Source organism: Callithrix jacchus, chromosome 11 (assembly GCF_049354715.1).
Source record: "Callithrix jacchus isolate 240 chromosome 11, calJac240_pri, whole genome shotgun sequence".
Lineage (NCBI taxonomy): Eukaryota > Metazoa > Chordata > Mammalia > Primates > Cebidae > Callithrix > Callithrix jacchus.
The window spans coordinates 122,257,804-122,401,982 of record NC_133512.1 but is presented as its reverse complement, the minus strand read 5'-3'; the positions used below and the strand labels follow the sequence as shown (position 1 = coordinate 122,401,982).

Sequence of the window (144,179 nt, the reverse complement as noted above, 5' to 3'; positions counted from 1 at the left end):
ATTTATTTTAGCCCAGTGAAACCTGTGTTTGACTTTCAGTTACAGAACTAAAAGACAATACCTTCATAGTCTGTAATGATATAATTTGAGTTAAAATTTGTGTTAAAACACTGAATTCAGGGTAATTTGTTACAACAACAAGAGCAAACTAACACAATTCCCTAACGGAGCTTAGGCCACAGGAGAAAAATAATAGTTGATCCTATTTGGTGACATTTCTATGGGCAAACACATTGTACAATAGAAATTTTCAGGGGGCAGGAATCCTACTTGATTATCAGGTAGAGTGGACCAGAATAAAAGATAAGTAACAAACCCTTGAAACTTCTTTCTCAGACACAAAGATATTTCAAGTGCTCACTTGGTGAGCAAATTATTTTTAGTAAATAGGGTAACAGGAAAATGTAACAAAACCAAGGACTTTATAACACATAATAAATCACATCAAAGGAAAAAACATGGATTTGAAGACCACTAGAAAACTTCTCTGTATCCCTACCTGAAACTCTGTTACAGGATTTGACAAACATCACTCTCTTATATAAAGTGTTTGAAGTTAATCACTCCACTCAGATAGAAATACCCAACATTGCACCATTCCTTCTCCCATAGTAATCTCATATTTTTCCTAGAATACTTTCAGAATCCCTTAAAATTCTTCTCAGGCATATTCCTTGAAGTCACTACCTCAACAGGATGACTTTTTAAGATTTAAGATGTGTTTTTAAAAAATCAGCTTCATTCTGTAGTGAGTTGACTTTATAAGTGTTTCTTAAACACCTGACCAAATGCTGTTTGTTCCTTATGAAACACTGTGTGGTCTCAGGTTCCTGATCCAGGTGTACCTTTCTTTTTAATCTTGTTAAGAATCAGAACAGTTCTAAAAATTGATTGTGAATCTAGGGACTATTTCCAGACTTGTCACTGATGGTGTAACCTTGATAACTACTTTATCCAGTCAAGATCTTTATTTTCATTTTAGTATAATTATTTTCATTTGCTATCAGGAACTCAAAGGGCTACTCCGCCTACAGAGTAGACATTCTTTTATTCCTTTACTTTCTTAATAAACTTGATTTTACTCTACTGTGAAAGAAAAAAGAAGAAGCACTCAAAGATGTTTGCACCTTCAGCAGCAGGCATTCTGTGAAACAGAGAAATGCATGATTTCAATACGGTTTTTTCAATTATCACTTCTTATCACTCTAACCCTGTGCATTGTATATTAAAGCAATTTCCAGTGTGTTTGTCCTTATGAAACAGAAATTCAGAGCAAGGTTTTGAAGTGACTGGTAAGGTTTATTTATCCTCTAAATATGTATATGCCTGTTACCAAAAATCCATGTTCTTATATGTAATTACAAGCAAGGAATAAAGACTGAATCTCTTTAGCAAGTAGAATGTATTGACCACAATAATAAACACTGAGCAAGATAATAGCATATTAAATTATAAATTGCAGTAGTAAAGTTTGAAGAAGTGAAGTAAATCTTGAGAGAAAGCAAGATTAACGACAGTTGCTTCCGCATTACTTTCCCTCAGATAAAATGTATATAAGAAGTTTCCTCTTTTTTGTTCCCAAAAGACATCTATCTGTAATAATATTATAAGCACCCTTTCTAAATAAGCTTCTAATTTCAAATAGGATCTGAAAACATGATGTTTTTCTTTTACCTCAAGAAAACTTAATTTTATTATCTTTGATATGTGTCCTTTTCTATAAGATTTTTCTAGAATATAATATGATTTTTCTACCATGAAATTCCCCTAAAATGTATGACAGGTATACCACAGTGAATAAAAAATTATAAAGTAACATAAAAAATAGAAAAATTGTTCACGTTTTTGAGTCAATGAGACCTGTACTGGAAATCTGAGCAGTGGAAGAGTTGGCAAGGAAAATAAAGGTTGAATAAAATCAGTTTCCCTAATTCTCTTAATTAGGGAAATGCTAATAGGCATAGACCATCTAAACATTTAACATATGCATACCTTTGCCTTACACTGTCTTGTCTTGTTAAAAACTGTTGTTCATTAAGTCCATGCTCAATTTCAAGTTTCATAAGGTCAGCCCATGTCTTACTGGTTTTTATTTCACCCATACCAAGAAAATGTTGCAGGTTTCCACAGCACAAACTATCATTTGACTTGAACCCAAAGGCTATGGCCAATTATGTGACATCTCACGTATTTTGGACTTTACACATTGTTGGTGTTCAATGTTTAAATACCGAAGTGACTAGAATGCTTGCAAGGCTTCAGCCTCAAAAACGTCTAATGCGAAATTATGGACAGAGTGTGGCAGGTGCATTCATTGTCTACTCAGTATCTACTTTCCCTTCACTCTAATTTGTAGTAACTCCCTGGCCCCCAGCCATTTTCCAGGTTGGCATTGTGTCCAAGTAAAATGCTACATTTCCTATTCTTGCTTTCAACTATGGGAGCCATGTGATCCTGGCCAATGAGATAGGAACGACATTCTGCTTGGGATTTCTAGATGTGTTTGTTTTTATTACAAAGGAACCCATGTTTTTCCTACTAATCACTTTCTTTTTCTACCCACTAGAAATGCTGGCCTGAGGCTAATAGTAGAGCTCCCATATTTCAACAATGAGTCAAGCCTTGATTCTGAGAGCTGTGATAAGGATCACCAAGCACAAAAACTAGAGACTGGGATATTAATGACAGGGAAGCTGTTGACTCTGCCTTGCACTGCCTCCCTAATCTCCCTTGTGTTAGAGAATTAATTTCTATATGGTTAAACCACCATTCAGGCTATTCATTCCAGGCAACCAAAATCAGTCTTCAATGTCACATATTCGGCCACAGCCTTTGGGTTCAAGTTTCATGATAGATTGTGCCATGGAAGTATGCAACATTTTCTTAGCTGAAATCACAAGTGTGAATTCTCAAATGCAGTCAGATTCAGCTAATTTAGGCCAATGTTCATTTGAGTCTGCAATTCATATTTTCCTGTCCCTCTTTCCTCCCAAAGCAAACAGTAAAATTGGCTACTTGAGTAGTATTTTCAAATTCAGCCGGAAATGCTGACATCATGTGTACACTTCCTCAGCAAGGTGATATGAGACACCAGAGATCTATCTGTTCCCTTTAGTCTGGGTGAAAGCTGCAGCTGTCAATTCCATAATGTAGTCTATGGCCTTCCTCAGTCTTGAATCACCCCATTTTTGAACATCCATCAATATCCACCACAGGAGTGAACGTCACACATAGTAATCCAAACAAAGTAAAAATAATAAGTTCAGAAGCTGATACGACATCAGTATAATGGTTTGGATCTCTGCTATCCATGTACCAGCTGTATGAACTTGGGCAAGTCCATGATCTCTTGTAACTAGCATCTGTCCTCACAGGGTTGTTTTGAGGTTTATATTACATCCAGAATGTCCCTTAGAGGTCAGGTTTGAAACCTTAAGTAGTACACAATTGTTTTGAGTTTTAGTGAAAAAAAAAACCTTGATATAAAAAACATATTACTTTATGGTGATGATAATACATTTGCAAGTTTATGTTCTCATTCACTTACTACCTGCAGTCATTCAAAAAGCATCTATTGAATGCCTATGATACTCCAGGAGTGGCAATGAGTCATCCTAAAAGTAGATTATTCTGCCTGGAGGCACAGAGGAAAAGGACATTTTGAATCTGGTCAAATTTTTGAAATTTAGTTTTCATCAAAGAGATCTGGAAACTTCAGCAAAATTCTCCATAAAGAATGGCAAACCACTAAAACAAATTGGAAACAACTAAAATGCTAAATAATTTGACCTGGGTTTAATTACAGAAAGACAGGTTCAGAAATGTGTTTGCAAATAGTAGGCAGAAAAAGAAACTTCATTTCAGCCTGTCTACAAAGAAGACTGAACAGAAAGTCAGATAGCTGGCTTGGAGCACTGAGAAAGGGAAGCTGAAAGAGACAGACGCTGGCAATGATTACCCAATGCTTTACAGGGGAAAGAGGTGCTGAATAGTTGCTTAATGTTGTGAAGATGGAGAGGATTCACCAGATTCTTCTTCGGACTTGGAAAAATGTCTCTTACAAGAAACTCACTCTGCTCTAATGTATTTGTAATGTAATAAAGAAACTCTTTTTCTCTTTACAGAGTTCCTTTGTCTGTAGCCTGCCTGATACCAGAAAGGTAATATGCTGGAGAGAAAATGTAAATATGTTACTCATTAAACTTTAGAAATCATCTTCCTGTTAGGTTTTAAATTTGGTATTGTGAGTTAATTCACTTGAGTTCAATCCATCTGGGTTTCTGACTGTATGAAGGCTGAGAACCAAATCCTACATCATAGTGAATTCACCCATTTTCTGCCCACTGAAGAAGGTTCTAAGAACCTGGACAACCAGCCTTCTCTGGATACATTCCTACCACTGTACCTTTTTTCTTGTCTCTCAATATAATCATTGAATTATATAGTATATTGTAATTTAAAAAACATTTTTCCATAGGTCGTCTGCTTTGAAATTCATAATTCTATCAAAAAATGAGAGCCTATATGATCCCCATTCCACAGACCTATAAACTGAGATGCAGAGAAGCTAGGTTAGCTAACTTAGTTGCATGAAATTTAAAGTCGAGTTGTTTAAGTCTGCATTTATTTATTTATTTTATATGATAAAACATCTTTATCATTCTCCATAATTTATGTTTAAGAAGATGAATCAAAATCAGTTAAGATCTTGCAATAAAAAAAGGCTTAAATTGTACCTACTATATTATTATAGTAGAAAAGCAAGCTAATATATTTTAAATGCTTTTTTAAGACTAAAAGATAAATATCTGCTGAACTATGAATTAATTATATTAGAAAATGTTTATAAATACGTTTCTGGAATACTGGCTTTATAAACTTTAACTTGATTAGGGAAACATGTTTTGTATTTCTTACATTTCTGGAGTTCACACTCCAGAAATCCTGGGTATCACAGCTTACTCTGTCCCTAACCAACTGAGTTACTTTTGGACAAGAGAATTTATCTGCTACATGCTCAGTCTACAAATTATTAATATTAAATGACTGAAATAGATAACTGGATGTTTTTTCTTAATCTGGTACAACATTCTTAGACTAAAACAGGCATAATCTTTTCAACTCTGATTCTGATCCTCTTGATGATCTGGGATTTTCACTTTAGTGATAAAAACAAAATATATTAAATCACCTAATGGTATAAGTGTGCCAACATTCTAGACACATTAGAAAATAATTGTTGCAAAGCTAAATGGAGAAATAAAATTATGGAGACAGAAATACAAACCTAATTTGGCCTGCTATTTAAGAAAATTAGCAAAAAGAAACCTTCAAATAATATAATTTAAAAGGTTAAACTTGTGTCTAAAAATCTATTTGGTTCATTACTATCTATTGAAAATAATAAATTATTTAAAATAACTGGAAGAAAAGACATTTCCAGGCTATTGTCTCCACACAGAACTTACTTTATACTTCATTAAAATTATGTGGCCCCCAAGAGATGCCTTTAATAGAAATTTTACAGTTTCCTTTTGAAAAGCTAAAACTAGCACATGAATAAATCTGCCAGGAAACTTTGAGAGAATATAGGAGCCAATCTAGAGGAAAAAACCACATTAAGAAATCTGAAATCTTTTTATAATTCTTTGGCATCATAATATTAGCTTGCAAAACACCCACTCAGGCGTATTGTCTGTAGCATTCGTTGCAACGAAAGGATATTAAACCTGTTACCCAAGTTACTAAGCACACTTCTGCTTTAAAACCACTGCTATTCTCAAAGTATGTGAGGACATTTTGTTGTACTTTTATTTAAAAAAAAAAAATCTACTGTTAATCCCTTTGCTAATGTTTTATCCTAGAGAAGAAACAAGTGATAGAGAAATCACAGCTTCCAAAAAAGGAAAAGACGGCTGGAGAGTAGGATCGCCTTTCTTATTGTCTTCATCATCTTCTTCATCTTTTAGCCAATGCTAATTATGTGTCAGACACTTTTTAATACATTAATTATACATATCTTTATTTAGTCCTCATAATCATCCCAAGAGTTGAGCATAATGGTTATCGTATGTTTATATTTAATATACAGGAGAGAGAAAGGATATGTGATGGTGTTATGGTCCTGAGGAGGTGAAAGGAGAGAAGATCAGGAGTTGGTTGTCACAAGAGGAGACAAGCCTGTAACAAGAAGCAAGAGAAGAGGATGAGTGCTAATGTGGTGAGTCACAGAGGTGTAATAATAGGAATTAAATAAGTTCCACACTAATTACTTCAATTTGTTTTTGTTTTTTATTGCATTTTAGGTTTTGGGGTACATGTGCAGAACATGCAAGATAGTTGCATAGGTACACACATGGCAGTGTGTTCTGCTGCCTTCCTCCCCTTCACCCACATTTGGCATTTCTCCCCAGGCTATCCCTCCCCAGCTCCACCCCACCACGGGCCCTCCCCTTTTCCCCCCAATAGACCCCAGCGTTTAGTACTCCCCTCCCTGTGGCCATGTGTTCTCGTTTTTCATCACCCGCCTATGAGTGAGAATATGCGGTATTTCATTTTCTGTTCTTGTGTCAGTTTGCTGAGAATGATGTTCTCCAGATTCATCCATGTCCCTACAAAGGACACGAACACATCATTTTTTGTTGCTGCATAATATTCCATGGTGTATATGTGCCACATTTTCCCAGTCCAGTCTGTCATCGATGGGCATTTGGGTTGGTTCCAGGTCTTTGCTATTGTAAACAGTGCTGCAATGAACATTCGTGTGCAGGTGTCCTTATAGTAGAACGATTTATAGTCCTTTGGATATATACCCAGTAATGGGATTGCTCGGTCAAATGGAATTTCGATTTCTAAGGCCTTGAGGAATCCCCACACTGTCTTCCACAATGGTTAAACTAATTTACACTCTTACCAACAGTGTAAAAGTGTTCCTATTTCTACACATCCTCTCCAGCATCTGTTGTCTCCAGATTTTTTAATGACTGCCATTTTAACTGGCATGAGATGGTATCTCAATGTGGTTTTGATTTGCATCTCTCTAATTACCAGTGATGATGAGCATTTTTTCATATGTTTATTGGCCTCATGTATGTCTTCTTTTGTAAAGTGTCTGTTCATACCCTTTGTCCATTTTTGAATGGGCTTGTTTGTTCTTTTCCTGTAAATCTGTTTGAGTTCTTTGTAAATTCTGGAAATCAGCCCTTTGACAGATGGGTAAACTGCAAAAATTTTTTCCCATTCTGTTGGTTGCCGATTCACTCTAGTGACTGTTTCTTTTGCCGTGCAGAAGCTGTGGAGTTTCATTGGGTCCCATTTGTCTATTTTGGCTTCTGTTGCCAATGCTTTTGGTGTTTTGGTCATGAAGTCCTTGCCTACTCCTATGTCCTGGATGGTTTTGCCTAGATTTTCTTCTAGGGTTTTTATGGTGCCAGGTCTTATGTTTAAGTCTTTAATCCATCTGGAGTTAATTTTAGTGTGAGGTGTCAGGAAGGGGTCCAGTTCCTGCTTTCTGCACATGGCTAGCCAGTTTTCCCAACACCATTTATTAAACAGGAAATCCTTTCCCCATTGCTTGTTTTTGTCAGGTTTATCAAAGATTGTATGGTTGTAGATATGTTGTGTTGCCTTCGATGCCTCTGTTCTGTTCCATTGGTCTATATCTCTGTTTTGGTACCAGTACCATGCTGTTTTGATTACTGTAGCCTTGTATAGTTTGAACTTCAGTAGTGTGATCCCTCCTTAGAATTGACTTGGCTATGCGGGCTCTCTTTTGGTTCCTTATGAAGTTCATGGTGGTTTTTTCCAGTTCTGTAAAAAAGGTCATTGGTAGCTTGATGGGGATAGTGTTGATTCTGTAAATTACTTTGGGCAGTATAGCCATTTTCACAATATTGATTCTTTCTAACCATGAACATGGAATGTTTCTCCATCTGTTTGTGTCCTCTCTTATTTTGTTGAGCAGTGGTTTGTAGTTTTCCTTGAAGAGGTCCCTTATGTTCCTTGTAAGTTGTATTCCTAGGTATTTTATTCTTTTTGTAGCAATTGTGAATGGCAGTTCGCTCTTGATTTGGCTTTCTTTAAGTCTGTTATTGGTGTATAGGAATGATTGTAATTTTTGCACGTTGATTTTCTATCCTGAGACTTTGCTGAAGTTGCTTACCAGTTTCAGGAGTTTTGGGGCTGAGGTGATGGGGTCTTCTAGGTATACTATCATGTCGTCTGCAAATAGAGACAATTTGGCTTCCACCTTTCTTATTTGAATACCCTTTATTTCTTTTTCTTGCCTGATTGCTCTGGCTAGAACTTCAAGTATTATATTGAATAGGAGTGGTGAAAGAGGGCATCCTTGTCTAGTGCCGGATTCCAAAGGGAATGCTTCCAGTTTTTGCCCATTCAGTATGATATTGGCTGTTGGTTTGTCATAAATAGCTTTTATTACTTTGAGATACTTTCCATCAATACCGAGTTTATTGAGGGCTTTTAGCATAAATGGCTGTTGAATTTTGTCAAATGCCTTCTCTGTGTCAACTGAGATAATCATGTGGTTTTTGTTTTTGGTTCTGTTTATGTGGTGAATTACGTTTATAGACTTGCATATGTTGAACCAGCATTGCATCCCTGGGATGAATCCTAGTTGATATGATGGATAAGTTTTCTGATGTGCTGTTGCAATCAGTTTGTTAGTATTTTATTGAAGATTTTTGAATCTCTGTTCATCATAGATACTGGCCTGAAGTTTTCTTCTCTTATTGAGTCTGTCCCGGGTTTTGGTATCAGGATGATGTTGGTCTCATAAAATGATTTGGGAAGGATTCCTTCTTTTTGGATTATTTGGAATAGTTTCAGAAGGAATGGTACCAGCTCCTCTTTGTGTGTCTGGTAGAATTCGGCTGTGAACCCGTCTGGACCTGGATTTTTATTGTGTGGTAGGCTCTTAATTGCTGCCTCAACTTCAGACCTTGTTATTGGTCTATTCATAGTTTCAGCTTCCTCCTGGTTTAGGCTTGGGAGGACACAGGTGTCCAGGAATTTATCCATTTCTTCCAGGTTTACTAGTTTATATGCTCAGAGTTGTTTGTAATATTCTCTGATGACGGTTTGAATTTCTGTGGAATATGTGGTGATTTCCCCTTTATCATTTATTATTACATGTATTTGGTTGCTCTCTCTTTTCTTTTTTATCAGTCTGGCTAGTAGTCTGTCTATTTTGTTGATCTTTTCAAAAAACCACCTCTTGGATTTATTGATTTTTTGAAGGGTTTTTCGTGTCTCTATCTCCTTCAGTTGAGCTCTGATCTTGGTTATTTCTTGTCTTCTGCTAGGTTTTGAATTTTTTTGATCTTGCTCCTCTAGCTCTTTCAATTTTGATGATAGGGTGTCAATTTTGGATCTCTCCACTCTTCTTAAATGGGCACTTATTGCTATATATTTTTCTCTGGAGACTGCTTTAAATGTGTCCCAGAGATTCTGGTATGTTATGTCTTCGTTCTCGTTGGTTTCAAAGAACTTCCTTATTTCCGCCTTCATTTCATTGTTTATCCAGTTAACATTCAAGAGCCAGTTGTTCAGTTTCCATGAAGCTGTGCGGTTCTGAGTTAGTTTCTGAATTCTGAGTTCTAGCTTGATTGCACTATGGTCTGAGAGACTGTTATGATTTCAGTTGTTTTGCATTTGCTGAGGAGTTCTTTACTTCCAATTATGAGGTCAATTTTAGAGTAGGTGTGATGTGGCGCTGAGAAAAATGTATATTCTGTGGATTTGGGGTGGAGAGTTCTTTAAATGTCGATTAGGTTTGCTTGTTTCAGGTCTGAGTTCAAGCCCTGGATATCCTTGTTAATTTTCTGTCTGGTTGATCTGTCTAATATTGACAGTGGAGTGTTAAAGTCTCCCACTATTATTGTCTGGGAGTCTAAGTCTTTTTGGAAGTCATTAAAAACTTGCCTTATATATCTGGGTGCTCCTGTATTGGGTCCATATATATTTAGGATCATTAGCTCTTATTGTTGTATTGATTCTTTTACCATTATGTAATGACCTTCTTTGTCTCTTTTGATCTTTGTTGCTTTAATGTCTATTTTATCAGAGATAAGAATTGCAACTCCTGTTTTTTTTTTGTTTTTTTTGTGTTTTTTTTTTTTTTTTTTGCTGTCCATTTGCTTGGTAAATCATCCCCCATCCCTTTATTTTGAGCCTTTGTGTATCCTTGCATGTGAGATGGGTTTCCTGGATACAGCACACAGATGGGTTTTGGTTTTTTATCCAATTTGCCAGTCTGTGTATCTGATTGGTGCATTTAGCCCATTTACATTTAGGGTTAATATTGTTATGTGTGAATTTGATACTGCCATTTTGATGCTAGCTGGCTGTATTTCCCATTAGTTGATGCAGATTCTTCATTTTGTTGATGCTCTTTAGCATTTAGTATGTTTTTGGAATGGCTGGTACTGGTTGTTCCCTTCTATGTGTAGTGCCTCTTTCAGGAGCTCTTGTAAAACAGGCCTGGTGGTGACAAAATCTCTGAGTTCTTGCTTGTTTGCAAAGGATTTTATTTTTCCTTCACTTATGAAGCTCAGATTGGCTGGATATGAAATTCTGGGTTGAAAGTTCTTTTCTTTAAGGATGTTGAATATTGGTCCCCACTCTCTTCTGGCTTGTAGTGTTTCTACTGAGAGATCTGCTGTGAGTCTGATGGTCTTCCCTTTGTGGGTGACCCAACCTTTCTCTCTGGCTGCCCTTAGTATTTTCTCCTTCATTTCAACCCTGGTGAATCTGACGATTATGTGCCTTGGGGTTGCTCTTCTTGTGGAATATCTTTGAGGTGCTCTCTGTATTTCCTGGACTTGACTATTGGCCTGCCTTGCTAGGTTGGGGAAATTTTCCTGAATAATATCCTGAAGAGTATTTTCCAGCTTGGATTCATTCTCTTCATCACATTCAGGTACACCTATCAAACATAGGTTAGGTCTCTTCACATAGTCCCACATTTCTTGGAGACTTTGTTCATTCCTTTTTGTGCTTTTTTCTCTAATCTTGGTTTCTCATTTTATTTCATTGAGTTCATCTTCAACTTCTGATATTCTTTCTTCTGCTTGGTCAATTCGGCTGTTGAAATTTGTGCATGCTTCGCAAAGTTATCACATTGTGTTTCTCAGCTCCTTCGATTCATTCATATTCCTCTCCAAGTTGTCCATTCTTGTTATCATTTCCTCGAATCTTTTTTAAAATCTTTTTTCAACGTTCTTAGTTTCTTTGCATTGATTTAGAACATGTTTTTTTAGCTCACAGAAGTTTCTCATTACCCACCTTCTGAAGTCTGATTCCATCATTTCATCACACTCATTCTCTGTCCAGCTTTGTTCCCTTGCTGGTGAGGAGTTTTGGTCCTTTGTAGGAGGCGAGGTGTTTTGGTTTCGGGTGTTTTCCTCCTTTTTGTGCTGGTTTCTTCCCATCTTTGCGGGTTTATTCACCTGTCATCTGAGTAGTTGCTCACATTTCGATTGGGTCTCTGAGTGGGCACCCAGATTGTTGATGATAAAGTATTTCTATTACTTAGTTTTCCTTCTAACAGTCTAGCCCCTCTGCTGTAGGACTGCTGAGGTCCACTCCAGGCCCTGTTTGTCTGGGGTACACCTGTAGCAGCTACGGAACAGTGAGGGATGCTACCAGTTTCTTCTTCTGCTATCTTTGTCCCAGAATGATGCCTGCCAAATTTCAGTCTGATCAGTCCTTTTTGAGGTGACTCTTTGGATATACAGGGGTCAGGGAGCTGCTTGAGGAGGTGGTCTGTACTTTATAGGAGCTCAAGTGCTGAGCTGTGAGCTCCATTGATCATTCAGGGCGGTTAGGCCAGTATGTTTATGTCTGCTGCAGCAGAACTCATAAAACCCCTTTTTTCCCTCAGATGCTCTGTCTTGGGGAGTTAGGGCTTTCTTTGTGAGTATCCGTTGCACCTTCCTGCCCAGCTAGGAGGCAGTCTAATCACTATTTGCCTGTCGAGGCTCCACCCTACTGCTGCGGGCTCTGCCCTGTTGGCAGAGTCTCTCTGTTATGGCAGGTTGCCTCGACAACAGCAGGCTGCGTCAGCAATGGGAGTGTACCTCAGTAGGGGCGGTATGCCTCGGTAATGGCGGACGCCCCTCCCCTACCGAGCTGCACCATCCCAAGCTGCACCGTCCTGGGTTCAGCTGTGCCCGCAGTGAAACTCTCAACCCCGAGCATTTTGAATCGCCCTTTTGTTTGTCCCTGTGGGGGTGGGACCGGCCGAGCCTGATCACTTGGCTCCCTGCCTCAGAGCCCTCTTTTTTTTTTTTTTTTTTTTTTTTAAGTTGAACGGTTGACTCTCTCCCAGGTGTTTCAGTCAGCTGCTGATATGGCACTGGGATCTGTGTGATTTCCCATGCAGCGACCCACCACGCCAGCTCAAACATCTCTTCCCAGTAATCTCCTGGTCTGGCTCACTGTCCAAGTCCCGTTTAATCAGATGGATATGCTCATCTGCCCTCCCACATCTCAGATTACTGGTTTAACAGGGCATCCAGACCAGTGTGTTCTGTGCAGAGTGCCACTGCGCTGCGGTGCCAGCCAAAGTGGCCACGTGAGCCTTAACAGCTGCACTGGCATCCCATGTCTCTCCTACACCTGGGAATTTCCCCGTTCTGTGGGCAACAAAGATCCATCTGGAAATGCGGATAGAACTCATCCTCTGCGTCTTCACTGAGAGCTGCAATCCTGATTTGCTCCTACTGTGCCATCTTGGCAGTCCCCCTAATTTTTTTTTAAATAAGGGGCAGTTTCATCTGCTTAGAGTTGGAAGGCAAGAAGGAGGGCAAGAAGTTTGAGAGTGATGAGTTGGCTGAGTGAGTTGAAGACAGAAATGTTATAGGATTGGCAGGTAGTGCTAAAGGAACTACCTGCAAGTTTGCATTTGGGACCCTGTTGTCTGACATTGTCAAGCAGGATTCAGTTGTTTGGGTAGGTGAGTAAAGCTGATTCAGTACTGAGGTTTCAAAGACTGTCATTTGCCAATTATAAGGTCCTGGGAAATATCTTATTTACCATCGATGAATCTTGGTTTCCTCATTTGTAAAATTGGGAAAATAAATTCTACTCTTATAAGATGATTTTGAGGATTAAATAAGATTGTATATTTAAAAACATTTAAGATCCCTAGTATATACTAAGTCCTAATAATAGTAATATAATAATCATATTTTTATTGTCACTATTTTATCTATGCTCGAGACTAAATGACTTCTTGTATCTACTCGGTATCTTTTTTTTTTTTTTTTTTCCTAAAGACAGGGTTTCACCATGTTGGTCAGGCTGGTCTTGAACTCCCGACCTCAGGTGATCCACCTGCCTTGGCCTCCAAAGTGCTTGGATTACAGGCGTAAGCCACCATGCCCAGCCTTCTACTTGGTATCTTAAAGTAGTATTCTATTGAAAGTCACTTGAAATAAATGATAAGGCACAATTCATTATTACAGAAATATCTCTGGGGAATGGTCAGATGAATCATAGCTGTGTCTCCTGAAAGTAAAGTTTTAAAAAGAAAACTCATTCCTATTAGTGTCAATCTCAAGAAACCAAGAAAGACATGCACTCAAACTCTAATGAAAATAGATCTACATTATATTTTTTCTCTTTGATTTCCAAAATAGCTATTGGGATGGATTTGTTCAATATTTGAACATACATCTCTTCAAAGAAGTAGCTTCAAAGAGAAGTCTGACAGTATTTCATGTAGGTGTATTTGATTTCCTATATTCATAATTAATTAATGTTATCATTTCCTTTTTGTTGTTGAACATTGAAGATGAGTTTGACTGTTTGAATGAGTTTCATGTACAAACATGAAAGTCTTTGCCCTGGGGACAGGCAATGCAAGCTGACCCCATTCAGTCCTGAGTACTATCCACTGCATAGACACCCTCTCAGTATCCCTGTTTGCTTCTACGTCCAAGTTGTATATCTTGCGGTCCTTTCCACCGAGCCAAATATGTCTCCTTTTCTCTCTACAGAGTACTGAATTTCAATGAGATAAACTTTATCATTCAATTAATTCTTCCATTGTCCCAACTATTACTACATAAAACATTTCAGAGTACAACAGTGAATAGCCATCTGGAAAGGAAAAGAACAACTAGTAAATTTTTACATTATCCTCAATTTAAATGTCACATAAATATATTAAGTTTTTACTTGGGTAGCAAATTATGCCTTAGAGACAAATAAAAACATACAAGTATGTTTTAATTTCACAAGCATACTTGCATTTTGTGGTCTTGCACTTCATTCTCTGAGAACCATATTTGGCCAACTTGAAAACATAATATTATGAAATATAATTTTTTAAAAATCATTCATTCATTGGAATGGAAGTATGTTCATATTTGTACACTCCTGTTTGTCTTTGACAAAATTATGAGATCCATATGTTACAGAAAAAGGTATCACTGTTCTTTACTTAGATATTTCTATTCTCTCCATCCTGCTATATAAGGTACAACAGAGATTTTATGAGACAAAAAAAAATCCAGTATTCAAATCTTACTTAAAACATCTTTTATTGTTTTTTGTTCGAACTACGGCTTGCTCCCAATTCAAGCAAAGCATCTCCAAAACATAGCCAACAGCTATAACACCGAGGAAAAGTTTCCTAAAGGTGCTGAAGACAGTTTTAAGCCCTGAAAAAGGAAGCACTGCTATGGAAGTAGTAGGGTTCCACCACACGCTCAAGATTTTGCAAGCTGTGTGCGCTGCTCCTGCCTCCTTCCTTGTCCCTTTCAATTCTCCAGCAGAACTGCCCATGCCTCTCCTTGGAAGGCTCAGACTCATCCTATGACCTGAAGCAATCCTGTCTGAAGCAAGAGATAACCATGGAATTTTCTCTTTCTATGCTTTCCTTAAAAACATATACATCACAAATAGTATATATAATTACCAAACAAAACAGAGTCATTGTCACTTTATCAGGTGCAACCATGAGTATAATTAATGTAAATATAATTAACCAGACCAGTTTTATTTGTTCCCAGCCTTACACACTTTGTATTAAGCCATTTCTCTGATTGCAAATCCAAAACTCTTTCTTAAACTCCTGCCCCAGCTCCAGCCTAATACTTTCTTTTCAGTGGTCTAGAACTGGTACCAACAACATAAACAGATCTTAGGGATGGTGGTGTACTTGCTGATTCTTGAGCATCAGCCATAATTTTGCTCCTTCTGAATGAAGGCAGTAAATGAACATATGTGGAGGCCTGACCGCCAAGGAGGTACATCTACAGCTGGTCTCTATGGCTGGGTCAGTTCCATCAGCTTTGGTCTTCACTCAGACATCTCATATGGCCCTTTTTTCCTGCCTTATAAGTCTTGCCTCAGCTACAGCACAAGTGAAACAGCTATGTAAAGTGTTCCATGGCCCCTGGAAGAAAACCTTCATAAATTATCTAAAGATTCCCTTAAAATTGACCAAACAATGAGATTATTACATATATATCAAATTATATAAATTTGAGATGAAGAAAATATTTTCTTCATTAGGATTCATTTTTTTATTATACATTAAGTTCTGGGGTACACATGCAGAACATGCAGGTTTGTTACATAGGTATATATATGCCATGGTGGTTTGCTGCATTCATCACCTCGTTATCTACATTAGGTATTTCTCCTAATGCTATCCCTCCCCTAACCCCCACCCGCTGCAATCCCTCCCCTAGGCCCCCACCCCTCGACAGGCCCCAGTGTGTGATGTTTCCCTCCACATTAGAAACTTTCTAATGTGTTCTCGTTGTTCAACACCCACTTATGAGTGAGAACATGCAGTGTTTGATTTTCTGTTCTTGTGTCAATTTGCTGGAAATAATGGTTTCCAGCTTTAACCATGTCCCAAGACTAAACAAAGAAAAAGTTGAATCTCTGAATAGACCAATAATGAGGTCTGAAATTGAGGCAGCGATCAATAGCCTACCAACCAAAAAAGTCCAGGACCAGACAGGTTCACAGCCAAATTCTACCAGAGGTACAAAGAGGTGCTGGTACCATTCCTTCTGAAACTATTCCAAGCGGTACAAAAAGAGGGAATCCTCCCAACTCGTTTTATGAGACCAATGTCATCCTGATACCAAAACCTGGCAGAGACACAACTAAAAAAGAAAATTTCAGGCCAATATCCATGATGAACATTGATGCAAAAATCCTCAATAAAATACTGGCAAATCAAATCCAACAGCACATCAAAAAGCTTATCCAACACGATCAAGTCAGCTTCATCCCTGGGATATAAGGCTGGTTCAACATATGCAAATCTATAAACATAATCCATCAAATAAACAGAACCAAAGAAAAAAATGACAGGATTAAATTTTTTAACCCCTGAAAGTTATGAGAATAAGCAGAAACTTTAATCATAATTTAGAACCAACTACTATGATAAAATTAATAGAACCTACTTATTGTTACCATAATTATCTTCATCCTCAACATTGGGCATACTATCTGAAATTGAATTGGAAAGAATTATTGCTCTCATGCTTCCAAAAAGATGGAGGAACACAGGATGATGAAAGGTACACTCAATTACCAAAACTGAACATTTTTAACCTCAATTTCTAGGAAGCTTGAATAAAGGCTCTGTTTTCTTTAACCATATTCTGATGTGGCAATTACAGTTTTGGCATTCTGGATGACATCAGGGAAATTTTGCTTTTATATGTTTTTAAGCTAGAAGTTCATCATTTTAAGAGGCTCCCTGTAGAGGCGTAAGATTATCATTCTTATTCTGTTTTTGAATAATTATACAGAGATATTGCAATAAATTTCCCTGCACTTTTCAAACTGTAGTTTTAAAAAGCCTCCTCAAAATACAGTATTTTCTCCCCATTTTTCCGGTGCTTAGCGATTTCTTCCTCAATGCCCTTTTATTAATTTTTGCCCTAGTAAAAGCCTTTGGAACATCTTTGTAACAGTTAAAAGGCAAGAAGGATTAATTATCCACTCCAACACCTTACTGGATCAATTTGCATCCAATAAGGAATCTGCCAACAGGATGTCAGCAATATTTACAGAAAAATCCTGACATTTCTGACAGCTGGTGAAGGAAGATAATTTGGACTAATATAATCTTGTTGGAGTCTGATATTATTTGGATGCGAATATTTGATGAAGTGTTGTCAGAGCTGATGATGTTTTTCCACAGCCAGCCATAGCCAGGGCCTTTTTAGAATTTTTCTATATGTACAAAATGAGTTGTTCTCTCCAGTGCCATGCTTGAGGGACAAATATCAAGACTTAAGAATTGCTATTTAATTTGTTGTAGTTAAATTGTAGCCTGTAGGGGCTAAGTTAATAGAAAACATGTTAAAAGTTTGAGTCTACAGTGTCTGACCTTTTTCATAAAACCAGGGAATGATTTTCTAGTACAAGGTGATATGGAAGTTTGACCGGTCTTTACACTTAAGAAAAACAACAGGCTATGTGCAGTGGCTCAGGCCTGTAATCCCAGTAGTTTCAGAGGCTGAGGAGGGTGGATTACGAGGTCAGGAGTTCAAGACTAGCCTGACCAACATGGTGAAATCTCGTCTCTACTAAAAATACAAAAATTAGCTGAGCATGGTGCTGCACGCCTGTAATCCTAGCTACTCAGGAGGCGGAGGCAGAAGAACCACGTGAACCCAGGAGGCATAGGTTGCAGTGAGCCGAGATCATGCCATTGCTCTCCAGCCTGGGTGACAGAGTGAGACTCTGTCTCAAAAAAAAAAAAAAGAAAAAAGAAAAGTGACTTTTCTCTTATTATTTAAAGTAATCAGTATGTAGAAAATGAAAGTATTGAGATGATATGGGCTGAATGTTTGTATCCCCTTAAAATTTATATGTTGAAATCTTAACACTCAAGCTGATGGTATTAGGAGGTGGGATCGTTGGGAAGGAGTGAAGTCAGCAGTGTGCACCCTCCCCATGAATGGGATTAGTGTCCCTATGAAAAATATCCCAAAGAGCTGCCTGGCCCCTTCTCCACCATTTGAGGACACAGTGAGAAGGCGCCATTTCTATGAACCAGAAAATGTGCCATCACCAGACACAGAGTCTACCAGCACCTTGATCTTGGACTTCCCAGTCTCCAGAACTGTGAGAAATAAATTGCTGGTACTTATAAGCTACTCAGTATATGTTATTTTGTTATGGCAGCATGAGATAACATGCCCAATTTCTTAGTATGGTATCTAGTACAAATGGACACTGTATAAATGCTAAAAATCTTGTCCCACCCTCAGTTATTTTTAAGCGATGCTGAATCTACCTCCATACTCTCCTTTTTTATACACTTCAATCTTTGAGCTAATTATTATGAATAATGAATTATTCATTCATTATTCAGGCAATAATGAATGACCTCGGTGGGAGAAAACAATTTTTTCCTCAGTCATTCTTTGTGAGTATAGCTGTCCTGGGAGATGACAGGATGACTTCTTATTGCTCACATACGCAGAGCTTAGTAGAAGATATTGAGGTCAGATAGGCACAAGCATCTATAATGCCTTTGATACTTCATCTCCTAATAGGAAATTTTACACCTGTACAACTAAGAGATAAAGCCTAGAGAAGGTTTATTTAAATTATTAAAGGTTTTTTTTCCCCCTAGTGTTTTTAAAGGAAGCTATATGAATTGAATGAACTGGGAATTATATTCACTTCAACTAATTTTTTTCTTTCAATTATGAAAACTATTAGCTTTCATTCTATGCAAAAGTGTCCAAGAGTTTTATTTATAGGACTCTTTCTTTAAATTAGGAATTGTGAAGTTCAATGTAAAACATACATATAAATATTGGGGCAAAAATTTCCAGTGGTTCCAATAAACTTTATATGTTTGATTTTGAACCTGCCACAGTGACAACTAAAATTACAAGCGTTAATTTTAGAAAGATCTAACTAATTGCTCAGCACAGTAAAATAACAAGAGGTCATTTGGTACCTTCATTTTTGCAACAGAAAAAAGTTGCTTGTTTAACAAGAAGGCACATCATGGTTGTTGGCTTATAAATTATCTTGCTACCCAAAAAGAAACAGTGTCTACGAAACAAAAAAAATAGGTGTTGAATTACAATTCAACTGCTATCTTCATGCCTTAGGGGAAATCATGTTATGATAAGTAAGAATTATTGAAACATAAATGTGTTCCTGGCACTGTTCAATGCTCTCTAGATATATAAACTTACTTTACCCTCACAAAAGCTTATTATTTCAAAGGTTGAGTGTAAGAAAAATAAGGCACAGAAAAATAAAGTAACTTGTTCAGGATGCTTCCAAGCCAAGATTTAAATTTGGGCTTTCTCAATCTGGTGACTGTTCTCTTCATCCAGTCACTCATTGGACCATATGCATCTATTCATGTATATAGGTCTTTATATTGTATTACAATTTGTGTACAGTTGAAATGCACAGATACTACATGTACATTTTAATGAATATTGAAAAAATGTGTACACCTGGACAAAGGCCAGGTGAAATATTTTCATCACCTAGAAGTTTCTTTGTATCATTTCCAATTAATTCTTTCACACTACCCCACCAATAGAGGCAATTATTGTTCTAATTTCTGACATCATAGATGAATCTTGCATGTTTGTAATCTTCATACAAACAGAATATTATAGCATGAGCTGTTGTGTTTCAGGCTTTTGTTACTCAATATAATCTATGAAATCTCATCCCTGTGGTGGTTCCTTTTTCTTTTTATTGCTGAGTAGTATTCTATTGTATGCTTATACTTTAATTTACTTGCCCATTCCCTTGGTTAATGAACATTTGGGTTGTTTTCAGTTTTTGCTTGTTATAAATAAAGCTGCCATAAACATTCTCACACAATTCTTTTTGTGGACATATTTTCTTGTATGTTGAGTGAATTTCCAGGAGTAGACTTGCTAGGTAGTACATGTTTAACTTTGTGAAAAACTGTCAAGCTGTTTTCCAAAGTGGCAGTACCATTTAATGCTCCCACCAGTAATGTATATGAGTTCTAGCTGCTTCGTATCCTCACTAATGATTGATGTGGCAGAGACTGCACTCTTCCAAATTGATAGTACTGAAGACATGAGAGGAAATTATACATAAATATATAAAGATTATGTCAGGGGAATAATTAGCTGGTGAAAATAGCTGTGGCCTTCTAAAGCTTTACTAAACATCAAGATTTCAAAACTTTGTTTCACATTTATTGCTTAGTCATCCATAAATTAATTTCTTATCCCCATCTGTCTTGAAAACCCCAAGACAAAGAACAGAAAAAGGAGGAAAATGGTGGAGACAAGTTACGGAGAGCAATCTAGGAGTTATTTCAAGGCTACCTACTTGAAGCTATGCGAAGGTCACATTTCTACCTCCACACTTTTTGCATAATGAAATAAAGCTCAAATCAACCAAGAATTAGAGAACTCATCTTATTATATTATTGAGTAGATAACCAATATAACATAAAGGTACAAAGAATCAAAATACACACCTGAAAAATCTAGTCTCAGAGAAAAACAACATGAATACTGATTACTCTGTATTTTGACTAATAGTATACTTAACATAAGAACAAAACTACATGGATGTTCTGATTCTCATGAGGCTTTTGGTTACAGGTAATAAATATAATTGTCTCAAGTTACTGTTTCCTTCGAATGGGCCAAAGTAAATTTGGCTAAAATGTACATTTATGTAATTACTCCATTAAGGAAATTACTAGTCTATAAAGGTTTTTTTCTAAAGTCAACCAATTCTATCCTTAATAAAAATTCTTTTCTAATTACGTCAGAAAACCTTTAGAAAACCACTGTGATTTTTTTCTCTAAGACTTAGAAGAACATAATTCAATCTGGTAGCTAAAACTTTGAAGTCAGTTTGCAAAAGACATTTAACTATTAGATAATAATCAGTGACAGGCTCTTTTAATCTTCATAATATCAGTAATAAAACTTTTTTCTCTTAATTGACCACCTTATAATCTCTTCCTTTTTATAGAAAATAGTAACATTTTCAGTAGATCTTCTTTAAAATAATGTTTTTATGTTCACCCACACACTAAGAAACTTTCATAAAAATTACTACATTTGAAAGCAATATATACTTTTCCTGTAGTTTGATGCAAGTTCTTGATAACCAAGAGAATTAAAAAATAATTTCCTATGACTTTCGATTTTCTAGAATGTCAATCTACATAGACATGCCAATAAGTTTTAGTATTTACTGGTGGTATTTTAACAATCAACAGAGTTTAATTCGCAAAATAGTATTTCTAACCAATAAGAGAAGTAAGCCTACTTTAAATACCTAACTTGCCTTTTAAATTAGAAAAACTTATTACATTTTCAATATCCTAGAGCCTTCACTGGTAACAGCCTCACCCTGCAGACCTTGCTAATTAGCCCCCGAAGGTTACAGTGATTGAATCTACAATTACTTATTCAGATGGAACCCCCATTCATCATCTTTCTCATTTTCTTTTGACTATTCATATACTACTGTGGGCTTACTGACATTTGTGGTTTCTTTGCAGCCCATGTTTAGCATATATCATGGCATGTGAATATGAAAAGTTTTTTTAAAAAATTACCATCTCTATCCTACATGGTTTATTTATGTGAATGAATTTTTATGAAAAGATGATGGCATAGATATTAACCTACCTTGGCATTATGTTGCTGTTAGTTCAGCTGTTGGTATAGCTGCTGAATGTTTGTTATATTTTTATTTAATTGTTGAACAGCCCATAAGGATACCCCACTTTGATCATTTATGGAGAGTTAAAAAAAGAAGAAAGCATAAGGCCTACACAATTTTCACTTATTTTTCCCATACTAAAAATTCTACATTTTTTTTTTTTAAAGACTGAAACAGATGGGGATTTCGTTGGTTTGCTTGCTTGCTTGTTTTTCTAGAGGCAAGGAAGAATGAAGGGCAGGGACCCGCTTTAGCAATGTTTGACAATAGATTGAATGAGCCTGAGTGATATCCAGTGGTTCACTGTTCAAATTAACCACACAGAGGTCTTGTGTGATGGTGAGTTCCTGAAGGCCATCCAGTGATTCTGATTCTGAATGACTGAAGTGAAACACAGGAATCTGCATTTTAACCAGCTAATTTCCCCCAGATGATTCTCATCAGAGTGGTTAGAACCCATATTTGAAACCACTGATTTTATCTGCAGTATTTTACTCTTTAAAAAGGTAGAGTAACCACATGAGCTAACTGGCCAGAGACTGATACAAGGGACTGATTTGAAAAGGATGCTATTATGCCCAAGGCATCATTTTGGATTCCTCCTGTCCTCTTTATTTCTGATTTATCTGAAATTCACCCTTCTTTTTTGATACGGGAGTGGGGCAGGGAAGTGCTGGGTTGAGAAGGGTGGGTCCCGGGCCAGTGCTCTACCCTTAGGTCTGTGCCCACGGACCTAAGTGAAAACAGGCGCTCCTGTTTTTGCACCCAAATGTTGCATCTTCCATCCTGTACTCACATAAACTGAGACCTTAGCAGCCACAGACACAAGTGGCTGAACATCGAGAGGAGAGGAACAGACCAGCAGACTGGCAGATCAACCACGGCGGAACAACAGGGCAGAGAAAGAGGGAAGAGGAAGGAGGTCTGTACCCCGAGGGGAGTTCCACAGGGGCAGTCAGAGAAAAGTCTGGCAGCTGGGCAGCCAGGCTCCAAGAAAAGAGCCCCTTCCCACTTCATCCTCTCCTTCCAGGTCCCCATCCATCTTGCTGAGAGCCACCTCCATCACTCAATAAAATCTTGCACTCATCCTTCCAGCCCATGTGTGATCTGATTCTTCCAATACACTAGAAAAGGACCCAGGCTGTCACATTGTCTTGTGATAAGGCAGAAAATCTATTGAGCTGTTTAACACAAGCCATCTAGAGATAGCAAAGCTAAAAGAGCACACTATAACACGTGCCCCTTTGGGCTTCAGAAGTCATGAACACCCACCCCTAGAAGCTGCCTTGGGGCTCGTGCCTGAAAGCACTCCCCATGGCCTCTGCACCTGCCCATCTGCATGATCTCCCTAGGGGTCTGAGCAGAGGGCCAACCTAAGGAACCCCTGTCACACGTCCTGTGAGGAGGATTGGGGAACTCTCCTGTTTCACTTGCATCCTAAGTAGGAGAGGATATCAGATGTCTCAAGACGGGTTCTAAGTAGGAATCAGGCAAAAAGAAGCACCCATTTTGTCATAAGGGTTATGACTATTAGTGGACACTTGGCTATATATGTGGGTTTCAGGAGAGGTACTGAAGATTGGAAAGAAGGAAGCAAACATCCCAACCTGGACAGGTCTGAATGGAATAGGAAGACGGCAGCAACATAGGAGTACACTACAGCTGACCATTGAATGAAACTGGTTTGAACTTTATACGTCCACTCGCACGTGGATTTTTCTTCAGTAAAATTTATACCGAGTGTACCTGCCTCTCCTGCCTCCTTTTCCACCTCTACTACCCCTTAGACAGCAAGACCAGCCGCTTCTCTTCCTCCTCAGGCTACTTAACATGAAGACGGTGAGGATGGAGACCTTTATAATGACCCACTTCTTAATGAACAGTAAATACTTTTTCTCTTCTTTATGATTTTCTTTATAACATTTTCTTTTCTCTAGCTTACTTCATTGTAAGAACACAACATATTATCTATAACAAACAAAATATGTGTTATTAGACTTCTTATATTATTGGTATGGTTTCTGGTCAACAGTAGACTATCAATAGTTGAGTTTAGGAAGTCAGAAGTCATATTGCGATTTCTGACCATGTGGATGTTGGCACTCCTAACCCCTACGTTGTTCAGGGGCCAACTGTATTTGTGACTCCTCAAATTGGGCTGATGCTCTCCACAAGCAGACAGAAGATACCATACGCAAGCAATGAGTTATTTTTCTACATCTTATCACAGTTAGCATTTGACCACAGTTTGATTTCTCCCAGACGTCACTTAAATTTCAGGTCCCAAGGCTGTAAAAAATATATAAATATCATACCTTTTAAAAAATGGAGTGACAAATTCTTCGAATGACTCTGAGCTTCTAGCTGCGTCTGTAACCACCATCCCCTTGGTTTTCTTAAGCCCAAGTTAATGCAGCTGCCATCCAATTAACACCTCATTTAACTATACACCTGAGGCTTTCACTTCAGCACTCTAATTTGAAAACCAGGAGCCCTCTACTGAAGAGGGTAGTGTGATTATAATTAGGAGGGAGACACAAAGAACAGTGTGATTAAGCCTTTGAGAACCTTTCTTAATAGAAGTGGGGATCACAGTGAAGAGAAACAAATCAAGTTAGGATAAAGGCAACTTACTTTTAAACTGCAGGATGCTTTGGTACACAGTAATACATTACTCATATTACCTACGTCAATTCACAGAAGAATGGATTTCCTGATGTATCACCTTCTCCCAAGCATGAGGTCATATAATATTTTGTTTGAAATTTTTATCATACATTTTGGTCAATAAAACCTGTAAATAGCCCTACCTCTAAATTTCAATTGTATCTGGAAACTCTTGGGATCATCTGTAATGGAAACACTGTTTATATACATTTGAGTGACTTTTACATATAAATATGAATCTCGTTTTCACTGTAAGTTTTTAAATCTGCCAATAAAAACTACTTATTTATATTTTCACATCTATATGAATTTTTTAATTTCTAGTCTTCTTCGTATTAACTCCCTCTAGAGTAGTGTTTTTCAAGCTCTAAAGTGCACTAAAATTGACTGGGGATTTTTTTAAAAGCAAGATCTGATTTAGGAGACTTGGAATAAAGAACTTAACTCTGCATTTTTAACAAGCTCCCAAACGATGCCCATGTTGCTGCTTCAGGGATATAGCAAGACGCTGTCTGGAACATTAACTCTTAAGTTGACACAATAGGTTTCACTAAAGAGGAATATTCATTTCTGGTTCAAATTTTGTATTTAGGAATTATTATTGGAATAGAGATGAGACTAGATTAACATAGCAGAAACAAATAAAATTATAGACCTTTGAAAGCTCCTAAATTTTACAACACAAAATATCTTATACTTACATCAATTTTTTTTCAATACTACATATGAAATACTCTTGCATTTCAAATAAGATATTTACATAGGTGTTTATTTGGAAAATATAAACAACTTGACCACTCATGCTCTTATTCCCAACCTGGAATCATTTCAACAGCAAAAACCCATAATGATCACTGAGGTGCAGAGATGAGTAAGTACAGGCCCTTTTTATATCCTTGAATACACAAGTCAGCACAAAATTGGATCTTCTGTAGAGAAGTAGCAGCTCAAAATGTGCTAATTTATAAAGCGTAAGACACCTGATTTTGATTACTGGCTAATACAGATGGATAGAAAATAAATACAGAAAAGAGAGAAATGACCCACATATAGTCATTAAAAAACAGAAAAATAAAAAAGGAAAAACGAATAAGAGTAGCTAAAAGTGAGAACCAGTAGAACAGAAAACACTGTGGACACACATACATGTACACACAGGAGATGTAGTGATTTTCGTATTTATTCCACTTTATACACCCTGGAGAAATAAAGAATCAGGAGGGAAAAACTAGTGTGTTTGGTGGCCAGAAAAGTTTGGGAGCAGAAGTTTAAATTTAGTTTGGGAGTGAACCAGAGAGGATCTGAGAAGACATATTTCAAAGAAAACACAGGGCCTCAGATGGAAAGAGGCAGGACTTCAGTGACTGAGCTGACGATTCCCAAACCCTGAGAACCTCAGTAGGACTGGCTACTGTGCTGGCCATTCCTTGAACCATGGTGACCTTGAGTTAGTGTGCCATTACATAATAAATGCCTGGAAAATCATATCACTGATAAAGTGTGAAGCCTTTGTGTGAGAAGAGACACTCAGTATCACCCAGTCCAGTTCTTGCAGTTTGTAACTTAGTGAACGTTTTCCACAAGATGCCAAGTGACTGGCCCAAGGTCATATTTAAGACTAGGCTGATTCTGAAACCCAGCTCCCTAGACTCTAAGTCCCTGCTTATGCCACAACATCAAAAACCATTGAGATGTGAGTAAGTCGGAAGAAGAATTTAGGAGACGAATACCACATTTGCAGGAAATCCCCAAACCTCACCTCGTATCTTAGAAGTAGACCAGACGATTGGCTTAACTTGTTATCTTAGTGTGGCCTTCAGCACTTGTAAGGAAATGCTAATTAAACAAACAGAAATATAATTAGAAGGATAAGCTTCTATCATCTTCTATCATCCTCTATTTTACCAAGATCTCAGTCAAGTTTTAAACTATTTTACGTAATTGCAAGACCAATTCCAAGCCATATGATCAACATTTTCCAGAACATTCTTACTTTCAGAGTACATTTTAATATGCATGCAAATTATGAGAGTTCTAATCAACAATTTAAACTGCAAAGCCTTGCTCAGATGTGCTATAAGACATTGTGTATTAATGAGGAGACATACTTGTTGGTTCTAATATTTACTCCTTCAAAATGATAAGCAGTCTCTGTTTTGAACATAATTGTGATAGGCTAAATTACAAATAAGAAAAAAATTGAGGCAAATTTTTCCCAAAAGACAAAAACATTGCACCAACAGCAATTAATTAAAGGCATATAAATTCAGATATTAACATTTAAAGTACAATGTAGGCTGCATTTTCTAGTCAAATGATCCTTTAAATACCTATGCTTAAAGAAACTACAAACCTCAGAACTGTGATTCTTTAATACGTTCAGGGTTTACCAGTCAAATTATACTTAGGATATCTTTTCATATAGGTGTTTAGTATGTGTACCTCTTATTTTGTATAAAGATTTTATGTAATTTTCCCTATTAAATCCTCTGAAAAGTCAAACCCTCTGAAACGGAAACTATTAATCAGCATGTAGCCTCAGACAGTTAAAGTGACCTAAAGACAAAGAAGTATCATGGGTTTTTCCTCATTATACTCATTTGTAATAAGATAAATACATTAGGATATTCAGTTTATAACAAAGAGCGATTGATACAAATGTCAAATTTCATTTCCTATAATATCAGGCAGAAATTTATCACATATTTTTCATGAAACAAGCAAATTTTTGGAAAGATAAAAGAAAGATACCAATATTAACAGCAAGGAGGACATTTATGAAAACATAGAAAATAATAAACTACACACCTTTTAGAATGGCTGTTATAAAAAAAAAAAAAACCCTAAAACATAAGTATTGGTGAGTATGTGAATAAATGGAAACTTTTGTTTGTACACTGCTGCTTGAAGTAGTAGTTATGGGAATGGTGTAGTAGTTATGGGAAACAGTCTGGAGAGTCCTCAGAAAATTAAAAATAGAACTACCATGTTATTCAGCAATTGCACTTCTAGGTATATATCTTTAAAAATGGAAATCAGGGTCTCACAGAAGTACCTGCACTCCATGTTCACTGAAGCATTATTCAGAGTAGCCAAGATATGAAAACAACCCAGTGTTCATCAACAGATGAATAGACAAGGAAAATTATATATGTGTATATACATATAAGTACGTGTATATATATTTACCCAGTGTTTAAAAAAGGAATACTGCCATTTGCAATAACATGAATGAACCTGGATGACATTATACAAAATAACATAAACCCAGCCCAAAAGGTCAAATACAGCATGATTTGATATACATGAGGTATCGATGGTCGAGCTCACAGAAACACAGAATACAATGGAGGTTGCCAGGGGTTGTGCGGTTGGGGAAATGTATAGTTGTTCGATGGGTGATAGTTTCAGTTACACTAGATGAATAAATTATAAGATTTTAAACCACAAGCATAAAAGGAGCCAAATATTCTGAGCTTCACCCACAAGCATACAGGAGAATCATTCATGAACTCTTAATATACATTCATGCTTAATATATTAAGCATACTGTAATGCAGAGTTCAATGAAGTCAGTGCCAATGGAAAAGAAATAATTACACATTTGTAAAAATCTAGGGGAGCCTAGAGGTTGAAGATGAGCTCTCTGGAATCAGAGCTCTGGGTTTAAATCCCAGTGCTGTCACTGCCTATGTGACCGACCTTGAACAAATTACTACACAGAAAATAATAGTGAAGACCTGCAGTAGAAAGAATAATGATCCCACGATGATGTCCACATCCCAATCCCTGGTACCTGTGAATATGTTTCCTTATATGAAAAAGGGGATTTTAGAAATGTGGTTAAGTAAAGGCTCTTGACACGGGAAGATGATCTTGGATTAGCTAGGTGGTTCCAGTGTCATCACAAGGGCTCTTCTAAGAAGGAGATATGAGGACAGATGCATCTATCAGAGTGATGCTGGTCCATGAGCCAAGGAATGTAGGCAGCTCCAGAAATAGAAAAAGGCAAGAAAATGAGTTATCTCCTGGAGCCTCCAGAAGAAGGCCAGCCCTGTTGACATTTTGATTTTAGCCCAGTGAAAATGATTTCTGACTTTCCTAGAACCAGAAAATAAGAAACTGTGTTGTTTTAAGCCACTAAATTTATGGTAACATGTTACAGCAGCAATACGAAAATGATATACTACCTCATAGGATGATGAATGCAGTAAATATTTGTAAAGCACTTAAAATGATGCCTAGAATTTAAGTGCTATATAGCACCAGCTATTATTAACGTAAATCAGATTATGTCCCTTCTCTGCTTTAAAATACTCCTGTCTTCCCTGTGCCCAGAGAATAAAATTATTTTCTGAATTATGCCCTATCAAGACCGTGTATGCTTCAGCTCCTGCTGACCTCTCTCAACCTTTCACGGCCACCTTCCCTGTCACTGGCTTCAGTCCAGTTACACTGGCCCCTTTCAGTTTCTGAAAAATCAAGTGCCTTTGAACCTCAGGAGCTTTATAACAGCTGTTCTCACAGCATGGAGAGTTCTTTTCCTCATGTTTATCCTTGCTAGATTCTATCTACATTTCATATTTGTTAAAGTGGCTTGTTTTCAAAAAGAACTTCCCTGAAAATAGAAATTCTCTCTCTCTCTTAACAGCCAATGAACAGAAGAAAATATGCTCAAGATTATTATTCATTATGGAATTCAAACCAAAACCACAATAAGATACCACCGTACATTCACTAGCAGGGCTAAAATGAAAAAGATAGACAATAACTCTGTTAGTGACGATGTGGAGATGCTGGAATCCTCATATACTGCTGGTGAGATTGGAAATGATCCAGCCAATATAGAAAACAAACCGTTTGGAAGCTTTACAAAATCATAAACAGAATTACCATTATCATAAGGCCTGAAGTGCCTATCATCAACTAGGTGCTTTCTGACCCATGTAGCCATAAAGTGGGTGGTGCAGCATTCCATCAGTAAATGGCACTGGTATCTATGGAATCAGGCTTGACAGGTCCCAAAGGCACAAGTAAGTTACAGGAGGAAGTGGCTCAAATGCCCGTGGTCTCCACTCCTGCCACCCTGTCTTCTCTCCCCCAGCCTGCACCTATGGCCTCATGGGGAGTTCTCTATGGCTAGTTGACAGAGGAAGATAAAACTAGGGCCTGGTTTATGTATGGTTCTACATGATATGCAGGCACCTCTCAAAAGTGGACAGCTGCAGCACTACAGTCACTGTCTAGGACATCCCTGAAGGACAGCAGTGAAGGGAAATCTTCCCAGTGAGCAAATCTTCCTAGTGCACTTCTAGCAGTGCACCTGGTAGTGTACTTTGCTTCCTGCCCTTGCACGTCAGACTCCAGGTTCTTCACCCTTTGGACTCTGGGACTTACACCAGTGATTTGCTGGGGGCTCTTGGGCCTTTGGTCAGACTGAAGGCTGCACTGTTGGCTTTTCTACTTTTGAGCCTTTGGACTCAGACTGAGTTACTACTGGCTTCCTTCCTCTTCAGCTTGAAGACGGCCATCATGGAACTTCATTTTGTGATGTTATGAGCCAATTCTCTTTAATAAACTCCTTATTATATATATATACATATCCTATTAGTTCGGTCCCTCTGGAAAACCCTAACTAATACACTTCAGGTATATGCACAATACAAATGAAGACAACATATGTAAACATTTAAAACCTGTACATAAATGTCCATAACAGCATTATTCATGAGAGCCAAAACTTAATAACATAAGTATCCATCAACTGATGAATAGATAAACAAAATATGGTTTCTCTATGCGATGTAAGATTACTCAGCAATAAAAGTATGAAGTACTGGTACTTGCTACAAGATGGATGAACTTTGAAATCATTATATTCAGTGAGAAAAGCCAGTCAAAAAGGTAACATATAGTATAGTTACAATTATATAAAATGTTCAGGATAGAAAAATCCATAGAGGTACAGGCTAGTAATGGTTACCAGTGACCCAGGGTGGGGACGGGACTGGAGGTAGGGGAGATTAAGAGTTGCAGAGTGACTGCTAATCAACACTGGAGTTTCTTTTTGGGATGTCAAACATGTCATAAAATTCTGGTGATAGTTGTGAAACTTTGTGAATAGACTAAAAAACACCAAATTGCCCCCTTTTAAAAGGGTAAAGTTCATAGTTTGGGAATTATATCTCAAAAAACGTGACTATATTTTTTTAAATATTTAAAAAATACTCCATTCTCAATAAAGCTTCTATTTTTATCTCATTGAAGCTGCTGTTTTTAAAAAAATTTTAAATACTTTGTTGTCAATAAAGGTGCTAATTTTTATCTCAATAAAACTGCTATTTTAAAAAAAAGATTTTAAAAGTTTTAACAGCAAGGGCAAAAGCCCTAAGGTACACATGCCTTCATTCTGTTTCAGTGTAGAAATTAGTCACAATTTGTAATCATCGCAAAGCCTAAAAGGGCAGGACCACGTCTGATTTCTTTCATTGCTGTTTTGTATTGCTTGTGCTATAAAAGATGTTTTGTATTGCTTTGTTAAAGAGATGAAAGATTATGACTTGTATGTGTAAATGACAATGGGGATGACATTGAGACAGCCACCATCAGTTTATGCCTAAATGATTAAACTAAAAGCAACTTTAAAAATCAGCTCTGTTGGCTGGGCGTGGTTGCTCACACCTGTAATCCCAGCACTTTGCAAGGCCGAGGCAGGTAGGTCACCTGAAGTCAGGAGTTCGAGTCCAACCTGCCCAATATGGCGAAACCCTGCCTCTACCAAAAATAGAAAAATTAGCTGGGCATGGTGACAGGCACCTGTAGTCCAGCTACTCAGGAGGCTGAAGTGGGAGAATTGCTTAAACTGAGATCACGCCACTGCACTCAAGCCTGGGTGACAGAGCAAGACTCTGTTTCAAAAAAAGGAAAAAGAAATTAATTCTGTTTCTAAGTCTTTTAAAGTCAGGTTAATTTCAGTTTATCTGACTTATATAATAACCAAGGTTATCCACAATATTCATTTCTAAACTAGCTTCAGAGAAGCATAGAATGTTCTTTATGATCAGAGAGTAATTTGGGACATCACCATCCCCACAACATTATTGAAGAGTACATTACAGCCTCAATCTTCTGGCAGAGCAGAACATTAAAAAAACAGTGGGTCTTTAAAATTTATCAAGGTTTTTAAATTTCATGTATTTACTCATTCAACATTCATTGGTCACACCCATTTTCCAGATAATAAAAATATAGAAATAAAAAGCATCATATCTTCCCTCAAAAATCAACAATGTCATAGGAAAGATACAATGGATTGAGATCAGTCTTGTAATAGTGTCCTGTTGGAGTGTGGAGGTAGATGCCTTAGTAGTTTTGCAACATCTGCATGGAACTCCAAGCAAGCATAATCTCTAATACCTTTCGTTTGCAATTTAGGACATTTTGTTGAAGGTTTACTATGTGTCAGGAACTGTTCTGCTACTGGAAATACGGTAAGAAAGAAAAATGACAACATTCCCTGCCTCATTGAGTTTACACTGCAGTGTGGAAAGCAAGTAAAAAAAAAATAAAGTAAAATATATAGTATTCCAGACATGGATAATGCTGAGAAGAAAATTAAGCAGGAAAGGCAAGTAGACAGCATGTGAATGCAAATTTAAAGGCTGGTCAGGCAAGACCGTAATGAGATATTTGATCAAAGACCTGAAAAAAGTGAGCTTATAATCCTGGTGAACTTTCTGGGGAAACAGCACTTCGGGCAGAGGAAAGAGAACAGCAAAGGCAAAAGCCTTGAGGTACAACTGTCCTGAAATGCCCTGACGTGGTGTGGAGGCTCAGGTGAAATGGTAAAGTGAGCAAGGGGGAAATTAGATGGAGAAATTGGTTAAAAGAGTAATGGAAAAGTATTAAGGAGAGAGACTCAACTTCATAGGCCTTTCCGTGGACTGACTTTTACTTTGAAGGAGATGGGAAGCACTGGAACATTTTAAACAGTGGGTAGCATGATCTACTCACTTTTTAACCGACCATATTGCTGTGCCAAAAATAGGTGGGGTATGAGGCATAATGAGGGTTGAAATAGGGAGGCGTGTTGAAAGGTTATGGCAGTGATCCAGGTGGGTTATAATCCTGGTGACTTTGACTAGGGTGATAGCAATAGGAGTGATAAAAATTATGAGGTTTTAGGTAAAATGTGAAGATGAAACCAACAGATTTTCTAATTGAGTGGATGGGGAGGTCATTGGTGTCCTTAACAAGAAGACTCTGGGTGGCATGGAAGGAGCATACACCTTTTTATAGTGGGTTTAAGACAGATGAGGAAGAAAGGAATTGAACACAGATTATAGATAACATGTCTTAAATATGTTGCATTAAAGGGACAGTAGTTAGAGAGGAAACGTGGTCAAGAGAAGATTGTTTTTATTTTAACAAGAAGAAACAACAGCAGTTTTACATTGATGTTAATGATAGAGTAGTAGTGGAAACTGATAGGAGAAAGAGAAAGTAACAGCCAACCAGTACAGTAGGTGAGAGACAATGGGAGCTGGTGTACAACACAAACAGTTGTTCAGTTAGGAGCATGAATTAATGCTAAAGAAGGAAAAAGACAGAGCCAAGGCTGTGATGTTATAGGTGAGTAGATTGAGTGCTGTAGTTTTGGAAAGTTGTTTTTGGTCGTGTTAAAAAAAAAGGAAGCAAAATTTTCAGTGGAGAGTGAGAATAACAATGGAATAGGCAATGGTGGCCATGTGAGGAAAGAGGTGACAGTAAGAAGTAGTTGAAGACAAAGATCAAAAGTAAAACAGAGAGCGAGGTTGTGGGGGGAACTCAATACTTAAGTGAAGGTGTGGGAGTAAGTGACAGAGGCTGTGTAAAGAATATTGTTGTTGGAGAGAAAGACAAGGCCAAAACATCATGGATCTATACATTGAAATCAATCAACAAGAAGCATAATAGCAAACATATTGCAGAAGACAAAACTTAGAAGCTGAAATTCTCAAGTTTTAGTGAAGATTTTGGTTTGGGGTTTAAACCCCTGTTTTCATTTTTATTCAACATAGAGTCATCATTTCAAAAATGTTTCTATTTCTCAAATTGTTGCCTTATTTTCTTTCATCTTTCTTTAAACAATTAAGAATTTATGACTATCCTGTGATGAGTGGGCTATATGAAGTCTTTAAATTATAAAGCATGCCCCATAATAAATCCAAACTTGAAGGAGTAACTCAGTGATTAACACCTAGAACACAGAATTTATACTGGGTAGAAAAGAAAAAATATCCCAATTTTGGTTATTTTATCCATACTTTCAGAGAAAAGAACATTTTGAAAAGATATGGCTAGCAAATATGTCCAAACCTAAAATGTTACATGTATTCCATTTAATAACTGCAACTGGTGAATGTCTAGCTAGCAAAGAAAGTTAATCAAAATACTTAAGAAACAGTCATAAGTGAAATCCATCACAAACCCAGCAAGTCACTTTGGGCTATCAATCATGAGCAAGATGCCAACTGTGAATTACATGAGTATTTGGGTGTGAGAGGGCATCATCAATAATACCCAGTGTTAATAGAAAACCATCAGACCCATGCTCAATTGCCCACTGGAAATGGTCATTGATCTCTTACGGCATGACAAAGACTTATGAATTCTGGACACTATTTTGAAGCAGGTCTCTACATGCTGCCTTTTCAAGCAGCTGCAAGATTAATAAAACTCCAGCTACTTTTAGTTTCATATGGCTTAGCCCTTTCCAAATTGGATACTGGGGAAAGGATATATAAGATTAAAGAGGTATCTAAGTTGATATTGAAGTGCTGAAAACTAAACAGTAGAATAGGAATCCAACTAGTGTGAGCCGTTATTTTGGTCCATTTTGCATTGCTATTACAAGATACCTGAGGCTGGGTAATGTGTAAATGAGAGAGGTTTATTTGGCTTATGATTCTGGAGGCTGGGAAGTCCAATAAACATGATGCTGGCATCCACTTGACTTCTGGTGAGGGCTTTATGCTGCATCACACATGACAGGGAAACCAAAGGGAAAGCCAGTGTGTACAGAGAGTCATGCAAGAGAGGCTAGGCTCGCTTATAAAACCTGCTGTCTTGAAAATTAATTCATTCCAGAAAGAGAGAGAACTCACTCATTCCCATGTAAGGGTATTAATCAATCTGTTTATGGGGCAGTGCCTCATAATTCAAATACCTGTCACTAGGCCCCACCTCCCAGTACTGCCATATTGGGAATGAAATTTCACCATGGGTTTTGTCACAGGCAAACCAGATCCAAATCATAACAGACATATCTCAAGTTGTAAGTCTGAATACAGTAATATTTATCACCATTTGTTACTGAATGCAGTAATATTTATTTCCATTTGAGGACTCCAAAATACTTGAATTCTGACCAATTCAAATTTTAAGGGATCTCAGCTTAAGGCATGAGAAATTCCACATACCATAAAGTATTTAGATTTAATCTTTGGTTTGTACATAGCAGTGCTCTAATAAGCATTTTCATTTGCTACTTCTTTTTTTTTTTTTTTTTTTTTGAGATGGAGTTTTGCTGTGACACTCAGCCTGGAGTGTAATGTCACAATCTCTGCTCACTGCAACCTCCACCTCCCGGGTTTAAGCGATTCTCCTACCTCAGCCTCTGGAGCAGCTGGAATTACAAGCATTAATCCCAGCTAATGTGTGTGTGTGTGTGTGTGTGTGTGTGTGTGTGTATTTTTAGTAGAAATGGGGTTTCACCATATTGGCCAGCCTGGTCTTGAACTCCTGAACTCAAATGATCTGCTCACCTTGGCCTTTGCTACTTCTTTTAAAAAAAGCAAAAAAAAAAAAATTTGCAAGAACCTGAGGACCATTTTAGAATGTGTATACACTAAGAGAACAAAAAGAAATTCATCAAATTAGCAAAAATATGGGTGATTTTAGAAAAAGGAGGAAGTTTGATGAACACTATATATATGTGTGAAAGAGTAGGGATAGGCATGGATTGATTTACAAACTTCAAAACACATAACCTGTCACCCTTTATTTTTATCTGTATCATAGAGGAAACTCCAAAAAGAAAATTATCTGTTGTTCTAACAAAACCTTTGTAGGATTCTTGCAGAAAATAAACATGACTATTATGAAGAACATTTTTCCCAGTTGCACATGAGGTGACTGACATTATATTATGAATATTATATGATGTTATACATTTGTGATGAGACAGCTCTTGACTCATGAGAGGAAAAAGGACAAAGATGTATTCAAACCAAAGAGAAAGTCAGAGTTAAAAATGTGAAGTAGAACAAAGCTACTGGAGCAAGAATTTTGATATTTATACTCAATATAGAGAGTAAGAAAGGACTGAGTCAACCAAGAAGAAACTGCTAAAAAATGGCTTTTGAAATTTAATGCCAGAATGATGAAAACGCTGATTTGGAATGCTCATCATGTATAATCCAGAGTGAGAAGAAACTAGTTCAGTTTTTTTGTTTATATATTTTATTTGCTTTTCTTCAAAACTAACGTTGTAGATTTAGAGAGAACAGTGTTGTTTTATGTTGGCTGTTACATTGGGAGCCTAATTAGAAAGGCCCTAGTTTTCTCCCTGGCAGCTAAGGAAAGTGTCTTAGTCAGACATATAATAACAAAATACGCAATGACTTAGCATTCAGAAATCTAGTTGTTCTTTGCAACAAAACTACCAACCTATACATTTGGCTGCCTATGCATCTTTTGAATTCTAATAGTTTTTTCTAGTAAGTTTCTCCTTCTATTGAGGCCAAGCATATGATCTTCTGAAAGCACTCCTGAAGGGCTGCTGAGAGGAGGTTGAGGAAATACCAGGAAAACTACTACTGAGCCAGCCATTATCCAATAGTCCTGTGCTGCCCCTCAAACTTTCCTGCTGTCTTCATTCTAGATGCTTGGGGTAATTGCACTTCCTCACCTCCTTAAGGTGAGGAATGATCACGTGATTTTCTTTGGCAAACAGAATGTGAGTGGAGGTGATATGTCACCTCTGGGTAGAAGCATTGAATCGTCATTGTGAGACTTTTCAGAATATTCTCTTTTTTTTGCTGCCATAATCATGGAATCATGTATTGATGTGGAGAGGCAAAGATGGACCATCACACAAAGGACAGCTGCCTGGAGGGTCACGAAACATACAGTGCACCTCGCATGAATAAGACTTAAACGCTTGTTTTCCTGCCACTGGTATTTGGGGGTTATCACTGTGCTGTAACTTGCCTATCCTGACTGTTACGAATTCCGACTTCCCCAGAGGCTCAGAAAAAAAAAAAAAAAAAAAAAAGAAATATTTTAGTTCCTTTGTGTCAGCAATGGTGAACAATAATGGGAGTTTTATGTTAGCGGGCTCAATTGCAACTTTATCACCAAAGTTTCCAAGACCACGTTTTACTGATTTTTATTAAAACGGAACACTTAATGAAACTATTTACTTAAAACTACATATCTAATAAAATTGGTTATGAAAAGCTATTCTACTGACCCTCATTTGTTACTCACCTCTACTTCCTAGACTTTCTTTGAATTACGAGCCCTTTAAAGGAATGCCAATTTAACCTAAGTTTCTTAGATTCCTTCCCCACCTTTTAATTTAGATATGAAATAGAATTTCATTTTCATCTTCTTCCTGTATTCATTTTATGGGACTCATTTCTAAACACTTATATGCTATAGATCTGGGGTCAGAAAGATAAACAGGCCAGACAGTAAATATTTTCAGCTTTGCAGACCATAATATCTCTGCTGAAACTTCTCCACTCTGTCGTTGTGACATGAAAGCTGCCATAGACAGTAATCAACAAATGAGAATGTTAATTTACAGAAATAGGAAGAATGTTATTTTTGGCCACTAGCCAAATCTAACTCTAGGTATGACTTCCAGTTTAAATCACATCCATATAATTCCAAGTTATCAGCTATCATTATAGCATATTTTGAAACTATGTTAATCAAATCACCATTCCATCTGACATCTTATCTGATACTCTCCACAGCCATGAAATAGAACACATATCCTATTTATGCTGGAAACTCTAGATTTAATATCCTTTAAAAATACAGTTTCTCACAATATAAGCTACATAGAACTAGATAATAAAAAAGAAGAAACTAATATAAATTTTATATCTTTGTAGGATATTCAGAAGCCCATTTTTTCCTGATATTATATTTTAAATGGACTTTATGTAAACATAATTTTTTGTTCCATGCTAAAACCAAGAGATAAAAATCTTAGTGGGATAAAGGAAAGAAATGGATCATAGCCAAAGCAGAACAGGAATAGATCTTTAATACTGTTTTTAGAAAATGAAATTATGACTGACATGACCTAACATCTCTCCATCAGGAAAACGCTAATCCATGTCAAATTAGTTCTGTGTTTATTCAAAATGAAATGATGAGTTTGTGTCATTTGTAGAGACATGGATGAATCTGGAGAACATCATCCTCAGCAAACTGACACAAGAACAGAAAACGAAACACCGCATATTCTCCCTCATAGGTGGGTGATGAAAAATGAGAACACATGGACACAGAGAGAAGAGTACTAAACACTGGGGTCTATTGGGGGGAAATGGGGAGGGCCAGTGGGAGGGGGAGATGGGGAGGGATAGCCTGGGGAGAAATGCCAAATGTGGGTGAAGGGGAGAAAGGAAGCAAAACACACTGCCATGTGTGTACCTATGCAACTGTCTTGCATGTTCTGCACATGTACCCCCAAACCTAAAATGCAATAAAAAATTTAAAAAAAAGTCCCTGAAATAGTCACATATAAAGGAGACAGTTGAAAAGAAGAATAAAGGAAGAAAAAGAAAAAAAAACTGTATGCATGCATATCTGAAAGTGCTAAGAGGAAAACAAAACAATTTTACTCTTTTAAATTTTAATCTCAAATTAATTTATTTTAATGCAACATATTTTGAATTACTGGGACAAAGAAGCAAACAAGGAAGCCAGCCATGACAAATGTAGTTATGTGGAGCATGTAGTTATGTGAAGAAATGAATTATAATCAGACACAAGGCTATTTTTGTTTCCTGCTTCAAATAGCGTGTATATGGAGGAAGAAGATATATGTATCATATAACAGTGCAGTGTCTCAGAAGCACATCCAGGACTCTAATTAAAATCAGTTTTATTGGCTTAGAAAATACACATCTGAACTTTGTCTTTTAAGGTATGTAGTTTTTTCTTGCATAGACTGCTGAATACACAGGTTAGTTAGTTTCTAAATGAACTGGGATGAGTTTTCATCTGACTGTTTCTATGCTCACTCAGAATATAATAAAGACAAGATCTTCAAAGGGAGGAAAGCAGCTCGAGGGAGGTTGGAAAGCTTCAGGAGTGAAGTGATCATGTGTTGCTGTGTCCCACCAAAATATGAAACTGTTTCTAAGATCAAGCTGCTTTGACTGCAGTGTAACTGCAACAAAGCTGGAGATGTCACTGAGATGCTGAGCAGGTCTGAACGCTGAAAGTAGAGTGGCTGACAGATTTTCACATAGACAGACTGGATCAAAGCGTGCTCTCCTACTACCAACTCTGTCAGCTTGTGCAAATTATTTAATCATTCAGAATTTTGGCTTTCTCAACTATTAGGTTGAGCTATCTGAAACTGTGAATATTAGACTATATTTTTATTTATGTTTTTTAAGTTCTGGGGTACATGTGCAGGATGTGTATGTTTGTTACATAGGTAAATGTGTGCCATGGTGGTTTGCTACACCTAACAACTCATCACCTAGGTATTAAGCCCAGCATGCATTAGCTCTTTTCCCTAGTGCTCTCTCCACCCCTGCCCTCCCTTGACAGGCTCCAGTAAGTGTTGTTCCCTTCCCTGTGTCCACATATTCTCATTGTTCAGCTTCCACTTATAAATGAGGACATGTGGTGTTTGATTGTCTGTTCCTGCATTAGTCTGCTGAGGATATGGCTTACGGTTTCATCCATGTCCCTGCAAAGGACATGATCTCTTTCCTTTTTATGGCTGCATAGTATCCCGTGGTGTATATGTACCATATTTTCTTTATCCAATCTATCAGTGATGGATATTTGGGTTGATTCCATGTCTTTGCTGTTGTGAATAGTGCTGCAATAAACATACTTGCACATGTATCTTTATAATAGAATTCCTTTCGGTATATACCCAGTGATATGGTTCTCTGTGTTGTTCCCACCCAGATCTCATCTTGAATTGTTCTCTCATAATTTTCACATGCTCTGGGAGGGATCTGGTGGGAGATAATTGAATCATGGGGATCGTTTCCCCCACTGTTCTCATGGTAGTGAATAAGTCTCACAAGATCTGATGGTTTTATAAGGGGTTTCCGCTTTGGTTTCTCTCATTCTCTCTTGCCACCACTGTGTAAGAAGTGCCTTTCACCTTCTGCCACGATTGTGAGGCCTTTCCCAGCCATGTGGAACTAACAACTGTAAGTCCAGTAAACCTATTTTTCTTCCCGGTCTCAGGTATGTCTTTTTCAGTAGTGTGAAAAGGGACTAATACATCCACTAATGGGATTGCTGAGTCAAATGGTATTTCTGGTTCTAAATTTTTGAGGAATTGCTACACTGTTTTTCACAATGGTTGAACTAGTTTACATTCCCACCAACAGTGTAAATGTTTTCCTCTTTCTCCACAACCTCATATTATATGGTTCAAACTATGAAGTACAGAGCTAACAGTTTTTATATTATTTATTGGTGGATGCCATTAAATAGAATGTTTTTATAAACCTATGAGTATGCATAAATGTACTTATAATTTCTTTAAATTCCTCAAAGAAAAATTATTATTAGAAGATATTATGTAATAATGGTTGCAATCTGTCACTTTTAATCAATTTATTTCTATAGAGCAATTAATTGATCAGTTAATGTTTATTATCAAAGAAATACAAATTGCACATGAGAATGATGTATTCAGTCATGAGTATACTCTGCATTCCTAAAGTTTACTTTATCACTGGTGGATCATTTGCCAAGTCATGACATGCTCTGTCCAACAATATGCTCCCTTGATATCATGTTAGTACACATATTTGAAACCTATCTTATTCTAAGTTAGTTTAGGTTAACGTGATACTGACAAGTTCTCCCCAGATGTTCCAGTGACCATCTCACTTGTGTCCTCTGTCTCCATAAACAAGCCTGTAGGTATAGAGAAGAGATCTAATATTGATTGAAATGACATCCGTGTCTTCCACAGGCATTCAGTTCCAGTGAAGCTCAGTAATACAGCTAAGAAACACTCAGAAGATATTTGCTGAAAAAATAAAATTTAAAAAACATACCCATTGAAAGTTACTTATTTACCGCTTTACTGAGTGCATATTTTTATAATGTAAGCTTCTATAGTGCTAAAGTAAAATCTGAGGATTTTGGCCAATTATCCATCTGATAATCTTTAAATTGAATAAACCCAAGGCGAGAGGGGGTATTTATATGGTGAGGGAATAAAAAGCATTTCAGAAGAAAGTGGTCACTATCTCTAGGTTGATAAAGGAGCCTGTAATGGGTAGTTTGAGAGCTGAAGAAACAGAGTATAAGCCATAACTGATAATAAGTTGTGACAGAATTGCTCATAGGATTCATAATTACTGTTAACCCATTTAAAGCAGTTGGCTGGCATTGGATTGTAGCAAATCATAGGTGTTGCAATGTATCCCCTGTGAAAATTTCACACAATGGTTTTTAGATTATTAAAATTTAAAGCACTTTAGGAAAACATTTAAAGTCGGAAGAAATCTTCATTCTTATTGTTTTTTACATGTGGAGTTTACTGAAGGTGACATCAGTGGGAGAGGATATAAACCTCAACAGTTTCAATCACACACTGCAAACTAGGATCTACTAAATGTTTTATTTGCTCTTTCATTCTTATTTATTCCACAGGTTTCAGACTATTCTCCTAGAAATAACTGGCAATGTAACCTGAACCTTGGTAAATTCTGTAGAGCTTCCTGCTCCCTCAGAAACTATGCTGAGATCAAATATCTTGACCAAATTTTAAGAGAAAACAAACAGTCCCTTTAGACACCCACCTCTTGCCTCCTAGTGAGCTTCATCTACTTCCTGGAGAAGCAGGGTCCTTCTCAGGCCTTCAGAATCTACCATCTAGAATGGGTTTCTTTGGCATCCATTTTTTATTTTACAAATTATTTTATCACTATTTTATAACTTCCAATAATGGGAGTTAATAGAATCATGCACAGTTTTCTTGGTGATAATTACTTATCTTCAGCTGTAAGCCCATAAGAATGGCCAGTGATGCAAATTTTAAGCACTTTAATATGTTTACATAAGGCTATCTGTCATAAATCAATCAAAAAGCATCTACTCTTGCCCAGTAGCACACTAGGTGTTGTGGAGCATTACAACATAGATGAAAGTTCTGCCACAAAATGACATCTGATTTAATAATGCCCAGCTGCTAGAGGAAAATTGTCCAAAGGCCAAAACTCGCAAAAGCCAACTGAGTACAATGGGAGCCTATGGTGTTTGCCAACAAATAATAACCCAGCAGAGATCTCATTCAGGGGGCAAAAATACTCCATAATAGCTTTGTATAGAGAAGCAAAGGAAAGGAGAAAGGGAGGGACGGATTTACAACAGAAAGTCCTGGACATAACGACACTTAGTTATAATTCCACAAGTATTTTGTAGAGTGAAATTTGAAGAGGATTTTGAATAGTAATCTTGTTTTTCTCCTTCTGCCAAGAATCATGTGTAGCTAACCTGTTGGGGCTACTTTTTTGGAGATTGATTAGCTCTATAGTCTTGAGCCTGGGAAATAAGTACAGCAGTCTGGGTCAATATCTGGAAAAAATGCTTCTCAATTCTACTCTTACCTTCTCCCTGACACCTCTCAAATTAAATTTATGCCAAAAGGAACAGCAATGAACCAGAAAGCAATGTAGACAATAGCAGCAACCCCTGGAGCACAGAACTGGGAATAAAGTGAACTTACTTACTGACTATGAAGTTATGGGATGATGGCCTTTTTTGGAGCTGGGATGGCAGCCTCTTTTGGAGCTGGGATGGCAAACAGATTGCCCATGGGACAAATTTAACCAATGAATTAGTTGTATTTGGACTGCACAGACTTAGATCACAAAGTAGTTTTTAAACTTTTTGAATTCACTTCCAACTAACTTCACCTAAATCTATGATGTCTAGTTTCTCTCAACATTAAGTGATCTGACGACCCTGGTCCTCTATTTCCAATTCTTACCACATCGGCTGGAATGGAGCAGCAGTTACCCTCTTTAGATCAATTATGCCCTCTCCATTTTGCTGCCAAGTAATTACTTCTATTGGCTCCATGATCATTTACCCTTTCCTGACACCTGTAGATGTTTGAAATGGAGCTCTGAATTAGACTTTCACATAACTTTGAGCATCATCCAGTGAACCAGCTACTGTCCTGCTTGGGTGTCTCGAGCTCATCCTAGTCTAGGCATGGGCTTAGGAAGGAATAAGAGAGACAGATAATCATTGGTGTTTCTGCATTTCCAGTGCTCAGCTAGTTGATTTCCTGACTGACAACCTGTGATGCAAGAATTTAAGCATCAGAAATATTTCTCTCAAAAACAATAAAACCTGATTAATGATTATTGATTTTTTTTATTTCTACAGATTTTTACGGTACATGTGAATTTTTTCTTTTTGGAAACATGGTTTTCCTGCGTTGCTCAAGCTTGAATGCAGTGGCAATCTCATAGCTCACTGCAGCCTCAACCTCCTGGGCTCACGTGATCCTCCTGACTCAGCCTCTGGAGTAGTTGGGACTACAGGCACATGCCACTACACTTGGGTAATTTTTATCTTTGAAATTTTTTTTTTTTTTTTTTTTTGCAGAGATGGGATCTCACTATGTTTCCCAGGCTAATCTCAATCTTCTGGACTCAAGCAGTCCTCCTACCTCAGCCTCACAAAGTGCTGGAATTACAGGTGTGAACCACCAGACCCACTCATGTGAAATTTGTTGTATGTATGTAATGTACAGTGATCAAGTCAGATTATTTAGGTTTTTGTTTTCCAGAGACATGGTTATTTATGATGTTCATCACCCGAGTACGATACATTTATTGTATAGTCATTCCACTCTGCTATCAAACATTGTGTTTATTTCTTCTATCATTCTGTGTGTTTGTATCCTTTCACCCACTTCTTTTTATCCTCCCCCATCCTCTCCACTCACTTTTCCCAGTCTCTGTTATCTATCTTTCCACTTGCCACCTCCATGTGATCAAATCCTGTAGCTCCATATAGAAGAGAGAACATGTGATATTTGTCTTTTCACTTCTGGCTTATTTCACTTAAGATCACATCCTCTAGTTCCACCCATGTTGATGAAAATGATATAATTTTATTTTTTATTGCTGAGTAGTATTCCACCATGTATATCTATAGTACATTTTCTTTTCCCATTCATCTGCAGATGAACACTTAGGCTGATTCCATATCTTTTCGATTGTTAATAGTGCTGTGATAAACATGTGAATGCAGTTATCCCTTTGATATGTGGATTTCTCTTCCTTTGAGAAGATACCTAGTAATAGGATTGCTGGATTGAATGGTAATTCTATTTTTAGATTTTTGAGAAATCCCCATACCGGTTTTGCATAGTGGCTGTACTAGTTTACATACCCATCAATGGTGTATAACAGATCCCCTTGCTCCACATCCTTGTCAGCATCTATTATTTTCTGTCTTTTTTGTAATAGTCATTCTGATTGGGGTAAGATGATATCTCATTGTCATTTTGTATTTCGCTGACAATAAATGATATAGAGCATTTACAGAAGCTTTTTAGTTTAATTAAGTCCCATCTATATTTTTGTTTTTGCTGCCTGTCCTTTTGAGGTCTTAATTATACATTCTTTGCCCAGACCAACATCCAGGAGAGACTTCCCTAGGTTTTCTTCTAGAGTTTATGTAGTTTTGGGTCTCATTTCTTCCTATTTTTGGATTTACTTTCATAGGAGAGAACTTTTTCCTGAAAATTCATCTATAGTGTTGGTTGGGTAGGGAACTTTGGCTTTGATTCTGAGTGTTGCCTCTGATTTTTTGCTTGTTTTGGTTATAAATGGTGTTATTGGTTTTTGTGATTTCCTCAGTGGGTTAGGGTGTGATTAGTGGGGTTTATGGTAAAGTTGTGCTGAGAACCAGGATGCCAGTTGGTCCAGTCTGTAGGTTTCAGGGTTGGCAGCAGTGGGCTGAATGTGGCTATTTTTGTGCCCCAGTGCAATGTGTGCTGGCATTTATTTTAGTGGTTACTGGCAGGCTAATTCTTGGGCCTCCAGGTGTCTTGTTCAGATGCTGGTAGGGCAGTAACAAACAGGGAAAGTTGATAATTCTTTGGTTCCTGGGCAGCTGACATGACAAAGGCATTGGTAATAGTGGTGGGATGATTTTCTAGGTCCCAAGTGGTGTATGTTGATGTTGGCAGTGGCTGCAATGAGCTACACAGGCCAGTTTCCAGGCCAACAGGTGACACTTGTAGCTGAGGTGGTAGCAGATGGGAGTTTAGGCTCAACTGCATGCCCCTGTGAAGTGCCCCAGGTGCCAAAATGGTGGATTGGGTTGTGCAATCCCTAGGACCCCAGAGTATGTGCTGTCTTTGAAGACTGGGTGGGCTTGGGCTTAAGACTCTCCCAATGGTGAGAGCATTCACAAGCCATGGTGGGAAGGGGTGAAGTGACTCCCAGGCCCCGTGGTAATAGTTCTGTTGAGGTCCCACTAATGAAGAGAATGGGACCACCCTCAATGGCCACAACCTGGGCAAGCTAGTGGGAATTCTACATCCCTCTCATTAGGCAGTCCTGGTGAAGCTTGACTACAACCCCTAAAAAGGGTCACTCAAGCCTAGCTTGTACCCTAACCCTGACTCTAGGAGCCTCTGTCCAGCTCATGAACCAGTACTAGTAGCAGCATGTATCCTGTTTGCATCCCAGTCTCCATACTGGGAGTGCTCACTTCCTGGCACTGGCAACTGCAGTCCCTGCCTCACTTGGTTCTCAGCCCCAGCTGTAGGAGTGCTCTCAGCTCACATGGCAGTTTCTGCAGCAACTGCCCAGGTTTCCATAACATTACAGTCCTAACATTGTTGGACCCCTGTCTAACAAAATGGCAAAAGCTAGGTTGAAAAATGGCACCTTGCTAGAACCATTTAGGTCTCATAAAGTGTGTGGGACCTAGCAAGAGCATTTTCTCTGGAGAAGTTCTGTCCCATCGTCTTCCAGCAGCTCCCTATGTTAGTTTCAGGGCTTGGGGGATCAAGGGGCTCTCCCATAGCCAGGTTTGCGTGATCCCACTGTGATCCTCAGTGGGTTAGGGTGTAATTATTAGTGGGGTTTGGTTTCGTGGGAGCTTCTGTAAGTCGCACTCACTCTTTCCCCATGTTGGGAAGTCACTCCTGGGTCTCAGCCAATCTCGGACAAGCTGGCTGCCCCTCTTCCTTTTTGGTGTTTCTTGTCACTTCTCTGTTGAATTCCAGCATTGACTCTTGGATAATGTATGATAATGTATTTGAAGTATGACTGTCTGTATACTATTTTGGTTCTTCTAAATAGAAGAGATGAGAATGAATTACTTCTAATAAGCCATCTTGAAGCCCCATCTGTCATTGATTTTTCTCAGGTTACATGATGGATGTGTCAGACACTGACTCCTGGGTTTTATAAGTGAAGATAATAATAACAATACAAATTACAATGTACCAGCCACACTGGAACATACTTCTTATCACACTTCTTTTTTTTTTTTTTAATTTTTTATTGGATTTTAGGTTTGGGGGTACATGAGCAGAGCATGCAAGACAGTTGCGTAGGTACACACATGGCAGTGTGCTTTTCTTTCCTTCTCCCCTTCACCCACATTTGGCATTTCTCCCCAGGCTATCCCTCCCCACCTCCCCCTCCCACTGGCCCTCCCCTTTTCCCCCCAATAGACCCCAGTGTTTAGTACTCCCCTTTCTGTGTCCATGTGTTCTCATTTTTCATCACCCGCCTATGAGTGAGAATATGCGGTGTTTCATTTTCTGTTCCTGTGTCAGTTTGCTGAGGATGATGTTCTCCAGATTCATCCATGTCCCTACAAATGACACAAACTCATCATTTCTGATTGCTGCATAATATTCCATGGTGTATATGTGCCACATTTTTCCAATCCAGTCTATTATCAATGGGCATTTGGGTTGATTCCAGGTCTTTGCTATTGTAAACAGTGCTGCAATGAACATTCGTGTACATGTGTCCTTATAGTAGAACGATTTATAGGCTTTTGGATATATACCCAGTAATGGGATTGCTGGGTCAGATGGAATTTCTATTTCTAAGGCCTTGAGGAATCGCCACACTGTCTTCCACAATGGTTGAACTAATTTACACTCCCACCAACAGTGTAAAAGTGTTCCTTTTTCTCCACATCCTCTCCAGCATCTGTTGTTTCCAGATTTTTTAATGATCGCCATTCTAACTGGCGTGAGATGGTATCTCAATGTGGTTTTGATTTGCATCTCTCTGATGACCAGTGACGATGAGCATTTTTTCATATGATTGTTGGCCTCATATATGTCTTCGTTCGTAAAGTGTCTGTTCATATCCTTTGCCCACTTTTGAATGGGCTTGTTTGTTTTTTTCCTGTAAATCCGTTTGAGTTCTTTGTAAATTCTGGATATCAGCCCTTTGTCAGATGGGTAAACTGCAAAAATTTTTTCCCATTCTGTTGGTTGCCGATCCACTCTAGTGACTGTTTCTTTTGCCATGCAGAAGCTGTGGAGTTTCATTAGGTCCTATTTGTCTATTTTGGCTTTTGTTGCCAATGCTTTTGGTGTTTTGTTCATGAAGTCCTTGCCTACTCCTATGTCCTGGATAGTTTTGCCTAGATTTCCCTCTAGGGTTTTTATCGTGCCAGGTCTTATGTTTAAGTCTTTAATCCATCTGGAGTTAATTTTAGTGTAAGGTGTGAGGAAGGGGTCCAGTTTCTGCTTTCTGCACATGGCTAGCCAGTTTTCCCAACACCATTTGTTAAACAGGGAATCCTTTCCCCCTTGCTTGTTTTTGTCAGGTTTATCAAAGATTGTATAGTTGTATATATGTTGTGTTGCCTCCAGTGCCTCTGTTTTGTTCCATTGGTCTATATCTCTGTTTTGGTACCAGTACCATGCTGTTTTGATTACTGTAACCTTGTAGTACAGTTTGAAATCCGGTAGTGTGATGCCCCCCACTGTGTTCTTTTTGCTTAGAATTGACTTGGCTATGCGGGCTCTCTTTTGGTTCCATATGAAGTTCATGGTGGTTTTTTCCAGTTCTGTGACTTCTTATCTCATTTAGTTTCTCCAACAACCCTAGAAGGTCATAGCGGAAGTCTGCTGTTTTTAGCTGTCCAGGATTCTTTCTGCCTTCTCTTGGCAATAATATCCTTACTTCTCTTGAAAGAATTATTTACCAACTCCCAAATACTGGCAATTTTTTTCATGGCTATCAATCACTGTATTCTCCCGTAAGCCACCAAGGGTGGGTATATTACCCAACCATGCCCAAGAAAATCCTACTGAGGATTTGCATCTCGAGCAGAATGGTGCTAGCACAGAAAAGGGTTTGGTCAGATTCACCTCCATGGTGCTGGCCAAAAAAGATCTTATCTGTGTTTTTAACCCAGACACTAGAACTACCATGGTTCCTATATTTTCAGATGTAAACTACCCCCTATTCTTTCAATTAATTTATTTTTTGCTTCAGTTAGCTCAAAAAAGCATCCACTGCTATAACCCAATGTGTTATTATGAAATAATTAACTTTTAAAAAATCAATTGCATCTTTGGAAGGGCATGTTTATGACATTGTGCAAATCAAAAAAACATACAATATGGGACCCTATACATTAATAGTTGAATCTCAGGTTCAGCTGTTTTGACCATGAACAAGTTAGTTCATTTTTCTACAGCTCAGTTTTGTTAGTTTTGAAATGGGGATAATAGTACTGTATTGCTACTCTTTAAAAGTTATTGTAAGAAATTATTTCTGTAATACATGCATAACAGGTAGAACAACATCTAAAGTATTAGTTGTAGTTTTAGTTTTTGTCATTATTATTACTTTTATTATCCAAAGATTCATTCAAATAGACTAAACCCTGGCAAGCTTTTCAAGAGGTCTTCTACCACCTGAATGTTATTTTGGGCAAGCTATCACAAAATATATTTGGCTAGCTTTGCCTTATGTTACATAATGTCTTTTGGAAATTCATCCTTACAACTTCATTTTTATTGTATATTTTCCTCCTTGAATGAGAGAAAAGGGAGATTTTCTTTTCTTTCTCATTTGTAATTTTCATGGTCATAGGCCAAGGAAGTTTTATATTTGCCATGGATATAGAACTGATCCAGTAAGAATATTACCTGAGATAATGCTGTATTGGGAACAGAACAGTAAGTGTTATAATTTCATAAAGAAATTAATAAGCTTAATTAGCATAATTTCTGTTCTGAATTTGATCTGAAGAACATATAGAGGAGAAAATGATGCTTGTTCACATTCTAATTTCAGAGAAATGTTTTCTTCCAATTCTATATAGCAAGGCAGATATTCTGCATGTTAAATATACTATAGACAAATATATTTTCACTATAAAGCATGACATATGATGATTTCCTTGAAACTGGAATTTATATTTTCTTCACCTTTGTTTTTCCATAGTACAGAGCCTTTCAGAGAAGAGATGTATAATGAACATTTATTCCAAGTATGAAAAAAGGCCAAATATATGAATATGGACATTCTGCAGTTGGCTCAGGAAATGTATATGTCATCAACAGTCTGTGGCTAATCATAAAAGTCTGGATACTATTTTAAATGGAATTGGGAAAATAAATGCAAAAAATATTTGCTGATTCTAATGAATTCGTTGTTATCAATGAATTGATAACAAAGCTTTCTCTAAAACTTGTTGCTAGATAATGTGGTTGTTCTCCATGTTTGAGAAGTTGTTTCATAAGCTGACTGCCAAAATTCAGCCAATTCACAGATCATAAGAAGTTTAAAAATTAGAACTATGCAGTATAGCCCAATCAGGATTTCAAAACCTCTCTAACAAGCTGGTAAAAAAAAAGTCCATATTTAACAATATACAATTAGATAAAGGTAAATATAAAGTTTTCTCACTTAGAAGAAGAAAGGAAAAAAGAAAAGAGAGACAGAAAGATTAAAGAGAATGAAATAAAGAGAGAGGAAAGAGGGGAAAAGAAAAAAGGAGGGAGAGAGAGAAGATATCAGAGTGAAGTAAAGAAATCATTCAAGCTAGAATTTTCACACCAGAAAGAAATACCAGTTAGCAATGTAGCCAATTTAAATAACAATGTGACATTCCTGAAGAAGCTAGTTACTTTAGGCTATCCCATCTAAGATATACTTTCTGAACAAGCAGAATCACAGCTTATTTTATTCTTTACTGAAGCCTCACCTGAAATGTTGGAATATTGTGTTCACTTTGGTATTATCACATTTTAAAGACATTGATAAATGAGAGTGTATTTATAGGGTTTTTAATAAAGAAATTGAAATATTTAAATAAAGAAAAGAAGGTTACAAAGTGACAAGACTTGAGTATTTAAAGAACTGTCATGCAATACACTATTTATACTACTCTTATGTAGCCCCAAAGAGCAGGACTAAAATTAATGGGTACCTGTTATACTATAGATGTAGACTTTCTATACTAAAGCAAGTTCGTAATTAGAATTGCCTTATAGCAAGATGCAGAGAATCACATTTTCCAAAATGACCACAGTAATATTTTTGGTTTCACATATTCTCCAAAACCTTGTCACTCTCCATTAGGAGGTGGCATCCATTCCCTAATCCATGAATTTTGCAGGCTCATATCTACTTCAATCTAGGGTGAAATTTATGCTGTATAATTTTTAAGTCCAGATTATAAACAATATATAGCTTCTATCTGTCTGTCTCTCAGGACACTAGCCTTCAAAGCCCAGCCTCCTTGTTGTAGAGAAACTCAGGTAACATGAATGGATCACATGTTGGTATAGCCCACAGCCCTAGCTAACATCTAAGACTGCAATTAGCATAACCCACCAGACATGTGAGTTGTGATCTTTGAAATGATTTCAGCCTTTAAGTCTTCCAACTGAAGTTCTAGACATCCTGGAACAAAGACAAGCAATGTTTAAAAGAATATAGAGAAATTTATTTCAATACTAAGCCAAGTTCTCATAGTAAGCCTTCGGAAGTATCACATCGCTCAGATTTGAAACTAATTTCTAGCTCTTCTGGTACCCGTTTTATTCAATAATTTATCCTGACTCACTCCATTGCCACTGCCAATTGAAATAATAGAAAATGCTAAAAAGTCAATAAAGAATTGAAAACCCCTCAACTAAGGATCATTGCCTCTATAAGCTCAGCATGAGCTTCTGACAGATATGAGCTTTTCTGCCAGCTGCTACTCAAGAGCCAAGCAAAACTTTAGGGTGCCCATTAAAAGAAGTCCCCTTTGGCTGCCTGAAAAGATTTCTAAGGAATTTGGATGAAATGGAATCTTTCACACATTTTTTTTACTTGAGCCTAAATTTTTAAGCTTACTTAAATAAAATTTTATGTAGAGATTGTGATGATGTATCTCTATTTTTTAATCAACATGTTGAATTCCTATGGAAAAAATATTATTGCATCTCTTCCAAGTTTTGGTATCAGGATCATGCTGGCCTCATAGAATGAGTTAGGGAGGAGTCCTTCCTCCTCAACTTTTGTTAATAGTTTCAGTAGGAATGCTACCAGCTCTTCCTTCTACATCGGGTAGAATTTAGCTGTTAATCCATCCAGCCCTGGGTTTGTTTTGGTTGGTAAGCTATTTTTACCGACTCAATTTTGGAGCTCATTGCTCTTCAGGGATTCCGCTTGTTCCTAGTTCAGTCTTGGGAGGGGGTATGTGTCCAGGAATTTATCCGTTTCTTCTAAATTTTCTAGTTTGCGTGCATAGAGGAGTACATAACATTCTCATATATTTATTTATATTTCTGTGGAGTCAGTGGTAATAACCATTTTGTCATTTTTAATTGTGTTTATTTGGATCTTCTCTCTTTCCTTCTTTATTGTCTTCCTGCTGGTCTGTTTTACTAATTTTTTTGAAAAAAAAAACAAAACTCCTGAAGTCATTGATTTTTTTTTGAGTGATTTTTTTTGTATGTATCAATCTCTTTCAATTCAGCTCAGATTGTGGTTATTTCTTGTCTTCTGCTAGTGTTGAGGTTGGTTTGCTTGTGGTTTTCTAGTTCTTTTAGTCATGATGTTAGGTTGCTAAATTGAGATCTTTCTCTCTTTGATGTGGATGTTTAGTGCCATAAATTTTCTTCTTCACACTACCTCAGTTGTGTCCCAGAGATTCTGGTATGTTGTATCTTTGTTCTCATTAGTTTCAAAGAATGTCTTGATTTCTACCTTAATTTCATTATTTACCCTAACATCATTTAGGAGTAGGTTATTTAATTTCCATAAAATTGTATGGTTTTGAGCGATTTTTTTAGTCTAGATTTCTAATTTTATTGCTCTGTTGTCTGAGAGAGAGGTATTATCAGTTCTTTTACATTTCCTGAGGATTGTGTGGTCAATTTTAGAATAAGTGCTATGTGGCAATGAGAAGAATGTATATTTGGTTGTTTTGGGGTGGAGGGTTCTGAAGATATCTACCAGGTCCATTTGATCCAGTTCTGAATTCAGGTCCAGAACCTCTTTGATCATTTTTTGCCTTGATAATCTGTCTAATACTGTCAGTGGAATGTTGAAGTCTCCCACTATGATGCAAAAATTCTCAACAAAATGCCAGCAAATAAAATCTAGCAGCACATCAAAAAGCTTATCCACCAGATCAAGTAGGCTTTGTTCCTTGAATGCAAGATTGGTTTAGCATACACAAATCAATAAATGGAATTAATCACATAAACAGAACTAAAGACAAAAAACACATGATTATCTCAATAGATGCAGAAAAGGCTCTTGATAAAACTGAATACCCTTTAATGTTACAAACTCTCAATAAAGTAGGTACTGAAGGAACATACCTCAAAACAGGAGTTATCTATGAACAGAGCTACAGTCAACATCATACTAAATGGGCAAAAGCTAGAAGCACTTTCTTTGAAAACCAATGTAAGACAAGGATGCCCATTCTCACCCCTCCTATTCAACATTGTATTGCAAGTCGTGGCCAGAGCAATCAGGCAAAAGAAATAATAAAGGTCACCAAAATAGGATAAAAAGAAAACTATATCTATTTGCAAACAACATGATTCTATATCTGGAAAACCCCATAGTTTAAGCTTAAGCTGATAAACAACTTCAGTGAAGGCTCAGGATACAAAATCAGTGTACAAAAGTCACTAGCATCCCTATACACCAACAACAGTCAAGCTGAGAGCCAATCAGGAACACAATCCCATTCACAATTGTCACAAAAAGAATAAAATACCTAGGAATATAGCTAAGCATGTAGAAGAAAGATCTCTACAATGAGAACTACAAAGCACTCTTCAAATAAATCAGAGATGACATAAACAAATTGAAAAACATTCCATGCTCATGGATAGAAAGATTCAATATCATTAAAATGGCCATACTGACCAAAAGCAATTTATAGATGAAATGTTATTCCTATCAACCAAAATGACTTTCTTCACAAAACTAGAAAAAAAAACTATTTAAAAATGCATGTGGAACCAAAAAGGAGCCCAAATAGCCAAGGAAATTCTAAGCAAAAAGAACAAAGCTGGAGTCATCCTACCTGACTTCAAACCATACTACAGGGCTACAGAAACCAGAACAGCATGGTACTTGAACAAAAACAAACCCATAGACCAATGAAATAGAATAGAGCCCAGAAACAAGGCCACACACCTACAACAATCTGATCTTCAATAAAGCTGACAAAACCAAGCAGTGAGAAAGGACTCCATATAATTGTATGGTTTTGAGCAATTTTGACCAATTCAGTAAATGGTACTGGATAACTGGCTGGCCACATGCAGGTTGAAAATGGACCCCTTTCTTGCACCACATACAGAAATTAACTCAAGATGGATTAAACACTTAAATGTAAAACTCGAAACTGTTAAAATTTGGGCAATACCATTCTGGACATAAGAACAAGCAAATATTTCATGATGGAGAACATGAAAAGCAATCGCAGCAAAAGCAAAAATTGACAAATGAGATATAATTAAACTAAAGAGCTTCTGCAAAGCTAAAGAAACTATCAACAGAATAAAAGGCATCAACTGACAGAATGACAGAAAAATTTTGGAAACTATGCATCTGACAAAGGTCTGCTATTCAGCATCTATAGGAAACTTAAATTTACAAGAAATAAACAACTTCATTAAAGAGTGGGCAAAGGACATGAATGGAGACTTTCACAAAAAAGACATACGTGTGGCCACAAAGTATATGAAAAAAGCTCAACATCTTTGGTCATTAAAGAAATGCAAATCAAAACCACAATGAGATACCATCTCACACCAGTCAGAATGACTATTATTAAAAAGTCAAAAACAAAGCTGGACATGGTGGCTCACACCTGTAATCCCAGCACTTCGGGATGCCAAGGTGGGTGGATCACCTAAGGTCAGGAGTTTGAGACCAGCCTGGCCAGCATAGAGAAACCTCCTCTTTACAAAAATATATATATATGAAAATTAACCTGGTGTGGTGGCGGGCACCTATAGTCCCAGCTACTCAGGAGGCTGAAGCAGGAGAATCACTTGAACCTGGGAGGCAGAGGTGCAGTGAGCTGAGATCATGCCTTGCACTCCAGCCTGGGCAACAAGAGTGAAACTTTATCTCAAAAACCAAAACAAAATCAAAAGTCAAAAAATCACAGATGCTGGCTTGGTTATGAAGAAAATGAAATGCTTATATACTATTGGTGGGAGTGCAACTAGTTCAACCATTGTAGAAAGCAGTGTGGGAATCCATCAAAGAGCTCAGAACAAAATTATCATGTGACCCAGCAATCCCATGATTGGGTATATACCTAAAGAAATATAAAATGTTCTTTATAAAGACATGCATATGTTCATTGCACCACTATTTGTAATAGCAAGGACATGAAATCAACCTAAATGCTCATCAGCAGTAGACGGGATAAAGAAAACGTGGTACCTGTTAACTTTGGAATACTATGGAGCCATAAAAAAGAACACGATCATGTCCTTTGCAGAAACATGGATGGAGCTGGAGACCATCATCCTTAGCAAACTAACAGGAACAGAAAACCAAATACTACACGTTCTCAATTATAAGTGAGAGCTAAATAGTGAAAACACACGGACACATACAGGGGAACAACAGACACTGGGGCCTACCTGAAGGTGGAATGTGGGAGGAAGAAGAAGATCAAAGAAAAACAACTAATAGGTACTAGGATTAATATCTTAATGATGAAATCATCTGTACAACAAGCCTGCATGACACAATTTATCTATATAATAAACCTGCACATGTACGCCTGAATTTAAAATACAAGTTAACAATAAATAAGTAAAAATAAAAATTTATTCCACTTGGGTGACTTGATATTTACATTTTCTATATAATTGGTATTGAACTTAGTAGCAAGTTTTACTCTATTGTTGATACATCAAAACAGTATAGAATTTTTCTCATTTAACTAAGAGCAAACACATTTTTCTAGGAGAATATTAAAAATGTATCTTCCTGGGCAACAGATTCAAGCCTTAAACATTTGCCTTTTCAGTCCTTTTTTCTGAGAAAGAGCCTTGCTCTGTCACTCAGGCAGTAGTGCAGTGGCATGGTCGTAGCTCACTGCACACCTTTGGCTCAAGTGATCCTACCATCTCAACCTGCTGAGCAGCAGAGACTACAACTACATACTATCATGCCTGGATAATATTTTTTTATTCTTGGTAGAGACAGGGTTTCACCATATTGCCCAGGCTGGTCTCAAACTCCTGAGCTCTAGTGATCCACCTGCCTTGGCCTCCCACAGTGCTGAAATCGTAGGCATGAGTCACTGTGCTTGGCCTGCAATCTTTATCTTGATAATATTCATTTTAAGACCACCACATCTGAACCATGTGACTTATTTTTTAGAGGAAAGAAGCATGAATTTTCAAATATTGAGGGTAAACACTCAGTTTAACCATAAGCAATTGTTAAAATAATTTATTAGGCTGAGGCTGCTCCAGCACTCCAGGTTTCTACCTAAAGCAAACCAAAACCTGTCTCAGTGTAAACAGTAAAATGAAAATTAAGCTAAACCAATCAGGAACTTCCAAGTAACCTATAACTAGGATCTTTCTACTGGAATAATTTAAATAAAACTACTGCTCCACTTTAGCCAATCAAATATTTATCTTGCTCCTCTGTTCACCCTATAAAAGCCATTCTCTCTTTATCCTTCAGCAGAGCCCCTAACTGCTTGCAGTGTGGAGCTGCACAATTCATGAATAAGTGCTCAAAAAGCTGTAAAATTGTAATGTGCCCAAGTTTATCTTTTGTTTGAAACCTCCCAGCAGAACTTCTAATAAGTTTGAAAAATTCTCGGCCGGGCATGGTGGCTCACGCCTGTAATCCCAACACTTTGGGAGGCTGAGGTGAGTGGATCATGAGGTCAAGAGATCAAGACCATCCTGGTCAACATGGTGAAACCCCCGTCTCTACTAAAAATACAAAAAATTAGCTGGGCGTGGTGGCGTGTGCCTGTAATCCCAGCTACTCAGGAGGCTGAGGCAGGAGAATTGCTTGAACCCAGGAGGCGGAGGTTGCGGTGAGCCGAGATCGCGCCATTGCACTCCAGCCTGGGTAACAAGAGCGAAACTCCGTCTCAAAAAAAAAATCTCCTCAGCTATCTTAGAAAGAAACAGCATTATAAGTAGTAAAAAATAGTTGTAAGTTTAAACTATGATTAACAAAAAGTCAATCATTGGGAAATATTTGGTGAAGAAAAAATTTGCATGAGAAAACAGAAACTACTGGGATTGTTTTTGTTTTGTTTTGTTTGTTTTTGAGATGGAGGCTTTCTCTGTCACCCAGGCAGGAGTGCAGTGGTGCCATCTTGGCTCACTAACACCTCCGCCTTCCGGGTTCAAGCGATTCTCCTGCCTTAGTCTCCAGAGTAGCTGGGATTACAGGTATCTGCCATCACGTCTGGCTAATTTTTGTATTTTTAGTAAAGACAGGGTTTCAACATGTTGGATAGGCTATATCTTGAACTCCTGACCTAGGTGGTCTGCCTGCCTCTGCCTCCCAAAGTGCTAGGATTACATGCCTGAGCCACTGTGCCTGGCATGGGATTGATTTTTGCAATATTTTACTAGTGAGTTTTCTGAAATATGTTGGAAATGATTATACACTTTTACTATTGAAGACTTTAAAAATACTTGCATTTCTACTCTTTAAAATATATACAGTTCTATTTTCTAGCTTGATTAAAAATCATTGAAAACCAGTGATCTCTGATGTTAATAACAATCCTTCTTACTCCTAAGTAATGTTTTCCTCTCATTATATTCTTACATTGTCTATTAGTTATCAGCTTTTATGGTTTACAAGCTTTTCCCTAGGGAAAATAAAATAATGAGGAGGAGGTATTTAGTTTGAAAATACAGTACTTTGTATTTTTTCTAAACAATATTGATCAAATTTTATAATATATATATAAATAATTTTTAGGTATAATTTTTCCACTTTGCAAATTGTGTCAAAACCTAATTATGTGGTCACCTGAAATATCAGAAGGAAGTGTACTAATACTGCTCAGTCCATGGCAGTGTATTCTTTATATACCTGTTTACTCCATTTATTTGATTTTTTAATTAAATTAAACTTATTAATCATGGCTGTGTGAGAAGAAACATAATTGTCATTCTTAGAAATTTGTCTGCATTATTATATTTTATTTGATGTTCATTTTTTTTCTCTCTTGAATGCAGTGAGAACTTTCCTTGTTTTCTCATGCAATGAGTGAAAAGAATCCCCTCCTACATATGAGGTTTATAGTACAACAAACACCACTAGTACTATTTAATCAACTCTCTCATTCCACCTGAGTTGATCAAGGCAGAATTTTGATGTAAGCTCTTTCTTTTGCCCTTGTTCCTAACACATATCTAAATACAACACATTCAATGTCTTTCTATTCTGTTTCTCCTCCTATCCAAATTTATTTCTTAAAAAATATCTATAACCTTAAGTCATATATGTTAGTCTCTTCTGCGAGTATGTGTAATTTAATATTTATAAAGATTTTAAATTTTTATAAATTTTCAAATTGCACACAACAAAATGGAAGAAGCTAGAAAGGATGGTAGGTATGATTAAATACTTTTTCTAGAACTCCTCTATCTCATTCAAAAGCCAGTTTTCAAAATAGCAATCATAGGCATTAGCCATCATTCATCATTATGTAAAGTTGACTAAATTACAGGAATAAACTGTGTGTTCCCATTCTTTAAAAAAAAAAAAAAAGACAGTGACTGAAATACAGAAGTATGAACACAGAATGTGGCCCAAGAACAGCTGTCAACCAACAGGAAAAGCCCTGGTAATTGTGTTAGTTGCATTTCTTAGACTCAGAGGTAACAAAATGCAGAGATTACCTGTAGGGATAGAAATTGATTGCATGCTCTATTCTGCAATAAGACAGAAATAGTCTCCTCGGCTTTGTGGGTTCTAATATTTGCAAACCTTTTAAGCTTAGGATAAATAGCAGACTTGTGCAGTGATCTGAGCTCAAGCAACCTGACTTATATTTGTTTACCCAGCAAGTATGTGACCCAAAAGGGAGGGTTTGATCAGGTCCCAGTTACTCCTGTTCAATCTAGGGGTGTTCCTCCTAGGAAAGTTTCTATTATGCCAGTTTAGTGGTGATGTGCTTCTCTTGCAGCAGTGCCTTATTCTTTGAGGTTGGCTTTATGACGATCCTTAATTTGTTGCTAGATTGTTGGACTAACTTATTCTCTACGTGTTTCAAAATCATGATATAACATACTAAAATGAACCACTTGGGGTATATATGTGTTAAGATTCTTCAGGTGAAAACAGTTTAAAAATTGAAGTAAGGCCAGATGCAGAGGCTCATGCCTATAATCCCAGCACGTTGGGAGGCCCAAGCAAGCAGATCACTTGAGCCCAGGAGTTTGAGATCAGCCTGGCTAACATGATGAATCTCGGTCTCTGCTAAAATTACAAAACTTAGCTGGGCATGAAGGTGCATACCTGCAATCCCAGCTACTCAGAAGGCTGAGGTAGGAGAATGGCTTGAATCTGGTAGGCAGAGGCAGCAAGGAGCCGAGATTGCACCATTGCACTCCAGCCTGAGTGACAGAGCAAGACACCATCTCAGAAAAAAAATATGATAATAAAGAAAAATAAATAAAGTAAAACCACCAATGGAAATGTATTGACTCACATTACTGAAAAGTCTAGAGACAGTGTGTACACTTAAATGAGTCTCATATAATTTCTCTTCATTTTATCCCAGCTCTGTATCCTTCTCATGGTGAATTACATTCAAGTTGGCTTTTCTTAAGATAGCAATATTGGCCGGGGGTAGTGGCTCATGCCTGTAATCCCAACACTTTGGGAGGCCAAGATGGGTGGATCATTTGAGATCAGGGGTTCAAGAGCAGCCTGGCCAACATGGCAAAACCCCATCTCTACTAAAAATACAGAAATTAGCCAAGCATGATGATGGGTGCCTGTAGTCCCCTCTACTCTGGAGGCTCAGACAGCAGAATTGCTTGAACCCGGGAGGTGGAGGCTGCAGTGAGCCGAGATCATTCCATGGCACCCCAGCCTGGGTAACAGAGTAAGACTCTATCTCAAAAAAAAAAAAAAATAGCAATATCTTTATAGTAGGCTCAGGTCTCATATTTACTCATAAAACTGTCTAGAGTAAAGTCAGTTTCTCTGCCATTTGAGCAAAAATATGGGCATAATTTGTAGAATAAAGACCTCCCCCTTAAATATGCTCCTGTTTGTCTTAAGTCCTCAAGCTGATGTTACAAAATGTTATAGATTGGGTGGCTTATATACATCAGTAATTTATTTCTCATAGTTCTAGAGTCTGGGAAGTTCAAGATCGAGATGCTGGATGATTTGGTGTCTGGTGAGAGCCTGTTTCCTGGTTAATAAACAGCTCTCTTTTCACAGTGTCCTCATGTGGTGAGAGAGACAAGGGAAAATTTGAGGGCCACCTTTATAAGGGCAGGCACTAGTCGTATTCATGATGGTTTCACCCTCATGATCTAATTGCCTCTCCAAGGCCCCACATCCTAATACATTATCTTGAGGATTAAGGTTTCAGTATATGAATTTTGGAGAAGACATAAGCATTCCGACCATGCTCCAACCTCTAGAAACTAAATATATTACCCTATGTAGCAAAGAAACTTTGCAGATGCGATTAAGGTTAAGGATGTTGAAACGGCAAACTATCCTGGATGATTCAAATGGGCCCTACCTAATTGCATGGGTCCTTAAGAACAGAGAGCCTTTCCCAGCTGAAATCAAAGAGAGATGTGACCAAAGAAAAATAGTCAAAGAGATGCAATATTTTTGGCTTTGAAGATTGATGAAAGGAATCACAAGCCAAGGAATGTGATCAGCCTTTAGAAGCTGGAAAAGGCAAGAAAACTCAACCTCTAGATAGAAATGCAGCCCTGCAGACATCTCGATCTTAGCCCAGTGAGATGGGTGTCAGACATCTGACCTACAGAACTACTGTGAAATAATAAATTCATATTTTAAGACATTAAATTATGTTAATTTATTACAACAGCCATAGAATACTAATATAGCTTGGACAGCTTAGATACACTGCTGAACAAGTCACAGTAGCAAAGGAGATACCATAAGCTGAATCATTTAGGCATGAATTATGTAACCAAACAAATTATTTTGGAGAGGAAGATGGGACAAGAATCAATGAGCCTACTTTTGGAGCTGGGGGAAGCAACACACATATTCTACAACTACCCTACAATGACCACCCCACAATGCCCACAATAGAAGAGGAGTGGGCAGCCTGCAATATGTACCATAGTGCACTTACTTCAGAAGGAATGTGAAACCGGCAGGTACTTGGACTCCAGAGGTCGTCCAGTTCAAAGCTTACTCAGAAAAGCAGTTTCTGCTTTCTTTCCTAATAAGGTATGGATTAATTTTTCTTCTTTCTTACAACTTCTCTTGATCGATACATTTTTAATGTCTGGGGAGGTTGTAATTTGTCACAGGACATGTCAGAAATGAGGTGAATGATGTTTAGTACTTGGAGACTGCATGCTCAGTGCCTAATAGAGGAAGGGATGATTTAGTGGAAGAAAAATGAGGCTAAGACCTAAGTATGACCAAATGTTTACGGGAGTACAATGTTTTTATCACCTAGAAAGACCAATAAACGGTCATAAGGTCATGAAAAATATTGTAGCAAACTGTTTAAATTTATTTTATAGTGCTTGATTCACTGGGGTTTTTCAAGAGTTTTTTAAATGTTGGTTCTTAGCAAAGACTTACTCTCCAACCTTTATGTTTCTTTTTACTTCTGGTCTACAGTACGTGCTCTATAAATATTTGCTGTCAGTAATGCTGTTTTAGCTATATAATGGGTATCAGCAGTATATGAGGTGACTGAGTTTCTTCCAGAGCAACTCTGAGATACAAGGAAGACAATTTCTTTTCCCCAGAAGGTAAAATTCCTATCAGTTCCAAATAGAAAGCAGCAAATCATTTCCTAGCCATGTAGGAAGTAAACTTGGCTAGAAATAACATTCAATTTAATCAGTGAAAATTAACGCAGACGTATAGAAAAGTACATTCTTGAAGCTTATCTACTACTGTCCAAAGTAGTGAGACTTGGAATCTGGGGGACATCAGCATTTCAGTCATGAAAGATGGACATTCGCTGAGGGATCCTAATGGCTTCAATAAACTAGCCCTTTAGACCTGTAGTCTCCCTTCCTTCACCAGGAAACCGTGTGATTACTAGTGCAACCCCTTAGGCTCTTTGATATTGGGACTTAGCACCTTGGATAGAGGATGTGAACATGTACTTACACATCCCAAATATATACGTTAATTGATATTCTTCTCACGTCTCAGTCAGTGAGTTTGTCAATCCCAGTCAGAGGCCAAAACCAAGACACAGATTTTGGACCTTGGCAAGGTCACTCTGTGGTGCATCTTGCCTTGATGGTACCTCTATGCAGCATTGGGCCTGTGACCTTTATGTTTTAAAAATGTCTACAATTTGTTTAATAAATATTAGTAATATAGCCTGACCATTTCTATGGGAAAGTGTACATAAAGTTACAAATGACTGTTTTAAATTAAAACTCTCTTGGAATAATATTTTTAAACTAATGAGTTGTCTATATTTATCATGTAATTTTAGGGTTGCCTCTTTCTTTTCATATCTTAATCTTTATAAAACACGATAACCTGTGAACTGTGGCTCTGCTTTCATATTTTTCAAAATATTTTATTCCGTAGTACCTTACCATTGTTTTCAATCTGCTTGGTCTGGTACCACTGAATAGCTTGCCAGAAATATTTGGAAATGTGGGAGGTTGAGATGAAAAGGAGGGGAAAATGTTGTCATAACAACGAGATGTTACAAGGGTTACTACACATGTTACTACACATGCTGCAACATTCGGAAGGTCACACAACAGGGAACAACAAGAAAGCGTCTTGTCACGGATGCCAGTCATATTTCTATGAAGAAACGTTTCTCCCAGTTCCTCGTGGCATAAGAACTGACTGTGATTTTCTGAGATTAGGATTTACAACAAAAAGACCCTGGAGATAAGTCCATTTCCTGCTGCTGTATCAGGAAATAATATTACCTTTTAAACTGTCTACTTTCATGTTATTGTTTACAGCAGCATATATGTGTGTCTATATGTATATGTGTGTAGCTGGCTATTCTTTGAAAATCTCTAACAATAAAAAAGATTTTCTCTCCCTTTTTGGTGGCTGAAGCCTGATGAAATAGTCCTTGGAAATGTAAAGAGTTTGTAAACATCCTAGTTAATTTGACCAATCAAAGCAGTCAAATCAGAAAGCTCACCTTGGTAACAGGGAATTGCAGCATGGGAAACAAAGTCATGGCCCTAACTCCAGTTAGTACGGATCAGTCATTCTGTGTTTTTAATTAATCGCATAAAACTTCTCTCCACTAGACTTAATCATCCAAAGGTGATAGTGTAGGGGGCACTTCTACACATTCATGCATTTTCTCAAACAGATTACAAAGCCCAGCATTATATGCACACTCTACTGATGTAGAAATAGGTTGAGATACAAATAGGGGATGATCAAATACCAGAGATAGGCTGACCAGTTACACAAAGGCATTCATTCCAGGGGCAGATGCAGCTGGGTCTCTCAGGCCTGCTCTAGACAAAGACTCTTCAGCTAAAATCCTTTATGAGTGAGGTTTAAACAATCACACAATCAATTGGCATTACAGCATCCAATCTTTTTAAACTCAGTGACCAAAGGTCAGCCCCAACCAGTGAACTTTCTAATTGTTGCAAAATGTCATGTAAATGCCCAGTTTGTCCTGCCCAAAGGTTTTCAGAAGATAAAGGTTAATTCAGAAACAAAGTTTTATAAAAGTCAATGAAGCCTTTTAAAGAAACAATATTGAGATTTTTTAATCTCTTGCCAAAACAAAAAGAAGAAAAGTTAAATTTCTATCCAACAATCTCAAAATCAGAAAGACAAAAAAAAAAAATCCAACCCCCAAAGCCAACAAAAGGCCCATTTAGGATCTGACACCCTGGGTGGACTTTGAAGCCACACTTCTCTAACAATCATTGTATTGTGGCCACAGAATAATGCCAACCTGTTAATGTGGGGTTTGTTTGGTCAATTTGGAATTTAAATCAGAATAAACGAGGATAGAATGCTGCCCCCACAACAACTCACTGAGGCTAAGTCAAATATAGAGAAACAAAAACAAAAACAAAAACTCTCCTTTCCAGGAGTCGTGAAAACAAGATTAAAACCTAATAGATCTAAACTCTGCCCACATTACTCACATTAATAGATCTAAACTCTGCCCACATTACCCACATTAATAGATCTAAACTCTGCCCCGTAACTGTGTGGTACCAGAGCACATTTTCAAAGTGAAGGAAAGCATGGCCCATGTGACATCAGTGACTTCAATGTGATTCATGATGTTCATCCTGTCCACACGCTGATAATTCACAAAAGAACACATTTGTCTTCACAAACTGTTCTTTTTTTTTTGAGACGGAGTTTCGCTCTTGTTACCCAGGCTGGAGCGCAATGGCGCAATCTCGGCTCACCACAACCTCCACCTCCTGGGTTCAAGCAATTCTCCCGCCTCAGCCTCCTGAGTAACTGGGATTACAGGCACACACCACCATGCCCAGCTAAGTTTTTGTATTTTTAGTAGAGACGGGATTTCACCATGTTGACTGTTCTTAAATCTTTAGACTAAAATGTAAAATGCCAACATGATTAAAGCAAACCGTAGACAGATTTAAAACAGAAACATGGATGAGGTTTTAGAATGACTAAAGTATAACTGTACATTCCAACACAGTTTCTCCATTACAAAAATCCTTTATGATTCAGATCACTCTCCTATTGCCTTGAAAGCACCGGTAATCAGAGCCCACTCTTCTTGGCAAACAGAATTAGGAACAATAAGTTATTCCACAATATAAGAAGAGGGTATAAGAAAAATATGATTATGTCATTTTTTAAAAAACTTTGCAAGCTTCCCAAACAACCGTCATCATTTCTTTACCCATTCTGGACACCTCAGATGTTTTCTCCTTCTCTCTTTCTCCCTCTCTGTCTCTCGCATGCGCATGTGTGTGTGTGTGTATGTGTGTGTGTGTATACGCATAGATGTGTGTGCGTGTCTTTTTCCCTGGAGACACCATTCACTTAAACTTTGAAATCATGTCTGATATTTTCAAATTTTATCAAGGTCAGAATACTTTGGTTAGGAAAAATTAAAATCCCATTCAACCTAAATTCCTAGGCACATTATTAATGGAAATGCAAATAAGAGGAATACAATTCCAAGAGTCTTTTTCCCCTAAAACTCAGAAAAATAGATTGTGGTTAAATAGGAAATATTTAAATGTCTATGTTATGCTTAAATTTGGTATATATAAAGGAGTAAAACAAACTAATTATACACTTATCTGTAAAGGAAAGTATTTGACTCCAAAGGTTCTTACAGCTTTTACAGACTGTATTATATTTGAATTATTTATATCTCTTGAAAATTCAAGGAAAAATATTGAATTCAGTTTGTAGAATTGATGACAATTGGGCTAACAGGAAATGAAAATGTCATTTAACAGCCATGTGATTGATAAAGTATTACTAGTTCAAGAGAATGATCACTTGGAGATGCATTAAGTTGCACTTTGAAAAAAATTAATTAAAATTCTGAGTATTTGAGCCATAAAGACTTCTAATCCTCTAAAAATCTATAGAATGCAATAAAAAATTGATTTAGCAACAAAGATTTCAGAATCAAAGATCTCATGACTATGATAGTAAATAAAAATTATCTTCTGCTTAAAACAATACAATCTTTTCAATTAGTGAATCCATATAATGATTCAGATTGCAATTATTTGAAGTAAAAGTGGGGCAAACACAGTTTAGTGTACAGTGAAAAATCAAGCGTGGGGTATAGTGAGGCTGTGACATTCAAACATATGGGAAGTTTGTTTCCTAATAACGATGAGTTGTCCCCAATGAACCATAGAAGCTCATTAATAAGGTGTTTATTCAATTAACTGAGGGCATGATGGCACACACCTGTAACCCCAGCTACTGGGGAAGCTGAGGTGAGAGGATCCATTGAGCCCAGGAGGTTGAGGCTGCAGCAAGCCATGATTGAACCACTGCACTCCAGCCTGGGCTACAGAGAAAGAACCTGCCTCAAAAAAAAATTGTTTTAAATTAAAAACTAGGCCAGGTGCAGTGGCTGATGCCTGTAATCCCAGCAATTTGGGAGGCTGAAGCAGATGAATTGCTTCAGTTCAGTACCAGCCTGGGCAGCATAGAAAACCCCATCTCTACAAAAAAATACAAAAAAAAAAAAAAAAAAAAAAAACCAGCCAGGCATAGTGGCAACTGCCTGTGGTCTCAGCTGCTCAGGAGGTTGAGGTGAACCCTTGAGGCCAAGAGGCAGAGGGTGAGGTGAACTGTGACCACACCACTGCATTTTAGCTTGGGTAACAGAGCGAGAGCTAGTCTAAAAAAATTTAAAAATAATAAATAAATAAATAAAACCTGTTTATTCAAATTACACATAACAGAAACCTATTGGAGTTGAGCAGCAGTTTGCTCCATATCAACTCTGGTCTCATGCTATTACTCTATGCTTCCCTTCGCTTTTCATATGTCAGGATTTCTTGGCCTCTCTTGGTTCCTGAACTTACTTTATCTCATCTACACACAGAGCCTTACTACCAATACCTCTCTCCACCTGGACTTCTTCCACTCCCCATCTCCAGCCCTTTCCTAGCACTTCCTCTAAGGAACTTTGTATGACACTACCAACTCTCCTACTACAGGTCAGGTTCTCCCACTACATTTTCTTGAAGTACCTTCCTTTCTGAGCACTCATCACATTTCCACTAAATATTTCATTGAGTTTCTACTATCTAAGGATGTTGCCATAATGTAACTCCAAGAGGGATTGATTTGTATCTAATACATACACTGTTTTGTCTTTAGGACTTACACTATGTCTAGCTGTTTAATGCATTTATTCAGTGATTGAGAAGGAATGGGCAAAGTCGTAAAGGGGCTTTCAGGATACTGAGACTTAATAACTCTAGGATAGAGAAGTTTAAAGATTCAGTGAAAGAACCCAGTTTGTCTAGAATATATACCATGTATGTGGTCATAAATATGTACAACATTTGGTTAATGCTAAACTGCTAATTTTAAGACCTGAAGGATGTTCACACTGCTAATTTTATAGTCTAAACATACCTACTGTGTGTTATCTGAGTCAAGATAGCATTTTACAGATTGCTGAGAGTGTACTGGTTAAGTAGGAAAGAATTATTTATAAGCCTCAGAAGGAAATATTCTATTCTTATAATTTTTAGCTAAATCAATATTCAACTAAGGTCAAATTTTGTGACTTTGTGTTAACTTCTTAAACAATCAATTCTATATGTATAAAGAAAAAAGCTGGGTAATACTCTGAGACCTTAAAATCACTTTGTGCTTTAAAGTAATATAATTCTAGCATATTATATAGGCCTTAGACTGAATTATTTTTAATTTCAAAACTGACAACATAAGTAGCAAAGCAAAACTGGGTTTCAGTAAATACTCTTCAGTTACATCCACAGGACAAAGAAAATATTTTTTTTTCTGCTCCCTAGAGAGAGCAGAAAATATAATTTATTATATATTTTTATTAATATATATAATTTATTATATATATTATAGAGAGGAATGCAGAACTCATACAACATGACTGTGAAATTGTAGAAACTTTTAATGTGTTTTTCTCTCTTCTTTTCTTATGAGAAAGATTATCTGTAATTAGAGTAGAAATTTGCTATCTAGATTGAAGAATATAGAAAGTCAAGCCAACAGAAAATAATTGAAGAGTACATTAAAATGCAAGATGTATGGAAATTATCAGGAAGAGACCATATGCTGTTATCTTAGAGAATCCTTGAAGACTGAAAAAAAGTCCATCTATTTCAAAATAAGGGAGAAGGATTAGAGAAAAAATTTTTAATAGAAGCATCCTAAATGTTTCTTAGAGGAATTCAGTTTCCTGCCAAACATTTTTCAGTTCAACTCAGTACCGGATATAAATGTAGTGGGGAGGAAGTTGCTGTACCTTCTGCTAAAGAACATGTAATATCAGAGGGCAGGGAGTGGGGAGGGAAGAAAGAGCCTCTCATGTGAATACAGGACGTTAGAATGTCAAAGTCGCAAGGCTAAGTAACTGTTGGCACACTGATGTTAGCCTCAGGAACGTGGACTAGTCTGCAAGAGTGTAGGTTTGCGTTTTGAATGTCTAATGCAAAAGGCATCTTCAGTCGGGTCAAGTTATCTCTTAATCCAGCGATTCTTTAAAAAGTGGACCATTGCAGTTGACATAAACAGACTTTGTAGTGCTAAGTAACTCTGAAGGTGGGGAGAAATAAGGTGCGTTTTTTTGAAGTTCAAAATTGTGATACATAACAATGTTAGAAGATCTAAAGAATTATGAAAGGCTAGAATGAATAAAGGATAGACTGGGTTTGTTTTTTTTTTAAAGAACATATAGGGCATTGTTTCTCTAAGTAAAGTCCCTAGGAGAACAAGCTGGGTGATTAGGCCACCACAGATTTAATCAAAATTTCATCCAATGGCTCAGAGTTAACCTGGAGAAGAGATAGTCCCAAGATTTTTCACAAGAATCAGAGCATTTCTTGAGTGTTAAGCACTCACTGAACGTGAAAGAGATACCACTGAATAGAAAAGGTCTGCAAGATTTAGAGGTAAAAGATTAGAATATAATTACCTCCATATCAGCAACTTAGACATGGGGATTACCACTGTCATTAATGTTATGCTGAAGACTTTCTAATCCCATCAAAGAAAACTGGACAAAATGTAAATGTCATAACACATTATGACAAAATATTTGTTTAATAAAGCTCATCAAGTACTAATATAACCTACTATTCAAAGTTGTAATCAGTATTTATAAGTGAAAGAAATATGAGTGCAAGAAATAGGTCATAAAATGTTTGAGTAATTCAGCATCTCTATTAGAAACTGTTATGTGATACAGTGTGCTAAACAATATACACATAAGTTTATATCTCCAGATGCTAGTTAACATCTCTATGTGCAATATACATCTCAAATCCAAAAGGTGAGCACCTGGTCTTGCCCCCAAAACCTGTTTTCTCTGTTATCTTCCCCGTATCCACTGAAAACAATTCCTCTCTTCCAGTTGTTTAAACCAAAACTTTGGGCTTAGCCTGAACTCTCTCTTTCTCTCATACCCCTTTTACAATCTTATATCATCTGGATATTTGTCCCCTCCAAATCTCATGTTGAAATGTGATCCCCACTGTTGAAGGTGGGGCCTAGTGGCAGGTGTTTGGATCATGGAAGTGGATCCCTCATGAATGTCTTGGTTCTCTCCCTGGGTTAATAGTGACTTCTTACTCTATTAGTTGGCATGAGAGCTAGTGGTTTAAAAGAGCTTGGCATCTCTCTGGCTTGCTCTCTTACCATATGACACTGACTCTGCCTTCCTTCTGCCATTAGTAAAAGCTTTCTGAAGCTTCACCAAAGTTAATCAGATGCTGGTGCCGTTTTTCTTGTACAGTCTGCAGAAACTTGAGCCAAATAAACCTCTTTTCTTTATTAATTACCCAGCCTCAGGTGTTCCCTTATAGCAATGCAAAATGAACTGATACACAATTCATCAACAAATCCTGTCAGCTATATATTTAAAATATGTCCAGAGTCTAGAACCCATGTCTCCTCACCTCTGCTTTGCCTTCCTAATCCACCTAATTCTTCTCTTCTGGATCACAGCAATAACTTCCAGGTAGTCTCTAAATTCATCATGCCACCTGTAGTCTAAATTTCCATATGGCCAGCCAGAATTTTTTAAAGACAATTTTTTTTCAAGCAATTTTAAGTTCACAGCAAATTTGAGAGGAGGGTCCATCAATTTTTTATGTTTCCTATCCCCCCGATGCTCATCTTTTCTTTCTATAAAGCCAAGTTTCTGACATATTAATTTTCTTCTCTCTAAAGAACTTTTTACGTTTCTTGCAAGGTAGGTCTACTGGCAACAGATTCCCTCAATTTTTGTTTGTTTGAGAAAGTCTTTATTTATCCTTCACTTTTGAAAAATAATTTCACGGGGTATAGAATCCTAGGCTGGTTTTTTTTCTCTTGATGCTTTAAATATTTCACTTCACTCTTCTCGCTTGTGTGATTTCTGAGGAGAAGTCAGATATAAATCTTATCTTTGTTCCTCTATAGGGAAAGGTTCTTTTCCCCCTTCTGGCTTCTTTTAGGACTTTTTTATTCTTTAATTTAGATTTTTTTTAGCTTGAAAATGACATGTGTAGGTACAGTTTTTGTTTGTTTGTTTTTTAACATTTATTCTGCTTGTTGTTCTCTGAGCCACCTGGATCTGTAGTTTGGTGTCTGACTTTAATTTGAGGTAATTCTCAGTCATTATTGTTTCAAATATTTTTTTGTGTCCTTCTATTTTCCTTCTAGTATTCCCACGACTTGTTTGGCACATTTTTTGTAATTGTCTGACAGTTCTTAGATATTCTGTTCTGGGGTTGCTTTTTGTTTGTTTGTTTTGTTTTTTCAGTCTTTGTTCTCTTTACTTTTCTTTTTTTTTTTTTTTTAATTTTTTATTGGATTTTAGGTTTTGGGGTACATGAGCTGAGCATGCAAGACAGTTGCGTAGGAACACATGGAAACTTCCGTTAAGATATCCTCAGGCTCAAACAGTCTCTCTTCAGCTATGTCCAGTCTACCAGTAAGCCCTTTCTGTTACAGTTTTTTTGATCTTTAGCATTGCTTGTTCCTAGAATTTCCATCTCTTCATTTAAATTCCCCATCTGTTCTTGCATGCTATTACAGCCCTTGGCATATTAATCATAGTTGTTTATAATTCCTGGTTTGATAATTCCTGCCATGTGTAGTTCTGATGCTTGCTCTCTTTTCAAATTGTAATTTTTTGCCTTGTAACTTTTTCTTGATAGCTAGACATGATGTATTAGGTGACAGGAACTGCTATAAATAGGTCTTTACTAATGTTGTGATGAGATGGGGGAACAGGAAGCATTCTACAGTTTTTATAATTACATCTGTCTTGAAGTAAGTGTATGTCTCTGAACGGTGACATTCATAAGTGTTCCTTGTTTGATTGTTTGTTTTTCTCTTCCCCTGGCTGGGGTGGGGGATGGCTAGAGCAAGCTTGAGTTGGGGTATTTATCTTGTCTCATGTGGAAGACTAGAGCTGGCCAGAGTTGTATATTTCCTTTTTCCCAGGCCAGTTAGTCTCTGTTAACAGTCCAGCAGGCTAGCCTCCAGCTAACTAGTTTCTCTGGAGGGCAGAACTTGTTAAGAAGAACAGAGTGCTCTGCTGTATCTCAAATGGTTACTTTTTCCCTCTTCCTGCTGGAAGCATAAAGAGATTTTTCTTCAGTATTTACTGTGAGAACCTGGTTAAGCTCCTGGAGGTAAATCTCACAAAACTGTGAAGTCCCCCTAGTGACTGGATCCCCTTGGACTTTGTAACTCAGAGTTGTCCACACTGAGCCTCCAGCAGTCTGTCAATGACAGCTCAAGATTTCCTTCTGGGGTACTGGTTCCTGTGGTGGGTTTCGCTCATTTAGTCTCTGCTCTGGTAAATCAGCCAGGACCCCTTGACTTCATTTGTCTCTCCAGTCTTCCAGGCAGCAGTTTGCCCTGTGTCCTCATCACTCTTCCAAATCCTAGAAGAGTTTTTAACTTTTTAGTCTACTGGACTTCTTACTTCTTGTTAGGATGAACTGGCAATATCTAAGCTTCTTACGAGGCTAAGAAAAGAAGTAATAAGAATTAGACTAAAAATCAATGAAATGTAAAACAGAAAAACAATGGAAAAAAAAACAAATCAATGTTGGTTCTTTAGAAAGCTTAACAAAAGTGACAAATCTTTAAGCTGACCAAAAGAAAGAGAGAGAAGACACAGATTGTTAAAATCAGGAATAAAACAAAGCACATCATTACCAACTTTGCAGAAACAAGAAGTTATACAATCTATTAGAGTTCTCCAGAGAAACATAACCAATAGGACATATAGATATATGCATGACAGGATTTATTATGGGAATTAGCCTGCGTGATTATGGAGGCTGAGAAGTTCCACAATATACTGTCTTCAAGCTGTAGAACCAGGAAAGCTGGTGGTGTGATTTGGCTTGATTCTGAAAGCCTGAGAACCAGGAAGCCTGTGGTGTAATTTCCAGTTCAAGGAATTCAGTCTTCTGTTTAGACTGGCCTTAGAGGGCTGACTTATGTCACTCAAAAAGGTATGTGGAAGCCCTAACCTTCAGTTCTTCAGAATTTGACCTTATTTGAAATAAGACATTGCAGATATACTAACTGAGATATTAATTAATTATGTAGCATATTATTTAAGTTAGATGAGGTCATATTGGAAAGGATGGACCATTAATCAGCCATGACCAGTGTTTTTATGAGAAGAGGCACACAGAGAGAAAATGGCCTTGTGAAGATGAGGGCAGATTATTTTGACATTATAAAGGACCTTCACCTAGAGCAGAGGTATCCAGTCTTTTAGCTTCCTTGGGCCACATTGGAGAAGAATCATCTTGGGCCGCATATAACACACACTAACACTAATGATAGCTAATGAGTTTAAAAAAAGTTGCAAAAAAATCTCATCATGTTTTCAGAAAGTTTACTGATTTGTGTTGGGCTGCATTCAAAGCCATCCTGGGCCACATGCAGCCTGTGGGCTGCGAGTTGGACAAGTTCATCCCAGAGGCTTAAGAGGAAGCACAGCTCTGCCAAAACCTTGATTTTGGACTTCTAGTCTTCAGAACTGACAGAGAATAAATTCTTATTATTTTACGCCACTCTGTTTGTGGCATTTTGTTACAATTGCCCTAAGAAATAAGTATATCCTCTGTGATGGTTAATTTTATGTGTCAGCTTGACTGTGCTAAGGGATTCCCAGACAACTGTAAAACATTACTTCTGACTGTGTCTGTGAGGGTGTTTCCAGAGAGATTAGCATTTGAATCAGTAGACTGAGTAAAGAACATCTGCCCTCACCAAAGAGGGCTAGCATCATCCAATCGATGAAGGGCCTGACTAGAATAAAGAGGCGGACTATGGATGGTTTTGCTCTCTTTTCCTAAGCTAGCATATTCACCTCTTGGTCTTGGATATCAGAACTCCACATTCTCAGCCTTGGATTCTGGACTTACACCAGTGGTCCTCCTCCACTCCCCAAGCAGGTTCTCAGGCCTTCAGACTCAGACTGAATTATACTACCAACTTTTCTGGTTTTTCAGCCGGCAGACAGCATAATATGGGACTTCTTATCCTCTACAATTGTGCAACCTAATAAATCCCCAACTATATGTTTATATATGTGCTATTGGTTTTGCACTTCTGAAGGACCCTAACATATCTTATTTTTCATTTCTGCAGGGTTGATAGTAATGTTCCCTCTTTCATTCCTGATTTTGAAAATTTGTGTCTTCTCTATTTTCCTTATTAAAGCTTAGTAAAAGATTTGTTAATTTTGTTCCTCTTTTCAAAGAAGCAACACTAATTTTACTGATTTTTTTTCTCCTGTCTTATATTTTATTGATGTTTACTCTAATCTTTATTACTTTCTTTCTTAGCTTTGTTTTGGATTTAGTTCACTCATCATTTGCTAGTTTCTTAAGGTATAATCTTACATTATTGCTTTGAAAATTTTCTTCCATTCAGAGAGACGTGTTTAATGTCTAAGTACTACTTAATTGCTAATTTATTCTGGAAACATCTTCACAGATGTACCCAGAAATAATTTTTACCTCCTAGATGAGTGTCAGCTATTCCTTGACCCAGGCAAGTTAACAAACACTCAACATTATCTATTACATAAGAGAATGTTATGAATAACTTTATTCTAATAAATTAGATAACTTAGATGAGATTCACAAATTCATATAAAAACACAAATTACCAAAACTAACTCATGAAAAAATTGAAAATGCAGATATACCTATAAGAAGTAATAAAATTGAATTCATAAACTGAAATCTTTCAACAAATAAAATCCCCAACCGAAATGATTTTACCCATAAATTTTACTAAATATTTAAGAAGAAATAATAGCAATCCTTCAAAATTTTTTTCAGAAAATCAAGAAAGGAACATTTCTCAACTCACTTTATGAGGCCAGTGACACTGTGTCACTAGAACCAGAGAAAGTCATCACAAGTAAAAAACCAATAAATAAACTGCAGACTAATGTATCTCAAAGTATTCAGAAAAGAAAGAGCAAATCAATCACTGCCACCCAGATCATTTTCTCTCCAACTTTTGTTTTTGAGGCATCCCCGACTAAGACAATTAGTGATAATCCAAATTAACAATTTAAAAAGGGAGGAGGGAAATGGGCAGGGAAAGCCCTTCTGTAAGGGAAACTCCATCATGAACATCACTGGGAATAATTTGAGAAATTTGAAAATGAACTATTAGGGAATGATACTGTTTCATGTTTAATTTCTTGGCTCTGATGATGATATTGTGTTAAGTAGGAAAATATTCTTCTTAAGAGGTAACATGCTGAGGTGTTTATGGAGGAAACATCAATAATGTCTGTAACCTGTAACTTTTTTTCCAAATGGTGAGAAAAAATTGGAGAAAAAATAAAGCAGGTGTAAACACATAGTAAATGGTGGGTGACTTTAGGGAGATAGTAAACATGCATTCATTGTTCCTGTCTTTCAACATCTCTATTGGTTTACTTTTTAAAAAAATAAAACTGAGTAGAGAAGTCCAAAGCCACAGTGAGATACCACTGCACACATATTACAATGGTTAAAACTTAAAAAAAACAAAAAACCGTCAATATGAAGGACTCTTGACAACATACATTGCAGGTAGGATGCGAAATGGTATAGCAACTTCAGCAAACAGTTGGCAGTTTCTTACAAAGTTTAAAAATATACTTATGATATCACCCAAAATTCTTGCTCCTATTTACCAAACAGACATGAAAATTTGTGTTCACATGAAAACCCGTATGTGAACATTTATAGTGGCTTTATTCATAATCACCAAATTTTGAAACAATGCAGATGTCCCTCAACTGAGAAAAAAATGCATAAACACACTGTGCTACATTCATACACTGGAATACTCCTCAGTAATGGAAGGAGACAAACTACCATTACACACAACATGAATGAACATCCAACCTACTCTGCTAGTGAAAGAAGCCACATGGAAATGCTATGTACTATACAATTCCATTTTTATGACATTCTGCAACAATCAAAATTATAAAGACAGAAGACAGATGAGTGATTGCACAGGGAATGAAATAAGGTTGGCTACAAAGGGGGATGGGAAGATTTTCTGAAATGATGAGACTTTTATACTTTGTAGTGGTGGTTACACAACTGTGCATGCTCAGGGCTCTGTGCCAACAGGGGTGAATTGACTGTATATTAACTATATGGTAATATTAAAATTAAGTAAATAAAATTGTTAGTTTAAAAAAACCAGGTCACTTCATCTAAAACCCTCCAGTGGTGTGTTACTCAAAATAAAAAGCCATCATTACAATAGTTTACAAGCCCTCCCTTTAGCTCTCTGATCTCATCTGCTACTTCTCTTCCTCTTCCTTTTTTTCCAGCTTTGCTAGCCACTTTACATTCCTGAAATCTGTCAGACATAGTCCTACCACAGAACCTGCTGTTTCCCCCAGTTGCTATAGGAGTTGATTGCTCTTTTAAATCTTAATTAAATGTCATCTTCCTTTCGTATGTGGTAACTTTCACTATCAAAAATACTATGTATTCAAAAATATATATATTACGTATTCTCCTTATTTAGAGTGTCTGTCTGTCACAACAAGAGAGGGCAAAGCCTCTTGACGATTTATTCACAGCTATATCACATGCACCTACAATGATGCTTAACATAGAATAATACTCAATCGTTGTTGAATAAATTAACTGAGATATAATGAAAGAGCTATTACTTAACACCCTGCCCTCAATATCACTTGCTACTTTAGATAACACACTAAAATCAATCTCACTGTAATTTTTAAAGAAACGGATCTTTTATTCTAATTTTGCTTTTATGAGAAATAAGGAACTGATGAGAAAAAAAGACTTACTAGGAATACAGCTTTTAAAATAAGCATTTTCTTAGAATTCAGTAAATTACTTACATCTATAAACTGGAACAATAAGGATTTGACTCTTTTCTTCTGTTAAGCCCTTCTTCCTACCTTCCTCCCTCTCAACCACTGATCCCTCAGAGTGCCACTTCACCATTACCTTCCCGCCATCATGCCAGCGTTCTTACTGCTTGAAGTCATACATTCAAAGGCTTCAAAATTGCGAATCATCAAATAAATGTTAAATTTAGTTAGTTATAATATCTAGTTATTGATATTGACATACATTTTGAAAATATTTTCATTGACTACACTGAAACCACAAAAATATTCCTGTTAAGTAACCAAAACGCCCTAATCAAAATTTTCTGATTAATCGAAATTTTACTGACTTAATCTTAGATGTGAGTTTCTTTCTTTCTTTCTTTTTATGAGAATTGGAGGACATTGGATAGGATCTAGGCTAAAAAAATGTCGAACAGAAACGATTAACAATTTTTTTAAAGTATGTTACAGAAATTGGTTTTTGTGAAAACCACCAGACTATGAGAAAACTTTGAAATCACTTTATACTTGGAACAATTTATTTTGAGTTATCAAAGTCTCCACTTTGACAGAGGTAGGATTCAATAAGAAAGAACATTGCAACTACAAAAAGTTGAAAGGCAAGTATAAATGAAAATGGAAATTTAAGCTTCTGCTGCCTCCATTGTGGTTCAATCCCTTATAATAGCTTCCTACTTGCTTTTTCATGCTCAGACTGTCCCCTACCAGCCTATTTAAGCTGTCTCCAAGTTGATCTTTCTTTCTTTTTTTTTTTTTTTTGGACAGAGTCTTGCTCTGTCACTAGGCGCCGGGCTGGAGTACAGTAGTGGGATCTCAGCTTACTGCAAGCTCCACCTCCTGGTTCAAGCAATTCTCCTGCCTCAGCCTCCCTAGTACCTGGGACTACAGGTGCATGCCACCATGCCCAGCTAATTTTTGTATTTTTTAGTAGAGACAGGGTTTCACCATGTTGTCCAGGATGGTCTTGATCTCTTGACCTAGTGATCTTCCCACCTCGGTCTCCCAAAGTGCTGGGATTATAGGCATGAGCCACGGTGCCCAGCCCCCACATTGATCTTTCTATTGCAGAGTTGTGATATTCTCCACACTCAAAAACCTTAAAAGCAAAAGCCCCATTTCCTGAAGCACTACCATCTAAACATCTTTCGAAACATGGCCCTTTTATTAGATGGCCTTGAAATGTATTTTCAGTAATATTTTCCACAAGGCTTCTATGCACACGTAGCACAGAAGTCAAACCAGACTATTTATTCTTCCGTAACACCCAGTGATTTCTTCCTCTATTCCTTATAAATTAGCTCTCTCCTCCTGAAGTGTCCACTCCTCACACAATCTTTCATCAGCTCCTTCTAAAAGCCCACCCATTCAGTTATCTCACAAAACCTCTCATGCTCTCTTCTAATCCGACATGTATTCTCTCTACTCCAAACTATCACAGAACTTCACACCGTCCTAAGGCACCCAACAAGCCTAAGCTTATATCATAGTTATCTATGTATTTATTTTTTTCCTGTCCATGTCACCCCTGCCTGATTTTGTAAGATCTGAGACTGTGACCTATTTGCCTTAAGTCACTCAGGTAATAGGATAGAACCTTTTCTACATGGCATGCTCAATCGGTCCTTGATTTATAAAGTGACTAAATTGACACTGTGGAATCACAATTGCTGATCTGCTCAGCAGCCAAAACCTAGCTCTGGTGTCCTCTTGAGAATTTTTCCAAAGAACTATTACAGGGATCTATAAGAAGACAATGGTGCCTTGTTTTTATTCTCCTGCAGGTCCCATGAATACACACAATGGTGGGGAAAAAGTCCCTTTGAAAAGTAATGGACTGGGAATAGGGAGATAGTGTGAGCACTCCCACTTAGCTAACCTGAGTTTCATTTGCACCAATCTCTTTAATGATTTTTAAATAATATCATGCTATAATTTGGGAAAAGGAATACTGACTTACTTATGCTGAGTAGAACAGAAATCAACAAGCAGAAAATACATTTTCCCAGCAAGAAAACTGGGTTCCCCTATAACAAGATTTTTCTGAAGACAGACATTCAACTACTCATCTTCTTTGGTAGCTTTTACATATCACTGTGTCACTAGGTCATGGTCTCTGCCATCTGAGTTAGACATGTGTCCCACACCACAGGCATCCTATACAATTGCTGCAATTTAAACTCCTGAAGAGGCAAAAGAGGGGATCCAAATACTCCCAATGGAGGAGGTTAGGTTTTTTAATTCAGAGTTTATGAAGTATCAATTTAAAGGTAGTATTTGAATGTTCTCATAAAGATATATGAATATTTTATTATTCCACTCCTATACTTTCATTGCACTTAAAGAAACTAAGTTGTATAGATTTAGTCAAGTTTATTTTTCAAAAGGAGAAAAATTAGAACTCAGAGTGCTTTACGTAGGATTCACAAAGCTTCAAAGGTCAGTGTTCAGAGGAAATCAGATGATAACTGCATTTTAAAAATTCTTGATTCTGCCCATAATTCCTCAAGGGAAAACCTGTAACTCTATGCGCTACTTAAGAGTTGAATTTTTAAAAAAGAGAAACTTTCTTCCTACTCTGCTATTTATTCATATTTTATAAATATTCAGAAGTAATTTGACATATATACCTGAATATTTAAAATACATCTTTGTTTTAACATACAATATAGTTTTATGAATCATGCATATAAAATACTGCTATTAGAAAAACTTCTTAATAGCATAATGATTACCTGCCTTAAAAGAAAATATATTATAAAATAGTAAGGCCAGTTTTACATTGTGCATAGAACCAGTAATTGGATCTTTAAGGCAATTAGAAGATTTATTGAATATTAGTTAAAAGTAGATTGACAATGACATTAAAGAATAAAGTGTAATTTATTTGGTGCTACTTTGTGAATGCTTCCAAGTACAAATCATCTCACGATACCATATACAGCATACTTTCAATCACAACTCAAATCGAAAATAACCTACAAAATCACGTGGCTATAATCAATATACAATAATTGTACTTTTAAAAGAAGAAAAGATGTTAGGAATTTTAAGTTAAGTTGCAGTAACATTTTTCAAATAAAATATTAGCACCGTACCAGATAAAATCATCTAAAACTATTGGTCTTCTCATTCTTCTTAAATAACTAAATAGAAACTTTTTTTTCGAAGCACAAATATTAATTTGTAAAATCAGTTCTACAGCAGTTAATATTTCTTTATTATTTCTTTTTTGCATTTTTCCCTATAAGGAAAAATATGAATTAAAAACTTTCACGGGATATGAAAATCAAACAAATAAAATGACCCAACCAAGTACTGCCCTTCAGCAATGAGTTCCAACAGAAGCAAAGGTGGACATTTCACGGCGGATGGTGCTGAAGGGCGAGAGTTCGAGTTCTGTGGTGTACTCGTTGTCATTGTCATCACTGGTCACCGTTGAAGACTTCTGAATGCATTCCTCACAGCAACAGCAGCAGCACTCCATGAAGGCCCGACTGAAGGGTTTGCAGAGACAGAAAAGGAGGACTGGGGTGACACAGGACTTAAAGAACAAAAGGAACTGGCTGATGATGTTAAGGAGGTCCATTGTCTGCTGCGAAACCCCTGTAGCCATGTAGGCAGTAACAATGTTGCAGATATTTTCGGGAATAATGCAAAATCCATATAAAATGGTCAGTGCCACTACCGTACAGTTCATCTGGCTCTCTAGTTGAATCTGCCGCTTATTCCCTCGGGTACAGGCTTTCTCTGCTTTGCGGATTTTCCTTGCAGTCACCAGAGAGCAGGTGATGGTGAAAAGCGTGGGCAAACAAAAGTAACATCCAAAATACCACCAGAGTCTCGCACCGTCATAGGTGAGGGCTAGAACATAGATGGTGTCCGGTAGGTCAGGAGAGATCTTAATAATGCACCTTTCCGCTGGAGCTTGGTCGCTAAACCCCAAATCCTCCTTGCTCAGCTGGCGGAGAACAACTTCTGGAAGTGCTAACAGTAGAGCTCCCACCCATATCACAGCAAGTTTGGCAGTTGTTGAAGAACAGTTTTCGATCATTTCATAGTACATCTGCACATTGGTGGCTGCTCGGAAGCGGTCTATGCACAGAGCACATAAGGTGAAGGTAGTGACTCCCAGGGAAGCGACCTGTGGGGGAACAGAGAAGACACTTATTCCCGGTGTTCCCCGAAAGATCAAAGCACTAGGAAGTACACGCAGATTGGCAAAACAGTAAAATAAATAAATACATCCATAAATAGAAATAAGAGAGAGACAACAGTTTTCTAAATGAGACATGGGTGAGTGAGTTCAGGACGTCAGCTGAAACATTGTAAGCATCAAAAAAGAAAACAAACTATAGTGAAGTGTCTTGGGAGTCATGGAGGACAGAACATTTAGAACTGGAAGGATCCATGAAGATCAGCTAGTCCAGTAGCTTTGTATTGTAGATAAGAATCCAGAGACACTAAAAATTGTATTCACCATGAAAATGTCTGCCTCTAGGAGATCTAGATAGTTAGGATAGTGCACAATATCCCATTTTCATTACTGACCAGGATGCTCATGTTTCTCCAGAGTGAGGGTCAGTCGTGTGCCTTACACACAGCAAACACTCAAGAGCTTATTTATTGTCTAGAGCAAATTTATTGTCTCCAATGGACTAGATAATTAGAGAGCTCCTCCAATTTTTCCTAAATGCAAAATAAAGTATTTCAGTATTATTTTCAAAGGCATACATGTATGGAAAACAAGAAAGGAAAATTCTCCAGAGACCAACATCCAAAAGAAAACAAATTTCAAACAGGTCAGACACCCCTCCCTGTTCATGCTGCAGGTTTGCCCGAGGGGCACCTGCCAATCCTGGTGAGGGTTTCAAGTTAGTTTGAGCTAGAAAAATGGGTGGGGCAAAGTGCCCAGGTACACAGAGGCAGGAAGCAGAGATGGGGTCAATGTGGGTGGGGATTGGGTCAAGACCCCCGATTAATTTGGAACTCCTCAAATGCTGACATCTGTAGAGGTGTAAAGGGAAAAAAGAGAGGGAAATAATGAATAAATCTGCCTGTATGATAGGATTTGGGTCTGGATAAACTGGGAGGAAAGGAGGGAAAAAATGTCAAATTCTAACCAGGAGCTTGAACTTACATGGTGTTAGGGTGAAAATTTCCAGGATCTATGTGGCTCAGAAAACCCAAAATGCAATTTAAAATAATCCCAGGCACCTGGTAAAATCAAATGTAAATCCTCTCTGGAAGAACGCACTTCAAAACCAGGCTTCAAAAAATCCTATAGTTAAAATTCAAGGGACATGAGTTGATAAAATCAAAAATCACAATATGCAAGAGACAATTAGCCACTATGAACTTATATGCCAAAGATACAGAATCAGACATAAAATAAATATATTTATCATAAAATAGATATGTGTATCAAATTTAAATAAATAAGAGATACTAAAACAACAAAAAAAATAGAACATGTAAAAATACATGAAAATATGCAGAAAAGAGCCAGAAAAATGTCTTGATATCCCAAGCACAGGAAAATTTTGGAGCAGAAAACTCTTTGACAATAAACACATGAAAAAATGTATTCAAAAAGGCTCTCTTCTTATACCCATATAGTTCAGACATCTAAAAAAATCAACATTTAAAGGTTAAGAACCAAAAATATATGCCTATTTTTTTCACACAGAGGCTTTCCAAGAATATAAACACATGTTCCTAATGTAAGCATGCTATCATTCATTTACTTACAAAACATTTATTAAGCATTGTACATGAACTCAAATGGGATAAATAGATACATATCCAACACAAGCACACATTATTGATATCAACTCTATGCCAAGCACTGCACTTGGTATCCGGAAAACAGAAAGTTACAAGAAGCAGTCCCTTCCCTCAAGCATATCATAGTCAACCAAAATGGAGGGAATGATCCTCACAGTTAAACATAAATACAGCAATCACCCAGCAGCATTAAATCTACTCACATATTTTGGGAAAAATTTAAGTAATTTAATATTTAATAAATGTAGTCATTATTTGTGTATTTAAACAAGAACAATGAGTAGAAGGTAAAATGTTAATAAGGTGTTAGATAAAATATGAGATAAAAAGAAAAATCCCTGGGTGGATGGAATGCTTTGGTCTGCATCTCCAAAAAACTAGAGTATATGGAGTAGATGCATTCGCTCTCACCTGCCTGCTGGTAGTTAGATTTAAGAAGCACAGTTATAGGCCATTCCCTGGCAAAGAGGTAGAGGAAAAAAATATATAATTATTTTTTATTATTTTTATTGTACTTTAGGTTCTGAAGTACATGTGCAGATCACGCAGGATTGTTGCATAGGTATATACGTGGCAAGGTGGTTTGCTGCCTCCATCACCCATCACCTATATCTGGCATTTCTCCCCATGTTATCCTTCCCCAACCTCTCCAGCACCCACTGTCCCTCCCCTAATCCCCCACCAACAGATCCCAGTGTGTGATGCTCCCCTCCCTGTCTCCATGTGTTCTCATTGTTCAACACCCACCTATGAGTGAGAACATGCAGTGTTTGGTTTTCCGTTCTTGTGTATAAGTATAATTTTAATGTCTAATTTTTTAAAAGTCAAAGGGATGATGTTGACAAAAGGGAAACCATTTGTCATACAATTTTAGTACTCAAAACATTAGTTGTTTATCTACTACATTCAAGCTGTCACTCTCCCCAGAGCTGTGGCAACTTGCCTTGTGGATTCTGAGAATTCCAATGTCAAATATTTCCTCCTTATATGCTACCTATCAGACGGTGTCTACTTGTTCTAATATGGAAAATAAGGACATTGTGTCTATGCCCTGACTACTCCCATAACTAGTAGTGAAGATAGTCTGAAAATGAGGTATAATGAGGTGTTAATGAAATAAAAAAATTGACTGGCAAAGCTGTAGATCAGTGTCATGATTGGGCTTATAACCACAATTCTTGTTCTCTAAATTTTTCAGAATGTCTCCCATAAACATCAGTATGGGAAACATCAACCTAATATGACTTCAAATAACAAAAAGAAATCTCCATTTTCATCTTTTAATAATTAACTTCCAAATTAATAATTGTTCACATTGATGAAAATTTGTTTTCCATGTATGCTGGAGGCACAAAATAATTCGAAAATTGAGGCCCACCTTGTACAATTGTCTTATAGTCATGTTTTTAAATGTCAGCAATTGCCATACTTGGAGACATCTAAGAATGCTGGCCACTTTCTACAAGTCTTTATCAAACAGTATCATGTGGAAATTACAGTACATTAATTTATAGATTTTTGAAACTTGGCATTTGCATATTAGTTTTTCAAATTTTTAATTCATTTCTCTTAAGTCTGAGGGGAAGAAAAGCAGCTTCTTAAACTATCAGAAACCCTCAGCAAGCCTTTCTGTGCCATCTTCACTAAGGCAGGTCTTTGTACATGTTTCCCTGTCACTTTGTAACTTGAGTTAGTGCACAAATACAAAGCTACCAAAGTTTATGCAATGCATTCTTTTGAAATCATGAATAGCATTTCTATTAAAAGGAAAGCTCATAACATAAAAATACTGAAGACTCTGAGGAGAGGCATCTGTTAGAGGCTCAGAACATCTATTTGCTCGGTGGTTTTCTATCACTATTGCAAAGAACACTCAATGCACAAAAGATAGCATCTTCTCTGCTAATCTCCCTAGTTTTAAATCTAGAGATTGAAAACATGTAGATCAATGATCACAGATGCTAGTATTTGCATGCCTAACTCCAGGAAGTTACAAAGTGTTTAATGAAAGGTAATGGCAAATGCATGTGGGTGGACATGTATTAAGATGGGTGTGTTAGATTACCAACTCCTTAGATATCAGAGGCTGTGCTGCACATCCGCTCTTAATTAGAAGATGTTAACTGCCTAAGAAAGCAAGGCAGTGTTTTTCCAGGTTGTTTACCTTCAATCTCATAAGATAACAAAAGCCAGGACAAATGTTAAGCAAGATTTACATGTGTTCCAACTTATCATCAGGAATTCTACACTGTATTTTATCTGAAGATGCTCAATTCTTCAGTCCTATTCCCAAAAGCTTTAGTACTGAGTCAAAGGCTCAAACATACGTGATCTGTAGTACTTTTGATAAATCATGAATTAAGGAATTCTTCCCAGTTTTCATATACAAATTTCAAAAAAAGCTCCTATATCAAGGCTCCTGTTTTCAAATTGCACTTTTCACTCACTCTCTACAGTTGGATCCAGCTGCAACAGGGTAAACAGTCCAGAAAGGTCACAAGAGCAACGGAGAGAGTTGCTGAAGGAGCCAATGAAGAAAGTAGCAGTGCTCCAAATGCAGACGGCACTTGAGATGCGGTTGCCAAGAGCAACTGCAGCCCAAATGCCAGTCCTAGACATCTACTCTCTCCTGCTGCCACTGCCTGCAGTGATATTACTTCAGATCTTTTTCTGTAAATTCACTTATGCACTACATTTTATGGTGTGAAAGAGCAAGAAATGCACAAAGGCCCTGTCAGTACTTTCCCAAATTATTTACAGGAGGTTTTAAACATGTGTAAAGAATTAACTGCACACCTCAGAAATTAATTGATAAAACTCATCCAAATAATGAGTGGTGGTCTAATTTCTGCTTACCCAGACATGAAATCTACCCATGTAATTAAAATTCCTCGATGTTGGAGCAACATGAAAAGATTTCTATCACAATTTTGAAATATACTTGTTTACATACAGCTTATTAAAAATTCTACCAAGATGAATAGTGCAATTATGTGCAATTATAAAACTACATCATGAATGCCAGATCTTCTGCATTTAATGACCATATCTGATTGCTAAAATTCAATATCACCATGAAATATGCTCTTGGGAGTAAAGCTGTTAAGCATTGGCTTAGATGGGTAGTTCTTTGAAGCAACATCCTGAGACACGGAATGAGTAAGATGCAATCCCTATTAATTAAACTGCAATGGGAGGAATAATTAACAGCAACAAAAGCAGAACTGTAAACACTTTTCATAGACAAGACTATTAATTTTCAGAATTTCAAGATCAGAGGAAAATTAGAAACAAAATTTTAACTATTGGGGAAAATAAGATATTGAGCATTTTGAGAGGACTGGCACTGGAATACAGAGAGGGCAAAGAAATAAAAATAAACAACTCTAAGATCTTTCAAACTACAATGTTCTGCTCTTCTTTGTGTCCCAGAATAACAACAATAAAGCTCCTTCAGCTCCTGCCCAGTCCACATGTGGAGCAGTGAGCCTCATGAGCAGTGAGCACATGAGGAAAGTGAGGGCTTTAGGGCCACTCTTCTTGATCACCCCTAAACTGTTCCCATTTTTGTATCGTTATGACGTTATTGAACATTGCATATTACTTGCAAAAAGAGCACTGGATTAGACAATGCTATATGTTTGTGTCTTGTTTTTAAGAGAGAGAGACAGAGAGAGAGAGAGAGAAAGAATCTATAAAATATACTGTAGCTGCTGCTGGGAACAGCAATGAATAAAGCAGGAATTTTGTCCTCAAGAGATTTGGAATCCATGACAGAATTTCTTGACTATCTCCCACCTGCTACCATGTACCCAGTAAGTTGCTTTATATATGCAATGACTCATGACAGTCTACGAGGCAGACAGCCTTGACTAACAGTATCTGGCATGCTTGCTGTGACTCCCCTTGATCTGGGACATATCCATGTGTGCCTGGAGACTGCAGCTGAGAATCACTAGTTTAACAAGATTGGAAGAGAAACATAAGTTCACAATATCTCCTAGGGAAATTGCTACAGATGCCTAACTAGCTTTACAGGCTGACCAATTCATAAAACCTCTCATGATGTATAGTTGCATTTCAAGAGATAAGATCTAGTTCTTTTCAAATATCATCTATGTCTTATTTAGTCGATTAAACTAGGATAGCCTGGGGATTGTCAGTTTGAGTGGTTATTAACAACCCAGGACAGTAATGATTTGTATTTTAACTGAAGTATCTATTTAAATCCGTGGGATACAAGGATGGTGCAAAAAGGCAAGAGAACTTGAAGACCACCCAGAATTCATGTCTAAATGTACTTTTTGTTACTCTTGACATACACAGTAACCCTCATAAAGTTGTAAAAGCTTGCTCCTGTGTAGGAAAAAAGATAGCCCAGGAAGGACTGCCATTAGCTTTGTATGTTACTTTAGTCATTTATAAAATCATTAAATAAATCAGTTTGAATGGGTTTCTTAAGTTTTCTCTTATATGAAAATATAGAGATAATAAAGAGATAAATTTTCTCCTATATTATAATGATACGATCATTTTAGAGGTAAAATTTATGCTATTATAACATTTGCTAACTAGGAGATTTATAAGGTACTGAAGAATGAATACTAAATCATACTCAAATCACTCATATTATAAAATAATTTTATTGTATTCTATATTTTGAATGTTTTTCTAACTCTAACCAAACTCCATTCCGAAGTCATCTAAAAAGGTTTCTTCCTAATTACATTCAAGGTGCAACTGACTCCACTTAATGATCCAGATATTTCAAGCAATATTCAATACCTGACAGATGAGTTCTCATCTTCTCCTTGCCTCAGTTTTCTTAATAAGGAGCAAGGTAATATGTACTTCTCCCCTTATTGTGGATGCTAATATGATATGTTATGAAAGTCTACCCCAAAATAAAAACAGAAACCTACAAAACATGGAGGATTTTGAAAATATAATGGAAGTTTTTGTGAATGGCTTATTGAATTACCTTTTAAATTTTGTTACAGAAAGAAACCAACAAAATACAAGTCGTTTGGTTAGGATAATGAAGGAGTACAAATACAGTCATCTGCATGGAAGGTTCCTTATCTAGTCCCTTATCACCACTGGCAAGATTGAATTTAAAGAAATCCAACTCCGTAGTTATGAGAACCACAGACATACCTCAGCTTTCAAATAATTTGTCACTCTGTTAAACTTACATTTAGGAGATCATGAGTCCCAAATTTTGGTTCAGCACCTATGCTGTCCAACTTAAGACAGCTACTTTACACCACTTAGGAGAAATTAACCCAGTCAGTAAGTTACATGGCAACAATGAATGACTTTGGAGAAAGATTCAGAGTGAAGATATCTCTTGATAAAATAAGAAAAAAATGTATTGCTCTTTCCATTGCAAGGTAATTTTAAGTCCCATGGTTTCCTGGGATTGGGAAAATGTGGCACATATACACTATGGAATATTATGCAGTAATCAGAAACGATGAGTTTGTGTCGTTTGTAGGGACATGGATGAATCTGGAGAACATCATTCTCAGCAAACTGACACAAGAACAGAAAATGAAACACCGCATATTCTCACTCATAGGCGGGTGATGAAAAATGAGAACACATGGACACAGGGAGGGGAGTACTAAACACTGGGGTCTATTGGGGGGAAAAGGGGAGGGCCAGCGGGAGGGGGAGGTGGGGAGGTTTAGCCTGGGGAGAAATGCCAAATGTGGGTGAAGGGGAGAAAGGAAGCAAAACACACTGCCATGTGTGTACCTATGCAACTGTCTTGCATGTTCTGCACATGTACCCCAAAACCTAAAATGCAATAAAAAATTAGAAAAAAAATTAAACTTGTTATTTATTCCAGAAAAAAATAATAATACAAACAGAAAGAAATTTATAAGGCAAAATACTTAACAATGAAGGTATAAAGCATACTTTATAAGTCAAGATATAGATAGATTTCATTTTTCCCATTGCTCAAGTTTCTAATTCAAAGCAACTATTAGGACCTGAGGAACCCGGGCTACCATCACCAATTTGTACTACATTAAATCTCTGTTCATTCAAAATTATATGAAGAAAGAGCCCATGGATGCTTTATGAAAAACAGTAATCTACAGTGATCCTGTCGTAGCTATTGCTGCATTTCTCAGAAGCTTACTGCAGACAAGTAAAAAAACAAACAAAAAGATGAAAAATGAGAGTAAGATGTGAAATAGCACAGATCCCATAAAATATAAGTCGTGAAGTAAATTGCGTCTTTTGCAAAACTTTCTGGCACAAATCAATGATAACACTGATGTGGAAAGAAAAAATAAAACAACGTCCTTCTCTGCAAAATTTCCTTCCTATGAAATTGAATCGACATGTTCAAGTACAGTGAAGTGACTAGAATACACCGATTTTTATAAAATAGGAAAATTTCTAACCAAGATCTCGATAATTGTATTCTAGCCTAGTTTATATTTTATATAAAAAATCTTTAAGTGCATCTTATGTGCTTTCCTTTATGTGCTTTCCTTTGTTTACAAGTAACCCTCAAAACAAGGGCCTTATTGTTAAGAAAACCCATTCATTTGGGCCGTGAATGATAACCTATTATGTCAGTGGTTACAGGCCTAACAACTAGTCAGGAAAAGAGCAGGATGAGCACAGGGTAGAACTTCTAAATGGCTGGAGCTTGTATGCCTTTGGCTGCTTCTTGCATTTTTCCATTATCCTTGTCCTTGCAGCACTTCAGGGCAAGTTCCCATGGGAGATACTTGTTCGAGCACTAGTGGGGTAGCACATTTATCAGAGCCACTGTTTATCAGACTGCTCTGAATAAGATGACCTTTTCCAAAAGGTCTTCCTTTTGGAGTGCATGCAGGTCATGATACTATGGCAGTGACACTTCAATTCATATTTCTAAACCAATAACAGAGCAAGGAGAGACTCTCCTCGCCCCTCACGTGCACACACGCACTGCTTGTGCACTCTCTGGAATGAAACTCTGGCAGCATAGTCAAAGAAAGAGAAGGCTTCTTATCATTATCAACTGATATTTAGTCTGACATATTCACATACAATAAATATCCATTTATTTCTATTATACCCAGACTATTCCATTTATACGTAATTCCCAATGCCGTGGGGAGAAAAATATTTTGAAGGCATCGACTATCAATTGTCATTACTGCCTCCTTCTCCACCTTCTTTTCTTTTGCCCAAGCTTGATATCACGCTTTACTTATTTTAAAAGCCAGTTAAGACTATTTAAAAATCAACATATTCTCTCAAAACTTGTCTTGATTCTCTAAGAACTCTTTCCTTTTATAGTCCTATCTTGAATTAAGTTTCTTACCAATTATGACATCTATAGCACAGTGCATTCCTTACATGGTTAAAAAATTCATTTAACTACAACCTAACATGTTATAATTCCTATTAATCTATCAGGTGTTTATTAAAACAAAAATGTATATAAAGCAAGATTAGCATCAGTTTGTCTTAAGATATAAACCATCTATATTAGATTCTAAAGATTCCATGTTTATTCTCAGTACTTACAAAATCATCTCAAAATGTAATATTTCCCCCAAGCCCACAGGCCAGTTTTCAATGTCTGATATTATTATAATGTTCCAAATCAATCTTAAAGTGACCTGGAATTTCAGTGGTAACAAATTTTTACCTAGTTCCCTTTCTGACTAATGATACTGATTTGCATGACTGTGGACTCAAACTAAAAATTATTTGTAGTTAGGTCATCATGATTTTAATGAAACTGAGAAACCATATTTTAAGACAAAATTTATCTGCTTTTAACCAAAATTTTACTATTGGTAGTCTGTTAAGGAAGTTTCTTTCTTGATTCAATCTTATTATAAAAGGCAGTTATTTCTAAATCTCATATCTTGATGTGAACTGGCTTATCAGATGCTATTCCCATATACAAAAGATTTGACCTAGGGAGACAATAGTAAAGATAGGCCCTGAATATGGGACTTGATATTAGGAAGGGGCTATTTTGAGAGAAAAAACAAGTAGACTCTATTCTACCTGAGTAGAGACACAGACCTAATGAGAATGTCTCATTCTAGGCAGGGATCAAATCAATTACCTTGGCCTCATTAATGAATGCTAGGAACCATTCAAGTGTACAGACAGATAACACTGAAAACTATCACAAATTCACAAACCAAAAGTATTCTGTCTCAAGAACAAGCCTAGCACAGTGATCATATCCTGTGTTTTATGGTAGTTTTATGAAAAGTATCTATACCTACTTTGCAAATAATAAAAAAACCCTCCATATCTGAGGTTGCAGTAATTCCATTCTTGACTCCGCTCTGAAATTTTGGATGAGATCATCTCTTCTGGCACTAATACTGTTCCAATTAGAATATTTAAGAGTTAGTCTTGGCAACAAGGTTGAGTTCATTATGGGACCTTGGCAGGTCAATTCTTGGGAAGTGAAATGACAGGCGCATCCTGGGAGGATGTTGCAGAAATGCCGAGGCAGAGACAAATGGCACTGCATAGCTGCCTTCCCATCCCTCTCCCACAATCTATATCCCAGACACAGATCCATGTGCTTCCAGTGGGTTACTGTTAAATCGGGTCGCAGCACATGAGATGAATGCCATTAAAGGTGTAAAAATTGTATCAAGGTTCATGCAGCCTAAGGATGAAAGCAAAGGTAGACCCTAATCCACTCAGCCTTTGGTAAACTCATAAGCTCATATCTGCTTTACTTCTGCAGACATGTTTGCTTCCTTGTCTCTGTGGAAGGATACTTGCTGACATAAGAGGATACATTGGAAGCCTTCAGGAGCTCAAAATCTTCACTCTAATTATGTGCTTGAGAGATTATTCCAATCCTTGAGGCAGTCCATTCATTATGCTCCCCTTTCCTTGACTCTACAAGGGGGTCTAAAGTATCACCCTTGTCCATCTTCTTTCTTAGGTTCTCTAAGGTCGAATTAAACAATTTGTATATGTTTTGATAGTTTCAGAAGAAAAGGACTCAATGTAATATACTGTTATTACATTGTCAAATAAACCATTCATGTAAGTAAAATGTTTAATTTTGATTTGTTTAGTGTCCTTATAACTAAAGAGGACTAATTGTAAAGCAGAGATAGTTATCCTAGGCACTGGCACAAATTCCATATTTTAAAACAAATTTCCAGTACTGAACAATCTGCTGAATTGTTTTGCCAATTATTATTGTTATTTCTATCCTGGGAAAACTAAAGAAAACAAAAAAGCAAGAATTAAAAGATTTTCCTATTTGTAACTTTTCATCATGGATCTAGGCTGTATGGGCATAACAGTAAGAATATAATTGAAAATAATTGGAGAAAGCACAGTTTTCCCTTTAATTTCTCCATCTTTGGTCATAACAAGTGCAACTGTGACTTGACCCATTTCAGTGCCATTTCTGAGCTTCCATGATGCTTTGTTCAAACCTCTATTATAATATTCATCATGGTATAGAACATTACTTTTCTGTACTTTTAATGGTAGTGGCTCATCTGTGATATTCATCTTTGGAATCTTTTCCCTGCTTCCTCTACTGCCTTCTTCTCTTGCCTACTCCTAATATAGTATCTCACAGAGAAGAAAAGCCAGGTAAATGTTTGATAAATCAATGAATGGTGAGCAATGAATGAATGATGACATCTATAGAAAAGGATAACAGAAAATAATAAATTATTCATATTTCTTTAATCACTTATTGGGTGCTGCTGTTTTATACATAATTCTTAAAAGCTGATGGCCACACAATTATCTCTAGAAGGAAAGTAAAAAAAATCAATTTTCCTATTTACAGTTCATTGACAAGCTTTAGAAAAGGATACATTCTTATTACAATCAATAGGTAAGGAAACTATTTGGATTTCTTATTTGAATACTATAAAGCTTTTCTGTCTTGTTTAAGATCCAAATTCAGTTAACTTCACTATACACCATTTAGGAATGGAGTTATAAATAAAAGCACACGCTAAGAAACTCTTTTCTTCCTGTTAAGAGCTAAATATTTTCATTTGCATGGGAACATAGAAAATGATTACTAAAAGATTAATGGATGTCATAAAATATTTGTTCAGCACTATTCTCATATATTGAGTACATTTTCCCTGAGAATACTATTAGTAACTTTAAAATTGCTCATAAAACAGTATGTTTCCACTTAAAAGTCCAGCAGAATACCTAATGGCTAATCCACCTCTCAGAGAAAATTTACCATATGCCATGATAAATGTTCTATTACTTGAATGCAGGCGTTCTAGGGAAATCTGTGTAGAATCGGATAGCTGTATGGCACTGCCATCTTCAACCTCCAAAAACCCTTCCTTTCTTACTTGTCAGTGCTAGCTACAATCTAAGGCAATGAAAGAGCCATTTGTTCCATTCAATTTAAAACCAGTATTTCTAAAGCCATTGGAGAAGCTGGTCCCTCTCATTAGAAAAGATTCTTACTTGTCACAAATTATCCCCAGACCAGAGGTCCTGGTAAGACATGTTCCCTTTATTCTCCCTCCACCTCTGTGCAGAAGTTTTGTATCCCAGTAAAATAAAAAATACAGTTAGATCTGGGGTTATCTCACTATAATTATTTGAAGGCTTCTGCCCTACAACCAAAATGAAGATGTGAGTTTTTTAAACTAAAGAGAATCTCAATCATTCAAAACCCCCAATTAATGTTCAAACAGACCTTAATCTGTTACCTAGGATCTGGGACAGATGATACCTTGATTCTGACTTACATTGAATAATAAGCAAAGAGCTGTTTCAGTTGCCATATTCGATGTCTGAATTATTTGATTTTTTTTTGACAGGGTCCCACTCTGTCACCCAGGCTGGAGTGCAGTGGCATGATCACAACCCACTGCAGCCTCAACCTCCAGGGCTCCAGTGATCCTCCCCCCCAGCCTCCTGAATGGTTGGGACTACACCATCACATACCACTAATTTTTGTATTTTTTGTAAAGATGGAGTTTTACCATGTTAGCCGGGCTGGTCTTGAACTTCTGGGCTCAAGCGATTTGCCTGCATATGCTTCCCAAAGTGCTGAGATTACAGGGGTGTGCCACCACACCTAGCTCTTATTATTTGGTTTTAAACACTTGTTAGATTCCTAAGTGAATGGTAGGTATGGTAGGGAACTCCTCTGCCATTTTCCTATTGCAACCCACACCCACATGTATCTCCACCTCCACCCATACACATAAGAAGCACACTACATATAAAACTATTGTTTTGAGTATAGTTTTTTCTTGTGACTATGTAATAAATCACTTTAAAATGATGTGTCTAGGAGGATGGCCATCATCTATCCAAAATTTCTTCTCTCCCATCTGGCTTTTCCTACCATTTCATTTGTCCTTGGTCTTTATGAGATTTATTACTAGGTCATAAAGATGTCATAATCCTGGAATAGAACCGGAAAAGTCATCAACTACAACAGTTCCCAGAACATTCTTACTCACAGTAATATTGAACATCATAAAACTTTCTTCTCACAATAGGCCCTGGAAGCTGGATGCTATTCTCAAGCTTTAGGCCAACAAATTAAAATAGAAAGAGGAGTTGAATGCAAATTACAAACTGTATAATTTTTACTCAAGAAATATCTCCTATTTTTCTTGAACTCCCAACCTCATGTGATCCACCTGCCTTGGCCTCCAAAGTCCTTGGATTACAGGCGTGAGCCACCACGCCCGGCCCTATTTTTCTACACAAACCCAAATCTCCCCCAGAATTCCATGATTCCCTTCAGATTATGCTAACACTCAAGCTGTAGAGGAGAAAGAATTGTGGTAGAAAAAAAATAAAGCAAAAGAGAAGATGGGAGAGAAAAATTGTAAAAGTCAACCATAATCAATTGAGGATAAAATTTAAAATTAACTATGAAAAATTTAAAAATAAAAACACTGAAAAAGGTTAACCATGGTACTGGAAAATGGTAAATTACCTATAAGTAAGAAGGTATCACACATGGTTAGAAAACAGGAAAAACAGCCAAGAAATAAAATAAATACAAGAAAGTAACAAGTGAAGGAAAGGCAAAATTTAGAAATATGAAAGGAGACAAAATGTCAAACAATTTTTAAAAGTCTTGAGGTCAGAGGCAAAATTTTGGAAGATTATTTGGAGGAAGTTCAAACAAATGTAATATATTTGTAATGTCCTTCACCAATCTAACACACTTTACAATTTTAAGAACATAAAATATAACCTATATAACTTTTTGGTCATTACAGTAATCATGTTTGGCACATTAAAAAGCATAGTTATCTCAGATTATTGCAATTTTAAAAATTTCAATTAACTACCTGTTGCAGAACTTACTGACACTTTATGAGAAACAAGATGAAATTTAAGAATAAAAGAAGCTATACATTTAATTGTATAACAAATGATGTTTATGAGTTTTTATCTTTTTCCTGTCTAGTGGATAAAAAAATTTTTTTTAAGATGCCAAGGAGGAGAAAGGAAAAGAAAAAACTCACTGGTTAAAACTTGTGCTTCATACATGTTTGTCTAATCAGCAAATATAAATATAAAGCATTGAAACTAAGGGTCTGGTGGCTAACTAGGTATATATGTTTAGAATAGTCTCTGAGCTGCATATTTCATCTTTAAAATGAAGGAATTGGATTAAAACATCATCTATGTTTGATTTAACATGATTGCTCAAAATCTACTGTAGTGGATGCTGTGGTTTCCACCCAGACAGCTCCCTCCAAAGTCCCTTAAGAATGAAGTACTGATTTCTCCAGCTGCTGGGGCTATTGGTTGATGGTGCTTAGCTGCATCCCTCTCTGGGAATTGCCCTTGACCAAAGAGATCCAACCAACTCAAGGTTATGCCCCATCCTGGGAGCAGCCTCACATCCAATGCCCTATATCTAATGACTAGTCCATGAAGAAATGTAAAGGCTGAGCCTCTTTGACTCAGTTTAGGATATTTCTGCATGGACATCCCAACCCTAAAGTTCCTAATGGCGTCAGCTGAGGACTTTGTGACAACTGCATCACAATTCAACTTCTCCCTTTGCCCAATCCTGTTTTCTTCCTTCCCTAATAGGTGTTGAACCTGAGAGCACAACCCAATAAGCTTGATGCCCCAATAAATCTACATCTCAGGGTCTGCTTTTGCAGGAACCCAACATAGGAGAGATACTAAATATTGCTTACTTTGGTGAAAACATCAGTGCCTCCTGGAGACAGAAACACTTTCATTTTGAGATTTAGACTGTAGTTCTTGTTCTCAGTTATCAGGAATTACGAAGCCAACAATATTGTCCAATAATTATTTTTATAAAATATTATAAAATTATTTCAGAGTGATATGGTTTAGATAGAAATATAGAAATGCTACATATTAAGATGTTCATTCACTATTTTAACAATAAAATGTATATTATACTCTAATTAAAAAAAATAAACTAATGATTCTCTAAGCAATCTTTGATTCTTTTGAATCTCATGATTCTCTAAGAAAAATAACCCCTATGGCCAGGCGCAGTGGCTCACACCTGTAATCCCAGTGTTTTGGGAGGCCAAGGCAGGTGGATCACAGGTCAGGAGTTTGAGACCAGGCTGACCAACATGGTGAAACCCATCTTTACTAAAAATACAAAAATTAGCCAGTCATGGTTGTGCACACCTATAATCCCAGCTACTCAGGAGGCTGAGGCAGGAGAATCGCTTGAACCTGGGAAGCAGAAGTTGCAGTGAGCTGAGATCGCACTACTGCACTCCAGCCTGGGTGACAGCGCAAGACTTCATCTCAAATAAGTAAATAAATCAACCAACCAACCAACCAACCAACCAAACCTGCACTACTAACTGAAAAATAGAGAAAGCTATTAGGATCGGGAAAAAACTAAGCAAAAATACAGAGAGTAAAAAAAGAGATTTGACTAATAATAAAAGATAAAGCACTCTTGAGGAGCTAATTAAACTAACAAGTGAAACACAAATGAAAGAAAGTATTTTTACATTTATAAAAACTCAGAATTATGGAGAAGGAAAATTAAAATGTATACATAATAAATGCCAGTGCTTAAAATGCATGCGTATATCTCATTAAACTAACCAAAGTTTTTATATTCTTTCTTGAATTTGATATTCTTTTCTTTTAAGGTGTTCTTTCAAAAACTTTGGTACTTTTTCTTTCCCCAATTTCTTTTTTCTGTCATATTGTCTTTCCCTCTAGCCTATACAGATTTCTACATGTCCAATACATTTCCAGTGAGATAAACCAATACATTTCTCTTTCATTGAGGCACCTCTCTTGCCCACTTTATACTTGTCTCTTTCTTGCATAAGTCAATTTCTTCTGATAAAAAAAAAAAAAAAAGGAAATTTGAAACTGACCTTGAAGAGGCAGTTGGTAAATAGACACATATTCTCTAACATGAGTTAAACTACCACCTTCACGATTCAAAAATGAACTGTCTACCAAACAAAGTAGATGTTTCAGAGATATGCCAAGTTTGCCTGCAAGAGAAATCCAGGTTGCTGATAAAGTTGCAACAGCTGATTTCGTAGTCATGGAATGTTCCTGCACCTGATCCCTGTCAGGATAACAGAGGGTCTTATTTACTGTCTCTTGCCTTGCTCCATCTAAGTAGGTACTGTTTTCTGTTCCAGCTTTAGGCCTGGAACAATGTTGAACATAGTGTCATAGGTCCTGGTGCCAGACAGGATCAGGGGCTGTGGAATAGTTACAGTTTCCCTTCTTCTGCTTCCACAAATGAAACGGACAGTCTGAATGGAGAAAATCAGGGGCCAGCTGGCTAAAAACACAACTGACAGCAAAACACCTGGGCCCCTTCCAAGAGCTGGTGTTAAAGCAAGGCCATTTAAAGAGCCAATTCCACCTACCACAATAGCGGGCCAGGACACTAGCTGTAGGATGAAACACCTCAATTTCACTCCACATGATTTTTGTTTCCAAAGTTTGGAACCTCAATGTGCCCCCGTCTCAAGAAATTTTCTAGTCTTAGGGTCAAGCCCTTAAAATAGCCAATTTTTACACCCATCACAAATGACAAATGTATAAATTTGAGAATGTTAAACAAATTCCGTGCCATGGTGGCCAAAGTCTTATTTTTGCTTAAGTTCACGTGCGTGCGCGCGCGGGCACACACACACACACACACACACACAATTAAGAAATCAAGAAGGAAAAAGAAACAAATGACATAAGAATTTAGATGTGACAGCATGGAAGACAGCCAGACACTTAAGCTAATTTGATAGGTTAATAATATATCATGAGGCCAACTGACAAAGAAACATAATTTCCTTCCTTTCTTTGTAAAAATAATGTGACTCCAACCTTGGTGTTTAAGAAAAAATGCAGTAATCTTGGAGGAAAAATCACGTTGAAGCACTAGATAACTAGTAGATAAAGGCTAATGATTTTTTTTTTTTTTTTTTGTAGGCTCTGATGATGACAACCGTGGGCTGGCCATTTATTTAACCCTAAAATCTCTAACAAGTGCCAAATCAGAAATATGCCTATCACCATATTCAGGGAGATAGATTTATACTCCAAACAATTATATATATTGTGAGATCATCATTCTTTTACAGCCCAGGTGCAGATGAATTAGAAGGTGATTTAGCGAAGCTGCCTCTTTTTGTATATGCACATATGCATAAATGACTGGAAAGAGAAACGAAAGAGGGCTCCAGATAAGCAAAGACATTCAGCTAGGTCCGTGCATCCAGCAGCAGTTCTCTGTTGCTATAATCCCGGAAACAGATAAAGCCAATAGCTTGAGACCCCCTGGAAGGCATTACCTCTATATAGGGCACGATCTTGCAGGAGAAGTCCTCCAGCAGCCACTTCTTGGTCAGCTCGTGGAAGATGACCAGCGGAAGGCAGAAGAAGATGATGAGAAAGTCCCAGAAAGCCAGGTTGGCCAAGAGGGAGTTAGAGATGCTCCGCATGTAGTAGTTGTGACACACGATGCACATCACCGCCAGGTTGCCAATGATGCCTGTCCCGAAGATCACCACCGACAGACACATGACCGCGTAGGCTCCGTAGGATTCCTGGGTCAGCGGGTAGAAAGGGTTCTTCAGTCTCACGCGCCGGTTCGTGCTGTTTCCACGGCGGGGACCCCCAGGCTCATAGATTCCGTCACCCAAGGACCCATTCTGGGCCAGCGCCCGGCCCGGGAGTGCAATTATCCGCCCTTCGTGCCCCGCTGGTCCATTGGCCGTCTTGGGTGAGGTCTTGTGGTGGGAACCCTGGAGTTTCCCGACTCTTCGTGGCCAGTAAAAAAGATCGCTGGCTCCGGGCACTGTCTTCACACTCTGCTCCTGGCTGCGCCCGGAAATGCCAGCTCCTCTGGTACCCTTCTCTTCCTCCTCTGAGATCTGAAGGAGGAGCTGGAGGGCCGTGGGGTTCCCTCTCCCCAAAGTTTCAGGAGGCTCCTGGCCCCGAGCACCTTTCCACCTCCAGCCAGGCAGCCTGGTTGGAGGTGCAGGGACTCCGGCAGAAGACGCCTCCGCCCCTCTGCCTACACCGGGGCCACGACCCGGGGCCGCCGGCAGGTCCCAGGAGGGCGCCGCAAGCACAGCCGCCTCCTGCTCCTCCCTGGGTGCACGGGCTCGCAGAACGTCTCCTGCAGAATTGCCCGGTCCCCAGGCGTCCCTGCTGCGGCGCTGGATCACTGTAGGTGAACAGCTCTCCCCCAGACAAGTTTCGTTCCTGGTCGCAGGGGCGAACCCGAGGGCAGAAGAGGCAGACAGCTTGAGCAGTAGCAGAAGCAGCAGCCGCGACACGCGGGCGAGAAGCGCGCCCGAGGCTAGCATGGCTTGGCGAGGACACACCCGGCAGCCGCGGCTCCTGCTTAGGATCGACACCTGCTGCCGAAGTTGCTGCCGAGAGTTAGGCACATGTCACGTACTCACCCCCGCCCGGTAGCGGGGATCGGAGATTACGGGGATCGCGGAGGATGGGTCTTGGGGGTCACACACACGCTCCCTACAATCCTTCCTCGTTCGGCATCTTGTGCATTTCTCAGCCAAGTTCAGTCCCAGCGAAGTGTGCGCTCCAGGGTCTGTAGAAGGAATGGGCTACTCCCGGCGGCTGACCTTGGAAAGTTGCAATCTACACCTGACTGTTGATTAACGTTGCGACTCGGGGAGCCCGGACGAAGCCACAGGCTCCACACTGCCTTTGGGTGGGGTGGTGGCCTTCTTGGTAACAGTTGCTCTGCCTGGTTACATCCTTTCTACACTGCTTTATCCAGTTGCAAGCCGAGGTCTCTAGAGGAAAAGAAAAACAAGTCCCCCTCCCGCAGACGACCGGCAGTCACAACCCCGCTCCCAGCTCGCTGGAAACAGGTTGCAAACCGTCAGAAGCAGCGCTGATGCGCCGGCGAAACTCTCGCCCCACCCAACCCCAGCGACTTGCGAGGCTACTGCTGCCGAGGAGAAGGGGGATTCCAGCCCCGCCGCCACTGCCAAAGTTGCTTCGCCTCCAGCTCTAAGTTGACGACGGGGCGACGCGGGCTGCTGGACAGCGTTTCGCCGCAGAGAAGGGAAACGTGGGGAGAAGTGGGAGAAGAGGGCGCCGCTCGTCGGTGGACGGTGCCGCCGGCCGCGGGAGCTCGTCACTGCCACAGCCGGCGCTGCCCGGGCGGGGAGGGTGGTGCCTGGAACCGCCGCGGGCCAGGCGGTGCGCGGCCGGGTAGGGGAGGTGGCCCGGCCTCTCCCCGCGCTCCAGCCGCTGCGCGCGCCCCCGAAGCCCGACGCTCGGCTCCTGGTCTCCTCCCCGTCCTTCACCTCCTCCTCTGAGAGATACTGGTTTGTGGGGAGACGGGATCCCCTGGTGGTTCACCACTCACTAAACCCACACACGTTTCATTCAGGCCATTTGTAGCGGCTTCCACTCGGAGGAGCTGGGAGGGAACAAGGGCGGAGGCGCGGAGCCTGCGCGGCTTTGAGGCTAGGGATGGGCGGGACAGGTTAATTCCCCAGATGTCGAAACCGGCCAGACAGGTCCCGGAGCCGTGGCTGGGTGCGGGTGCGGGGCGGGAATGGGGAGTGGGGGAAAACGGGAATTCGAGTGGGGTGGGGAAGGGAAGGGAGGAGGGTAGCAGGGGAGAGAGCAGCAGGGTCCCCTCCAATCTGTCGCGGGTGATGCGCATGCCCAAGCTTCAGCTGGGCGGGGGGCGGGGGTGGGGGTGGGGGTGGCGCGGGGAGCAAGAAGGTGAAACCTCACCTTCTCAGGTATTCCCCAGGGTGAGATAGGAGAGAATGGGAGCTCAGAGGTGTCAGTCATAGAGAATTACTAGTTCCAGGATTGGGATGCCGAGGGGGAATGCTCAGGATGCACCATTGCCTTGAACACCTACCATGGGTTACTTCGTAGCATCCACAGCACAGTGGAAGTAGTTGTTTTTCATGAAGTAGTGGGAAATGACTGGAGGCAGAAAATTGCTTGAACAGCACTCCCAGCACGGCTGTCCATGTCTTCCCAACCTTTCTGCTATACTCCACAACCCTGTCAAAACTGTCAGGGTATAGCTAATAAAACAGACAAGTTAATGAAGAGAAAAAGATACAGGAAAAAATAAACACATCCTGAATTTTTTTTAAAGAAACACATTTAGAGAGAAAGGAGAAAATACAATGGAACATGCGATACCAATTGTGATAAATAGAATAATGGGCCCCCACAAAAGAGGTCCAAATCCTAATTCCTAACACCCGTGAGTGTGTTACCTTACAGGGCAAAAGGGATTTTGCCAATAACATTCAGCTAAGGCTCCCGAAATGGGGAGCATATCATGATTACCCAGGTGGGTACATTATAATGACAAGAGCCCTTACAAATGAGAGGCAGGAGGGTAGGAGTAAAAACAGAAACACAAGCCAAGTAATGTGGGCAATCTCTGGAAGCTAGAATGGGCATAAAAAAGTATCTACAAGCCCATTTGAGACTTCTGACTTCCATAACTATAAGATAATAAATGTGTGTTGTTTTAAGCCACTAAATTTGTGGTCATTTGTTGCAGCAGCAATAGTAAACTAATACACCATTAATCTAAAAATGGAGACAACAGGAGTGATTGTATAGAAAAATATAAACTACCAAAAATAGTTTAAGAAGAAAATTTTTAGAAACTGTAATATAACTATAACATTAAAGATATCAAATCATTCATCAAGATCTACCCAGAAGCAAGTATTGGACCTTAGCATATTCTATGGAATAAATATATATTTATACAAAACATTTGAAAGCTACTCAGTTCATTTTGTGAAGCCAGAATAACCTTAATATCAAAATCAGACAAAGCCAGAAATAGGGAAAAAAATAAGCTAATAGCACAATTCATTTGTACATTAATTTATTCATTTATATACACTAATTCATTCTCTCAAATTCACTATTTCATTAGGGAAATACTCTGCTCAAGTTACTTAGGGCAGAACAATGAATAAAATAAAGTTCTGCTCTCACTAAATGTATATTTTTTGTGTATTCATAAAAAGGACTAAATAGGCCGGGCACGGTGGCTCACACCTATAATCCCAGCACTTTGGGGGGCCGAGGTGGGTGGATCACAAGGTCAAGAGATTGAGACCATCCTGGTCAACATGGTGAAACCCCGTCTCTATAAAAATACAAAAATTAGCTGGGCATGGTGGCGCGTGCCTGTAGTTCCAGCTACTCGGGAGGCTTAGGCAGGAGAATTGCTTGAACCTAGGAGGTGGAGGTTGCGGTGAGCCGAGATCACGCCATTGAACTCCAGCCTGGGTAACAAGAGTGAAACTCTGTCTCAAAAAAAAAAAAGGACTAAATAGGCTTATGGGTATCACCAACACTGAATCTCAGAAACATGAACATAAGGGAAAAATGTAGAACTTGATGTCTTAACTATATAATGCTACCATTTGTGCACATCTTAAAATGCACATAAAACAATTTGATAATTACATATTACATGATATATCATATAAAATATGTGAATGGAATAAATACATATCATCTTTAGAATCTTAGTCACCTCAGAAAATAGAAGAATGATAATGGGATGGAAGGAAGCTTCTACTCTAGTATTTTGTTATTTTAAACAAATTTAGAAGAGGGAAATCTGGATTCATAATGGAACAGGAAAAATATGTGGCCAAAATAAAATCAGTGACATCACTTCCCTTCTCATCTCATTAGCTTGGAGTTTAAGTTGTACATGTAAGCTATGTTTCTATCCTTTTTCCTCTAGACCACCTAGTTGTGCCACTAATTTTTACCCCTACACAGAAAAGAATCGGGGCTGAACAGGGGAAAATCTCTTTACCTGCTTCCTTAAAAGCTCTGTTGTAATTCACACATGCTTGGCCTCAGGTACCCTGCTTGGAGAGTGACTGGGGAAATTCCTGAAGAAGGGGCTACCTGTGTTTGTCTGAGATGATATTGGTAAGTAGTCTCTTCCTTAACCTGAAAAATGATGCCCTCCTCCTTGGATAGCTGCCAAGTTCTGGTTCTCTAACTTATTCTGACCATGAATAAAACCATGGAGAGCTCTAGCCCCTCTTATTGAAACCTGGATCAATATCAATTATTTATATTTTTGGGAACACAATTTCCTCATCTGTGTAATAAGGATACTAATGCCTACTCTTGGTTCTGCCCACCCAAGTTGTTATGTGATTAGGTAGATATGAAAAAATTATATAAAGTGTAAAATATTTATTACTCTTGCTCTTGGTAGTTCACCTTTGTTGTTTTTAGTGAAATTTAAATGCCATCAAAAACACTTAATCCTTGAAAAAGAATATGCTTGGTAAATAAAAGTATAACGTAATAGGTTTTTAAGAACATTTAGAATGCATTCCCTGCATAAAGAGAAACACATGTCTTCAAATATTTTTCCAAAGCTTAGCTCAGCTGTGACTATACTTTTTTAAATGGGAATAGTAACAACTCATTCATTTGTGTATTTTCTTCTTTAGAAATATAAGAAGAGAAAAGAAATTAGCTAATCATTGTCTGCTTTACATCCGAGGTCATTTATCTCTATAAAGGAAACTGATTTGAACATGGATTTTTTTCTGTGTCAGCATTTCTCACGGTTTATAATACATAATATTGATTTTTTAAATACAAAAAACATGTAAATTATTACCTGCCTTGGCATTTGTATAGAATCTATTACACTCCATTTGGTGTTTGGTGTGCTGAAATAAGACACATTACAGAATGAGAGAAATTACTATTTCAAGTTTTAAGATACATCATTGAACAGAAGCTTTACCCAGCACACAATTCACTTCTCAATTTTCTTTCCTTTTTGCCTCAGAGAATTCGAAAGGGCCATTTTTCTGAAAGAAACATCCCACCAAGAGATTATTATTTTCTGAGATTCAAAATGTGTCTGTTTTCCAAATGCTTTGTGGTGGCAGTGTCTCTGTCACTGAATCACTAATTGTTCAGTTCAAACCTCCATTGATCACCTCTCTCTTTTGCATATACAAGAGCCTAATTGTCATTAATGGGAAGGAAATGGTAGTGCTTGGACTATAACACCGGTATGGTTATGTCTATCAAAATTAAAGTATTTAAAATTTAAAATAAAACAGCAATAATCAAAATAGTCCTTTAATTATTCCAGACAAAAATATAGCCATTGGGCTACATAAGATATGTTTGAAGCATACTTGGACCAGTACACTAATTGCATAGCCAAGTCCTTTTGGGTTTGGTTGGGTTTGCTTTGTTCTTGTTTGTAAAGAAACTTGGATGCAAAAGGGTGAAATTGAAGATGAATTAACACATTCATAACCAAACATTCTCAACCTTTCACAATTCTTTACAGAAATAAATGCTTGTGAAATGCATCCCTACCTTTTGATCAACATCCTTTTTGAAGCAAAGATAATTGTGATACTTAGTTGTCCCTCAGCCAATAGCAATGAGCAGGAGATCAGAGCATCTCAGGCTTCAGCCTCTCATACTTGTCAAACTGTGTATTTTCTCTAGCTAGTACATTAATTTTAAATCTTATAAAAATTATAGTAAGCTGAACTCTTTAACAGTTATCCAAAATAAATGTGATATAAAGATAACATATTTTAGTTTCTTCTCTGAGAATTTGGGTCCAAGCTGTATCCTATATGAGTAAGATTCCTTCTGAGACTGAGACCGTCTAAAACAAATTATCTTACTCTATATTGTTACTCTATCTCTGACCAAGCATTATTCTTTAAATTACTTTTCTGTATAATGTTGATAGTGGAAAATACACAAGAATAAAAGCAAGTCAAGCCAAACTATAGAAGGGACAGCCTGGTTCAAATAACAAATGCTAGTAAGTTGGAATCTTTAGTATTCTGACTAGAATGTAATTTTTGTATACAAAATTATACTCGTCAGTAAGGAAGAGCATGGATTTCTATATGAAAAGTGAAAAGCTGAGATAGAAGGGATTTTTTTGTTTGTTTGTTTTGTTTTGTTTTTTTGAGACAGAGTTTCGCTCTTGTTACCCAGACTGGAGTGCAATGGCGCGATCTCGGCTCACTGCAACCTCCGCCTCCTGGGTTCAGGCAATTCTCCTGCCTCAGCCTCCCGAGTAGCTGGGATTACAGGCACGTGCCACCATGACCAGCTAATTTTTTTTGTATTTTTAGTAGAGACGGGGTTTCACCGTGTTGACCAGGATGGTCTCGATCTCTTGACCTCGTGATCCACCCGCCTTGGCCTCCCAAAGTGCTGGGATTACAGGCATGAGCCACCGCGCCTGGCCAGAAGGGATTTTAAAAGAGAATACATCATTGATTTGACTTTCTTGGCAACCTATTAAATTTTAGCTCCAGTAAAGAAATCAATTCAATGAACACATCTAAGGCTTGAGTCTTGGCATACTTAGCAATTATTTTCCTGATTAGTGGTTGAAATATAAATAGTACTAAAACAATATTTGCTTTGTGAGAGTTCTAAAACTACCCTAAAGACTGGTCAAACACAACAACAAAAAGCTTTTCCAGTATCATCTTCCTGATTTGCTTGTTTACTTTTTAGAATCTTCTATAGATTTTCTTTATTTGGATTGAGGTCCAGAAAGAAAGAAAGAAAAAAATGTTATTCATGGTGAAAAGTATTACTGTTTTATATTTAGTTTTTTTAACTCACTCAGGATGTTAAATTGTCCTCTCACTTCAGTATCTTACTCCATCCACCTCCTTCAGGAAGCCTGAAGAGTCTCACACCTGAGAGGGTGTGACTCAGTATTATCATGACAAATTGAGCTGATAATGTAAACATTTTGAATGATCAACCTAATAAAATGTTAAGATTTGGCTCAAGGTAATCCAATTAATCAAGAATGCTTGAGATTACTAGTTTCTAGTGTTTGCATTTTCTTCCAAGGCCCCAGCTGGTCCATGGAATGCCTTTTCAAAACTAGTTTCCTGTTTACTTCTTCATGAGCTCAATATCCTTTCCTGAGCATCCACTTTTAGGAGCTGAGAAAACTTTTGTTTCAGAAGTTTTAGACAATAAGAAAACTTATCTCCTCTTGTATTAGAGAGACTACACACATGCGATAGCATGACTGAAGATCCTTTTGGTGGTCCTAAAGAAGCACCTCCTAGTGACTGCAAAATGTTCACGAGGGTGGTGCCTTTGGTGTCATGTAGTTTGTGGGGCAGCATCCCTTCTATGATTTCAAGATGCTTTTTAGCTCGCTAAAGAAAAGACACATTTGATCTCTGATAAGATTTTAATCAATGTAAATATTGGACTTTATAAAATAATTTTATTTATAAAATAAGAGAATTTGGCTGCTAAAAAGCAATTAAAGATCAATAATGCAGTACTGCTGATTCCTTTTAGAAATAAGGAAACTACGGCCAAAGTGGGTGAGATTATTTGCCCTATATCACGTAGTGCAATAGAAATAGAACTTGGATTTTGGTTCTATATAAACCAAGGTTTTTAAGAGTGAAGGAAAGCGGCAAACCAGTCAGGAATTCAGAGAGGCTTCCTGAAGGAGGTGGATGGAGTAAGATACTGAAGTGAGAGGACAAAGAATCCACATTGCAACTGAGTGACTGGCACCAGCACACGGAGAAGAGAAAAAGGAGGCGTGTGTGGAACTACAATCAGTTCAGTGCTGCTAGGAACAATGTCTAATCATTTTTGTTCCAAAAAAAGTGTATTTATTATATTGTTTTTGAAGAGTGCCTAATTAGAACAGTACTTATTATTTGTCCACTTATTCTGAGCCTGATGATCTTCAAATATATATTAATCTCTTCATTTACTCCACAATACTTATTGCCTACCTCCCCTGTGCCAGATATTGTGCTAGGTGAGCTAGATGTACAATGGTGAGCAAAGTAGTTTATGGCTCAAATCCTTAAGGTGCTTATGTGGTAACAGGCAATTTAGTCATGTAAATAGACATTTAATTAGAAGGTACCATGGCAAAGTTAGCTCTTAGAATAGGGGAAATACCAAGTGCTATGAAGACATAAAGAAGTATCTTACATAGGCTGGGGAAACAAAGTAGATGTTTTTGAAGAAGAAAGTTTTAAACTGAGATCTGCAAGTGTATACAGGGGACAAGAGGGATGGGGAGAGCTGGATACACAAATGAAACCAGGACAATGCTGAAATTCAACATCAGAGACTTACAAAAGTGACAGGAGTACAGTGGGGCTTGTAATAGAATTGAAAATAGAAATGGGAGAGACAGGTCAGAGAGGCAATGAAGGTAAACGTGGACTTAAGAGCCAATGAATTTCAACCAGAGAGTGCTCCCACTCGTACTACCAGCAAGGAAGCCCTACAGAATGCCCTGCAGGAGTACAGGAGGTGAATGGAGGTACAGGAAATGAATCTGAACCAAAATCCATCCCTTGTCTTGGCTTCTCTCTACCACTCAGCCTTTTTTTTTTTTTATTTCTTTCTTACTGCATTCTAGCTTCCTTTCCATCTTAAGTATATGATGAAATATGTCTGCCAACACCTTTTTCATTTATGCATTAACAATCAGTTGTTACGGGAAAAATAGGCTGAGTTCTCTATTTTTTTTAGTTTCAGTATCCTAGGCAGGAACCTGACATGGTCAGATGAGCATACCTGAACTTTTAAATGTGGTCAGAGGGAATGGGCAACCTGAAATAGTGGACAGCTTCCACAGACACTGAACAGTTATATTACACAGAGAGGTGAGTTCACAGAAACAGGAATGGGGAAATCATTTCCAAGTATGAGAAGGGGTTCTGAACAGAAAAAGTTACGAGTATTTCCTTCATTAACACACAAGATTGTAATTATTGAAAAGGTAGTGGATGTAAAATCAAAGGGCATAGTGACATTTAGGTGTCACTCAGTGAGTTACTGTTGTTGAATTGATTTTAGTCTCTTGAAAAGTGTAAAGAACTCACAAGGACCCCTTGTTTCATTTTACCACCACCATGACTGCCTCCACTCAGTCCCCGGGCACACTCACTTTTCAGGGAGGTACAGCTACTCCAACAGTTTATTGTCCTAGTCCTGGCTCTGTCAAATTGATCAGAGCTTGAGCAATTAGTCCCATACCTGGAACTCCCCCAACTGGGACAAAAACAGAAAGACAGTGCACAGAGTAGCTTCAGTTTAGACATGACATGGGAGCTATTGGCAGATATGTTTCCAATGAAGATAAAGGAGCATAGAAAAGCAACTTGTAACCTGGAAGACAAATGAAGGAGACTCTGAAAAAGAAACCACCCAGTTACAGAACATAGTTCTGTGCCTGAAATCCAGCTGCCACTGTTTTTGGAATCCATAAGATACTCTGGTGCTTTGTCACTAAGGTTGAGTTGCTCTTTAATTGCTTGCAATCAAATCTTTCAATACATATACTCACTCCTCACCCAGAAACCTTATTACACTTTTATCTGCTCAATTCCCTAACTTTTGTGAAAAGGTTGTACATATCATTACTGTGAAGGCTTATAATCAACATGCTAAACCTAATAGAATGACTACAGGTAGAACCCTAAACAATATTAGAGTTTTGCCTAAAAATTGTTAGCTATTCTAGATTTTGGATTTTTAACTGTGTACAGTTCTGTAGTGTGTCCACAATCCATAGAGGTTTTTGTACATAAAAAGATTTCCTTTCTAGCCCTATAAAAGAGAGGAAGTAAGAAGGAAAACCAAGTCATATCACTTTCACACCTCTACCCAATAAATTATCAGAGATCAGTTTGAAGGACAGCCCTTCTGTCATGCTGTTATGGGAAACTGAATCATTTCTGCCCCTTTTTCCTTGAATGTCCTTGAGGGCCATACACAAACTGAGGGGAACTGTTTCTGACCCTAGCACAAAACGGAAGGTGGGAGGAGAACACATTTCTCCTCTTAAGGTTTGAGATGAAGAGAAATGAAACAAGTCCAGTATTTAAGAAAGACTTGGAGATCACATTAAAGAAAGAAAAGTAATTGGAGACAGTAAATCAAAAAGTGTCTATTATGTGCCATCTTCATGTGGCACTGTGCTGGCTGCCTGACAAAGCAAACTGAGCCAAGGCAGTTCTTAACTTTAGGTTGTATAATCTGAAATTAAGCTTCAACATTTTATGGAGGGCTTTGGGGCAACATGTCATAAGACATTTTCATTTCTACCAAGTTCTGAAATTCTTTTTCTTCATGTGCCATTTTACAAAAGCAATCCAGAGCTTTTTTTTTTGAGGTCATTTATTGCTGTCCCATAATTACTTATACAGAAATTTCTATAATTTTAAATTGTTACTGGGAAATATACTTAAAGAATGTTAGACCTGCCATTTTAATCGAAGAAATACATTTGGAAAGAAACATCTCCTCAGACCATTAGAGCACACTGTTCACTTAAATCATAATGTCTATACTTTAATCAGGTACCCATAAATATTACAATATTGAGAAAAGGCCAGGGTTCTTATTCTAATTCTTTCATTAATTACCTGGAAGGGTTGGGGCATCTCTATTTTTTTTCTTACTCATATATCTTCATTTGAAAATGGCTAAGGCACTGTTAAAAATATTATAGTCCAAAACATAATAATTATTTTTCACATTTACATAATTTCCATATTAGTGATTCATGTCCTTTACATTATTTATTTTTTAAAAATCTCTCTTTTGGACAGAGGATTTATGCAACAGAAGAAAATCTGGAAACTCTAGCTTTAGGTCCAACACTGGACTAATGTTCATGAGTTATATCAAGAATAACTCATTATAAGTGCATACTGTCCTATTTTTATGTGATATATTCAGTATTAGCTAAAAACAGGGACTGTGTTTAAAAACTATTATGTTGTAAGTGGCCCTTGTATAAGAGAGCATTCTGGACTTAGAATGATTGGAGAAATGGTTGAAAATATTTATAGTGATTTTTCCAGGTGGTGCATTGTGTGTATGTGTATATATGTGTTATATTTTCAAATACTTATAATAAATACATTATTCTTAAAATAAGAAACATGTAAATTTTAAAAGAATACTGTTCAGTTAGAATTAACCAACTATTGGATTAATTAATGCTCTTCCTTCCACCCATAACACATGGATTGCCAAGGGGCTGCCCAGTCAATGACAGGCTACTCCGTAGGAGACTCAGGCACTTCTGCTTCCAACCCTCTCCTTGAGGGGTGTTACTTACTAAAGCCAAAATCAGTTGTCTGTTTCTTTGTGAAAGTCACTTGTACTTGTCATAATAATTATGCAAATTAATTAACATTATATAAAAAGTGATGAGATCTCATTATGAAAATAGTCATTTCTTTAAACGTTTCAGAAAGATTTGATTTTTAAAATGTTATGTTAGATGTAAGAAAAGTATAAAATGTTATGATAAAAAGTTAAAAATGCTTATGCTTTTAGATTGCTTTATTAAATATTAAGTTCTTAACTTGAATGAAACTCAAACTAGAAATGTAAATGATATGTTATGGGTGTGTGGTTTATGCAAGAAAGAAGGTAAGGACCTTCATTCAGGAAACAAAACTCATGTATTGGCCTCATCCCAAAAGCTTTGTGAATAAATGAACATTTATATATTTTAGATTAAAATCAGATGTCTAAGGTATAGATTACATTTTTAATGATTCCTTACTTTCACTGCTTTTTAATTCTGTTTGTTTTTTGAGATGGAGTCTTGTTCTGTCACCAAGCGGAGTACAGTGGCATGATCTCCGCTCACTGCAACCTCCGCCTCAGGGGTTCAAGTGATTCTCCTGCCTCAGCCTCCTGAGTAGCTGGTACTAAAAGCATGTGCCACCACACTCAGCTAATTTTATTATTTTTTTTTTTTAGTAGAGATGGGGTTTCACCATGTTGGCCAGGATGGTCTCCATCTCTTGACCTTGTGATCCGCCCGCCTCAGCCTCCAAAGTGCTGGGATTATAGGCGTGAGCCACTAAAAAAATTAAAAAGCACACAGCCTGCTTTTTAATTCTGTAACCAAATACAGATTCTAATGAAGTTAGATAAGATAATTCCAATCATAACTATTTATTTACAAGCCCAAATGTTAATCATCCTATGGGCCCTTTCCTACCACCTCTTATACTTGAATTTCAAACCCTTTCCTGCCAAATATTTCTTTTATAATCAACAGTACATAGATAACCCTTGAAATTAAAACCTGAAAGAAAACAGTCTGAAACAATTATCTTAGAAGTTTCCATAACAAATCAGCCTTTAATCCTGATTATTATTCTAGGCACTGCTATTTTTATAGGGAATTCCTTTTTTGGTCAAGTCTATGCATTCACCCAGGTTTGTGTCCCCATGCAGAGCCTAGGATTATTACTCTCGTTTATGGCTTTAGAAAATTTTAAAGAACAACAACACAATGTCTTTACCAGATTATGTAAAGTGCTACTATTTCCCAGAATGCTTTGTGGGGTTAGAAGTATACATACATATAACTATTTTAAGCACTTATTAATTTAGCAAATATTTACCTGCTTATCTGTTATGCAAAAAACAGTGAGGTATGCTTGCATATATATAAAAATAGAGCTTTTCTATAAGGAAGCTTAATATGCATATTGTCCTAGCTCTAGGAAAGATTTTTTTGATGATCTTAAACCAATATGTATGAAATAGACTATGTAAAAAGGTAAGTGAAATCTAATAGTACAGCTTAGAAAATCCTCAGATAAAAGTATCTTTCCCAGAAAAACAAAAGCAAATGATTTAATTTTTAAAAGATGGGCAAGAAAGACAAAAAGAAAATCAAAATGCCAAGGGAAATTCTTCAGATTTAGGTTAAAAATTGTTTTAATCTGTAGTTAATATCTTGAAAATTCTTCATGATTTTCTACTAAAATTGGTACATGGAAACAATGCCTGACATATTTTCTCACTATATGTCTTCAACAGTGCATGGTTGCTAATGACAGCATTTGCTCATGAGCCTTCCCTGCAGGAGAGATAAAACCTCTGGGGTGGAGAATTTTCTACAACAGCAGACCTGCCATAGCTGATCTGTCAGGGTGGTCAAACAGGCATTCTGCTCCCTAAGGATGACAAGAAAACAAATAAAAATACACGAAAATGCAAACATTTTCATCAAAGGCATTTGTCAAATTAGCAGCTGCCCTAAGGAATTCAAAGCAAGGGTAGAAACTATTAGCGCTTCATTCACAAAAATCTTTTGATGTCCATATTTCAAACAGATAAATTAAACCATGAATTATGTCTTCTGATAGTTCAACTGCACAAATATATATTGTGGAAACCTGGCCAACATTCCAATAATTTCGTTCACACAGAACTCATGCCCATTTTTCATTTTTTTCATATAAATATTTGTCAACTTCTACTACTGCAAGGCACAGTGCTAGGCACTGGGGAATGCAATGATGATCCGAAACCAACGAGGACTCCATCCTGCGGAGCTCACACAGTTTAATGAGGATGGGGAGGCAGGCATGCTAATTAAGGGTTCATGTGCTAATTAAGGTTGCACATGTGAAATTGCAGTGGGCACAAATTTGAAGGAGAGATATGCGATGCTTAGAATCTATGATTGGACTACTTTACACCAGAAATTGAAAACAACTTCTATAAAGAAGTTCTGAAGGACCCTTAGCTATTAACTACTAAGCAGGGAGGGGAAAGGTTATTCTGGGCAGAGGAAACACCCATGTCCTAAGGCATGGTGGCAGGAAAGGGTGTGCTCAGTTGAGGGGCTGAAAGAGGTCATTGTGGCTAACACAGAGTGTGCCAAGGCTCTGTGGCATGAATGGGGCAGAAGACACAGGATCCACATCCTAAAGGGTCTCAGAGGCATGATACAGAGTTCTGCCTCTACCCCGAGAGAGAAATCAAGTCAATGAAGCATTTAAGGGGCATGTTTCTGCATGTGTGTTTCTGCTTGTGGGGGTGTCCTGCTGTTTGAGAGAGACATGATATGATCAGATTTGCTTTTATACTTTATTTAATTGTCCTTTAATTTTACCAATAGACAGTTGTCCTGTTAACAGTTTCTGCATATGGTAAGAGTATTGGGGTTGAATATAAAGTGGTTTTACGTCTAGACTGTGGAAAGTACAAATAAGTATACACAAAAAAAAATCACAAGTTTTGCATGTTTTTATATGTGACATAATGCAACGGAATGGCTTTTTAAAATGCACAATTTGTATTCAGAGATAGTATAATTTGCTACTCCTAACATGAAAAGAATCATGGAAAAGCTTCTTTCTACTAAAACCAATTAAATATTTGAATCACCTTTAAGTATGTACATTACACGATTGTTCCTGAGAAATATAATGAGTAAAATATTCTGTACCCACCAGTATTAGTTATGTGCAAAGGGAAATAGTGTCCCCCTTTTTTTCCCAGGAACTTAGGAATAGTCAATGCACAAGAAGTTAGAAATAAAAAATTCTGAATATGTTCTGGGTATAGCATGCTGAATAATGCACTGAATAATAATATATAGAATGACAACAATAACTTGCTGTTACAAGTGACTTTGGTAATGTAAAGAAATCAACTCATAGAATATTATCATTTCAAGTCAATCTAGTAATACAGCAATATGCCTCTAGAATTATAGACAAAATGATACATGTCATAACATTCCAGTTTTTAATTGATTGAGTGCATGTTATGTGCTAGGTGTTTCCAACATTTCCATATTATCTTTGTGAGCTAGTTGTTTTTAGGAGGGGTATTCGCAGAGCTTGAAGCCCAGGCCTGCTGAAGCCTGATGGTGAGTAATGGACCTTCGCCTCATCCCACCTCCATGTAAACACTGGAGAAGGTGCTAATTTTGTTTTGCAGTAGTTATTTGCACCTAGCGAGGAAGCAGGCATGTAGCCAGAATCTCCAGAACAGCCTAGCTGATACCATGAGGATATATTAAAAAACAACAACAACAACAAAAAACTTGAGAAAGGCAAAGGAAGCTTCTCCTACCTGATTGTGTTCCTGCTCCATTTAGGCAGTATCCTCTGAAGCTACATAATTTCACTGCAATGCTGAGGTCATATGAGAAGTCACATCTGCCTTTGGAACCTCACTGTGTTAACTCCGGTTTTATGTGTCTGTTCTTTGTTTTTTTCTGCTTCTCTAAGTTTCCTAACCATTTGCCATTAAAACCTTATATCTTTCTGGTGATTGCATTCCTATCTCATTGTGACGATGTAGAAAGTATCACTCATTTTATAAATAAAGAAACTGAAGCCCTAAGCCTAACAGTCACTTGTTCAAGTTAACCAGCAATAATATTGAGGTTCTGGTAAATGCAACGGTGCCGTTTGCAGATGTAACTCTTAGGAAAGGGCAAAAAGGCTGAGGACACGCTTATGGGGTGAAGAGAAACGAAAACCAGTTCCATAAATTTGTAACAGTGACATTGTGTGGAGAAAATTGAGGTTGTATCTTTTGATGTTACACAAGAAAATCCTATGTGATTATATGAATATGTTTATTTATCATCAAATAAGAAGCTCTATGAATATAAGAAATCTGTCTATTTCATTCACCTATTTAAAGCCAGCATCAAGCAGAACCCTGTGTGTCATAGCCAATTAATCAATACTTAAATTTCTAAATTTTCAAATGCCTCTTGATTTAAATTATTTTATTACTTCATTAAGATGAAAAAAATGTAGTTTGGTTATTTGAGGAATATAAGTGATTTTTCTGTAAGGGTTTTTTGGATGAGACTGATATTTAAATCAGTGGACTTTGATCAAAGCAGATTACCATCTGTGGTGGGCCTTATCCAATTAGTTGAAGGTCTAAATAGAACAAAAGACTCACCTTCCCCAGCAAGAGGGGATTCTGCCAGCAGATTGCCTTTAGATTTCAACTACCATACCACATATTTTCTAGATCTCCTACCTGTTGGCCACCCCTTCAGGTTTTGAACATGCCAGTCTCTATAATTTAGTGAGTCAATTAGTTGAAGTAAATTTCTCTCTCTTTCTACACACACACACACACACACACACACACACACACACACAGAGCATATTGGTTCTGTTTCTCTAGAACCCTGACATAATACAGTTAGTATTAGCATAACGTTTTAAGGATATGCATATTTCAGCATAAACAATCTTAAATGATGTACGAACTATTAAGATGGGTTGGAAAGAACATGAAATAGAAAAGTCACAGGGCCAGGTCCAAGATTTCCCTATTTATTTATCCATTCAATTCTTTATTCATTATATACTTTCTGAGCATCTATGATAACCCCAGACACTTCCAGGGGTGAGGGTACAGTGGAGAAGGAGGTTGACAAGATTTTTCCTCTTATGCTGGTTTAATGCTAGTGGGACAATACTAGATGAACGATATGTAAGTCAGCAAGTGTATTAGTCAAAGTTCTCTAGAGGGACAGGACCAATAGGATAGATACATATATGAAGAAGAGTTTATCAAGGAATATTTGCTCACATAGTCACAAGGTGAAGTCCCACAATTGGCCATCTGCAAGCTAGGGAGCAAGGAAGCCAGTCCAAGTTTCAAAACCTCAAAAACAGGGAAGCTGACAGTGCAGCCTTTAGTCTGATGCCAAAGGCCCAAGGGCCCCTGGCAAATCCTGGTGTAAGTCCAAGAGTCCAAAAGCTAAAGAACTTGAAGTCTGATGTTCAAGGGTAGGAAGCATCCAGCACAGTAGAAAGGTGAAGGCTGGAAGATTCAGCAAGTCAAGCCCTTCCAACTTTTGCCTGCTTTATTCTAGCCATGCTGGCAGATGATTAGCTGGTGCCCACCCAGTTTGAGGGTGGGTCTGCCTCTCCCAGTCCACTGACTCAAATGTTAATCTCTGTTGGCAACACCCTCACAGACACACCAAAGACTAATACTTGGCCTCTTTCAATCCAATCAAGTTGTACTCAATATTAACCATCACAAGTACTAACAGACAAGTTATTCTCATAAAGTAAAAACTATTAAGAAAAAAAAAACAGGCAAATATTATACAGAATTCTTTAGATAATCAAAGAAGGCTTCTCCAAAGAGGTGACTTGTGAGCAGAAAGATGACTAGAAATAAGAAGGCAATCATGCCAAGATCTGGAGACAGAGCATCTTGGGCAGAGGAAACAGCAAATACTAAGGCCGGGAGGCAGAAGAGTGTTTTCCCAGAGTACTTGAGACAAATTCCTTGGCCTCTCTGAGCCATGGTTTCTCATCTGTAAATTAAAGGTAATGAGACATCCTTTAAGAGTTGTTAGAATGAGATAATGTTTATAAGGTCTGAAGCACAACTATGGCATGTAACAGAAACTTAAGGGAGTATAGTAGAAAGGGACAATTTAAACTGGGAGTTAGGGGAGCATGCAGAAATGACTTTCAAGGACATTTGAACTGAACTTTGAAGGAAGAACTAGAGGAACCAGAGACTCAGTTGGTGAAGGAGGAGAATATTCTAAGCAACATTAACAAAACACAAAGTACACCATGTACACACACACACACACACACACACACATATCCTTACTTCACTGTGGTTTTGTGGCTAGTGGGCAGGTACAGATTCTTGAATTCACCAAACAAAAGAATTTGAGAGCAAGTCTAAAGCAAGAGTAAGTAAAGTTTAGGGCAAAACAAAAGTACACTCTGAGAGGCAGAGCAAGCTACTCAGAGGGAGACAGCAGCTAGTGGCTCAAAAGAATTCCTTTTATGGAAGCTGTACATACATTTTCATAAAATATGACCTGGTAAGGTCAAATATGCAAAGGCAGACCTGCCGTTGGAGCTTGAGCTCAGCTGTAACATGTATCATGCCCTAATGCACATCGTGTGTATCATTAGCATATAAAATCTCCACCTAAAGTTTAAAAAAATTATTATTAAAATGAGGAAAAGGTTACTAAAAACTAAATCCTGACCCTGGCTGCACATACAAGACACCAAAGAAGCCCCTGGCCACCCCCTACTTTTTCTTCCTGGCCCCACCCCACCCCACCCCACCCAGCCCATGGTAGGAATTTGTAGCTAATAGCTTCTTGGGTTTTTGGTGCTGATTGGTTGGAGAATGAGGAAGTTCCATCAGGAATAAGAAACGTTTGTTCTCTTTCCCAGGCCACACTGGATAGCAGGACACTGTAACCATCTGATTGGTGGTTTGCTAGTATCCTGTAGGACTGCTTACCTCGCAAAAGAGGTGCTGATGCACACGAGGATGCCAGGGATGTAGAGCTGGCTGTGGAGGGGCCCGTGGGGCTCCACACAAAGGGGCAAGTCAATATGGCCCGTGATATGGTTTGGCTCTGTGCCCCAACCAAATCTCATCTCGAATTATAATCCCCACTTATAAGAGGAAGAGCCTGGTGGGAGGTGATTGAGTCATGGGGCAGACTTCTCCCTTGCTGTTCTCCTGATGTGAGTGAATTCTCATGAGACCTGGTTGTTTAAAAGTGTGTGGCACTTCCCCCTTCTCTCTTTCTCTCCTGCTCCTCCATAATAAGGCCTACTTGCTTCTCCTTCGCCTTTAGCCATGATGGTAAGTTTCCTGAGGCATCCCAGCCAGGCTTCCTGTATAACCTGCAGAACTGCGAGTCAATTAAACCTCTTTTCCTCAGAAATTACCCAATCTCAGGTAGTTATTTATAGCTGTGTGAGGATTAACTAATACAGCCCTCAAATCTTACTTATCCTGTCTCAGTTTGACTGTTGTTTTTAAATTAAAATTACGCTATTTTTAAATTAGAACAGAACCACAACATTTTATTAATGTACAAATCAAATCTTTTAAAATAGGTCTACTTTATAATGCTCTCAATGCAGGAGGAAAAGGGGAAAAAAGGGAAAGTGAGAGAGAAAAATATAGAATATGAGTAGCAGAAAGAAAAAGCCAAGACACACATGGAGAACAAAGATAGGGGAAGTAAGTGAATCAAGAGGCATCAAGGCAGGAAGAAGAGTGTGGACTTGGAGGGATGGCGATGATAGTGGAGGGAAGGAGAGGCCAAAAAGGCAGAGGAGGAGGAAGCAGCAAAAGACACATCCCTGGACTCAGGAAATAAATCAGCCAGTTGTCTGGAGCAGAGCAGACCAGGCAAATTGGCAGCATGCAAACCTAGAAAATATTCTGGAAAAAAATTGTTTAATAAAATGTAAATATTAGTTTCTGAAGACATTATCTTTGACATTCTGACTGAAGGAATTCATGTTCTTCATTCAATATGGAAATAAAACGAAATGTATTTCCATGGGACAGAAGTATTTCTCACATAACAATTTTCTTCCTTTTAATTCAAGAAACCAGGAAGCAATATTGTCATGAGAAAAATGGAAGAGAATTATTACTGGCCTACACTCATAAACTGTTTTTCTTCCCCATTTCGTATCCTTTACTTTCTCTTTCACCATACTGCCTTATCCGGCTATGTATGCATGTATCTCATCTATCTATCTATCTATCTATCATCTATCTAATAAATGCTTTCATTTTTCTTATTTTTCTCTCAAAACATAATACCCTCTTCAATTATTTTGTGAATGTTAGAAATCTATTAAAAGATGTCACAATTTCAACACAATAACCTATGTTTACAGATTATGTTTTCATTTTTTCCTGAGAAAAAATTAATGTGAACTGCTTGTTTTTTCACAACTCAGTATTAACCCTGATTTTATTTTCAGCCCATTGCTGAAACTAAAAATGTCCATTGACTTGCTGAAAGCAATAGCATAATGCTTCTACTTTTGTCATTAACGACAGTGATTGTGATAGATGAGCACCTCAAAGTTTCTGTGCAAAAACATAGAACTAACTCAATAAGCAAGATTAAAGAAAATTTTTCTTTAACAAAATATACCCACCTGTTATTAATCTAGTCACTATGTGGATAAACAGTCTTAAGACAGAGGAGTATGCAATATTGCTCTCATTGTTTACTAATGTAAATATTTCCATGCTATCCATGATTTTAGTAAAAAAGGGAGGCTCATAATGATTATAGTACAAATTAAAGCTGAATAAAAAAGAACACGGAATTTTAATTATTGAATTATGAAAATAAATAACCAAAGCCATTATTTAAAAAGGGCAGAGGCAGTTCAAACATCAGCATTCCAAGATCATAAACTTCTTTTTTTGTATTTTAGAACTCTCGACAGATAACGTGAAGGATGGGATCCAGAATCCAAAGCCAAAGTCCACCATATATTCACAGCTGTGGCATCTTTCACCTCCTGGAAACTTACCCAGGAGTAGAGGCTGTCCTAACTCAGCAGCCTTAATGACCTGCCCAAAGGAAGCTGGTCCAGAAGGTGCTCTCCCATTTAGTGTGGTTTGTCTCTAAACACACTTCAGACTGTAGGCTGAGAGTGCATTTGGATGGGCTTACTAAATGGAAAGCCCTCCCCACCTTTTTTTTGAGTTCTGAGTGGATACTATAACTTTAGTCTTCCTCCAAAACTATTTGGAATCTCTGACTCTCTGAAAACCTTCATAAACTCAAGAAAGGATCTAACTGTTTCTCATGTTCTCCAAACAGCATTGCCAAGAAGCTGCTTGAACTTGTAGGGTATTTCCTCTGACTGGGCTGCCTTCTTGCACCTGACTTTTTTCTGCAAGATTAGTATAGAATACTGTGGGGAAGAGCTCCCTCACCTGCCTTGCAGAAGGTAATGCTACTGGGTTCGATTGCCTGAGTAGGCTCCCTAACTGCTTCCAGAAGCCAAACTGTTTAATTTGATCACATGAAGTTTGCACTTCAGTTTGGATAGATCTTTTCTATATTTATAGTCCTTGATTTGTGAGTCCACATTTCATATACAAACAAATGCATTATTAAAACATCCATTCTAGATTGCTTATGTAAACAAAATGTATAATTTGCACATTGACTGCAGATTTTCTTTAAAAAAAACAACAATTACTTCATATGTGCTTTTGGAACTAATAGAAATCCGTTCAGCTGTGTTTTATGTGCACTTCCAAACTGAGATTGTTACAGAGGAAATTGTGGCAGTTAATCAACATGCAAATGACATGTTTATGTGTGACTTAAAATGAATTTAGACGGAAGAATGCCAAATTTAACGCTTTAGCCTTGCAATGAAAATTACCCAAACCGCAGAAAAATCTGACTTACCTATAGAAATATGGAAGTCAAGAGTTTTAATTAATGCTTGCCAGATTAATACTTTTCAGTTGTTGATAACAGATCAAATATGAAATAGAGAAACTCAAAATGCTAGAAGTAAAGAAACACTTTTGTACTAGAAACCTTTTGTGTCACCTTCATCTACAATGTCATATAATTCATTCTAGTAAATAGTTTTTAGGCCTGTCTTTAGAATTTAAATCAGTATATCTGTGATATGGTTTGGCTTTGTGTCCCTGCTCAAATCTCATTTTGAATTGTAGTCCTATAATCCCCATGGGCCGTGAGAGGTACCCGTGGGAGGTAACTGAATCATGGGGGCTATTCCCCCATGCTGTTCTCATGATAGTGAGGGAATTCTCATGAGATCTGATGGTTTTATAAGCGTCTGACATTTCCCCTCCTGGCACTCATTCTCTCCCCTGCCATCCTTTGAAGAGATGCCTTTGGCCATGATTGTAAGTTTCCAGAGGCCTCCCCAGCCATGCAAAACTGTCAGTCAATTTCTTTTCTTAATAAATTACCCAGTCTTAGGTATTTCTTCATAGCAGTGTGAAAACAGACTAATACAATCTAAGTGGCCATACTAACAGAATTATTTTTCTCTGTTTATAAATATTTGAAGATGTACTACAGTTTCTGAATCTCAAAGATGAAAGTTATTTTCACACTTGTTAGGAACCTTACCAGGTTTTAAATAAAAGAAAGGAGTTATGAAAAAGAATGAGATGAAAACAGAAATGAAAAAGTAATTAAAGCAATTCTCAATAATGTCACTCACCTGTGCTTTAACTTTCACACTTAATTGGAAAATCCCCAAATTAATATGAATTAACATTTATTGAGTGTTCACAAACGTTAGCTACTATTATGTACCAGGCACTGTGCTGATTGCATTACATTCCTTATTCCCTTTAAACCTAAAGACTTCAAGGAAATCTAAGCAAATTGAAGCCATAGGAGTTAAAAAAAACTTGAGCAAACTCACACTGCCAGGAAGCGGTGAAGCAGTATTTTCAACCAAGGTCTGGCTCCAGACCTCATGGTATTAACCGTTACCCTGTACATTTCAGCCTAAATGATTTATTAACAACTATGATTTCTCTGACAATGCTTTGCCACTAGTACTACTTGTACACTACTAGTGTACTCAAGAAAGTTATTCTAAGTTATTATGTGAATTTGGTGTGGAACTGAAGCTAGAGTTAACTGAGCCAGGATAGCACATACAATTCCAAAAAAAATTAAAAATCCCCAAATATTAGCTTTTGATGTGAGAGACAATAGAAAGTCAAAAGGAAAACTAGAAAGAAGATAAGTGAATTTGGTCAGATCTGGGCAGAGATGAACCTAAATGACAAGGCTTCAGTATGGAGAGTAGGGTGGGTGTAAGAAATGCAGTGTATATATGATGTAGTTATGCACTGGAGAAGAAAAAACAGTAATTGAAAAAAGAAAAGGTGGAAAGAAGGAAAAGAGAAGAAAATAAGAGAGTAAAATGTATTTAGAGTCTTCTGCGGGATAAGCATTTATATGTCACTGCATGTAATTTTCATGTTAACTGCCGAACGCACAATAACGTAGAATACTTTTTCTCATTTTTAAAGATTGAAGTGCTAAACAATATTTTGGAGAAGATTTACCTGATAGAATTTGAAGAGCCAAGACTTGGACTCACATCCTTTGATTCCAATGCTGCCCTGAGGGTTTAAGCATAAAGAGGGAAGGAGCTATAGAGAGATATCTTAGATTATTTTGAATGGATATCATTTGGTTGCTATATTGAAAACATTGTGAATACTACTTATAATTATAGTTATTATACATATTTATTGAACAAAATCAGAAAAACATTTTCTAAAATTGCCTCCTGTTTGTCGCACTCATTTTAAGAGGAAAATATTTATACTTTTTGTTGTGAATTGGAATGCATTTTTATAATTCTGAAAATGAACTTTTCCATTTCTGTTTATACCATCATAGAAAGGGAGAATTATGCTTGAAATAGAGTCCATCAGGCATTGGTATAGATCCCTTTCTTCATTTTTTGGATCCAAAGGAAGAGGAAAAGGGAGAAATCGTGACCAACTAAGAGATCCAACAGATTGGAGGAAATGAGGAGGTGGTGCACATTGTTTCTTTGGAGATACTATTTTCTTTGTTTTGATTGACAGCCTAAAATTATCTAAGCTAGGGCCGTGTGTGTGTGTGTGTGTGTGTGTGTGTGTGTGTAACCTGGAAAACATTAAGTCAGCAGTATGCACCATGGTCATTGTGTCTCGGGCACCAGATAAGGTCCCAGCTCCCCTCATGGTGATCACCAAGGGTTATGTTGAGATCTCTGCTTATTTCCAGATACACTTGGTATAAGGTGGCAGGTTAGGTTTGCCCTTCCTTCACTCCTCTTCTACTTGCTCTACATGGAGTAGAAATCTCCCAACCTTTTTGGAGGGTGACTATCACAATTTCATATTTAACTGCATTGGTGAAGAGTTTATTTTCCTTTAAAAATGTATTTATTTTGTTGAACAACCACTTTGTCATTTTATTGCAATCTGCAGAGATGGAGTTAGATATGTGCTAATGTTGTCATCTTAAATCTAAGTCAGTTTTGAGGGAACCATCATCACACATTTTCAATGAAGTTAACATCATTCAAAACCAACACATATATGTAGTAAATCCTTTAAGTAATTTGTTGTTGCATATTTGCAAGCCTAGAGTATATCTCAAAGTCCTTTCAGGTACATAGCCTTGTATTCATGCAAGAATCAGATTTTAAGTGAGGGATTTTATTTCCTTTCAAATAAATGAATTTAATGTTTCTCTTAATTATGTGTCACAAATTGGAGTAAAATCTCACAATACCAGTTTGTAGAGTCTATGGGAAAGTAAGAAAAATATATTTTTTTCTTTTAGGTATTAATTCAAATAACATGTCATTCAAGGGATTCATTTTTAAGTCATTTAAAGGAAGTCAAATCCTATACAAACTAATAAACTATAAGCAAATATTTATGAAATTTCATTTCATTGCCCTTGGGAAGGTCACTCTTCCTCTCTTACTCAATTTGTTCTATACTACTAAGAAAGAAACACTGAAGTGCCCTGTGGATGGATATAATCAGTATGTTCCCACAAAGACTGGAAATCATGTTTCTTGAAGACATACATCTAAAGCCACACAACTAATCCAAAGTCACAGACACACACTTGTTGATTGCGCTTCTTTCCCTTTCTCAAGATTTCGATTTCTCATCTCTGCTTTGAACTCATTTTCTTCTTTACTTTTCTGTTCCTCATCTCTACATATTTCTTTGGTCTAGTTTTTTCTTCAGGTAATCTATCAGTTTTTCAAGCATTTTTATTGTGTATTTTTCTGTTAGTCTCTCCTTCCTTTTACACAATCTGACATTTATTCTTTCCTTTCCTTTTTTGCTCATTATATTATCTGCCATTTCTATCTCCTGTTTAAGCAAACTAAATATGGCCCGAGAAGGACTCCATACTTCAATATTTGAGCTCTTGTGGATGAACTGCAACCTAACTTAATAGGCAGACAAGTCTGAAAATTTAAGAATATGCCCTATAATAATCACTGAGCCTTGGCCAATCCCAGCAGACATATTTCAACCAGTTATACACTGTCAAGCATTCAAACCGTGTTCCTTAGGCAAAGGCTAAGCTGTAACCAATCCAGCTGTTTCTGTACCTCACTTTGGTGTACCTCACTTTACTTTTTTTGTCTTTCTGTATGGGCTGTGATTCTGGGTCTTCTCGATTTGCAAATTGTTCATAATTAAACTCCTTGACATTTAATTTCAAACTCTTTTACATTTAATTTGGCTAAATTTTTTCAATACTTTTGTCCTATTGTCCCCATTCTCTCCTTATAAAATTTCAAGTACCCAGTATATCCCTCTCCTCTCTCCCTCAAAGATAAAGCACTCCTGTAATTCCACTTTTCCTCCCATTATAAGTAGATTCCTCTGTAGCTTTTTTCTTTGTTTTTGGTTTTGCTTTAACAGTTCTCTTTCTTTCCTAAGGAACAGAAAACACTTAATTTAGAAACAACATTCAAATTTATCATTTGTTCTCATAATTATGATTGGAACTTTTAAAACTTTTAAGAAAAGGATATTTTATTTAACCATATAAATGCTATATATATATATACACATACGTACACACATGCATATATCTATATATGCATATATACATATAAATGTATGTGTATATATATTGCATTTATATTGTTAAATGTATATTTAACCATATGCATACACACATATATATATATTCTAGAGCAGAGCTCTCAGTCTTATTGCTGATGAGAAGCATTTTTTTCTCCATTATAAAATACACTCTTTCTTTGAGATACAAATCATGCTTCCTTGACACAAGCCAGCTTTCTCTTTACTGCCATTGTCTTAGTTTTTGACCATACCTCCATGTTTTTCAAAAGATAAATTTCTGCTTCATTCTGTGTGAATTCAGGAGCTGTGGTACAATCACCTTCTGCTCCCATTACTTTCAGTAACTTTTACCATCACTCTCAGGAAGCCATTGTAGCTTTTCTCTTTCAGAAGTGGACTTCCACCTGCTTCACTTTAGAGTCTTTTAAGTTAGATACCCTGAATTGTCCTCATACTGAAACAATGGTGCCAGCTATACCATCAGAAAATGACTAGACCAGTCTTTTAAGTTAGATACCCTGAATGGTCCTCATACTGAAACAATGGTGCCAGCTATACCACCATTAAATATTTTTACATGCCTAGCTGATCTGGCTCAAAATTGAGGAGTAGAGAGGCCAGCTTTGACGTGAAGCAGAGACACTGGGCAGTAAATGACAAAACTAGCTTTGCTCTCAGTCGTTTCTTACAACCCCACGGCAGGACCAGGGTGGAAGGAGGAAGGAGATAAAGCCTAAAGCCTTAATACAGCTTGGGCCTCAGAGTACTAAACCATTGGAGCAAAGGTGAATGAGAAGTAAATCCTCTCCTTTAGAAGAGGATCACAAAGAAATACATCTCTCCAGAAACTGGTGCCTCCTTAGAGGATTTATAGCTTTTATCAAGCTTTCTCTTGAGTCTTTAGTTCAAATTATCACCATTTTTCTTGTCTGCAGAACGTTTGAGGGGAAATTTTAAGTTAGGTTAGTCCTGGCTTTAGTTTTCTAAAAAACAGAACTTCAAGATATTGAAAAGATAAACCTTACAATGAAGAAACCCAGAAAAAGGATTATACAGCAAATTTGTACAGCCGAAAAGAGAAAGATTGAATCAGCAGGGGAAAGAAATTATTCAGAATGTGAAAGCACAAGGAAGAAAAGTAAATGACAGAGTAAAATAGAAATACGCAGCTATTGGAAGTTCCAGAAAGAATACTGGAAACATTGGAAGAGATGGTGCTAAATTTTCCAGAACTGTTAAGGGACATCAGTATTTAAATTCAGAAAGCTCAATGAATCCCAAGCTGAAAACAATTAATTCCTAAAATCATTATAATGAAATTACAAGGGCACCTTAGGGCAAAGAAATTATAAGCTATAATTTTTTTATCTCAATGATGTCACTGTCTGCAGTCAGATAGAAGACCCTGAATTTCCCATTTTACAGCATTTATTTTTGGAATGAGAGGCTCCCATGCATGCCGTTTTTGTAAATCCTGTTTTGCCTCTCCATCCCACTTTCATTTCCCCCATACCACCCATTAGTCGAAAGACTAACTCCTGCAAACCTGTAATTTCATTCTGGCTCCGGTGAAGTCCTGAGAATTCAGAATCTCAAATTTGAAGTCTATCTACAACAGGGTGGAGACTCAACATCTCTCCTTCCCAATGCTGCCCTTCTCAGTTTTTTAGCTTTACTTCTCAGTGTTTGGTGCTTGTCTATGTCCATTGCATATTTAGCTGACCTCTCAGCACATGACACATTCTTGTCTTTTTGGACCCAAAGGATCATTATTTCTAAGAAGCAAAAATAGGACACAAAACTGTACAGACAGAATGGCCTTTACCTCCACCCAGCACACACACACACACACACGCGCACATACTTGCCCACATTTCCAAAGGGCTGTTAATGTTAGGATAGGAGAAACCACTAGTAGAACATCAGGAGAACTAGAATTTAACGGAATAATATAGTCGTGAATCAGCAGAGGTTAACTCAGGTAAAGAGATGTCAAAGATGTAACTTGGGTAAGAGCAACTACTCTACTAATGAGCTTCCATCTGGGAGATGTCAGAAGAATGTCACTGAAGGAAATTTTTCTGTTTCTTCTGAGTAATAGAGACAGGTTCATTTAGTATGAAGTCATTTAGTCTACGCAAACTTCTATTCCTTCTCAACTCTCTCATGAACTGACCTCCTGGTAATTCTCATTCACTGAAAGCTTTAGGATCTCACTCGCAGTTTTCATCTCCGCCTCAATTTTCATTTTATGATACAAAAAAAAGTGAAAATCTCATGTAGCACTACACCTGCTACTTCCTTGGCTTTGTCTCCAGTAATCCTCACCTCTACTCCACGTTAGTAACGGACTCAATGCCGTATCCCGGGCTTTACCATCACCTGTTACTTCTCCACCTGTGAAATCTTAACCTGAAAGTTCCACTACTTGAGTACAAATTCTCACTCTTCCAGCTCTTGCATTGTTACTTCCATTAAACATTAATTTTTAATTCATAGTAATCTCAGTTCTTTTGAATCCACTTCTATGAAATTTTTTGATACTTATACCCTTTATAACTCAGTTTAGATCTCATTGATCTTTCTCTTATATTCCAGGTCCTGAAATTATACCGCTTAAATGTTCCAGGAATCTCCACTCTTCTCTGTTTCCATTATCACCATCCCAGTTTAGGTCGCCATTACCTTTCACATAGATTATTCAGCAATATCCTCACTTGCCTTCCTGACCCCAGTGCTTCCAAACTCCCTTTCCAACCCATTCTCTGCTCTGCAATGATCTTTTTATAATGCAAATATGGCCATGCCATTCCCTTTTTGAAAGCACTTTAATGACTTCAAGTTGTTTCTAGAAGAAACTATGTATTCCTAAATATCACTTACACATTTTCCATGATCTAGCACCTCTTTTCCTCACAAGCCTCTCTCTTACCTTCTCATTCAATCTCGCTCCGTGTTCAATAGACTGAGATATATTGGGTTTACTGAATTTTCCATGCCCTTTCTCACCTCTAGGCTTTTTCACATGTTTGTTCCTCTTCCTGAAGCAGGATTCTGTACTTCATCCTCTTCCCACATTACCCTCCCAATCCTTATCATTCCTTAAATCTTGCCTTAAGAGACCACATCTCTCAGGAAGCTTTCCTTAACTTCCATTCTGAGTTACACAGCCCTCTTTATGTGCCTGTACTTCCCCATCACAGCACCTAACGTAATATCTCCCAAGTGTCTCTTAAATTGTGTGCATCTCTCATTAGATTGAGATACGTGATGTTAGGGATAATATCCTCACAGGATAGCACAGAGCCTGAACCACATTAGTTGCTCAATAAATATTGGATGAATGAAAAAAAAAATCTAACTCGGAGAGTTAGATATGGAGAAATTCAGTAGAAATAACCTTAAATCGGGATACTCATGAAATTAGAGGATTTTGATCAGATTATATACCCTAAGAATATGGAACCTTATCCACCAGCCTACAAGGTTGATGGAAAGCAATGAATGTTTCTAAAATGATTATAAAATTTTCTTCATATTACATTAAATGAGTATTTATGATCTACACATTCTATACTTTTTATCTACACTGAGATTTGCACATAGAATCTCCATACTAGGCACTATACATTATTGTCCTGATTTTAAATCAGCATTTTTTTCTGAAAGTTTCCTTCTTATTTGCCTCAACACAATGGAAGATGACTTCCAGAAGAATGAGAAACAGTTTTATATCAAATCTCTCATGAGTTGTCCAATGATGTATGGCAGGTCTCACTGGTCTCTCTACATTTCTAACAGATTCTCCATCTTCCTCAAATCATTGGATTTATAGAAATACTGTATATGCCACAGACTTGTCTCTTTAAAACCTCAGTGCCAAATGTGGTTAGACCATAAATGTGTGAGTTGACAGAGGACATTGATATTCCCCATGCAAGTCTCTTTTCCTATAAAAATGGAAGTGTCAGATTATAATAATTCTTTCTCCATCAGATGCCTATAAAAGACAAATTGAGGGAAGATAAAAGTTAGCAAGATGTATGTAAGAATAAAAAAGAAAATAGCAAGCTGTTAAACTTTCCAAGGCTTTCATAACTGCTGTTATTTTGACAACATAGTTCTTACAGATCATTAGGCCATATCCAGCTTCCCCCAGCTGTCAAGTCTGAGGTTCCCACTGCTCTCACAATTGAGTGATGTGTCTGTATGAAGGAGAGAACAGCCTTGTAAGAGGCTTTGTGTTTTTCACAACCACAGGAAAGTTGGCAAGATTTATCTACATTAATAGTTTCAAACATGGATGAATCACAATTGTGGGGGGAGGTTTTTACAAATACAAATTTCTAAATCCCGTTCCCAATATCCTGGGATCCACTAAGTCTGTTTTCTGTTCATTTGGGTTTTTTCCCCCTTGTTTTGTTAAGGTTAAAATTTACATACAGTGAAAGGCCCAGAAAAGTTTTCTTTTCTTCGCCCCTTTAAGTTAGTTAATTACTTATTATTAGCAATCCATTTTAAGTCTTTATTTATTTATTTATTTATTTATTGAGACAGTGTCTCACTCTGTTGCCCAGGCTGGAGTACAGTGGCACAATTATAGCTCAGTACAGCATGGATCTCCCAGGCTCAAGCAATTCTCCCATCTCAACCTCCAGAGTGGCTGGGACTATAGGCAGGTGCTACCACACCTGATTAATTTTTGTATTTCTTGTAGAGATGGGGTTTTAGTATATTGCCCAGGCTGGTCTTGAACTCCTAGGCTCAAGTAGTCCTCCAGTCTCAGCCTCCCAAGGTACTGGGGTTACAGATGAGATCCACTGTGCCTGACCTATTTATTTATTCATTCTTGGCTTTTAGCTACACCTCTGTGGGTTGTCTTTAGTAATTTACTTTAATTACCATATGCATCTTTAAGTATCACAGTACTTAGAGCTAATATTTTGTCCAGCTGACCTAAAATGCTAGAGCTTAACCCCATGAACCTATCTATTCTCATTTTCTGTGCTATTATTGTTATAAATGTCAAATCTACATACATTATAAAACTTAGGACACAACCTTATCTGATTTTTTTAGATCAGTTGCATAGCATGTTGAATATAGCTAATAACTGAGTGCTATACATTTCAATATTGCTAAGAGAGTAAAGTTCTAATGTTTTCATCACCAAAAATATTAAATATTTGAGGTGATAATTAGCTTAAACATTACACATTGTATCAAAAGATCATAACATCACTGTGAACCCATAAATAAATACAACTATACTTTGTCAATACACAATTTAAAAACAAAAAAACAGCAGTTGTCTTTTAAAGAATTAAGGAAGAATAAAAGGATGTTATCTTAAATGCATCTACATATTTATCTTTTCTTCTGCTCTTAAATCTTTCCGGAAGATCTGAGTTTTTTAGCCATCATTTTTCTTCAACCTGAAGAAAATTCTTCAGCATTTCTTATAGTACAAGTTCTGCTCATGGCAAATTATCAGCTTTTATTTATTTGAAAAGTCTTTGTTTTGTCTTTCTTTTTGAAAGTAATTATTTTTGGAAATAAAATTCTGAGTTGAGATAATGTTTTTTTCAACACTTTAAAGACTTTGGTCTATTGTCTTCTGGCCTCCACTGTTTTTGGTGTGAAGTCATGCATCTTTGAATCATTGTTTTCCTGTGTCTAATATTCCATCACCTTACTCCATACACACAAAGTCTTTTGTTTTGTTTTGGGTTATCAGTAATTTTATTATGATATGTAGAGTTATGGTTTCATGTGCATTACTCCTACTAGAAATTCTTTGAGGTTTTAAAACCTGAAGTTTGTTTTCAGGTTTAAAAATTCCCTAGCATATTTGGGGAATTTTGGCTATTATATTTTTTATATATATTCTTTTCCACTTTCTCTATTCCTGTTAGATGGAATTACAAGTATAAGTACATTAGACAGCTTGATATTATCTCACATCTCTCTAAAGGTCTGTTCCTCATCTTTAATGTATTATTCCCCTCTTTGTTCTTCAAATTGAATAATTTATATTAATCCAACTTCAAGTTCGACTTACTATTTCTTCTGCCATTTTTAATCAACTGTTAAGCCTATCATGACATTTTTCTTTCAGATATTTTAATTTCTAGGTTTAGCATTTGCATTATGTTCTGTTTTATAGTTTGCATTTCTATGGTCACTTATTATGACGATTTTTTTCTTTCAGTCCTTTAACACATTTATAATTGTGATTTTAAGGGTGTTATCTGCTGACTCCAGCACCCAGTTTATCTCTGGGTCTGCTGGTTTGTCTCTGTTGACTACTTTTCCTTTTATCCAGTGTCATAGTTTTACTTTGCATATTTTGTGATTTTTTAAGGTGAGATATTGTGGATGATACTTGGGGGAAATGCTGGATTCTATTATTGTTCTCTGAGTAGTAGTAGTAGGTTTTTTTTTTTTTTTTTTTTTTTTTCGGTAACAGGCAATTAAATTACCTGCTGCTCACCATAAATTTTTGAAGGTTTGCTTTTACGTATCATTAAAGCAGGCCTGTTTTCATGTCTTAGGTTAGATTTCATAGAGTAAATTCTGTGATATAGTCTTTAATCTGAAAGCATGGTGTTTTAATGGAAAACTAAAGGTATTATTTATCAAGCCCTTCTAACTTCTTAGGACTCACACTCCAAATGTTTGTCTTTCCTGTAGTGGACAGTAGCTAGAATCTCTAAGAAGCCTTCTAAATTTTCAAGCTATTGATTTCCACTGAGCTTCTAGGATTCTCACTTACACTTACATAGTCAACAAGGGATTGAGGAAAGTTTATATTTATATTGTGGTGCTCCCTCCTCTGTAACCCTTTCCTTACTGAAGGGAAATTCTCAGCAACTTTGGTTGTCTCTTGGCAACTCAAATAAACACTGTAGCTTTCTGCTTGAGTTCTTGCTGCCCTGTACTACACACACTAGAATGGAAAAGCAAGATCAATACAGTTCTTTTATGTCAAGGTTATTATCCAGTCCTTAATTTTTTTTCTTTCAGATTTTATTATTATTACCTAGAAAATTGGGGGAAGGATATTAATGGAATATAACCTAATCCACCATTATCAGAAACAGAATGCCTGTTTATTTGGCTGATTCATTTTCAAATAAAGCTCCTCTTCTTTTCTGTTCCTTATTTTTGAGCACTTCCTATGTTCTGGATACCCTTCCAGACTGTGACATGCAACAGTGAAAAAACAGATATATTTCCCATTACTAAGGAGGTGAAATTCTAGGGTAATAGGGAGACAGAAACATACATACATATAAAAGATAATAGGTTAATAAGTACATGAAATAAATAGAACAGAAGAAGGGGGTAAAGAGTGGTGGGAATAGTATTTAGACAAGGTCAATAGAGAAAAACCTCACTAAAGACTTTGCTATGTAACCAGCCTGGGCAACACAGTGAGATCCTGTCTTAAAAAATTATAAAAATTAGCCAGACATGGTGGCTCATGTCTGTAGTCCCAGCTCCTCATGAAGCTGACATGGGAGGATTGCTTGAGCCCAGAAGTGCAAGGCTGTAGTGAGCTATGATCTTGCCACTGCCCTCCAGTCTGGGTGACAGAGCAAGACCTCATCTCTAAATATTGAAATAAAATAAAATCCATTTGTGATGTTTGCAGAGACCTCAATGGAGTGAGAAGCTATCATGCAGAAATTTGAGGAAAGTGTTACAGGCTGGAGTAATAATAGCAAATTTTAAAACCTTGACAAAAGTGTTTGGCAGACATGTCCTCAAAATAAGAGGGCCAGTGTACCTGGAAGAGAATCAAATATGTTAGATTAAAGAGGCTGCCCCAGCTGGATCATGTATAGTTTTGTAAAGAGTTCTGATTTTAATCAGTGTCATGAGAAGTCAGTTTTGAACAGGCAAATGATAGAATCTGGTTACATTGTGAAAGGTGTGCCCTGACTTCTATGTGTAGAATAGTTAGGAGGGGAGCATAATGATCTTCCCCTGGTGATTCTAATGATTAATACGTTTGGGAACATGTTTCTGCATGATGCAGAAACTGGAAGCTGCTGCCTTGCTAGCCTCATATTTCAAGCATGGTCCAAACTAACATCGTCAGCGTTCTGAAATCTTGTTAGAATTGCAGACTCCCAGGCCCACCCATAGAACAACTGAATCAAAATTCACATTACTTCCTCCTAGAATTACTATTTCCACCAAATAAAATCTTACCTATTCAACAATGACCATATCCATCAGGAAATATCCCCAAGTACAAGTTAGTTTGCTTTGTACATTAACAGAATGTTATCCTTCAATCCCAGTTCCTTGTATCTTAATTTCACATATATATGTGTGTATATATATACACACATGTGTATTTTTGTCAAAGGAATCAAAAGAGATGAGGATTTAAGGAAGTCAGATTGAACTGTGTCAAATGTTCAGTTTTTCCTTGGATTTGCAATGACCTTTCTGAAAATAGTCACAGAGGTTTTGGATGTATGTGTGAGGAGGAAGACAGATCTGTCTAACCCCTGTTTGATACTGTGTGGCTCTTCTCTATCCCTCTTCTAAGCCTCCTTCCCCTACCACCCTAACTACCTCTTCCCATGTGTAAATCAATAACAATTGCTTATAGTCCTTACTTTGCAACAAGTTGTTTTGACAGTGCTCATTCACAGCCTTTGAGAAAACTTTCACTCTAAAGGTATAGTTTTTGCTTTAAAAAATTAGGGTAAAATAAAAACTAACATGAAAATCACAGAAATTATAAATTTAAGGCATTTATTTTTAAGAAAGACTCTTCTTCCTAGATCCTCAGTCTCACTGTTAGAAGTAGCAATTTTATTCAGTAAGGATGAAAAGACATTACCTTAATTTTCTGGGTTTCTTGCTAAAAATTAATGATTCATAGTTATCAAATAACTATAAAATTTGAAGGTAAAAGTTAGCAATCTTACTTGCTAATAATAGCTGAATATAAAAGCAATATTTAGATAATAGAGTTTTCAAAGATTTGTCAGCAACTATCAACATATTTATAGACATAGTTGTCTCTTCCTCTTCCTTCAAATGTTTGTGCATTACTGAAAAAATAAATCAACATCTTTACAATAAAATTTTAAATACAGATACTTTTTAAAATCACAGGATATTACTTAGATCAAAATAGTTAAAACCTATTCTGTAATTTAGTATTATAATTTACAAGTATATGACTCTTAGAGTACTTAAACTATAAAAAGTATAAATTGTAGCAAGCTGATTACCTGAAATATAGTAAAGCTGAACATAAAATTACCTTGTTACTCTGTAATTGCATTTTCAAAGAGACTATATAAAACTTCTCAGTTGAAATCACCTCCTAATGATTGAAGTCCTCACCTCCCATGAAGCACCTTGCTTGTAATTGACATCTATACCGATTTCTTTCCTGAAGACCAGGCTTCGGCAAGGCTATATTATGCCATTGTTGTTAATATGGTTATTGTACATGCCTTAAAGATGTCAATTTCTTTGAGATTTATATAATCGTTCTTGTATACCACTACAATAATGGCAGTTCACTGACTTTTACCTTTGATTCACATCCAGCTTTCAAGTTCCCAACACTTAGAATCATTTATTCTCTGTATTTTCACTTCAGCTCGATACCTCCATGTATCACACATAAGTAAAACTATGAAGAAAAAATAAAAGACTTAAAAGCACATAAATAAATAAATGGCTTAATTAGGGATTTTTTTTACTACCATATGGTCCAAAAGTATTCCCTGTGGCTGTCACTGAAGAGCATGGTAAAGTGGCAGTGTATGTTTTTGCCAAAAATAAGCCATGGAAAATAAAATTATCTTCTATATGTCTTGGTTTCTTCAACAAGGTGCACTATTGGGTCAAGAAGAGAATTGTATTTGATTTCAGTGCCATGGGAAGCTCTGCCATCATCACTGCATGCCTCCCTCTTGCAATCTTACAGTGTGAAAACAGTGAGAGTAAGGGACTGACAAGTGAAACAGAACAGACAGTTCAGTGCAATGCATCCCCACTTCTGTAAACAACCTGAATTGTATGCCTGAGTGCCTATTCTGGCAATGTTTGCCCTTGTCCTTCTCAGTTTTGTTCTGCATGCAAGGGGCTGTCTATATTTTCCAGGCCCCAACTGCCATCAGCAGATTAGAGGCAGGGGGAAGGGAGAGGTCGAAGTATTCCACCTTCTGCCTTTGGTAGTAGCTACCATCACATTAGGACCTACCTCCTGCCATAAAACCCATGAGGCACCAGCCTTCGTGGTAGCCCAAGGCCATGGGTTGCTTCCTTTTTTCCTTCTGCCTATATCTGGAGGAAGCTTTGGGTGGGCCAATGTTTAGATATCCTCACTGCCATCTAGTTAGCATCTCAGTTTCTTCCATCACCCACCTAACCCATTCCTACATTAAATTCCTTCTTGTAAATTCTGAGAGTGTTTTTCTTTTTGTGCAGGTCCTAAACAATTGCACTCTGTTCATGGAGGGTCAAAAACACTGTTTTTTAAGGTCAATGTTGTTTTCACCACACTGAATTGTATAATTATATATAATACACATATAGAGAGAGTTTTATATATATATATATACACACACACATATATAACAATATAAGTTATATAGATGTATACATATATATATACATATAGATGTATATAAAAAGAAAACTAGAATTATAGGAATTTTATATCACAGATGGGATAGACCCAGAGCAAAAACAAAAAGATGATCTATAGATTCAAGCAGTTCAAACACAAATTTTACATTTATGGCCAAATGAATTAACCTACTTATGAAAAGAGATTAAAGTGACAACAAAGTAGGACAATTTTTCTTAAGGTAGTTGCATAATCTTGAAGTTTGAATGTAACTCTTGCATGTTAAACAGATGGTTGGTTTACAGGTAATTAAATACAAAGAATCTCCAGAGGCAAACCACAGCTTTTTCAGTGAGTCAGTGATGGAATAACTGAACTTGAAGTAATTGCACAGATACCAGATTGGAGGAGACTGGAAAAATTATTATATAATATGGTAATCTCTTCCCTTCCTAAAAGGTTATATTTTATTTACCTAAATGTATTATGAGATATGTATCATTAACATTGTAGTTTTCTTATAGAATCAATCACATAACGAGTTTTACATAGATGATGCTAAAATTTATGTTTATTACTACATGATTCAATAAATAACTGACATGGCCTGACAGATACGTGTTTTAGAAGAGTTTGCCTAAGGCTGTTAATGGAAGCATTGCAGGCAGTCCAGAAAATTATAGTAAAAATATGCAAGTGCTTATAATAGCTTCTAAGTTAACCAATATTTCAAAGTTGACATATAAATGGGAGAAAAACCCACAAAGTTTCATAGACCCACTCAAGCTTACTCATGAGAAATAAAGAAGGAAGCCCCATTCTTCTTTATCTACATGTTTAATGAATATGGGTTCTTAATACAAATATTAACTATAAGAAGCACTAGTTTTTATTTAAAAATTTTTAAGTATAAAACTGAAGAAAAAATATTGCACTGTATATTGTCTAGCACATTTAAAATATTCCAATTTTACTCTTTCTCTCATTCTTTTTTTTTGTTATCCTATAGGACTTAAGTGTTTAAGTAGTTACATTAATAACTGTTTCAAGTAGAGAGCAAAATTCACTACATAGAGAAGAATCACTCTATGGGCTTCTCTTAGGTCTTCAAAAGCACTTCAAGAAAATGTGGCAGAAATGTGTCTAAAAGGGGGCAAAGAATTCACATCCTTCTGGTGCGCAAGAGCCTCACGGCAGCATCATAAGCCACTGGCCTGCTCCATTTCTTAGGGAGCTGGTGTGACATGGGCACTTTTCAGATCTTCATCCTAAACTCCCACGCAGAACACATAAAAAGGGTAAGAAGCCTGACTATAACTTCCTATATGTAGACCTGTGATATCTTAACTATGTGCATCTATTTGGACTCTACCACACACCCCACATCTCTCTCCATTTTACCTTTCCCATAAGCCCTCCAAATTCTCCTCAGTATTATTTAAATGTCTGTGGACAAAGGAAAGTCAGAACGTCTTATACGGCATTTCTGACTGCTGCTTAGCCACATCTTCCCTGTGGAAATGGAATACAGAACTGAGACCCACTTAAATTGTGAGCAGGGGCAAAAGAAAGATAAAGGAACGAAAACATAGAACAAACATAAATTACAATCTCAAAACAGTATCCAGGCTCACTGATACTAAAAACCTCCTGATTTAGATTAATTCAATTTTGTTCTGCCCATTTACTGAGTTGTTTTTTATTAATTCTAATATGATGTTGGGTTTTCTAACATCGTAGAAATTGCAAATATTTTAATTTTGTGTTTTCTGTCCCTACACTTATACTAATGGATCTGCTACATAACTATTGCGTTTATTATACCCTCCAGAATTTTGAGACGCTGAAGAAGAATTATGCATTGTGGTATTTTTCTGAAATGTACCAGTAATGCTTTCCATAATTATTAATTATGATGTTGACTTTGGTTATGAAAGAGATATTCTTTATCATAAGAGATCAATAGAAAGGAACGAAAGTTTAGTTATGGATAAAGTGTGCAGTGCAGAGTTTTTTCGTTTGTTTTTGCACATGAGAGTTGGGGCTTTCTAATGAGCTGGGAAAGTTGTACAATTTTACCTCACATCTCACACCAAAATAGATTCCTTTTTTTTTTTAAAGTTTTTCAGGTTGGTACCAGATTTGTTTATAAGTGGGGAATGGGGTAATAATAAAATTCAAACCTATGGCTCTATCCCTATTACACCGTTTGGAAACTATCAGTCAGGTTTGACTTATTCATGAGTTAAGAAATTTCGGCCCTGCACTCTGTACCTCATTCTCCGCCAACTAATTACCTCGCTGAGTGCCCTGCCGCCTTCCCACAGAAATGTTTTGGTTACTTACCTACAGTCTTTCCCCAAGAGAGACCGCTGTCCAGGGCACTGGCTCCTCATCTCACTCCGGCTTATGCCAAAGATGTAAAATTTGCTGCAGATGCCTGAGCCTTAGTGCTTCAAGGTGTAGATCTTTTATCCAATGCTGTAGCAGTTACAATGGGGCCAAAGGGAAAAAGAGTGATTAATGAGCAGAGTTGGGGACGTCCCAAAGTAACAAAAGATGGCGGGACTGTTGCAAATTCAATTGACTTAAAGGATAAATATTAAAATATTGGAGCTAAACCTGTTCAAGATGTTGCCACTAACACAAATGAAGAGGTTGGGGATGACACTACCATTGCTAGTGTACTTGTAAACTCTTTGCCAAGGAAGGTTTCGAGAAGATTAGCAAAGGTACTAATCCAGTGGAAATCAGGAGAGGTGTAATGCTGTTGATGCTGTAATTGCTGAACTTAAAAATCAGTCTAAACCTGTGACCACCCTTGAAGAAACTGCACAGGTTGCTACAATTTCTGCAACTGGAGGCAAAGAAATTGGCAATATCATCTCTGAAGCAATAAAAAAGGTTGGAAGAAAGGTTGTCATCACAGTAAGGAATGTAAAAACACTCAAAGATGAATTATAAATTATTGAAGGCATGAAGTTTGATCGAGGCTACATTTATCCATACTTTATTAACTCACTGAAAGGTTGGAAACGTGAATTCCAGAATGTCTTATGTTCTGTTGAGTGAAAAGAAAATTTCTAGTGTCAAGTACATTGTACCTTCTCTTGAAATTGCAAATGTTCTCCCTAAGCCTTTGGTCATAATCGCTGAAGACACTGGTGGAGAAGCTCTAACTACACTTGTCTTGAATAGGCAGGCTAAAGGTTTGTCTTCAGGATGTGGCTGTCAAGGCTCCAGGATTTGGTAAGAATAGAAAGAACCAGCTTAAAGATATGGCTATTCCTACTGGTGGTGCAATGTTTGTAAAAGAGAGGTTGACCCTAAATCTTGAAGGTGTTCAGCCTAATGACAGGAAAAGTTGGGGAGGTCATTGTGACCAAAGATAATGCCATGCTCTGATTATTATACTTAAGTTTTGGGCTACCTGTGCAGAACGTACAGGTTTGTTACATAGGTACACACATGCCTGGTGGTTTGCTGCACCCATCAACACAGCGTCAATACTAGGTATTTCTCTTAATGTTATCCCTCCCCTGGCCCCCCACCCCCTTACAGGCCTTGGTGTGATTTACCCCTCCCTGTGTCCATGTGTTCTCATTGTTCAACTTCCACTTATGAGTGAGAACATGTGGTGTTTGGTTTTCTGTTCTTGTGTTAGTTTGCTGAGAATGATGGTCTCCAGCTTTATCCATGTCCCTGCAAAGGACATGAACTCATCCTTTTTCATGGCTGCATAGTATTCCATGGTATATAAGTGCCACATTTTCTTTGGGTTGATCCAAATCTTTGCTATTGTGAACAGTACTGCAATAAACACACGTGTGCATGTGTCTTTACAGCAGAAAGATCTATAATCCTTTGGGTATATATTCAGTAGTGGGATTGCTGGGTCAAATAGTATTTCTGGTTCTAGATTCTTGAGGAATTGCCACACTGTCTTCCACAATGGTTGAACTAATTTACACCCCCACCAACAGTGTAAAAGTGTTCCTATTTCTCCACATCCTCTCCAGCATCTGTTGTTTCCTACCTTTTTTTTTTTTTGAGACGGAGTTTCACTCTAGTTACCCAGGCTGGAGTGCAATTGTGCGATCTTGGCTCACCACAACATCTGCCTCCTGGGTTCAGGCAATTCTCCCACCTCAGCCTCCTGAGTAGCTGGGATTACAGGCACGCACCACCATGCCCAGCTAATTTTTTGTATTTTTAGTAGAGACGGGGTTTCACCATGTTGACCAGGATGGTCTGGATCTCTTGACTTCGTGATCCACCCGCCTCAGCCTCCCAAAGTGCTGGGATTACAGGCGTGAGCCACCGTGCCCGGCCTGTTTCCTAACTTTTTAATGATCACCATTCTAACTGGCATGAGATGATATCTCATTGTAGTTTTGATTTGCATTTTTCTAATGACCAGTGATGATAAGCTTTTTTTTTTTTTAATGTTTGTTGGCCACATAAATGTTTTCTTTTGAGAATTGTCTGTTCATATCCTTTGCCCACTTTTTGATGGGATTTCTTTTCCTTGTAAATTTGTTTAAGTTTTTTGTAGATTCTGGATATTAGCCCTTTGCCATGAAGTCTTTTCCATGTCTATGTCCCTAATAGTATTGCTTAGGTTTTCTTCTAGGACTTGTATGGTTTTAGGTTTTAAATATTTAATCCATCTTGAGTTAGTTTTTGTATAAGTTGTAAGGAAGGGGTCCAGTTTCAGTTTACTGCATATGGCTAGCCAGTTTTCTCAATACCATTTATTAAATATGAAATCCTTTCCACATTGCTTGTCAGGTTTGTCAAAGATCAGATGGTCGTTGATGTACGGGCATATTTCTGAGTCCTCTGTTCTGTTCCATTGGTCTATCTATCAGTTCTGGTACTAGTACCATGCTGTTTTGATTACTGTAGGCTTGTAGTATAATTTGAAGCCAGGTAGCATGATGCCTCCAGCTTTGTTCTTTTTGCTTAGGATTGTTTTGGCTAAGTAGGCTCTTTTTTGTTCCATATGAAACTTAAAGTAGTTTTTCCCCAAATCTGTGAAGAAAGTCAATGATACCTTGATGGGGATAGCACTGAATCTATAAATTACTTTGGACACTATGGCCATTTTCACAATACTGCTTCTTTCTATCCATGAACATGCTTTTCCATTTGTTTGTGTCCTCTCATTTCCTTGAGCAGTGGTTTGCAGTTCTTTGTGAAGAGGTTCTTCACATCTCTTGTAAGTTGTATTCCTAGGTATTTTATTATTTTTGAAGCTATTGTGAATGAAAGTTCACTCATGTTTTGGCTCTCTATTATTTGTGTATAGGAATGCCTGTGATTTTTGCATACTGATTTTGTATCCTGAGGCTTTGCTGAAGTTGTTTATCAGCTTAAGGAGATTTTGGGCTGAAACAATGAGGGTTTTCTAAATATACAATTGTGTCATCTGCAAACAGAGACAATTTGACTTCCTTTCTTCCTATTTGAATACCCTTTATTTCTTTCTCTTGCCTGATTGCCCGGGCCAGAACTTCTAATACTATGTGGAATAGGAGTGGTGAGAGAGGGCATCTTTGTCTTGTGCCAGTTTTCAAAGGGAATGCTTCCAGTTTTTGTCCATTCATTATAATATTGGCTGTGAGTTGTCAAAATAGCTCTTATTATTTTGAGATATGTTCCATCAAAACCTAGTTTATTAAGAGTTTTTAGTAGAAGGGCTGTTGAATTTTATCGAAAGCCTTTTCTGCATCTATTAAGATAATCATGTGGTTTTGTCATAGGTTCTGTTTATGTGATGGATTATATTCACTGATTTTTCATATGTTGAACCAGCTTTGCATCCCAGGAATGAAGCTGACTTGATCATGGTGGATAAGCTTTTGATGTGCTGCTGGATTCAGTTTGCCAGTACTTAATTGAGGATGTCTGCATAGATGTTCATCAGGGATGTTGGCCTGAAATTTTTTTTTGTTGTGTCTCTGCCAGATTTTGGTATCAGGATGATACTGGCCTCATAAAATGAATTAGGGAGGTATCTCTCTTTCACTATTGTTTCGAATAGTTTCAGAATGGACCAGCTCCTCTCTGTACCTGTGGTAGAATTTGGCTGTGAATCCGTCTGGCCTTGGACTTTTTTGGGTTGGTAGGCTATTAATTATTGACTTAATTTCAGAACTTGTTTTTGGTCTAATCAGGGATTCAACTTCTTCCTGGTTTAGACTTGGGAGGGTGTATGTGTCCAGGAATTTGTCCATTTCTTCTAGATTTCCTAGTTTATTTGCATGGAGGCGTTTATGGTATTCCTTGATGGTAGTTTGTATTTCTGTGGGATCAGTGGTGATATTCCCTTTATCACTTTTTATTGCATAAATTTGATTCTTCATTCTTTTCTTATTAGTCTGGCTACTGGTCTATCTATTTTGTTGATTTTTTCAAAAAACCAGATACTGGATTCATTAATTTTTTGAAGGTTTTTTTGTGTTTCTATCTCCTTCAGTTTTGCTCTGATCTTAAGTTATTTCTTGTGTTCTGCTAGCTTTTGAATTTGTTTGCTCTTGCTTCTCTAGTTCTTTTAATTGTGATGTTAAGGTGTTGATTTTAGATCTTTCCTGCTTTCTCTTGTGGGCATTTAGTGCTATAAATTTCCTTCTAAAAAACACTGCTTTTGCTGTGTCCCAGAGATTCTCATATGTTGTGTTTTTGTTCTCATTGGTTTCAAAGAACTTATTTCTGCCGTAATTTTGTTATTTACCCAGTAGTCATTCAGAAGCAGGCTGTTCAGTTTCCATGTAGTTGTGTGATTTCGAGGAAGTTTCTTAATCCTGCATTCCAATTTGATTGCATTGTGGTCTGAGAGACTGTTTGTTATGATTTCCATTCTTTTGCATTTGCTGAGGAGCTTTTCACTTCCAATCATGTGTTCAATTTTAGAGTAAGTGTGATGTGGTGCTGAGAAGAATGTATATTCTGTTGACTTTGGGTGGAGAGTTCTTTAGATGTCTATTAAGTCTGCTTGATTCAGAACTGAGTTCAAGTACTGAATATCCTTGTTAATTTTCTGCCTCTTTGTTCTAATATTGACAGTGGGGTGTTAAAATCTCCCACTATTATTGTGTGGAAGTCTAAGTTGCTTTGTAGGTCTCCAAGAACTTGCTTTATGAATCTGGGTGCTCCTGTATGGGGTGCATATATATTTAGGATAGTTAGCTGTTCTTGTTGCATTGATCCTTTTACCATTATGTAATGCCCTTCTTTGTCCTTTTGATCTTTGTTAAAGTCTGTTTATTCAGAGACTAGGATTGCAACCCCCATTTTTTTGTTTTGTTTTGTTTGCTTTCCATTTGTTTGGTAAATATTTCTACATCCCTTTATTTTGAGCCTCTGTGTGTCTCTGCATGTGAGATGGGTTTCCTGAATACAGCACACTGATGGGTCTTGACTCTTTATCCAATTTGCCAATGTGTGTCTTTTAATTGGGACATTTAGCCCATTTACCTTTAAGGTTAATATTGTTACATGTGAATTTGCTCCTGTCATTATGATGCCAGCTGGTTATTTTGTCCATCAGTTGATGCAGCTTCTTCATAGTGTTGACAATTGTTACAAGTTGGTATGTTTTTGCAGTGGCTGGCATAGGTTGTTTCTTTCCATATTTAGTGCTTCCTTCAGGAGCTCTTGTAACGCAGGCTTGGTGGTGACAAAATCTCTAGCATTTGCTGGTATGTAAAGGATTTTTTTATTTCTCCTTCACTTATAAAGCTTAGTTTGGCTGAATATGAAATTCTGGGTTGAAATTCTTTTCTTTAAGAATGTTGACTCTTGGCCCCCACTCTTTTGGCTTGTAGGGTTTCTGAAGAGAGATCCACTCTGAGTTTGATGGGCTTCCCTTTGTGGGTAACCCAGTCTTTCTCTTCAGCTGCCCTTAACATTTTCTTCTTCATTTCAACCTTGGTGAATCTGACGATTATGTGTCTTGGGTTTGCTCTTCTCGAGGAGTACCTTTGTGGTGTTCTCTGTATTTCCTGAATTAGAATGTTGGCCTGTCTTGCTAGGTTGGGGAAGTTCTCCTGGATAATATCCTGAAGAGTGTTTTCCAATTTGGTTCCATTCTCCCTGTCACTTTCAGGTACATCAATCAAATGTAGGAATGACAAATGACAGAAAGGAAAGAATAAATGAAGTTAAGCTTCTTTTTTAATAATAGTAATGTCCTAACAGTGGGTGAAATACATAATAATGACAAATGCATTTGAAAGGAATATCACCCTCACAATAAATCAAATATGAGTAAGGATGAACTTTTTATAAGTCACAAAAATCATAAAGTCATGAAATTTGGTAATAAACCTGACATTTGAATTCTAGTACTACTACTTACTACTTATAATACAGTTGCTTAATATTTCTGAGCTTCAGTTTGTTCATTTGATAAATCCATCTAGTCCACAGAAATCCAGAGTCCATCCATCCTGTATGCCAGCATGTTATTCGTAACAAAATATTACTTTCCTCATGGCTGTCATGTGGATTAAATCAATTACTGTATGTAAAGAATTTAGCACAGTGTGTGGTACATCGGAAGCCTCAATGGCAGATAACAGAAGAGTTTAAAATTATAAATTGATTAGGAATAAATTCTGCTGCAAAAACAGAAAACAACAGTAAGTTTAAAGAAAGTTTAAGCAAGCGGGATTTCATTTTTCATACACAACAAAAAGTCCAGAGGTGGGAAGCTAGTTCAACTTCTCAAAGGCTCTATCAGGGATTCAGGCTATTGTAAATCATTTATACTTCACTATCTTCAGGGTGAAGGTCGTGTATGCATTCTTACTGCTTCATGATTGTAAAGTGATGCTGTATCTCTGGTTACCAACTCATGCATTCCAAGCAGGAAAAAGCAGGAAGGAATGAAAGGCATGAAGGTTAGACGGTTAGAGCTGGGTGCCAGCTTAATCTCTCTCATTTTTATCAGGGAAGCAAACCTCACAGATAGCAAACTTCTATCTCTGACCCAGAAATGTATTACATGGTCATCATTGGCTGAAATGTCACTAGACAGCAGGGGCTGAGGATGGCTATCAGATCAGTCAACCAATAGTGTTTGCCACAAATAGTAACAAAAACAAAAAGAAAGTCAACAGACTTAGCAGTGGCTTTAACCTTTACACTTCTATTGAAACGCTTTATTGCTTTCTTACAGGAAAAGTATAATCATTAAAAAAAATAGAACTCAAATACACTTCCCTCTACTCTTGACTAAATTGCCCCCCATCCCTCCACCAGATATCTAAAGAAGAGGGAGAATGAGGAAATTTTACTTCTAGTATGCTGATATTTAAAAATCATTTCAGCCCCTGAAGACGTTCATAAATATCAATTTATCTGCTGCCCCCAGAGTCTTAGGTATGTAATTTGCATTGGTGAAATTAATAATAAAAAAAAGGAGACCACTTCCCTTTTACTACATGAATACATCTTTCTCTTCTTTATAAAAATTTTGAGAAAAATTGTACATATTCTCAAATGATTTCTTCACTTAAGTTTCCATGTTACAAATAACCATTTCAAGGAGAAATACCTGAGGAATTTCACACCTAAACAATGAATAAGAATTGGAAAAGATGATTACAGTTTCTCACACTGTTTTAATTAAATTCATTTTAACCAAATAGTCTCTCTTGTCTGAGAAAAGGTCATGAAAGAAAAGAGTGACTTGTTGGAGAGAATCAGAAATTCAAAATAAATACTTTAAGGGGGCAGAGACTTGTCTCATTAATTTTCTTGTGTGGTAAGAAATATATAAAGAATGACTGAAAAGACAATAAGTAACCATCAAATTAAATTAGAATACATCTGAATTTGCTTATTTAAAATAAAATCTGTATTAAGCAAACCAAACCTTTTAATACAAGTGTCTTTTTCCTGATATAATGATACACATCTATAAAATATTTATTTTGCTTCTTTGTACTACTATTAGGTTGGTGCCATTAAAAGTGGCAAAAACTGAAATTACTTTTGCACCAACATAAATATAAGAGAAAAGAAGTCTGAAATTTAAAACAAGGTTGCAGATAATCTGTTATTTAGATTTAAATTGTGAAGGAAATTTAAAGGCCAAATACATTTGCATTTGAAAGAAGAAAATAAAGATTTCTAAAATCTTGAGAGGAGCTTTCTGCTGACCTTAATCAAAATGCATTATATTAATTTTATTAAAAACAAATATAATCCTTCAGAAGAGCATCTTCTTTAATTCTTATAAAAGTTCATTACACAAGAAAGGTATTTAATTGTACTTTAAAAGATGGGAAACATCTGTATTCTTGAGTTAAAAAAAAATGTAGCCCAAGGATGTGAAGTCATTTATAGTAGATCACAGGATAAGTTAACACCAGTTAACACCAGTAAGATATTTGACTTTTCTGTTACAAAAACATCCTGGCATAATGGATGTTTCCTTTCTTATCCAGAATCTTACACATATAGAGATGCTCCATATGGTCTTGATAATCATAGTGGATCAGTGGATCATGGATTATTATTACACAGCATATATTCATGCACATACATTGAATGAATG

At 37.3% G+C, this 144,179-nt stretch overlaps 1 protein-coding gene and 1 pseudogene across 1 annotated transcript; one reads left to right on the top strand and one right to left on the bottom strand.

Moving 5' to 3' along the window:
* Positions 1–78,001: 78,001 nt before the first annotated feature.
* Positions 78,002–99,077, bottom strand: GPR37 (G protein-coupled receptor 37). The gene is made up of 2 exons (XM_002752056.7): positions 97,020–99,077; positions 78,002–79,579 (listed from the first exon to the last, which is right to left on the bottom strand). The coding sequence occupies exons 1-2, from the start codon at positions 98,037–98,039 to the stop codon at positions 78,761–78,763; spliced, it is 1,839 nt and encodes a 612-aa protein (XP_002752102.3). The 5' UTR covers positions 98,040–99,077; the 3' UTR covers positions 78,002–78,760.
* Positions 99,078–104,784: 5,707 nt separating this feature from the next.
* LOC100391842 (60 kDa heat shock protein, mitochondrial pseudogene) lies at positions 104,785–137,017 on the top strand (annotated as a pseudogene).
* The last annotated feature ends 7,162 nt before the right edge of the window (positions 137,018–144,179 follow it).

Coding starts and splice junctions, on each gene's coding strand:
- GPR37 (XM_002752056.7), bottom strand. CDS start 98,039: ATGCTAGCCTCGGGCGCGCTTCTCGCCCGCGTGTCGCGGCTGCTGCTT. Junction 79,580..97,019: donor AGATCGTGCCCTATATAGAG/GTAATGCCTTCC, acceptor GTTCCCCCACAG/GTCGCTTCCCTGGGAGTCAC.